This window comes from Thamnophis elegans, chromosome 4 (assembly GCF_009769535.1).
Source record: "Thamnophis elegans isolate rThaEle1 chromosome 4, rThaEle1.pri, whole genome shotgun sequence".
Classification (NCBI taxonomy): domain Eukaryota; kingdom Metazoa; phylum Chordata; class Lepidosauria; order Squamata; family Colubridae; genus Thamnophis; species Thamnophis elegans.
This window is the reverse complement of record NC_045544.1, coordinates 109121758-109265936: the sequence shown is the minus strand read 5'-3', so window position 1 is coordinate 109265936 and position 144179 is coordinate 109121758.

Genomic DNA, 144179 nt, shown 5'->3' with positions numbered 1-144179 from the left:
CTTTATTGCGGGTTTGGAAAAAATATCAACATGAACTAAATGATAAAGTGCCCATGTGGGCAATTCCTAGACATGCAATTGAAAATATGAATGTAGAACAAAAACACGATAGAACCACCTATAGACAACTTCTTATCTCAGAAAGAGGGGTGATGGAACTAAAATCTTTAGAGGTACTTAAAGAAGAGAAGGTAGTTCAAACGTGGTTTCAGTATGGTCAACTACAGGCTAGGTGGAAAACAGATAAAAAAATTGGCTTTGTAAAAGTTGACGATAATTTGTTTAAACAAATAAGAGATCAAAGCTCAATGCATATAAAGAGGATATATAATGTATTAGTACAGATGGATTCTGAAACGGAACTGATTAAGGATTGTATGATAAAATGGGCTCAGAATATCGAGGAACCAATAATGCTTGAAACATGGGAAAGAATCTGGGTAAGAAATGTGAAATTTACACAAGCACAAAACTTGAGAGAAAATTTTTATAAGATGTTTTATAGATGGCACCTAGATCCTAAAAAGCTTGCCTCTATGTATCCAAATGTTCAACCTAAATGTTGGAGATGTGGTTCTTGTGATGCTACATATTTTCATATATGGTGGACATGTCGTAATGTTAAGGCATTTTGGATAAAAATATGGTGGATCCTGCAAAACATCTTTAAAAGAAGGATAAAATTTACCCCCCAGTTGTTTTTACTGGGTATATGTATTGATTTTACAGTAGCAGAGACTAATTTGATTCTGTATTTAATAACGGCAGCAAGACTCTTGGTGGCGCAGTATTGGAAGAAGAAAGATTTACCTACAATTCAAGAATGGACTTTGAAAGTTATGAACTTAGCCGAAATGGCCAAAATCTCAGCATATCTCAAAGAACATTCAAACGAGAGATATAAACGAGACTGGAAAAAGTGGATTGATTACATAAAAAGTAAATATGGGACTAAGAAACTCCAGATAGCTTATGCTTAGTATCAGTAATAATTTAAATTGTTTAAAATTTGGGTAACAGTAAGAAGCTGAGTTCAATGTAGAGATATTTTAGACTGTGATTGTTCAAACATTATACCACGTATGGTCTTTGGGAAGTCGGGGGGAGGGAAGGGAGGTGGGGATTTAGGGGGAGGGGGGAGGGGGGAAATACAATATGTGTTAAATTCCATGATTGTACTTGTATACTGTGGCTTTTCAATGTTAAAATAGAACAAACCGAATATACTGGAAGGTAATAGATACCGAAGGAAAGAGTCGAGTGAAAGAAGAAGTAGGGTGGAGAGGGTGAGAGAGAGGAGGGGGAGAAGGGAGGGAGGGAATGGAGAGGGAGTGATAGGGTTAAGGTTAGAAAGAAGGGGAGGGGAAGTAGGCGTAGAGGGGTGTGTGAGAAGGAAGAATGAAAGTTGGAGGGGGTTGAAAGAGGGTGTATGACAGGCCAAGGTGGTATACTGGGTTTGTATTGTAGAGGGCATTTTCTATATAAGTGAGGGCCGTGTTTATTATTCAATGTTATATGCCCTGATTAAGCACAGTGAATATGTGATTGTATAGAATGAAAACATAATAAAATATATATTAAAAAAAAAAAAAGACACAGCTCTACGTTTAGTTCTGGACCAAGTGTAGAGACAAGACACAGCTCTACAAGACACAGCTCTACGTTACAGCATCACATAACTTCACTGAAATATTGCAACTATTCCTAGGAGTTGCTTTTATTGTACTTATGTAAGGCATTATTCCACCTTCCATCTATTGTAATACTTCTGTCCATTTGCTTTTGTAAAATCACTGGAAGAACAAGAGACTAAGTTAAACAATTAATCCATTGTGTTTTCAAAAGATCACAGCCTCAGTACTTGCCATGTCCAGATGAGGCAGGGAAACATCCTTTCTTAATTGCTGCTGAATCTCTATGACTTCAGAAAGATAATGCCAAAATTCAATTCAGAAACAGTTGCGTTGATGTTATTGCTTCAAATAATATGCCAGAAAAGTATTAACTTTTTGATAGTCACCCAAAGCTTTAAACAGCTGTTTCTCGGCACATATTTAATAAGGATCCATTAGCCAGTCAAACTTGCCCTGGTTTTGACAGTTCAGGTTGAGTTTTTACAACTTTATCTGGTTCATCTTTCATTTGTTCTCCTATGCTTCACTCATGCTGAGAACCTTAGGTTGATTTGTCCACAACTCAAGGCCCATATTAATGTTCCAGGATAATGTTGCAGGGTAAAATCTGATTCTTCCAAGCTTTCAGGCTGATGTTGAGGGAACTTGCCTCTCTCCAAAATATGTGCACTGGGCTGTTCTAGTTATATGGTGCCTGGTTAGGTGTGGATTTTGGTTGTTAATTAGGAATTAAAAATACTTGAACACTTTTGTCTGAAATAGCAATAGCAATAGCAGTTAGACTTATATACTGCTTCATAGGGCTTTCAGCCCTCTCTAAGCGGTTTACAGAATCAGCATATTGCCCCCAACAACAATCCGGGTCCTCATTTTACCCACCTCGGAAGGATGGAAGGCTGAGTCAACCTTGAGCCGGTGAGATTTGAACAGCCGAACTGCAGAACTGCAGTCAGCTGAAGTAGCCTGCAGTGCTGCATTTAACCACTGCACCACCTCGGCTCTTGAAATGATCTTGGGGTCACCTTCTTGAGCAAGGATTGGACTAAAAAACCTCCATGATATCTGAACTCTATTTTTCTGGTATTCTTTTTTGCAGAACAATGTAAACTATAAGCAAAATACACCCAAAGTAGAACATATGTTATTGCCTTAGACTTTGATATTAGGAATATTTCATTATTTTTTTAAAAAGTATTTCCAAAAACCGTTTTTTTAGATATAGCATAAGATCCCTTTTTAAATGTCTCATGTTCCAGCCAACCCCATTTAAGACTAGTGGCTGTCCAGTTTCTTCTTAAAAACCTCCAATGATTAAGCACCCATAATTTCTGAAGGCAAGCTGTTCCACTGGTTAATTGCCCTCCCTGTTAGGAAGTTTCTCTGTAATTCGAGTTTGCTTCTTTCCTTGATTAGTGTCCATCCATTGTTTCTTGTCCTATCCTCTTGTGCTTTAGAAAATAAGTTGACTCCTCTCCTCTTTATGGCAGCCCCTCAAATATTGGAATACTGCTATTCCAAGGTGGCGCAGTGGTTAAATGCAGCACTGCAGGCTACTGCTAGATCAGCAGGTCAGCGGTTCAAATCTCACCGGCTCAGGGTTGACTCAGCCTTCCATCCTTCCGAGGTGGGTAAAATGAGGACCCAGATTGTTGGGGGCAATATGCTGACTCTCTGTAAACCGCTTAGAGAGACCTGAAAGGCCTATGAAGCGGTATATAAGTCTACTGCTATTGCTATTGCTATTAAGATATAACTCTTAGCCCTTCTTCTTTCTAGACTAGCCAAACCCAAATCTTTGCAACCATTCTTCATGTATTTTAGTCTCCAGGTCTTTAATCAACTTAGTTGCTAGTACTTAGTGCTTAGGTACTAATACTTCATGTGACTTTGATTATATGCCTCTGTTTATAGAACCAAGGATTGTATTAGCATTTGTGAGTGCTGCTGCACACGACTATTGTTTTTGAGTCAGGTTTTGCCCAGTCCTTATTAGGACCTTTGGGGTTTTTTTTGGTGCCCCAGTGTAAAACCTTGTTTTTCTCATCTAAGTCATTTATGAAGATATTGAAGAGTGCTGGGCCTATTATAGAACCTTGTGATACCCCATTATTTACTTCCCTCCATATAAAGGACTATTCATTGAGTATGGTTTGTCAGCCAATTAGAAATGTATCTGCTGCTGTTGCTCCTATCTATCTCCCATTTTTCTAGCTTTCCAAAAAGTAGATTGTAGTCTACTTTGACACTGCTAGAAGTTTTCATACATCCATATATTGGATACTTTGGTCATTTATGACATTGAAATACATTAACACAACTGTGACAATAGCAGCCATGTTTAAGTTCAGACTCATCAAAGAGGACTCTATTTTGGGCTCTTTGGGCATATTAATGTTAATCCACTGGTCATTGCACTGGTAAGCCATTTTAAATGTGTGATTCCCAAAAGTTATACAAACTCTGGATTAAAAATATTAGAGCTTAATGTTGTGCAACACTGAAGGAAGCCAATGAAGACATTTGTGAAGAAATTAAGCATGTGACTATGAGGATTTCATGATCAGAAATAACGGTGAGATACCAATAGTATCCAGCAAACCTCAAGTTGTCTGTTGTAATGTGTACAGTATGTGAAAGCGTGGAAATATGGAGAAATCAGAAGGGCTCAACTGACTTGGAATTTAGCAATCACAATTCCAAGTAAAATAAAAACATATATTACAACAAACAGTTATTTTGCAAAAGAAATTAAACCTTGAGGTCAGTTCAAGACCTGGAAAATGTATTGATATCTTCAACATCTTCATAAATGATTTGCAGATCCCAAGCTGGGGAAAATTGCCAACATTTGATAGATAGACTGAAGATGCAGCTCACAAATGTTCTCAGTTGTGAGAAAAATAAGGTCTTGCATAGGTATCAACAACAGTAACTATATGATGGATGTAGGCGTCTTGGTGGATCACCACTGAAATTGCTTGACTCCCTCTTCTTTGGGGCAACCATGAGATATTGGGACATTGCTATCATGTCACCTCTAGTGCTTCATTTCATTGAAATAGAATACCGAATTCCAGCAAGCATTCTTAATATGTTTCAGCCTCCATTCCCCTAATCATCTTGTTGCTCTTCTTTTGAAGGGCTATAACAGAGAAAAGGCCATCAGTTTATTTGCCATAGCACCTGAGGGCAGGACAAGAAGCAATGGAGGGAATCATGTCAGAGGGAGATTTAACCTGGAAATAAGGAGGAATTTCCTGACAGTGAGATTGAAAAGATATTTTCAAGAAAAGATTGAACAACCATTTGTTTATAATGGAATCAGAACTTCTTCCTTGGACAAGGGAGTGTATTAGACAGGGTCCCCAACTCATGTGCTGTGGCCCATTGGGAACCAGATCACATTACCAGTGGGCAAGCACATGAACTCCATTTGTGCAATCCCTGGTTGGGAATCAGAACATGGAAGTGCTGGTTGAGTACCTGAGAATGCCAAATTCCATTTGATCAAATGGATCTTCATACATGCGCCTGCCCACCACTTGCATCAAACCCTTCTTCCCCTGCCATCTTCAATGCCACCACTGGGAGTCTCCAAGGCTGAAAAGATTGGAGCACTGATGAACTAGAAGACCACCACGGTCTCTTTCAGACCTATGATTCTATGAATACCATGATGATAGAAGTTATGAATTCTACCTAACCCAATAACTGCGCACAAGTCATTTTCATTTTTTTTAGCCCTTGAACTCATCTTGAGCTTGGATTTCATTTGCAAACTAGCTACAGGTGAAACTCAAAAAGTTAGAATATCGTGCAAAAGTTCATTTATTTCAGTAATGCAACTCAAAAGGTGAAACTAATATATGAGATAGACTCATTACATGCAAAGCAAGATAGTTCAAGCTGTGATTTGTCATAATTGTGATGATTATGGCTCACAGCTCATGAAAACCCCAATTCCACAATCTTAGAAAATTAGAATATTACATGCAATCAATAAAACAAGGATTGTGCATAGAACAATATTGGATCACTGAAAAGTATAAGCATGCATATGTATTCAGCACTTGGTTTGGGTCGCTTTTGTAGCAATTACTGCCTCAATGTAGCATGGCATGGAAGCTATCAATCTGTGGCACTGCTGAGGTGTTGTGGAAGACCAGGATGCAGCCTTCAGCTCTTCTGCATTGTTCGGTCTCATGTCTCTCATCTTTCTCTTGGCAATGCCTCATAGATTCTCTATGGGGTTCAGGTCAGGCAAGTTTGTATGCCAATCAAGCACAGTAATCCCACGGTCATTGAACCAGGTTTTGGTACTTTTGGCAGTGTGGACAGGTACCAAGTCCTGCTGGAAAATGAAGTCAGCATCCCCATAAAGCTACCTGTGGAAGGAAGCATGAAGTGCTCCAAAATCTGGTAAATGGCTGCATTGACCCTGGACTTAATGAAACACAGTGGACCAACACCAGCAAATCACGTGGCTCCCCAAATCAACACAGACTGTGGAAACTTCACCCTGGACTTCAAGCATCTTGCAGTGTGTGCTTTTCCATTCTTCCTCCATACTCCGGGTCCTTGGTTTCCAAATGAGATGCAAAAGTGGCTCTCATCAGAAAAGAGGACTTTGGACCACTGAGCAACAGACCTGGTCTGTTTTTCTTTAGCCCAGATAAGACGCTTCTGACATTGTTTGTTGTTCAGGAGCGGCTTGACAAGAGGAATACAACATTTGAAGTCCATGTCCAGGATCCGTCTTTGTGTAGTGGCTCTTGATGCACTGACTCCAGCCGCAGTCCATTCCTTGTGAAAGTTCCCTACACCTTTGAATGGCCTTTTCCTGACAATCTTCTCCAGGCTGCGATTATACTTACTGCTTGTGCACCTTTTTATTCCACACTTTTCCCTTCCACATAACTTTATATTAATGTGCTTTGATACAGCACTTTGGGAACATCCAACTTCTTTGCAATTAACTTTTCAGGCTTTCCCTCCTTATGGAGGGTGTCAATGTTGGTTTTCTACACAACTGTCAGGTCAGCAGTCTTTCCCATGATTGTGATTCCTACTGAACCTTTATTGGGAGACCATTTAAAGGCTCGGGAATCCTTTGCAGGTGTTATGCTTAATTAGCTGATTAGATTGGGACACTTTGAACCTAGAATATTGCACCTTTTCACAATATTCTAATTTTCTGAGATTGTGGATTTGGGGTTTTCATGATCTATAAGCCATAATCATCACAATTATGACAAATCACACCTTGAACTATCTTGCTTTGCATATAATGAGTCTATCTCATATATTAGTTTTAAGTTGCATTATTGAAAAAAATGAACTTTTGTATGATATTCTAATTTTTTGAGTTTTACCTGTACATGTTGTAATATGTGTTTATAGCTTACAAATTGGATTGCTAAATTCCAAGTCAGTTGGGGCCTTCTCGTTTCTTCATATTTTCACATTTTCACATATAGATTACAACATATAACTTCATGTTTGCTGCATACTATTGGTATCTCACCGTTATTTCTAAAAGGATGAAATCCTGATGTCTAACTCATCATTGGTTTTCTTCAGTGTTGCACAATATTAAGCTCTAATATTTTTTAATCCAGAGATTGTATAACTTTAGGGACCTGACACATTTAGATGGGCTTACAAGTGCAATGGACATTGAATTCCCATTAATATGCCCAAACAGCCCAAAATATAGCCCTACGTTCTGAACTTAAACTTGGCTGCTATTGTCACATCTCACTCATATTACTGTATTTAAACTTCATAAGTGGACAACGTATCCAATCTATGGATGCATGAAACAACTTACGGTAAAGTCTTTCTCAAGGCAATGTAACTAGAAGATTATTAAGTTTAATTTTATTAATAAATGTGATATGACAGTTCTACCATATAATTAATTTCATTTTTACTTGTTATTTGTAACAACCTTTCAATAAAGAACACAGGCTGTAAATTTTTCACTTACCAGTGTTAAGGAGGCAACAAGTAATAGCATGCCAGTGCTAATAAAAACTACTATATGTTCAGAGTAAAACTAGGGTGGAAATGTGAGAGAGGATAGATTGAGCCCTCCAACCATTCATATAAGCAAATCATTCCTGCTGCTAGATTAGAAATTAATTAGAGTTCTGATCATTTGGATCCTTTTCCAATTGATGAAAGCCTCTCATTTTTAGGAAGATTGTTGTGAATGGGTGGGTCAGTGATTGCAAAAAGTTCTGGAGAAAACCAATTACCTGGATATCTGATTGTAACACCATGTATCGTACTGATGCCCTATTTTGTGGATAACCTGTAGTGAGACTGAGTACAAGAATTATCCCTGCCTGAAAAGATTCTATAACAGGACTTAGAGAACTAATTCTACTGAGCATGCCCAAGATGGTGTCCTGTCACATTTGAGGAGAGCTTCAGGGAGATGATTGTCCTTCTCGGCTTTTACAGGGGGTACCCTATTCCATCGTTGGCTCCAGGTCCAGCTATGAGAACTTCCTGGGACCTCGGTGGTACCCTTGAGTTGCGATTTCCTGCTTCATAGCCGGAACGTCATGAGTGAACAGGGGCAGTTGGTGGTGAATGGAAAATGGAGAGCATCTGCAGTTGCAGGCATGGGTGTGGTTGTCATTGTTGTAGGGACGCCTTGCCTGGGGTTTCTGCCACTGCCACTCCCCACACCATGGTGTTACACCGGTTGCTCCTTCCCACCTTGCTTATGGACATGATAGGTTGGATCAGCGGCGAATGGCTGAGGGAACTGGCATGGATATTGAAGCCAGCGAAAGATTGTTTCGGTAGTTGGTGTGGGCACAGTTGGAGTGGGGGGGGTGTCCTTCATTATGACCCCCTCCGGTATCGCCGCCATTGCCTGGGCCACCATATTGTGCCATTTTGGCCCCTCCTCTTGTGACACTATGGACTGGGTCAATGGAGTGCGGCCCTGGAGATGGATATGAGTGCGGCTGGTGTGGACAGAGCTTAGTAGTTGGAGCTGTTGGAGCAGCCACCGCTGAAGCCGCTGTCCTCACCACCGCCATCACTGGCCACTTCACCACCTCACAATTTATCACCTGCTGCATTTTTGACATCTGTCCGCTACCGCTACATATTGTCCTTTCCCCCCTCCCCAAAGGTTTTATTTCTTTTAAAACACAAATATTTCATCATTCGTCAATCATTAAAACATCGAAGTACAATTTTTTTGTATGCCCCTCCCTCCCTCCACCCCCCCTACCCCCTTCCTCCTTCCCACCCAGAACCCGTACACGGTATGGATTTTTAACAAAAACAGTCTAAAATCTATTGAGAAAAAAGAAATAAAGAAATTAATGACATTCTACATTGACCTTAGCTTCTTCTTGCTGAACTAACTTTGAACAATTTAAATCATTTCTGATCTTAAGCATAGGCTAACTGGAGTTTCTTGGTCCCGTATTTATTTTGTATATAGTCAATCCATTTTTTCCAGTCTCATTTATATCTCTCATTTGAGTGATCTTTAAGATATGCCGATATTTTAGCCATCTCGGCTAAGTTTGTGACTTTCAATGTCCATTCTTGAATTGTAGGCAAGTCTTTCTTCTTCCAGTATTGCGCCACCAACAGTCTTGCTGCAATTATTAGGTGCAGAATCAAGTTAGTCTCTACCACTGTAAAGTCAGTACATATACCTAGTAAAAATAACTGAGGAGTAAACTTTATCCTTCTTTTAAAGATGTTTTGCATAATCCACCATATTTTTATCCAGAATGCCTTAACCTTTTGGCAGGTCCACCATATATGGTAATATGTAGCATCGAGAGAACCACACCTCCAACATTTAGGCTGTACATTCGGATACATAGAAGCCAACTTTTTAGGATCTAAATGCCATCTATAGAACATCTTGTAAAAATTTTCTCTCAGATTTTGAGCTTGTGTAAATTTCACATTTCTTACCCAGATTCTTTCCCATGTATTCAACATTATTGGTTCTTCAATATTTTGAGCCCATTTTATCATACAATCTTTAACTAATTCTGTTTCCGAATCCATCTGTATTAATACATTATATATCCTCTTTATATGCATTAAGCTTTGATCTATTATTTGTTTAAACAAATTATCCTCAACTTGGATAAAACCAATTTTTTGATCTATTTTCCACCTAGCCTGTAATTGCCCATACTGGAACCATGTTTGAACTACCTTCTCCTCTTTTAATACCTCTAAAGATTTTAATTGTAATACCCTCCTTTCCGAGGTAAGAAGCTGTCTGTAAGTAATTCTGTCCTGTTTTTGTGCTATATTCATATTTTCAATTGCATGTCTAGGAATTGCCCACATGAGTATCTTGTCATTTAATTTATATTGGCATTTTTTCCAGACCCGCAGTAAAGCATTTCTTAAAATATGACTTTTAAAATTCTTATCCAATTTTTTGTTGAATAACAGGTAAGCATGCCAACCATATACCAGATCGTGTCCCTCAATATTCAATATTCTATCATAAGTTAAATGAGTCCAATCACTAATTACAGATAATGCCACTGCATCATAATATAGTTTTAAATTAGGTAGTTTCAAACCTCCTCTCTCACGTACATCTTGCATTATTTTCATCTTTACCCTCGGCTTCTTTCCTGCCCATACAAATGTGTTGATACCCTTCTGCCATTCTAAAAGATTCGCATCTTTTTTAAGTATAGGTAACATTTGGAAAAGAAATAAAAATTTTGGTAAGATGTTCATTTTCACTGCCGCTATCCTACCCAACAAAGATAAGTGCAATTTCTCCCATTTTTTCATCTCTGTCTGTATACTATGCCAAAGTGGTTCATAATTATGCTTATATAATTTCCCATTTGAAGTTAAGATGTTAACTCCAAGATATTTGACTTTTTAACTACCTCACATCCTAGCATCACTCCTAATTCTTCCTTTTGTTTAGTATTCATATTTATAGCTAATATTTTTGTTTTTCCTAAATTTATTTTAAAACCAGACACTTGACCATATTGATTAATCATATTCATTAAGACCATACTGGATTCCTGCGGTTGTTCCAATATTATGACCAAATCATCCGCAAAAGCGTGGACTCTATATTCTTGCTGCCTAATCTTGATCCCTTTTAAACCATCCAAGCCCTGTATTTTATTCAACAATACTTCCAAAGTTATAATAAACAATAATGGGGACAAAGGACAGCCCTGTCTTGTACCTTTTCCAATTTGAAAAGAGTCTGTTAAACTTCCATTGACTATGATTTGTGCTGTTTGCTGTTGGTATATTGCTTTATTTGACTGTAAAAAATTATCTCCTATCTGCATTTTTTGCAATATCTTCAACAGAAGAGTGCGGCTGGTGTGGACAGAGCTTAGTAGTTGGAGCTGTTGGAGCAGCCACCGCTGAAGCCGCTGTCCTCACCGCCGCCATCACTGGCCACTTCACCATCTCACAATTTATCACATTTTTGACATCTGTCCGTTACCCCTACATATTGTCCTTCATACCGACCATTGCTATGATGGACAAAAGCTTCCTGCTGCCCTTTTGAACACTGTCAGCTGCCCCCCCTCGTGGACATGTCATCTCCCTGTTCCATCTCCCCGTGATGTCATCCCGTTTGGTTGATACCACACTCTCCTCTATGTTATACTACAACAGAACTTTACACTCTTCAGGAACTCCCCTTTTCCTGGGATGGCCTTCTTGCCTATCAAGACGCTCCCTTAATGACGGATCTTGGGATCCCTAGAGGTAGCATACAAAGAAGAGACTTCTTAGGGGTTTCCTACAGAGGTTTTTAAATCAAATTTTAAGGGGGGGCGGGGGTTGATCTGGATGGCTCGTACAGGCTTGGGGGGAAGTCTGCCAGGGCACAGGCCAGAGCTAATAATGGGCATGGGTCGGGAGTGCTGGGAATGGTTGGGATTCTGGGGGAGACATTAAGCCACTTCATTGGGGGGTTTACCAGCTTTAATGTTTGTGGGAGAGGCAGATATGGTGGGCGGCGAGGGCCATTTTATGTTTGGGGGATGCGGGTTTGCTGTTTAAGAGTGATCTCGCATTCCGACCCCCTTTGGCCTTCTCGCACCCCCAGGTGCTCGGGATTACAGAACCCTGGTCTCTGGCTGGTGTCGCTTAATGCATGGTCCGTGGTACATAAGGCTCCCCTCAATTACAATCTCATACAAGAGGGTAGAGTAGACCTGGTGTGCATTACGGAGACCTGGTTGGGCCATGAGGGGGGTGTTCCCCTTAGTGAATTATACCCATCAGGCTTCAAGGCATTTCACCAGCTGAAAGCCTAGGACAGGGGCAGGGGTGGTGGTGGTGGTTATTAGGGAAAGTCTCGGAGCTTAGGAGGTAACTGTGCCTCAGATACATGGGTCTGAGTCCCTTTTGGTGAAATGGGGCCTTGAAGTTCATGTGGGCCTTTTTGTTACATACCTGTCTCGCTGCTACGTTTCATCGGGCCTGCCGGAGCTGCTAGAATTTTAATCAGATTGGCGGTTGATTTCCCCAGGCTTATGATCCTGGGGGATTTCAATCTGCCTTCCATTGGAGAGACATCCGAGTCAGCTCAGGAGTTAATGGCTTCCATGATGCTATGGACCTAACTCAGTTAATTTCAAGACCCCACCCATAACAGGGGACACATGCTCAACCTGATTTTCATCTCTGGGCAGTGGATGAATGTTCTAGATTTGGGGATATTTCTATCCAACCCTTGTCATGGTCTGATCATTTCTTCATCAGGCTTGATTTCCATACTGCTACCCTTCGCCACAGGGAGGTGGAACCAACTAGATGGTTCCACCCCAGGCGCCTGATGGACCCTGAAATGTTCCTGATGGAGCTTGGGACTTTTCCTGAATCCCTTGCTCACAGTTCGACCAAAGCCCTAGTGGAAGCGGCCACTGGGGGCCTTGGTCCAAGTTGTGCCTTTGCAGCCTCTGACCCAGTTTCGATCCTGGGTAGCTCCCTGGTTTACCGAAGAGCTCTGGGAGATGAAACGCCAGAAAAGATGCCTAGAAAGTGGTTGGAGGGCCAGCCGGTCCTAGTAAGAATTCATATTAAATGCTACTTATTGGTGATAAAAGCGGCAAAATGGCAACATTTGTCCACTCTTATTGCGTCCACAGATAAATGCCCAGTCGCCCTGTTTAGGGTGACCCGCTCCTTACTTAACCAAGGAACTGGGGAAGACCCCTTGCAGGATAGGGCTGAAGATAAAATTGCTCAAATTCAGACAGGCTTGGACTCAGGTTTGGGCAAGTCAATGGGGTTAAATCTTGTGGAGACTAACTGGGATGAATTTGACCCAGTGACCTCCCAAGGGCATAGACAGGATTATGGGGAGACTCAGTTCTGCCACTTGTATGCTGGACCCGTGTCCCTCTTGGCTAGTTTCGGCTTCCCGGGAGGTGAAAAGAGGTTGGCTCCAAATGATTACCAATGCTTCGTTGAGAGAGGGGTTCTTGCCCACTGCCTTGAAGGAGGGGTTGATGAGGCCCCTCCTTAAGAAGCCTTCCCTGGACCCAGCTTCCTTAGCCAACTATTGTCCGGTCTCCAACCTTCGCTTTGTAGGGAAGGTTGTTGAGTGTGTGGTAGAATGTCAGCTTCCCCAGTACCTGAATGAAGCTGCCTACCTGGGTCTGTTTCAGTTGGGTTTCAGGCCTGGGTACAGCACAGAGACGGCTTTGGTCGCATTGGTTGATTATCCCTGGCAGGCCCAGGACAGGGGCTGCTTCTCTATCTTGGTCCTATTAGATCCCTCGGCTGCTTTTGACACCATCGACCATGGTATCCTACTACAATGACTTGGGGGGGGGGTTGGGAGTGGGGGGAACCATTTTGCGGTGGTTCTCCTCCTACCTGTTGGATCAATCACAGTTCATGTTGACGGGAGGACAGGGATCGACCCCGAGGTCCGTGACTTGTGGGTTGCCCCAGGGGTTGGTTCTCTCACCCCTCCTGTTCAACATATATATGAAAACGCTGGGTGAGATCACCTGTGGTTTTGGGGTACAGTATCCTCAATATGCTAATGATACCCAACTTTTCATCTCTACCCCAAACCACCCAAATGATGCCCTCAACGTGATGTCCCTGTGCCTAGAGGCTGTGCGGCTCTGTTTGAGGAGGAACAGGCTCAAGCTCAATCCCTCCAAGACTGAGTGGCTGTGGTTTCTGACATCCCAATTTGTGCATCTTGTTCCATCTTTGATGATGGAGGAGAAATTTTAGCCCCTTCAGAGAGGGCCCGCAATCTGGGAGTCCTCCTGGATCTGCAGCTTAGTTTAGGAGAACACCTGACGGCTGTTACCAGGGGGCCTTTTACCAGGTTTGCCTGATATGTCAGTTGCACCCCTTTCTGGATCGGGATGCTTTGTGCACAGTTATTCTTGCCCTCGTCCTTTCTCACCTGTACTACTTTAATGCTCTACATGGGGCTGCCCTTGAAGAGCACCCGGAGGCTTCAACTGGTCTAGAATGCGGCCGCAAGGGTTATCATGGGGGTACTTAGGTGCTCCCATGTTACACCCCTTTTAGGCAGCCTGCACTGGTTGCCGGTTGTCTTCCGGATACGATTCAAGGTACAAATTATGACCTTTAAAGCACTCCATTGCTTAGGCCCAAGGTACCTGCGAGACCACCTACTGCCACCAGTAGCCTCCCACTGTCTAGTACAACCCCACAGAATTGGCCTCTTCAGGGTGCCGTCAGTCAGACAGTGTCGGCTAGTGACACCCAGGGTGAGAGCCTTATCTGTGGGAACACCTTCCCTCTGGAAGGAGCTGCCCCCGGAGCTTCACATAATTCCTGACCTCCGGTGCTTCTGATGCACCCTGAAAAGTTAGCTTTTCCAGCAAGCAGGCCTGGCCTAATAGAATAAAATATAGGATTAATTTGGTTGTTAATTTTAATTTAATTTTTTAAATTGTTATTGTAAATACCAATTGGGGGTTTTTTTTGGATACTTTATTTAATGTCCCTTTTAATTTTTGTAATATGTGTTTTCTTTTATGTTGTACACTGCCCTGAATCCTTGGGAGAAGGGCTGCATATAAATCCAATAAACCAAGCCAAAAACCAAACCAAATCAACTCAAATGAGTTTTCACAATAACAAAAATAAAATACAACTCAAATATGGTATAATATATTATTAATTTAGTAAAATAATAAATAAAAATAAATCAATAAATCATAAGAAGGTGATCAGTTAAAGTCCCAGTTCATCGTAATTACCAGACAAGGAATCAGACTATTGGAATCAGTCTATTCACAAAGCACTGAAGTAACCTTTTCACCTTAAATATTACCAACAAATAACAAACTTAATCCAAACTCAAGGCCCGGGGGCTGGATCCAGTCCACGGGGTGCTTAAATCTGACCTGCAGGGCCACCCTGGAAACAGTGAAGGACTGGCCTGCAGTGCTTCTGCCAGCAAAAACAGGCTCCCAAGCTCTGTTTTTGGCTTTCACAGCCTCCTGCAACCTTCTGCCAGTGAAAACAGAGCTGGAGAGAGCTGTGTAAGGCCTTCCGTTTTAACTGGCAGATGGATGCAGGAGGTTGTGGCAGCAGAAAACATAGCTCAGCAGCCCAATTTCATTGGCAGAGCATTCCGGCCATCACAGATGCCCCCAATAGAAGTGACATCGAGCTGGCCACACAAACCCTGGCCACACACACCCAATCCCCTGAGGTCAAACCCAACCCTGATGCTGCCCTCAATGAAATGGGGTTAATGCCCTGATTTAGAACAATACACTGAAAAGATGCAATTGTATCCTGAAAGGACTTGTTTGGGAAGGATGATTTTAAGAGTAAAGGAATAATTGATGATAGAAGTTATGAATTCTACCTAACCCAATAACTGCACACAAATCATTATCAAATTTTATAGCCCTTGAACTGATATTGATCTTGAATTTCATATGCAAACTAACTACCTGTTGTAATATGAGTTTATAGCTTAGGAATTGGAATTGCTAAATTCTAAGTCAGTTGAGGCCTTCTAGTTTCTCTACATTTTCACATTTTCAAACAGATTACATCAGACAACTTGAGGTTTGCTGGATACTATTGGTATCTCACCGTTATTTCTAAAAGGATGAAATCTTTGTATTCACGTGCTTTATTTCATCACAAACCCAGCATTGGCTTCCTTCAGTGTTGCACAATATTAAGCTCTAATATTTTTAATTGAGATTTTGTATAAATTTAGGGACCTGACACATTTAGAAGGACTTATCAGTTTAGTGACCATTGAATTCCCATGAATACACCCAAAGGGCCCAAGATACAGCCCTACATTCTGAACTTAAACTTGGCAGCTATTGTCACATCTCAGTCATCTTATTGTATTTAAACTTCATAAAGTTCTTCCTACTGTTCCTTTCAGTAAACAAAGTCAAGGACTTTGAGATATAAAATGTAAATAAAAGGAATTAGTGTTTCCAAGCCTCCAGCCTCTAAGTGGCAGTGCTACTTCTTTTTCTCCTGCTTTTAGCCCTTTCTTTGTTCCGAGCTTGAGAGAACATTTTTTTTAAAGGTAAAATTCACCCGAACATTACAAAAAGAAAGAGATTCTTGCTCTACAGATACAAAAAGTGAAGAAAAATAGAAGAAGAAGGAAGAAAGAGACCAGTCTAATTTAAAAAGTAAGAGTCATTTGTAAGAATTCCAGTCAAAAAAAGAAAACGAAGTTAAGAAAAGAAAGATAACACTCTAATTTTTTATACATGCTTAATCAACCGCGTAGTCTCTTCTGTCTTCAATTTTAATTTTGCTCTAAGTCTTTTGGGGTATTCTCTTCTCCAATAGTAAAATTTAATTCACCAATTTCAACACACTCTCTCTCCTGCTCTGCTTCCATTTCAGGGATTTGTCCCAACCTTGTGCAGATTCAATGGCTGCTTCTCTTGTAATCAGGGGAAAGAGCTTCTCCTGGATAAATCCGGGGCTTTGTGATGCTCCTGAGATCAGCAGGATGTGCCCTTCTTTGGAAGTGGACTCTGCAACTGGACTTTCTTGTTTTTTTTCTCTTTGAAAATGTTTTACTTTCAATGAATCAGAATAGAGCTGAAAGGGAGTTGGAGATCTTCTAGTCCAACTACCTGCTCCAGCTGGAGCCCCTATGCAATTGGAGACACATGGCTGTCCAGTCTCTTCTTAAAAACCTCCAGTGTTGGACTTTGATGAAGCCATCCCCTTCTTTCCTTTCCTGCCATCTTTCAGAGAATTTTATTTGCTTGTTTGCTTGCTTGTGTTTGTTTGTTTGTTTGTCAGTCAGTAGGTTAATCAGTTAATTAGTTATTTGATTTTTATAGCTACCCATCTTAGCAAACAACTCTGGTTGGTTTTCAATTCAGAAATATATATTACAATTAAAATCTTTAAAACATTTTAAAACAATAAAAACAGTAAAAACTATTAAAACACTAAAACATTAAACCATCTAATTCAAGTACAAGATATCTGGCTTGTTAAGAATATAACCAGGAGGTGGTTACCTGGCACAGGTAACACCCAAGTCTCATGAGCATAGCCAAGCTTTACAGATGGCTAACATGATTCTGTCCATGCTAATCTCCAGAGGGAAGTTGTTCAACAGAGTGGGGGCCGCTGCAGAAAAAGCTCATCTTCTAGTCCCTGTCATTCTTTGACTGATGCAGCACTCACATTCTTTTTGATCTAATTGGATAGCTAGAAACTCTTGGGAAAAGGTTATCTCTAAGGTACCCTGGTCCCAAGCCATGTAGGACTTGATAAATAATCACCAGCACCTTGAATTGCACCCAGGAACACACTGGTAACCAGTCCAGTTCATACAGGAGTGGCATAACATGTGCTGTATATCTGGCACCAGTTACTACCCATGAGGCTGCATGTAGAGTATTAAAATTGTCTAATCTGGAGGTTACAAGTGCATGAGTTACTGTGAATAGGGCTTCCCAGTCCAGATATGGGCAAAACTGGTACAGCATACAAAGGCATGGAAAGGCCCTCTTTGAGCAGTGCTGTGAGTCCAGAAGGATGTGGTCTCTTTGGGGCAGTGTCACCTCATTTAGAACCAAAGATGTAAGATTCTTGCCTCAGAGTGGGGGTGGGGAATACACACAGTTACTCAATATGGCAAAGATTGAGTTGGAGTCTGTTTTGCCCCCATATAGTTCCCAACAATCTCCATACCCTGAGAAAGGACATCCACGGTGTCACTTAAGGGGCCTGGGGTAGAGATATAGAGATGACTGTTGTCCACATATGATGATATTACCCCCAAACCAACAGATAACCTTACTCAGCAGCAGCTCAGTCCACTCAGTCATGTCACTCTCTTGGCAATTCTATGGCCCAGGTCTCTCCACATCTTCCAATCGTGCACCACTTCTCTGAGTTTTTCTATGTTCTGACTGATGTCAGTGTTCAAGGTCTACACCCACCATGTTTTTTGGTGGTCTAGTTTCCTTTTACTGTTCACACTTCCAAGTTTAATTGCTTTCTCCAATGAATTTCCCCGTATGATATGGCCAAAGTAAATGAAACACAGTTTCATGATTTTGCCTTCTAGTGATAAGTTTCATGATTTTGCCTTCTAGTGAGAAGGCTGATGTTATGCACACCAATACTTTGCTGTCCAAGGAATATTCAGGAAACTTCTCCAGCATCACAACTCAAAGAAGTTAATTTTCTTTTACAGTGGGCTCACCAAATTATTGAACACCAACTTTCTTTTCAGAACTTGCCCACCACTACCCAGGCACAATATTTTACTAATTGAAGATTTTTTTCACTATATTTTTTTTCTCACTGCAACCATTATTTGTAACTTTCTTGTTCAGCTCAGTTTTGGAGTTAGAGTGAATGTAAGACAAAAATCAATGCATTGGATTTTTTTTAACCAAGTTTCTTTTATCCACTCTTGCATTCATTTGTTACTCATAGGTTCCTTTCTCAAAGCGATTTCTTTGCCCCACCTGGACATGGCAAGTGCTGAGCCTTTGATCCAGCATCTGGAGGACCATTGGAAGAATACAGCAATGAAAACATAATCGAACTGCACTACATCTGAGTGTCACAGCAATCACTGAGGAGCAAAATCAAATGTGTTCCTAAAGACCATGCATCAAACTATGTCTCCAAGCTCAGCAGTAAAAATCCAGGTGTCTACCCTTTGCTTCCAAGCTGCATCATACATCCAGAATCAATCTCAACACGTAAGTCCTTTATTTGCTGTTTGCATTCCTGTTCCTCGCATTCCTGCTTATAAGAAACTAAATTATAGATCATTTAGAAAGAACTGATAGCTTACATCTTCTCAATACATTAAAAAACAGGACATGACTGAACTAATACCATGATTTTCTTTCACGGCACTTCCACAACTCTCACTACTGTTGAATATGGCTAAGTGTTATCTTTCTCAAGTGGTAGAAATTCAGCAGCAATTCAGAAAAGACTTTTCTCTTCCCCACCTGGAGATGTCAAGTGCTGAGGCTCTGATCCAGCATCTGGAGGATCATTGGAAGAATACAGCAATGAAAACAAGTGCATCTTGTAACTGAACTTTTCTTGACTGGTTGCTTTCAACTGTTCATTGGTATCATTTTGCCCCAACCATCAATAAATGTTGACTTTTTTTATACAACCATATAGCCACGTCCAGCAAAGACTGCAATCAATTGGATACCACCTGATGATGGAAGGGTCTCACAAATAAAAAGTATTTCCCTGCCAATTTGCTATTCTTAGGAACGCACAAATTTCTATTTGATCTCCTCATTCTACTTGGTCCTATATGACCATACACAACAGATTTACTTACTTACTTACTTACTTACTTATTTACTTACTTACTTACTTACTTACTTACTTACTTACTTATTCATTTATTTATTTAATTATTTTCATCTTATAGTGGCTCTCTTAATTTCCCAATTAAGAACTTAAGTGTTGGATACATGAAGGACGAGTGACTGGAAGAAGGAACCTCTGATCCAGGAAACAGCATAATTGGCATGCTATCGCCATCTACTATAACAGGAGCTTTGAGTCCAAGAATATTGCCTAATCATAAAACAAAACCTCCACTCTGAATTCGTGAAGAAAGTAAAATGCCATAATTAGCAGTATAAAAAGCCAGTGAGAGGGCCAGACAGATGGGACAGTTATACTTCTTCCCAGTTTTATTACCGGTTACTTTCAAAACCATTTTGTTTGGTGTACATACCATGCATGAGGTTCCAATCTAATGGAAGAGATCCAGGTAATCAGTTTCCTCCAAAATCCTTTGCAATCACTACCCCATCATTAAGAGCCAAGGTGGCGCAGTGGTTAAATGCAGCACTGCAGGCTACTGCTAGATCAGCAGTTCAGAGGTTCAAATCTCACCGGCTCAGGGTTGACTCAGCCTTCCATCCTTCCGAGGTGGGTAAAATGAGGACCCAGATTGTTGGGGGCAATATGCTGACTCTCTGTAAACCGCTTAGAGAGGCCTGAAAGGTCTATGAAGCGGTATATAAGTCTACTGCTATTGCTATTGCTATTGCTATTGCTATCATGTCTCAACGATCTTCCTCAAAAAGGTAGACTGTCATCAACCAGGAAAGCAGGGATACAAACCCCAGACAATCATGTTAGGGTTCTAAATAACATCCTCCATAAAATAAAAGTCCAAGGCTAGTGTTTCCTCAAAGTTCCAATTTATTAGGAGAGCCATGTTGGCACATCTGGGAAAACTCAAATCTAAGAGCTTCCAGGTTTTCCGCACCCAGTTGAAAGTTCAAGCCTTGGTTCTAGTACCCAGATGTCCATCACATGGTCCAATCAATCACTGTCCCACAAGGAGATTCCTCCCAACAATGCCCCTCCAAGTGGCAAGGCAAATGGCCTTGACTTTCTGAGAAAGAATGTTATTTTGACCATACAGCTTTCCTACCCCATACAACCTCCCCTCCCAGTTTCCCAAAGTAGAATATGTGGCAGGCTTGAGGCCCACTGTAAAAGATGGCTTCCAAGCCTGACAGCTACCAAAGAAATAAATTCTGAATCACTGAATTAAAAATTAAAAATGGGAACTTTCTATTCTATCCGATTTAGTCCTTACATTTAACTTCATTGCAAGAGATTCCGTTGAGTCAACATAAATAGCAGAAATGAACCCATAGTTAAGCCATTCCTAATGTTAGGCAAACCCTGGATAAAAGGTGGGAGTGGGAGGTACGGTGGTTCTCCTCCTACCTCTCGGACAAGTCACAGTCGGTGTTGGTTGGAGGGCAGAGATCGACCCCTAGGCCCCTCAATTATGTAGTGCTGCAGGGCTCAGTCCTGTCCCCCCTCCTATTTAACATCTACATGAAGCCGCTGAGTGAGATCATACACCGGCACGGGATTAAATACCACCAATACGCGGATGATACTCAACTGTATCTGTCCGCCCCGTGCCAACTCAGCGAAGCAGTTGAAGTGATGTGCCAGTGCCTGGAGGCTGTCAGGGTCGGGTGGGAGCGAACAAGCTTGCACTCAATCCCGACAAGAGTGAGTGGCTATTGATGCTCCCTCCCAAGGATGGTCCTGTTATTCCATCTCTTAGCCTGGGGGGTGAAATTATACGCCCCTCAGAGAGGGTCCACAATCTGGGAGTCCTCCTGGATCCGCAGCTGACGCTAGAACATCATTTGTCGGCTGTGACCAGGAGGGCCTTTGCCCATGTTTGCCTGGTGCACCAGTTGCGACCCTATCTGGACTGGGAGGCCCTTTGGATGGTCACTCACGCCCTTGTCACTTCAAGACTGTATTACTGTAACGCGCTATACATGCGGCTGCCCCTGAAGAGTGTTTGAAGACTGCAGTTGGCCCAGAATGCAGCCGCGCGAGCGATAATTGGTGTACCGAGATACACCCATGTTACACCTATCCTCCATGAGCTGCACTGGCTCCCCATTGGTCTCCCCACACGCTTCAAATTGCTAGTCATTACTTTTAAAGCCCTATATGGTTTAGGGCCTGGCTACCTGAGAGACCGCCTCCTGCCATTTACCTCCCAAAGACCAATAAGATCACACAGATTGGGCCTCCTCCGGATGCCATCGGTGGGTCAATGTCGGCTGGCGACCCTCCAGGGGAGGGCCTTCTCTGTTGCTGCCCCGGCCCTATGGAATGATCTCCCCATAGGGATCCGGACCCTCACTACTCCTCCGGCCGTCCATAAAGCTACTAAGACTTGGCTTTTCCGGCAGGCCTAGGGCTGTTGATCAGTATCCAGCCCCATTTAAGTGGTATGTATGTTGTGTAATTTTAAATAATTGTACTTCTATTTTTAATTTTTTATATTCCCTTGCTGCCTGTAAGCTGCCCAGAGTCCTCTGGGAGTGGGTGGCATACAAATGCTAATAAACTTCCAAACTTCCAAACTTAACTTGTATCCAGGCTAATAATGAAAATGATTATTCCAGTCCTTACTCTTTAATATTGAAATCATCCTTCCCAAACAAGTCCTTTCCAGATACAATTGCATGTTTTCAGTGTATTGTTCTAAATCGGGGTATCAAACTTGATTTCATCAGAGTTGTGTTTGACGTCGGGGGGGGCAGAGTTGATGTGGCCAGCTCTACATCACTTCTGTTGGGGGCCTCTATGGTGGCCGAAGTGCTCTGCCAGTGAAAATGGGCTCCTGAGCTATGTTTTCTGCTACCACGGCCTCCTGCATCCCTCTACCAGTGAAACAGGAGCTCGGAAGGCCGCACTTTAAAGCTCTGTTTTCACTAGCAGGGGGTTACAGGAGGCTGTAGCAGCTGAAAATGAAGCTTGAAAATGTACAAGTGGCTAGAAAACAGAAGCCAAGACAGAAAATAGAGAAGACAAATATATGGAGATATAAATAATGAACACTATTATAAGTGTTAATATTATGTTTGTTACATTATAGGACAAGGTTAGAGTGAGAAGAAGGCAATACAGAAGTAGAATTATAAAATTTAAGAAGGAAAGCCGATATAGAAAGCAGTAAAATTATTGTATATTGTTATGTATGTTCTGTGTTTTGTTTTGTCTTATTGTGCTTTTTTTCTTTGCTCTGTCTTTCGTCTTCTTTTTAAAGATCAAAACATTTAATAAAAATTATTTAAAAATAAAAATAAAATGGAGCTTGGTAGTCCATTTTGCTGCCAGAAGCAAGCCAGTTCTTCACTGTTTCCAGGGTGGCCCCACAGGCCAGATCTAAGTATCCCTCAGGCCAGATCCGGCCCCTGGGCCTTCAGTTTCGATTAGTTGGTGATATTTAAGGTGGAAAGGTCTCTTCAGTGCTTTGTGAATAGACTGGTTCCAATACACTGATACCTTGTGTCCAGTCTTGTAATTACAAAAACTGGGATTTAAACTGATCACTTTCTTATTTTACTAAATTAATACTATATTATACCATCTTTGAATTCTATTTTATTTTTGTTATTGTGCATCCTCATTTAAGTTCTGTAAGTCCTGTTATGGTGCTTCTCCACAGCAGGGAAGGGGGAATCCAACTGGAAAGCAGGAGTGAAGAAGAAGCTGGGAATTTATGATAAGTGGATAATCCCAGCAGGATCATTCAAGGTCATCCCAGCTGCCAGCTAAGTGGCAGCACTTAGTGGGCAGCAGTCATTTGGAAGATGTTGTAGGCACATGTAAAGCAATGCAATAGTGCTGTTGCATGCAGGATAATTAAAAAAGCCAAAGAATATTTAAAAAATCTCACTCTTTGACTCATTGATTGCAGAAAGTCCTTTGACTGTGTTAGACATCAGGCTTAAAAAAGGCTTTAGAAAAATGGGAATTAAAGTATCTCATTATCCTTAAGAGAAATCAGGAAGGCACAGTACAGATAGAACACAGTGAAATAGATTGGCTCAAAGTTAGCAAAGGAGTGGGACAAAGCTGTATAACATCCCCTTATTTATTTAACCTACATGCTGAATATAAATTAAGAGAAGTTGAAAAGGAAGAAGATTGGAAGTGATTTTAAAATTGGTAAAATATATGCATTGTTGATGTCATTACCTTCGTAGCTGAAAATGTAAAGGATGTGAAAACTCTAGTAATAAAAGTTAAGGAGCAATGGAAATGAACAACATAAGAATTAATTTGTATTTAACAAATTAATGGGTAAGTTCTCCCACTGAAGTGGTACCTATTGATCTGCTTGCATTTTGCATGTTTTTGAAGCACTGATGGGCAGGAGTTACGGAGAATTATAGATGTTTGCCCTGTCATGCAGTGCTCAGGTCTAGAACCTGGCTGGTCACGTTTCTAACTGATAATTTCAGCATCCTTAACCAGGAATCATTGTGTTCCTATTTCTATACCACACTACACTACACAAGAGAGCCGAGGTGGCACAGTGGTTAAATGCAGCACTGCAGGCTACTTCAGCTGACTTCAGTTCTGCAGTTCGGCTGTTCAAATCTCACCGGCTCAGGGTTGACTCAGCCTTCCATCCTTCCGAGGTGGGTAAAATGAGGACCCAGATTGTTGTTGGGGGCAATATGCTGACTCTGTAAATCGCTTACAGAAAGCCTTATGAAGCGGTATATAAGTCTAACAGCTATTGCTATAACACTGCACTACACAACACTATATTATACTACACTACACAACTTACCGGTATTATTATATTATAATAATGTTACATTATATAATTATATTTTAATGTTGTTTATTCATTATATTGTATGCTAATAATATAATAGTAGAGTATAACATTAGATAGTGTAGTATAGATTGATATGATATGGAATTATATTATGATACAATGGTATGCAATATCATATAATATGATGAATAAGTAACATTAAAATAAAGAACTGCTTTAACATGTCAGAGCAACAGTGCTTTTAGCGACAGCATTGAGATTCATTCACTTTCATAGCGGACATATTCTGAAACAGTTTGTAAATGGCAAGTTCTAACAGTTTTCTGAACTAAACAATAGAGTAAACTCATAAGGAATGCTTTCCAAAATTACATTGCCCTGACAAAGACTTTACTGCAAGTTGTTTCATGCATACTTTGCCCATTTATGAAGTTTAAATACAATAAGATGACTGAGATGTGACAATAGCTGCCAGGTTTAAGTTCAGAATGTAGGGCTGTATTTTGGGCCCTTTGGGTGTATTCATGTGAATTCAATGGTCACTGAACTGATAAGCCCTTCTAAATGTGTCAGGTCCCTAAAGTTATACAAAATCTCAATTAAAAATATTAGAGCTTAATATTGTGCAACACTGAAGGAAGCCAATGATGGGTTTGTGAGGAAATAAAGCATGTGAATACAAAGATTTCATCCTTTTAGAAATAACGGTGAGATACCAATAGTATCCAGCAAACCTCAAGGTGACTGATGTAATCTGTTTATGAAAATGTGAAAATATGGAGAAACTAGAAGGCCTCAACTGACTTAGAATTTAGCAATTCCAATTCCTAAGCTATAAGCACATATTACAACAGGTAGTTAGTTTGCATATGAAATTCAAGATCAATATCAGTTCAAGGGCTATAAAATTTGATAATGACTTGTGTGCAGTTATTGGGTTAGGTAGAATTCATAACTTCTATCATCAATTACTCCTTTACTATTGAAATCATCCTTCCCAAAGAAGTCCTTTCCAAATACAATTGCATCTTTTCAGTGTATTGTTCTAAATCAGGGCATTAACCCCATTTCATTGAGGGCAGCATCAGGCTTGGGTTTGACTCAGGGGGTCGGGTGTGTGTGGCCAGGGTGTGTGTGGGCAGCTCGATGTCACTCCTATTGGGGGCATCTGTGATGGCCGGAATGCTCTGCCAATGAAATTGGGCTCCTGAGCTATGTTTTCTGCTGCCACAACCTCCTGCATCCCTCTGCCAGTGAAAACGGAGCTCGGAAGGCCGTTCTCAGCCCACTCGAGCTCCGTTTTCACTGGCAGAGGGATGCAGGAGGCTGTGACAGCCAAAAACAGAGCTTGGAAGCCCATTTTTGCTGGCAGAAGCACCGCGGGCCAGTCCTTCACTGTTCCCAGTATGGCTCTGCAGGTCAAATCTAAGTATCTTGTGGACTGGATCCAACCCCCAGGCCTTGAGTTTGGATTAGGTTTGTTATTTGTTGGTAATATTTAAGGTGAAAAGGTTACTTCAGTGCTTCTTGAATAGACTGATTCCAATAGACTGATTCCTTGTGTCTAGTCTGGTAATTACAATGAACTGGGACTTTAATTGATCATTTTCTTATGATTTATTGATTTCTTTTGATTTATTATTTTACTAAATTAATACTATATTATACCATATTTCAGTTCTATTTTATTTTTGTGATTGTGAATCCCGATTTCAGTTGGTTTGGTCTGGTTTTGGTTTGGTTTTTGGTTTGGTTTATTGGATTTATATGCTGACCTTCTCCCAAGGACTCAGGGTGGCATACAACATAAAATAAAACACATATTACAAAAATTAAAAGGGTTATTAAATGAGGTATCCAAAAAAAAACCACCCAATTGATATTTTCAATAAAAATTTAAAAATTAAATTAAAATTAACAACCAAATTAATCCTATATTTTATTATATTCAGGCCAGGCCGGCTTGCTGGAAAAGCCAACTTTTTAGGGCACGTCAGAAGGACCGGAGGTCGGGGATTATGCAAAGCTCCGGGGGAGCTCAGTCCAGAGGGAAGGCACTTCCACCTCAAGGCTCTCCCCATGGGTGTAGCTAGCCAACACTGTCTGGTCGACGGCCCCCTGAGGAGGCTAACTCTGTGGGATCACACTGGATGGTGGGAGGCTATTGGTGGCAGTAGATGGTCTTGCAGGTACCCTGGGCCTAAACCATGGAGCGCTTTAAAAGTCATCCCGATCCAGACCCTGTCTAATACACTCCTGTGTCCCAGGAAGAAGTCCTGATTCCACTCTAGACAAATTGTTGTTCAATCTTTTCTTGAAGATCTCTTCCAATGGAATACCCCTAACTCTAGGAGGCCAGCTGTTCCAATGATGATTTGTTCTCACTTCAGGAAATTCCTCCTTATTTCCAGGTTAAATCTCCCTCTGACACGATTCCATGCATTCTTGTCCTGCCCTCAGGTGCTATGGCAAATAAACTGATGGCCTTTTCTAAGTTATAGCCCTTCAAGAGAAGGACAAAAAAGATGATTAGGGGAATGGAGGCGGAAACATATTAAGAATGCTTGCTGGAATTGGGTATGTCTATTTCAATGAAATGAAGCACTAGAGGTGACATGATAGCAATGTCCCAATATCTCATAGTTGCCCCAAAGAAGAGGGAGTCAAGCAATTTCAGTGGTGATCCACAAAGACACCTAGATCCATCATATAGTTATTGTTGTTGATACCTATGCAAGACCTTATTTTTCTCACAACTGAGAACATTTGTGAGCTGCATCTTATTGAATCGTGCCCTATTCTCAAGTTTGTCACAATCTTTCTGGATCTTCAGTCTATCTATCAAAGTGTTGGCAATTTTACCCAGCTTGGGATTTGCAAATCATTTATAAGATGTTGAAGATATCAATACATTTTCCAGTTCTTGAACTGACCTCAAGGTTTAATTTCTTTTGCAAAATAACTGTTTGTTGTAATATATGTTTGTTATTTTACTTGGAATTGTGATTGCTAAATTCCAAGTCAGTTGAGCCCTTCTGATTTATCCATATTTCCACACTTTCACATACTGTACACATTACAACAGACAACTTGAGGTTTGCTAGATAGTATTGGTATCTCACCGTTATTTCTGATCATGAAATCCTCATAGTCACATGCTGAATTTCTTCACAAATGTCTTCACTGGCTTCCTTCAGTGTTGCACAACATTGAGCTCTAATATTTTTAATCCAGAGTTTGTGTAATTTGTGGGAATCGCACATTTAGAATGGTTTACCAGTGCAAAGACCAGTGTATTAACATTAATATGCGCAAAGGGCCCAAAGTACAGTCCTCTTTGATGAGTCTGAACTTAAACATGGCTGCTATTGTCACAGTTGTGTTAATGTATTTCAGTGTCATAAATGACCAAAGTATCCAATATATGGATGTGTGAAAAAACTTCAAGCAGTGTCAAAGTTGATTACAATCTACTTCTTGGTAAAGCTAAAAAATGTGAAATAGATAGCAGCAGCAGCAGCAGATACATTTCTAATTGGCTGACAAACCATACTCAATGAATAGCCCTTAACATGGAGGGAATTAAGCAGTGGGGTATCACAAGGTTCCGTCTTAGGCCCAGCACTCTTCAGTATCTTCATAAATGACTTAGCTGAGGGAATAGAAGGGGAACTCATCAACCTTGCAGATGACACTAAGCTGGCAGGAATAACCAACACCCCAGAAGACAAGCCCAGGATCCAAAAGGATCTTGAAAGACTTGAACAATGGATCCTATCAAACAAAATGAAATTTAATTTGGAGAAAAACAAGGTTTTACACTGGGGGACCAAAAAACAAAACAAATCCTTGGTTGTATCAACAGAGGCATAGAATCAAAATCACATGAAGTATTAGTACCTAAGCACTAACTGCTAGAAGCTGAGATGATTAAAGATATGGAGACTAAAATATATGAAGAACAGTTGTAAGGATTTGGGTTTGGCTAGTCTAGAAAGAAGAAGGACTAAGAGTTATATGATAGCAGTATTCCAATATTTGAGGGGTTGCCATAAAGAGGAGAGGGGTCAACTTATTTTCCAAAGCACAAGAGGATAGGACAAGACACAATGGATGGACACTAATCAAGGAAAGAAGCAACCTCGAATTATGGAAAAACTTCCTAACAGGGAGGACAAGTAACCAGTGGAACAGCTTGTCTTCAGAAATTGTGGGTGCTTCATCATTGGAGGTTTTTAAGAAGAAACTGGACAGCCACTAGTCTAAAATGGGTATAGAGTATTTTATTGCTATATCATGCATGGGGCTGGCTGGAACAATAATTCTAAGAAATTTAAAAAGGGATCTTATGGTATATCTAAAGAAACAGTTTTTGGAAATACTTTTTTTAAAAATAATGAAATATTACCAACATCAAAGCCAAAGTAATACCATATTACTACAATACTTGTAGTGTATTTTGCTCAAAGTTTAGATTGTTCTATAATAAAGAATACCAGAAATATAAAGTTCAGAGATCCTGGAGGTCTTTTAGTCCAATCCCTGCTCAAGCAGGTGACCCCAAGATCATTTCAGACAAAAGTGTTCAAGTATTTTTAATTCCTAATTAATAACCAAAAGCCACACCTAACCAGGCACCATATAACTAGAACAGTCCAGTGCACACATTTTGGAGAGAGACAAGTTCCCTGAAGATCAGCCTGAAAGCTTGGAAGAATCAGATTTTATCCTGCAACATTATTCTGAGACATGAATATTGGCCTTGAGTTGTGGATTCTTCCTTATCTGATGGAAGAAATCAACCTAAACTTCTCAGCCTGACTGAAGCATAGGAGAACAAATGAAAGATGAACCAGATAAAGTTGTAAAATATCAACCTGAACAATCAACACCAGGGCAGGTTTGAGTGGCCAAAGGATCCTTATTAAATATGTGCCGAGAAAAAGCTGTTTAAAGCTTTGGGTGACTATCAACATGTTAATATTTTTCTGGCATATTATTTGAAGCAACAACATCAACGGAACTGTTTCTGAATTGAATTTTGGCATTATCTTTCTGAAGTCATATAGATTCAGCAGCAATTAAGAAAGGATGTTTCCCTGCCTCATCTGGACATGCCAAGTACTGAGGCTGTGATCTTTTGAAACCACAGTGGGTTAACCGTTTAGCTTAGTCTCTTGTTCTTCCAAGGATTTTACAAAAGCAAACGGACAGAAGTATTTCAATAGACGGAAGGTGCAATAATGCCTTACATAAGAACAATAAAAGCAACTCCTAAGAATAGTTGCAATATTTCAGTGAAGTTATGTGATGCAATCGTTATATCTCTATAAATGGAGAGCTGTGTCCTGTCTCTGCACTTGGTCCAGAACTAAACCCAGCATGAAGATCTTTTATCTGCTGTTTGCATTCCTTTTCCTTGCATTCCTGCCTGAACCAGGTAAAAAAGTAAATTATTTATAATTTAGAAAGAACTGATAACTCACTCTTTTCTAAACAAGTGTTATAATCTTTTAAAAAGGGGTAATCTAATATATCTTTGTTGGGGTTACTATTGAGTCAAGGGATAGAATTTGCAGGAGCTTTAAGAAGAAAGTTCTGGAATTAAAGCTTCAAATTCTAAGTAAAAATAGCTCAATGCCTTTTTTTTTTTACTTTTTTTATTGACTATTGACAATGTGAGCTTCCAAACGTCCAAAAATATGTCACTGATTTTTGTTCTGAATTAAAACCAGAGTTCCAACATAATTTAGAGCATCAAGGAGGGAATGGAAAATCAATCTATCAATCACTGTTCTATTTATTTGCTATTTGAGGAAAAGGGAAAAATAGCTATACTATGCTATAGTAATCATCTGGTGACTCTATTTGTACTTGGCATTGAAAAAAGAAATGAAATGGGGATTTCCCTAGACGTACAGCAAAATATCTGGAAGTAGAGAAATTACTTTTTGCCCATCTCTATTATTATTACTATAATAAAGAAAGCAAACTGTACATACTTCCTCAAGAAAAGCTTGACTCTTAGGGATTAAGAGAACAGCCCAATTGTCCCATTCAGAACTAGCCATAAGTGATGTGTCTTTCCCATTTTATTCAAAGCTTTTTTGATAGCTGGGATATCCTCACTCAAATCATAACCAGGTCTCATATGTGCCTCTTTCAAGAGTAGAAAAGAGCAGTAGTGGAAATGTTTTCTACATTAAGTAAAAAGGGAAATATCCAGAGGAAAATCAGGTCCTGATGCTAGAACAAAATTACCTATTCTCACTCAAGATTGCTCCATTTAAAACACCTAATAAAGCCAGCCAGTTTAACTCAAAATTATTTCCCAGCAAGCAAGAATCCATTGTAACAGTGGAGAGAAAAATTGCAAAGGAAGGCCTACTTCATGATGAAGCTGTTTTTTTTCCCCTCTCAGCTTCCTCATTACTGTAGCTACAACATGCCAGGCAATTCTACTCTGAGCCAGAATGGAAACTCGGCTTGATTTGTTATTTATTTGGACTGTCGCTGGAGGACCATCAGGAACAAATTCCTCTGGTCAAATAAAACTGCCTGAAACCAGAGCCATTCTGCATTGGTTGTTGTTTCTTGGAATGAGTTATGTAAATATCAAAGTATCTTTACTCATTGGCCTATCTTCTCTTTTCCTTTTTATAGGGAATGCAGGCTCCGAGTGTCGAAGTCATGGAGGCGTATGTGATTCAAACTGTGGTAGTGGCTACTACCCCATTGGAAAATACGATTGCGGTACAGGATGGTGTTGTGCACCGTAAGAAATCCATTCCCTAATAAAAAAGCCACATATGTGAATTTGGATAATCTGCCCGATTTTGCATTCTCAAAGCATTTTAAGGCATTGACATGAATGGGAAGGGGATCTCTAGAGGAAAAACTGTGTAGAAAGGAGGGCAGAAGAGAATAATATTTCTGGTTCCGGGGACAGAAGAAATGTTAACTCCACTTTGCTCAACCTATTTTCTTATCTCATTTCTATAGCCTCCCAGGAAAATAATCTATCTCCATCTACTGCCTTGGATATTTTCAAGATATGGTCCATGACCTGACATCATCATCTGCTGTAGCTTTATACTTCTTACTATAAATCAAAATTATTATGTATCAGCTTCCAAAACCTGTATGCATTCAAGTTATATTTGGCAACCTTTGTTAGCATTAAAGCAAAATTAGCATTGCAATTATTCTGTGATTTCTTTACAAAGGGTTGGAACATTATATTCATGGGACTACATCAAGCTCAGTGTGTGTTTGTGTGGTGGGTGGTGTGTGTGTGTTTGTGTGTGTGTGTGTGTATGTGAGGGTACTTTGCTCTTTGCTTACATTTCAGTGTGGAAGCTCCACAACCACATATTATGCCATAAGATCACATAGTAACATTCTTTCCGCTTTCTTATGTACTGAATATCTCAACTATTAGTCCTTCGGGATTGGGCGGCCTATAAATAAAATTAAACCTTAAACCTTAATCACAAATCTCTGAAAAGAACATTTGAAATACAAATGATGAAGTAAACACCAAACCAAGCCTTTGACCAAATCTTCATATCCATCATTGTAATAGAAAATATTTCAAGTTATATGGAATAAAGTGTTCCTGGAAGAAAGTCAACCTAAAGAGATCAGATGAAAGATGAGCTTTCCCCAAATGTTGTTGTAAGAAACGCAATGTAACAGCATATGAAAGGTGAAATTAGCCATGTCTGACTAGATATAGAGGCTTTTTAAATACATGTGCTGAGGGAAACCTGGTAAAAGCATTGTGAGTCGATGGGAAAAATTTTCCGCTGCATTGTTTGAGGTAAAAACATCAACAGAGCTCAATTTCTGAAATACTTGTAGAGGGCAGCTTGATAGCATTCAAACATAAATCAATTCTAGACTTGTATAAAATATGGATTCTAGACTTTTGGAGGCATATAATGAATCTGCTAAGATGATAGCAAATGACCATCATCATTTTATATGATGCATTTAAGATTGATTTCAAAACCAAATAAGAATTCCAAAGACTGTGCTAATTACAGGCCTATTTAATTAATCCAGATGTATGGTAATATCTTAACAACTACACTGTAAGAGTTTACAGAGCACATTATTCACCCCTCCCAGTTGAAGTTGATTAAAAATAGTCAAAAAGCAGACAATTTATATGTATTAATTTATTAATTGATTTGTGGCCAAGAATTGAATGGATTCTGATTTACTGGTATACTGAGACCAAGAAATAGTCTCTGATTAGGATCAGATTAAAATTTTAAAGCCAGTGACGATTAGATATCACTATCCCTGGGAGTTAGTTTAGGGCAGGGGTCCTCAAACTTTTTAAACAGGGAGCCAATTCACCGTCCCTCAGACTGTTGGGAGGCATGACAGACTGGATGGGCATGGCTAAGTCATGTGTCTAGGTGGGTGTGGCCAAATTAACAGTCCTCTGAACAATGCACACAAATTACTATATCATTTTTTTCAGTTGTTTAGGAGTCTAGTGGTCCACTTCAGGAAACTCAGTTTTGTAGCAATTCTTCTCAGCCCCCAAAATCTCTTTTTCTCTGTATGTCTATGTGTGTGTTTCTCTCTCCCTCCCTCCGTCTCTCTCCCTCTCACCCTTCCTCTGTGTGTATCTCTCTCTCCTTTTCTTTCTTCTGGAGGTGGGGGAGGTAAAAAACAGTTTGGTTTTGCCCATTTTTAGCGTCCTGAGTCATCTGTTTTGCACCCCCAGCCCCAAAACATTCTGCAGGCGAAAAACAGGCAAAAATAGCTGGGTTTTTTCCGCCAAAAATGGGCCATTTTTACCCAATTTCTGCCTTCTGGGGTGTCTGTGCTCCTGTTTTTCACCATCACCCCCCGCATCTCCAGTAGAATTCTGCAGGCCTAAATTGTTGGCCTTACCTTTCAGTTCCAGTCCATGGGGCTCACAAAGGTAAGTCCTGCACTTGGCCCAGGGGTGGGTTGCTGTCGGTTTTACTACTGGCAACACACATGGGCTTTTTAATGTAAATTGTTCTTCACCCATGCACAGAACAATTTACAGTGAACTGCACATGCACAGTCACTAAAAATCAAAATGGTGGTGGCCGAGCGGTGGCAAGAGAATTGGTTCAGGGGTGTGGCAGGCCTGGGTCACTGCCGGTTCTGTGACCCAGGCCTGAATTCCACTACTGGTTCGGCCGACAGTAGGACAGGGACATTAGGCATGCTGGTGCACTTATGCACACCACTACTGAACTCTCAGGAATGGATGAGGCCAAGAGTAGACAGTTTAAGGTTAAAGTGGTGGTGGGGGGCTTGACACCCTGTGTAGCGAGTTGTCTCCAAATTGTGATTAATGACTAAAACAGGTCAGCAATAACTGAGTTACCTCACTATCGCACTAGTCCCTTGAAGCTCCAAGCACGACAGCATAGATAGTTTTGTGGGATTTATGATATTTTAGAGTGAGCAATATGAATATAGCTTTGCTAAAAAGAGTCAGACTGAATTGAGAAACTCCAGGGTGGCTACCTCTTTAATTAGATACAAGAAACAGAATCTCTTATGCAGATTAGAAATAGGTGCATTCACATGTTTCAAAGAGTTAGTTCTTTTTTAAAAATAACATTTTTATTTTTAAACAAATATAAACAAACAAGACATATAACATAAAAACATCTTCAATTATGTACAGTGTGTCAATTGGTTACAAGGTTTTTGTGCGTCCTTTCCATAGTCATCAGCTTAAACTTTATCTAAAGTCACATATTATCAATCAAACATATTTGTATATTATTATTATTATTATTATTATTATTAGACTTCATTTGTTTGATTATCACTATTGTTTCTTCATTTTAAACAAGGCATTCTAAATATAAATTCATTTATATTATAATAATTCATTGGGGAGACAGAAAGTAGTGCATCGGAATGTACAGCTAGACAGAAAGAATGTTGCTAGTAGGAACACATGAATAGAGTTTCAGATACTGCTAGTAAAAACAAGTAGCTTTACTACTGATAATTGCTTCACAAGCAATGATAGTAGAGAGTAGATATTAGTCCAAACACAATTCAAAGAACAAACAATAGCTGAATGTCTCAGTTCACATTCCAGTCAAGTCATAATGGATAGGATAAGCAGAAAGAAAGAGTGAACTCTCTTGTCTCATTCTTATAGTAAAGTTAATTACAACTGTTAAGTACATCCACTCATTTAAAGCAACAACGACCATTTGTTGTTGTATATAAATATATATTGCCTACCCAATGCTATGAGTATACTCCCAACATTTTCATCTTCAATATATCCAATAATAAAGTATTTTTATAACCTATTCTATGTCATTCTATTATTTTAGTATTGGTAACATTATCTAATAATTTCCAATTCCATGTTTCTTTTTCCATTATTAATATCATCACTCTTATATGTGTGTGTGTGTGTGTGTGTGTGTGTGTATTATTAATATTATTATTATTAAACATTCATTGAGTATAGCTATTATATTCTTAATCCACCGCTTAGTCTCTTCTGTCTTCAATTATAATTTTGCTCTAAGTCTTTTTGGGTATTCTCTTCTCCAGTAGTAAAATTTAATTCACCAATTTCAACACACTCTTTCTCCTGTTCTGCTTCCATTTCAGGGATCTGTCCCAACCTTGTGCAGATTTAATGGCTGCTTCTCTTGCAGTCAGAAGAAAGAGCTTCTCCTGGATCAATCAGGGGCTTTGTGATGCTCCTGAGATCAGCAGGATGTGCCCTTCTCTATCACCATCTCTTTGGGACGGTTTAGGTCCACAAAGGACCATCCAGCAGCAGAGATATCGACAGCAATCCTGGAGCACCAAGATTGCATGTCGTGTTGTAGCGACAAAAGCCCCACCTCCTCAAAGAGTTAGTTATATTCCAGTCCTTTTGATTGAATACCTTTGTCCTTCCTATTTAGCAGTGGCCTAATCAGCTTTGTCCTGCTCTTGTCACCTGAGAGCAATAGAAAGCAACAGGAGACTCCTCACAGCAAAATATTCAAAGCAAGATGACAGCATGTGTAGCCTATCACCCTCTCTCTGGATAGGCTAAGAAGCAGAGATAAAGGCCTGGAATAAATTACCCTGAAAACTCTATACCTGCTTCGACTGTCCCAAAAGTGCCCAAAAGGAAACTGGACTTTCTTGTATTTTTTTCTTTGAAAATGTTTTGCTTCTCATCTAAAAAGTTAGGCTGCACTACTGTATCTGAATTGATCCACTTTCATTGAATCAGGATAGAGCTGGAAGGGAGTTGGAGATCTTCTAGTCCAACCCCCTGCTCAAGCTGAAGTCCCTATGCAATTTGAGACAAATGGCTGTCCAGTCTCTTCTTAAAAACCTCCAGTGTTGGACTTTGATGAAGCCATCCTCCTCTTTCCTTTCCAGCCATCTTTCAGAGAATTTTATTTGCTTGTTTGCTTGCTTATGTTTGTTTGTTTGTTTGTTTGTTTGTCAGTCAGTAGGTTAATTAGTTAGTTATTTGATTTTTATAGTTACCCATCTTAGCAAACAACTCTGGGTGGTTTTCAATTCAGAAACATATATTACAATTAAAATCTTAAAAACATTTAAAAAAAATAAAAACAGTAAAATCTATTAAAACACTAAAACATTAAACCATCTAATTCAAGTACATATGAGCAAGATATCTGGCCTGTTAAGAATATAACCAGAAGGTGGGGGCCCTGGCACAGGTAGCACCCAAATCTCATGAGCATAGCCAAGCTAACATGATTCTGTCCATGTTAATCTCCAGAGATTAGATCCAGCCGAAGCGGAGCCTTTATCTCCGGCCAGTTCCTTCTCAGCTGCCTTTTTTTTTTTTTGGCAGCCCCAGACAGGCTAGCCCCCCCCAGGACAAAACAAAGTTTTTTTCAAGCTAGAGTTGATACGGGAGGGTACCACCCCTGTGAGATTTATGCTTTTATTACTATCTTAAATACCAGCACCATTTGCCTTAAAGACTTCTTTGTTTAAATAGACTTTAAAATGGCGATTTCTCTCCGTGGATGATTACTGGATGTACTTAGCCGGGCTTATCTTCCTGCAGACCGCTCCTTAACAAAATAAACTCTTTTTCTTTGGAAATAGAGGGGAGCGAAGCACTGCTTACTTGTTTATCTATTATGGCACCCAGATCAAAGAAACGTCTTGCTACAAATGTGTCTAAAGAATTTAAACAATCTTTTTTGGAAACACAGCCTTTGTCTCCTACGCCCTCTACTGGAGAAGTTTTAACACAGGAATATCTCTTTAAAATATTTAATGCCCTTAAGCAAGAACTTAAGGAATTTGTATTGCAACTTTATGAGGATCTAAAATCTAAAGTTAATCAAATGAAGGCGAATACGTTTGCAGCCGTGTCTGCCCTGTCAGATTACTCTGCTGAAATAGAGAACAGATTGGAAAGTCTGGAGAAGGCTAATTTTGATTTGACTACCAATATTCAAATTTTACAAGAAAAAATTAGAAATAACGAAGAACAGCTTATGACGCTAAATTTTGATAGGAAGGCATTTTCAATAAGAGTCAGAGGATTCCGTGAAAAGGAGCAAGAGAATTTGAAACAGACATTTGCTGAAGCCTTCAGCCATGCGCTGGGAAGCCCGGGACTTAACCTTGATTGGCAGATTCGGAAAATCTATCGCCAGAACTCATTGATAGCGGAACAGCGACAGCTCCCGAGGGACATAATTATACATTTCTCTACAAAAGAATCTAGAAACGCGATTGTGCAAAAGTTTCATAATAACAGTCTCCGAGTTGATGACCAGGACGTGATTGTCTTCAAAGATATACCTTTCCAAATGTTGAGAGCAAGAAGGGACTACGCCTTTTTAACTAAAGAGCTTAGGAGTCAACAGATTCGATACAGATGGGAGGCCCCTGCCGGCATCACGGTTACATTTGAGAATCAAAGATTTCGTCTTAACTCTGTTTCGGAGGCTCAAGATTTCTATTGTAGGATTCTGAAGGCGGGACTTCCTGACGCGCTTGGAAGAGAGGAGAGACAAGCGGAAGGAGAAAGCAAACGGCTGGCCATGCGGCTGCAAGATGGAGGGGGTAGCCCCTCCTCCCTCGGAGAAGCAGAAGAACGCAGATTGAGAATTTAGATACTTCAAAAGACTTCCTAAAGTTGAGGACTGAATGGGGGTTTGAGACCTCTCTCCGGTAGAAAAAGTGGACTAATTTTTATCAGAAGGGAAAGCTGGGTGAAACTACTTTGAGCTAGATTCTAAAGTAACGTTAGCATAAATCTGATAGTGGTTAAAAGAATGCGGAATGATTTATGTTGTTTAAACTTTGTTAGATGGGACTATTTTAAAATAGAAGGTTAACTGACTCTTGCTGAAAGCATTATTTGAATATGATCCATGCTATTTAACTTTTATTTGAAGGGAAAGTTGGTTGTAATAGTTCTGAGTTATTTTTCAAATAAACGCTAGTATAAATTTGATAGTGGTAAATATTAGACAAGCAAGAGATGAGGGTAAAATGCATGTGGAATGAACTACGTTATTTGTGGTAAATATCAGACAAGCAAGGGATGAGGGCAAAATTTACGTTGTTTAAAGCTTATTAGAACAGGAAGCCGCTTGGGATTATCTTAAGATAACTGTAAAAAGAATGTGGAATGATTTATGTTGTTTAAACTTTGTTAGAAGCGACTACCTTAAAATAGAAGGTTAACTGAATCTTGCTGAAAGTATTATTGGAATATGTGGAATGATTCATGCTACAAATCGCTCTGAGTTATATTTTAAACAAATGGTAGTACTACGTTATTTGTGATAAATATTAGACAAGCAAGGGATGAGGGCAAAATTTACGTTGTTTAAAGCTTATTAGAACAGGAAGCCGCTTGGGATTATCTTAAGATAACTGTAAAAAGAATGTGGAATGATTTATGTTGTTTAAATTTTGTTAGAAGCGACTACCTTAAAATAGAAGGTTAACTGAATTTTGCTGAAAGTATTATTGGAATATGTGGAAGGATTCATGCTACAAATCGCTCTGAGTTATATTTTAAACAAATGGTAGTATAAATTTGATAGTGGTAAATATCAGACAAGTGGGGGATGAGGGTAAAATACATGTGGAATGAACTAAGTTATTTAAATTCTATTAGAAGGGGAAGTCGGTTGGAATTACAGAAATTGATTCCTGTGTAAAGTAATATCTGATCTACGCTGCTTAACTTTACTAAGAAGGGGAAATCGGGTTAGATTATTTTGAATTACTGTTTGAAAAAGGGGTAAAGAAAGATCATTTACGTTGTTTAAATTTTACTAGATGGGAAAGTTTGATTACTTGTCTGTAAAGTTATATTTGAATATATGGCATAAACTACGCTGCTTAAATCTTACTGGAAGGGATCATGAGGTTTAGGAAGGGAACGGGAGAGTCTACAGAAGGTTGGGGTAAATAGCAAAGAAGTAAGAGATGAGAATAAAATATAGATAGAATGATTTATACTATTTAAGCATAGATAAAGATGGGGGGCTGAGATCAACACAAAGAGTGGTTTCTTTTTTTCCTTTTTTTTTTTCTTTCTCTGCTTTTCTTTTTTTTTTTTTTGATATATTACTTTTATTTTTTAATCCATATGTATACAAGATATCTTAGATAGAAGGTAGTGCCAGGTGTGGACCCTGGGAAGTCGGGAGGATTAGGGATGGGGATTGTGGGGGGTGGGGTGGGGGGTGTTAATATAGTTTTAATAAGAACAAGAATGTATTTATATACGGTGGTTCTTTTTTTTTTCTTATTATTATTATTATTATTATTATTTTCCTTGGTTTACTTTACTTTTATTAGATCAAACAACACTCGAATAAAGGCATACACCAAGGAGGGAGGTAGAGGGAAGGAAGAGGGAGGAGTAAGGAAGGAGTAAGGGGAATGTAAGGAGTAAGGGGAATGTAAGGAGGGTGTCTGGGGAGTAAGGGGAGAAGGAAGGCTTGAGGGGAAAGGGAAGTAGGAGGGGAGTGTTAGAGGGAGAAAGGAAAGTTGGAGGGGGTAGATGGGGTGTATGGAGGACGCAAGGGTTAGGTGGGGTTGTGAATGATGAGTTGTGTTTCTTTTTTACTTGTTCGTTTTATTCCCTTTTTCTTTTTTTTTTTTTCTTTTCTTATAGTAAATACCCTGTATATAAATGATTGCAAATGGAATGTGAAAATTGAATAAAATATATTTCCTACGTAAGAATATAACCAGAAGGTGGGGGCCCTGGCACAGGTAGCACCCAAATCTCATGAGCATAGCCAAGCTAACATGATTCTGTCCATGTTAATCTCCAGAGGGAAGTTGTTCAACAGAGTGGGGGCCGCGGCAGAAAAAGATCATCTTCTAGTCCCTGTCATTCTTTGACTGATGGGATATGCAGCTGATGGGATCTTTTTGATCTAATTGGATACCTAGAAACTCTTGGAAAAAGGTTATCTCTAAGATACCATGGTCCCAAGCCATGTAGGAGTTGATAAGTAATCACCAGCACCTTGAATTGCACCCAGGAAAACACTGGTAACCAGTCCAGTTCATGCAGGTGTTGGATTACATATGCTGTATATCTGGCATCAGTTACTACCCATGAGGCTGCATGTAGACTGTTAAAGTTGTCTAATCTGGAGGTTACAAGTGCATGAGTTACTGTGAATAGGGCTTCCCAGTCCAAAGATCAAAGAATCAAAGATGGAAGATTCTTGCCCTCAGGGTGGGGGTGGGGAATACAAATAGTCACTCAATATTTGTAATTTGTAATTACTTTATTTGTATGCCGCCCTTTCCCTGAGGGGACTCAGGGCGGCTCACAATTCAGGGGGGAGGGGAAGGACAAACAAGTTACAAACATAAGACAATACATCATTAAAAGCACAACAGTCATACTATTCGAGTGGGGTTAGAATCTTTAGCCCCAGGCCTGTTGGGACGGCCAGGATTTAAGGGCTACGTGGAAGGTCTGGAGGGTGGTGAGGGTACGAATCTCCATGGGGAGGTCGTTCCAGAGGGTCGGAGCAGCCACCGAGAAGGCTCTCCTCCGGGTAGTTGCCAGCTGACATTGGCCGGCTGATGGAATTCGGAGGTGGCCTAATCTATGGGATCTTATTGGCCTAGTGGAGGTAATTGGCAGTAGGCGGTCTCTCAAGTACCCAGATCCAATACCATGAGGGGCTTTGTAGGTGACAACTAGCACCTTGAAGCGCACCCGGAGATCAACAGGCAGCCAGTGCAGCTCACGGAGGATAGGTGTTACGTGGGTGAAACGAGGTGCACCCACGATCGCTCGCGCGGCTGCATTCTGGACCAGCTGAAGTCGCCGAATACTCTTCAAGGGCAGCCCCATGTAGAGCACATTGCAGTATTCCAGCCTAGAGATCACAAGGGCACAAGTGACTGTTGTGAGAGCCTCCCGGTTCAGGTAGGGACGCAACTGGCGCACCAGGAGAACCTGGGCAAATGCCCCCCTGGTCACAGCTGACAAATGATGTTCAAAGGTCAGCTGTGAGTCCAGGAGGACTCCCAAGTTGCAGACCCTATCTGAGGGGCGTAGTATTTGACCCCCCAGCCTGAGAGATGGAACACTTGGCCAATTAGTGGGAGGGAAGCACAGCAGCCACTCGGTCTTATCTGGGTTGAGTACAAGCTTGTTAACCCCCATCCAGTCTCTAACAGCTTCAAGGCCCTGGCTCATCACGTCCATCGCTTCATTGAGTTGCCACGGGGCGGACAGATACAACTGTGTATCATCTGCATACTGGTGGTATTTTATCCTGTGCCGTCGAATGATCTCGCCCAGCGGTTTCATGTAGATATTAAAAAGAAGGGGGGACAGGACCGAACCCTGCGGCACCCCATATGTTAGGGGCCTGGGGGTCGATCTCTGCCCTCCGACTAACACCGACTGCGACCTGTCCGAGAGGTAAGAGGAGAACCACCGTAAGACAGTGCCTCCCACCCCCACCTCCCGCATTCGTCGCAGAAAGATACCATGGTCGATGGTATCGAAAGCCCCAGAGAGGTCAAGGAGTACCAGGATGGAGGCATGGCCTCCATCCCTGGCTCTCCAGAGATCATCGGTCAATGCGACCAAAGCAGTTTCTGTGCTGTAGCCAGGCCTGAAGCCTGACTGGAATGGATCAAGATAACTGGCTTCCTCCAAGGACCGCTGGAGCTGAAAGGCCACCACCTTCTCAACAACCTTCCCCACAAAGGGGAGGTTGGAGACTGGACGATAGTTGTTTAGAACGGCTGGATCCAAAGATGGTTTCTTCAGGAGGGGTCTCACCACCGCCTCCTTTAAAGTGGGGGGAAAGACCCCCTCCCGTAGGGAGGCGGCAACAACTGCCTGGATCCAGCCCCGTGTCACCTCCCTGCTGTTAACAACCAGCCAGGAGGGGCACGGGTCCAGCACGCATGTGGAGGCACCTACAGCTCTCATGGCCTTGTCCACGTCCTCAGGGGTAACAGCCTGAAAATCAACCCAGCGATGACCTACCAGATTATCCCTTAGTGCCTCAGCTGGTTCTGCAGGATTGGAGTCCAGGTCCGCCCGAAACCGAGCAACTTTATCCGCGAGGAATTGGACGTAATCCTCAGCCCTGCCCTGCAAAGGATCACCTGTATCCCTCCTATTTAGGAGGGAACGGGTTATCCTGAACAGGGCGGCTGGGCGCGACTCAGCAGAAGCAATCAGAGAGGCAATGTAAGTTCTTTTTGACGTCCTGATTGCCCGGATGTACTCTCTGATGCAAGATGTTAAAAGTGCTTGGTTCGATTCGGATTTACTGGATCTCCATTGGTGCTCTAGGCGTCTCTTTCGGCGCTTCATCTCCCGGAGTTCCTCAGTAAACCAAGGAGCCCTCCTGGATCCACTGCCTCGGAGCGGCCGTAGAGGCGCAATCCGGTTGAGAGACTCCGTCGCTGCCGAGTTCCAAGCAGCAACCAGAGTTTCCACCGGACTGCGGGCGAGAGTATCAGGAATAACCCCAAGCGCCGTCTGAAAGCCCGGTGGGTCCATAAGGTGCCTGGGGTGGAACCACCTGGTCGGTTCCTCCTCCCTACAGTGGGGGATTGGTCTCCGAAAGTCAAGCCTCAGTAGGAAGTGTTCTGACCATGATAGGGGCAAGATATCGATACCCCTCAAACCAAGATCACAACTCCACTGCTCCGAGAGAAATATGAGGTCGAGCATGTGACCTGCTGAGTGAGTCGGGTCCTGAATTACTTGGGTCAAGCCCACAGCCATCATGGAAGCCATGAACTCCTGCGCTCCATCAGAGTGCTCACTGAGCAAAGGCAAATTGAAGTCCCCCAGCACCAGAAGCCTGGGGAACTCAACTGCCAGCTCGGCTACAGACTCAAGGAGCGAGGGGTGAGCTGTTGTAACGCTGTTGGGAGGCAGGTACGTTAACAACAAGCCCACTTGACCCCCAAGGTCCAACTTCACCAGTAGGGACTCACACTCAACAAGCTCCGGAGCAGGAAGCTAGAGGAACTAGAGACTCTCGGATAACAATGGCCACTCCCCCACCCCTTGACTGGGGTTGCGGCTGATGAAGCACCTGAAAACCCTCTGGGCACATCTCAGTGAGGGGGACTCCTCCCTCCGGGCCCAGCCAGGTTTCAGTAATACATGCCAGGTCTGCCCTCTCGTCTAAAATTAAGTCCCGAACGAGAGGAGGTTTATGAACTACAGACCTGGCATTTAGCGACAGCAGCCTGAGACCAGGGTCCTGATTACTCACACCATCTGGCCTTGGAGTGGGACTCAAAGGGCCGGAAGGAGGGATCTCTGTGACGTAGCGAGCCCTCCTTCCCCAGTAATGGCCTGCCCTAAAGTCCCTGCCATATTTGCCCCTCCCTGTTATGACCGTAATGCTCCGGCCCACTCCCGTGCCCATGGACCCTCCACCCTCCCCAATGGCCATCGCGTTCCCCGGCAGGCCCTTCGAATCAGACATCCTAAGGTTGGGATTAGGCCTAGGCCCCCCTGACACTTCTGCAGAGCACTCAGTGCAGGAGGTACCCGGCTGTAGTCCCAGCCTCCTCAAACATACACAACCATACTATCAGACAGTCCCCGCAAACAAGTTAAAAGAAGATAACAACAATATAATCAATAAAAGTGGGTACATTCAATCAACCATACCCATACCAAAGACTCTCCATACAGATTAACTCCATACGGGTCTAGCACACAAGTGGAGGCACTCACTGCACCCATGGCCTTGTCCACTTCCTCAGGTGTGACAAGTTGAAAATCAATCAATAAATTCCGCTCAAGACCCTCCCCCGGTACCTCGGCTGGCTCTGAGCAATTGGAGTCCAGGTCTGTCCGAAGCCGGGCAACTTTATCCGCGAGAAATTGGACAAATTCCTCAGCTCTACCTTGCAAAGGGTTACCTGCATCCTTCCCTTTCAAGAGGGAGTGGGCTATCCTGAACAAGGCGGCTGGGCACGACTCAGCGGATGCAACCAGAGCGGCAAAATATGCATTTTTTGATGTCCGAATTGCCAGGAGATAGGTTCTGATGCAGGTCTTCAACAGTGCTTGGTCGGACACGGACTTACTGGACCTCCAGAGGCGCTCTAGGGATCTCTTTTGGCGTTTCATCTCCCGGAGTTCCTCAGTGAAACAAGGAGCCCTCCTGGATCCACTACCTTGGAGAGGCCGTAAAGGCGCAATCCAGTTAAGGCCCTCATCCGCCGCTGAGTTCCAAGCAGTGACCAAGTCCTCCACTGGACTGTGGACGAGAGTATCAGGTATAACACCAAGCGCCGTCTGAAAGCCCGGTGGGTCCATAAGGTGCCTCAGGTGGAACCACCTAATCGGGTCCTCCTCCCTACAGTGGGGGATTGGTCTCCAAAAGTCAAGCCTCAGTAGGAAGTGGTCTCACCATGACAGGGGCAAGATCTTGATACCCCTCAAACCAAGATCACAAGTCCTCTGCTCCGAGAGAAATACGAGGTCGAGCATGTGACCCGCTGAGTGAGTCGGGCCCTGGATTACTTGGGTCAAGCCCATGGCCGTCATGGAAGCCATGAACTCCTGTGCTCCATCAGAGTGCTCACCGAGCAAAGGCAAATTGAAGTCCCCCAGCAACAGAAGCCTGGGGAACTCGACTGCCAGCTTGGCTACTGACTCAAGGAGTGAGGTGAGAGCTGTTGTAACACTGTTGGGAGGCAGGTATGTTAACAACAAGCCCACTTGACCCCCAAGGTCCAACTTCACCAGTAGGGACTCACACCCGACAAGCTCCAGAGCAGCAATCCTACGAGGAATGAGAGACTCTCGGATAACAATGGCCACTCCCCCACCCCTTGACTGGGGTCGCGGCTAATAAAGCACCTGAAAACCCTCTGGGCACATCTCAGTGAGGGGGACTCCTCCTTCCGGGCCCAGCCAGGTTTCAGTAATACATGCCAGGTCTGCCCTCTCGTCTAAAATTAGGTCCTGGACGAGGGGAGCTTTGTGAACCATAGACCTGGCATTTAGCAATAGCAGCCTGAGACCAGGACCCTGACTACTCACGCCATCTGGCCTTGGAGTGTAACTAATAGGGCCGGAAGGAGGGATCTCTGTGACGTAGCGAACCCTCCTTCCCCGGTAATGGCTAGCCCTAAAGTCCCCACCATATTTGCCCCTCCCTGTTATGACCGTAATGCTTCGGCCCACTCTCGTGCCCATGGTCCCTCCACCCTCCCCCATGGCCACCGCGTTCCCTGGCAGGCCCTTCGAATCAGACATCCTAAGGATGGGATTAGGCCTAGGCTCCCCTGACACTTCTGCAGAGCACTCAGTGCAGGAGGTACCCAGCTGTAGTCCCAGCCTCCTCAAACATACACAACCATACTATCAGACAGTCCCCACAAACAAGTTAAAAGAAGATAACAACAATATAATCAATAAAAGTGGGTACATTCAATCAACCACATTCATACCACTCTCCATACAGATAAGATTTAAAACTGTGCAGCAGTGCCAAATAAAATTTGCTCACAATTGTCTTGGTATGGGAGATGGAATTAATGTCCCAGTCCTCTTCCCCGAGGGGCACAGGGTCCAGACGGATGGGAGAAACAGTATATTAACAGCAACTGGAGGGGGGAAACAACTCTCCAACCCTGTCCTCTTCGTCCATTACCCTCTCTCTCTGCCAAAATAGAGATGTAAGATGATCAGCAGGGGCATAAGTGGGGGACCCCAAAAGGGGCAGCGACAAAATCATAAGTCTCAGTTCGCTCCCCAATGATGGTCCAAAGGGCAAAGACAAGGGGAGGGATCGCTGGATGATAAGCAGGCAGTAGGAGGCGGGTCTAAAAGCCAGAGTCATAAAGCCGGCCATAGGCGACGACCAAACAGGATCAGCACAGCCTCCCACAGGAACCGGAGGAGCCAAGGAACAACCACGATGGAGGAAAGGGGTGTGTGAAAACCCCACTCTCAACTGAGCCGCAACGTTCTCAAGCGGCTACAGTGGACCGGTAGGCCATCAGACTAGAAACCCCACCCCCCACCTCACCCTAACCCTAGCCCTAGCTCTAAACCCAACCAGCCCTATCCTATTCCCTAAACTTAACCCTAACCCTGGCCCTAACCCTGCCCCTAACCCTAATCAAATCTAAGTCTAGCCCTACACCTAACCCTAACCCTGATCCTAAGCTAACCCTAACCCTAACTAATCCTAACTAATTCTAGCCCTAACCCTGTCCCTAGCCTGACCCTACAGCAGCACACCAGCGGTTGAAGGAGTCAGGCAGTCGGAGGGTCAGGCCCCCCCAAGGCAGGCCTCCAGTAGCTGCCCCTGCAGAGCCCAGTGGCGGTCCCAGTGGATCGAAACCCCTCTGCCAGCTCTTCCAGTAGGCTCCTCCAGATTCCAGTAGTCGGGTGACTCTAGCAGATCCCAGGCCCGTCTCACGTCGCAATGGTCCGGGATAGTCTCAACGAACTCCGCATTCAGATCATAGGTTAGATTAAATTAGGCCCAACGCTCTCAGAGATTGTAATAGGGCCGTGCAGTGCTCTAAGGCCACTCTCAGTTGTTCTTCCTCAGGAGGGGAGGGGGATGCACCCACAAAGAGGGATGCCCCCACAAAGAGGTCAATGCTGTTCACTCACACCATTCAAGGCGCAGAGTTATCAAAGCAGTGGTGGCAGTTCACAGCGGAGTGTCAGTGGAAGCAGCAGTCCAGCACAGCCCTCGCCGTCTTCAACCTGTCTCCCACTGAGCGCTGAGCAGGGTGGTTCAGAATGGAAGCGGCAGCGGCAACGGCAGACCAAGCAGCACCAACCCCAGCACTCTTCAAAGCACACCCCAAGCACTCTCCACACTGGAAGGCTAGTAATAGTCAGAACCTCAGGCCATTTCTCGCCCGGGAGCCATCGTCCGTGCAGGGGGGGGAGCGCCTCCCAAAAAGCCGACAAACAAAGGCCGCTCGTGAGCGGCTAAAAAACCGCTGAAACACCAAAGCTCGTTCCAGGGCAACATTTTCCGAGATAATAACTTCTCCAAACTCCGCTCAAATTCTCCTCCTGTAATCCCTCGCTGTTACGTCAAATGTACAGAGGGGAATCCACCTCAAGGCAATTTTCGCACTCTTCTCAGCCGGAGCGAAAAGCTCAGGCAGTCATCTTCCCAGCGCAGGCGCAAAGGTGCCATTACCAATGTAGCTATAAAAGGTTTTGGGAAGCACAGGGTGGCAGCTCTGACAATTTATTCATTGCCTTAGTGCTTTGTTGGTTAGTTCTTGACAAAGGGAGAATACAAACTGCATTTCAAGCTGTTTCTGTGTTTGGTTGGTTTCATTAGTCCTTCGGAACCTGACAGAATGTGTTCCACACTTAAATGTAAACAAAGAGATGATGATGATGATGATGATGATGATGATGATGATGATGATGATGATGATGGCGGTGGCATTATTAAAATAGCCAGGAGAGCACAATAGTATAGCAGAGTAATAGTTTGGCATGCCAAAGTACCAGCCATGTTATGTGCAGGACACACTTGGGCATTTACCAAGATGCACCACAGGAGGGTGAGCTCTCTTTCACCAGAGAGAAAGGTGAGCTTTCTCCCTTCCCAGAGCTACCTCTTAAATAGGCAATGCAATCAGGAAGATTCAGACCCATCAGGAATCTCCCAGCCTGCAAAGAACACCAGCTTGTCTCTCCACTGAAGTGGTACCTATCTATCTACTTGCATAGAACATGCTTTTGAATTGTTGGGTGAACAGAAGCTGAGGTGAGTGACAGGAGCTCACCTTGTCATTCTAGGGATCACACTGCCAGAGCTAAGACTATCTCCAATGTCATTATGCCACTTCACTATCCCATTGCACAACAAAGAGTTATATGTTCTGATCTAGACTTCCTGATATGTTAAAAAGCACACAATTAGGTCCAAAAACCTCTTTTTATTTTAAAGGCTGTGAATTTTATTCATTCACAGTCAGTAATGAGTCCCAAATACCTGGAAAGAGTTGTACAATAGGCTGCCAAAATCCTTTGGGATAAGGTTGATAAGCACCCACCTTCATCTTCTTTGAAAATGCTGCCAAAGACTTAATTAGCAATTAGCTTGACAGGGCAACACAGAGCTAAGAGTCCAAATGGAATTTTTGAAAAATGGATCAATATCCAGATGAGGAAAACTTATAGTTTTGAAATATCCTGGCTGGAATTCAAAATATTTTCGAAGGATTTGGGAGATTTGAGAAGTTGGATAGACTATTGTTTATCACAGCAAAAGATAATGGGGTTGGAGCCCCAAAAATTAAAGAAGCAAATGAAAATATAGAAGATAAAGACAAGACAATAGTTGAACTTATTAATGGAGCAAACATGGCTGAAAACGGAAATAAGGGAAGATGGAAAAGTGAATTTGACAATTTGGAACTTTATCCCAGATTTCAAGATACAGGAGAAAAAAAAGGGTGATAATGATGGAGCTAAGAAGAGAAACCTATTTAGAAATAAGTTTGACAACCAAAGACAAGCTAATGTTAATAACAATTCAAGAGCAATGAGACTATGTGAGAGATCTTTTAAGCAATAAAGTGCAGAGAGAAGTTTATAAAAACTTTATAAAGGAACTGAAAAGAGAATTGATACAACAATTGACAAGAGAGATAAGACTGTTTTGCTACTGGAAAGATACAGGTTGATAATGAAAGTTGATGATAAAAAGTTAGCTAATTTTTGGTGATTAATAAGTAGGGATTTTAGCATTTTGTAGATTGTTTTAGATTATCATTGAATGTTTATTCATTAAAATATAATTCACTACAACAATAATAATGAAATGATAATCTTAATTAGTATAAGTTACCTGGTTATAAATTATAAATTGAAACTTGGTGAAAAGACCTATAAATTTTATAAATAAAATTTTGTTTAGATCTTGTTATAAAGGTATAATTACTTTAGGTCTGAAGAGAGCCGATGTGATATAAATACTAAATAATATTTTCATTAACTACAATAATAACAAGGAAATGTTAATGGATATTTTTGGTGATTAATAAGTAGATATGTTAGCATTTTGTAGATTGTTTTAGATTTTTATTAAATGTTCATTTGTTAACATATAATTAACTATAGTAATAATGAAATGATAACCCTATTTAGTAAAAATAACTTGGATATAAATTGTAATTTGGGACTTGGGGAAAAGACCTATAAATTTTATTAATAAATTTTTGCTTAGAGCTTGCTATAAAGGTATAATTTCTTTTGGGCCTGATGAGAAAAGAGGTGATAGTAAATAGTAAATAATTTTTAGTTAATTACAATAATAACAAGGAAATGTTAATGGATAATGTTTAATTATGTGTGTGTGTGTGTGTGTGTGTGTGTGTGTGTGTGTCTTGTACTAGTAAAAGCAAATTGTATATAAGCTTTAAACTGTGAGTTGGGGGGAATGTTTAGATACCTTACTAACTGATTTTGTTTCAGAATATGTCATAAAGGTGTAATGTTATTGGAGGTTTATTGAAATTGCGAATGAATGCTAGTAGATGGCTATGTCTTTAAATTCAAATGATTTTAGATAAAATATGTTTAAATAATTGTAATTAAATGATAATTGTGGTACAGTGATAGTAAAATACATAAATTTTCTTTTTTAATTTAAAATGTACAATTCAATTTGAATGAAGTATATGTAAGGATTGTGGGAGAAAGGCACGAAATGTATTTGTAACCAATCAACATGCTTTCCACAAGATGTAACGAAAGATGATTCTTTTTTTGTGTTTTTCTTCAATTAAAACAATAACACTTTTTTTTAAAAAGTGTGTACACACATACACAGCACAGAGTCATGTAGTCCCATGGACATACTGCCCCAAACCCTCTTAAATAAGTCACACAGCATTATGCAATGCTCATTTATTTGTAATTCAAAGAGATTAGCCAAATTTTAATTCAACACGCAAAAGTTTTAGAATCTGATAGTTAGCCATTTTGATTTATATAAAAGAAGATAAAGCAATAGCAGGCGTTGATGTCAGGTCATCGGCCAGACGTTGAAGATATCCAGGGCAGTAGGCAATAATCCAGGCATTATTTTCTGGAATGACCATAGAGGGGAGATAAAAAATAGATTAATCGAAGTGAGTTTAATGATTCTTCTGTCTTTGAATTAGAAAAAAAATTCTCTCCTGCTCTCCATTCTACACAAGATTTCTCTTGAAACGCTCTTCCTATTCATGTCAAGGTAAACAATATCAGGCAGATTATCCCAATCTTCTGCAAGTTCTGCCCCTTGGATTGAATAGACATCCCCAAAACAATGTAGTAGATTATACCACTTTCAAAGGATCATAATTGTTTTAAACAGAATAGATGTCCCCAGAATAATGTAGTAGCTTATACTGCTTTCAAAGGATCGTAAATGTTTAGAACAGATCGAGTTATCAGTCCTTTCTAAATTATCATTAATTCAGTTTCTTACCTGGTTTAGGCAGTAATGCAAGGAAAAGGACTGCAAAGAGCAGATAAAGAATCTTCATGTTTGGATTGGTTCTGGACCAAATTTTATCCCTGGGACAGGACACAGCTCTATTTTTATAGAGTTAAAATGATTGCACCACATTGCATCAGTGAAATATTGCAACTATTCTTAGGAGTTACTTTTATTGTTCTATAAAAGTGTTTGTTGTATCTTCCTTCTATTGAAGTGTTCCTGTGTGTTTATAAATAAAATATTTTTACTTCTAACCTTATTTTGATGGGTGGATTTTAAGAAAACAACTAGCTTTGCTCTTTAGTGGATGCCTATGGCACTTGGAGGAAGTGCAATCCAGTTATGTTCACTTTGTAGTATCTTGCCAATGATTCTCCAGATTCTGTTAACATTTTAAGAACATATAAATAATTTATGTGGACAAATCACACATAAATATGAGCCAGAAGTCTGCTTCAGCTGCCCCCAAAAGGGGGAAAACCCCAATGCAATCTTAGATTGCATTAACACGGGGATATAATCAAGATGTGAAGTATGTACCATTTTATAATGCCTTGATAAGAACCAGCTTGAAAATATTGCATCCAGTTTTGGTTTCCACAATATAAAAAAAATGTTAAGACTCTCTAGAAAGTGCAGAGAAAAGCAACAAGATGATTAGGGGAGATAAAACATATGAAGAACGGTTTCAGGAATTGGGTGTGTCTTCTTTAATGAAAAGAAGTACTAGGGATGACATGAAAGCAGTTTTCTAATACTTAAGAGCCTGCCACGAAGAAGAGGGAGTCAACCTATTCTCCAAAGAATTTGAAGTCAGAACAAGAACCAACCTGGAAATAAGGAGAAATGTCCTGGTAGAACAATTAATCAGAGGAATGGCTTGCCTTCAAAGGTTGCGGGTGCTCCATCACTGGAGGTGTTTAGGAAGAGATTGAATAATCTTTTCTCTGAAATGATCTAGGCTCACCTGCTTGAGTAAAAGACCTCCAAGATCTCTGAACTCTCTACTTCTGTTGTTCTTTATTGTAGAACAATGTAAACTATAAGCAAAATACACTAAAATAACAAATCAAATGAAAACCTCCTTATATTAAAAAAAAGACAAAAACCAGATGAATGAAGGAAAATCTCCCCCCCAAAAAAATCTTCTTATCATATTTTTAAGTAGATGGGTAGTCAATGGTTTGCTGCAAAATGTCATAGAATATAATAGCTAGCCAAATCCAAAATATAATTGTAAAATATCATGAAATCGGCACCAAAGTAGAACATATGGTATTGTCTTAAACTTTGATATCAGTAATCTTTCATTTTAAAAAAAATATTTCCAAAAGTCATTCCTTTAAATATAATATAAGATCGCTTTTTAAATTTCTTAGAATTGCTTTTCCAGCCAGTCCCCATGCATGATATAACAATGATTTCTAACAGAAAGTAAAATTATAAACCTTTGGTTCTGTCTGTAATTCAACGTAGCATACATTTTTTCTCATGAATGGTCTCATATCCATGAAAATATTATTCCCAAAGATTATAAAACCATTTCAATGAATATGATGTTCATTCTTTCCAGTACATTCTTTGTGTGGTTCAATTTACTAAATACAACTTTTGGGTCATTCAACTTAGATGGCGATAGTATTATTTTTGGCCGAGGCTATAGAAATGAGGTAAGAATATAGGTTGATCAAAGTGAAGTTAACGTTTCTTCTGCCCCCTAGACGGGAAAAATATTTTCTTCTGCCCTCCTTTCTACACAGTTTTTCCCTAGAGACCCCCTTCCCATTCATGTCAATGCCTTAAAATGCTTTTGGGATGCAAAATCGGGCAAATTATCCAAATCCACATATGTGACTTTTTTATTAGGGAATGGATTTCTTACAGTGCACAACACCATCCTGTACCGCAATCGTATTTTCCAATGGCGTAGTAGCCATGACGACACTGTGAATCACATATGCCTCCATGACTTCGACACTCAGAGCCTGCATTCCCTATAAAAAGGAAAAGAGAAGATAGGCCAATGAGTAAAGATACTTTGATATTTACATAACTCATTCCAAGAAACAACAACCAATGCAGAATGGCTCTGGTGTCAGGCAGTTTTAGTTGACCAGAGGAATTTGTTCCTGATGGTCCTCCAGTGACAGTCCAAATAAATAACAAATCAAGCCAAGTTTCCATTCTGGCTCAGAGTAGAATTGCCTGGCATGTTGTAGCTACAGTAATGAGGAAGCTGAGAGGGGAAAAAAAAGAGCTTCATCATGAAGTAGGCCTTCCTTTACTATTTTTCTCTCCACTGTTACAATGGATTCTTGCTTGCTGGGAAATAATTTTGAGTTAAACTGGCTGGCTTTATTAGGTGTTTTAAATGGAGCAATCTTGAGTGAGAATAGGTAATTTTGTTCTAACATCAGGACCTGATTTTCCTCTGGATATTTCCCTTTTTACTTAATGTAGAAAATATTTTCACTACTGATCTTTTCTACTCTTGAAAGTGGCACATATGAGACCTAGTTATGATTTGAATGAGGATATCAAAAAAGCTTCAAATAAAATGAGAAAGACATCGCAATGACTACCTCTGAATGGGACAATTGGGCTGTTCTCTTAATCCCTAAGAGACAAGCTTTTCTTGAAGAGGTATGTATAGTTTGCTTTCATAATAATAATAATAATAATAATAATAATAATAATAATAATAATAATAATAATAATAATAATAATTGGCACACTGGGTGCTATTCCAAAAGCACTGGAATTACATTTAAAACAGTTAAAAATTGACAAAATCACCATCAGTCAAATGCAAAAAGCCGCACTGCTTGGATCTGCACGCATATTACGAAAATACGTTACGACGTCCTAGGCCCCTGGGTGGGGCCCGACTAGTAACCAATGCCAAATCCGGAGAAACAACTGGCCGCTGTGATACAATTGTATAATAATAATAATAATAATAAAACTCCGCCGTTGCCGGTCCCAAGCCCGGATGAGAAAGGAGGAAGGTTGGGATCAGGTTGGCATCTGGTCCCGTAAAAAAACCCCCGCCAACCCATACAATATGGTGAAAAAAACGAATAAGAATTCCATACCGCATCGGTCGTCGCGCGGGTTAACAAGGGCCGCGGCAGATGTTGGGGTCCCTGGACATCCGTCGACAAGTGGGCTACAAGTGGACCAGCCAACAAAACGACAAAAATATAGTGCAGATGAAAACCGTGCCATAATGGCCTGTTACTACAACTCAGAGCCAGAAAAAAGAGGATATTTAAAGCGAATGTATGAATTATGGAAACAACAATATCCAGATTCAAATGTTAGTGAACAACGACTAGCAGATCAAAGGCGATTTATTATACGGAATAAAGTGTTTAGTGAAGTTGAACATGAGGAAATTCAGGCAAATTGCAAAACCCAAAAAACAATATCACAAGCGGAAATTCTGATATTCAAGACACAACTAAAGACACTATAGTAGAACTCCCAGAAGAAGCTCTCAGGGAGGAAATAACATCACCACCACTAGAACCAGTTATCACTGAACCAACTGATGAACTAACTCAAAAACAAAAAGAATTGAAGGATAAGATCATGGAGCATTTTCTGCTTAATGAGGAAAGGCAACGTTTACCATCACTAAAAACTGTGCCTAAGAAAATTTTGGCCCCTATCATGAAAATGGTTAATGCAGTGTTTTCAACAATTGAACCGGGATCCATCTTGGAAACAAACCAGTTAATGTACAGCGCAGCTGTAATAGTCACTAACGAACTAGGCATTAAAATTAAAGTACCTAGTCACACAACAGAAAAAGCATCAAAGCCAAAGTGGAAAATCCGTCTAGAACAAAAAATCAAAAAATTAAGGGCAGATGCTAGTAACTTAAAGAACATGCATGAGCAACGGCTTAAAAACAACAAAATCATAGATCGGCTAATCAGAAGATATAGATTGGATACAAGAAACATCAATGAAGCTGTAGAGATTGTAAAACAGCAGATAACAGCAACAGCTAGAAAAATTGAAAGATATGAGGCACGAATCATCCAATATAAACAAAATCAGCAATTTCGATCAGACCAACGGCGTTTTTATCAAAGTCTTAATGTGAATGGTGACACCAAAAGTGAAAAACCAGAAAAGCAGGCCACAGTTGAATTCTGGAAAGAATTGTGGGAAAATGCAAAGGACTACAACAAGGAAGCAAAGTGGATACATGACTTTGAGAAAAGCATTGGCAACAAACAAATGCAAGTATTAGAAATAACAACTGAGATGATCAAAATCGAGTTAAAAAGGTAAAGAATTGGACATCACCTGGAAAGGACCAATTACATGGTTTCTGGCTCAAATATCTGACCAGTTTACATGCAATATTGGCCAGGCAACTGAATGAAATTTTACAAAAGGGCCAAATTGATGAATGGTTGACAACTGGAAAAACATACTTGATTCAGAAAGATGCAACTAAAGGAACAACACCTGAAAACTATAGACCAATAACATGCTTACCAACAACCTTCAAATTACTCACAGGCATTATTGCAGATAACATGATGGATTATTTGGAAACAAACAACATCTTGCCAGTAGAGCAAAAAGGCAACAAAAGAAGGAGCAGGGGCACAAAAGATCAGCTTCTAATTGATAAAATGATATTAGAAAATTGTAAGAACAGAAAAACGAACTTGAATATGGTCTGGATTGATTACAAAAAGGCATTTGACTCACTGCCACATAGTTGGATCATAAAATGCTTAGAAACAACTGGCATTAGCAAAAATATTACATCCTTTACTGAAAAGGCAATGAAACAATGGAGAACTGAGTTGGCAGTAAGGAATGAGAGCTACGGAATGGTTAATATCAAGCGAGGAATTTTCCAGGGTGATTCACTTTCACCTCTTCTCTTCATCATCGCAATGATCCCACTATCAGTAATCTTAAAAAAAATGAAATTAGGCTACCAAACAGCCAAAAAAGCTGAAAAAAATTCGCATTTACTATATATGGATGATTTGAAACTCTATGGAAAGTCAGAAATAGAAATCCAATCATTGACAAATACAGTCCGAGTATTCAGCACCGATATTTCAATGCAGTTTGGCATGGAAAAATGCACCACTGTATCCATAAAAAGGGGCAAAATCATTGCATCTGAGGGAATTGAAATGCCCAATGGCCAACTAATTAAATGCAAAGAAAATGAAGCCTACAAATACTTAGGCATTCTGCAGTTGGATAACATCAAGCATGGAGAAGTAAAAACTATTGTCAGGCGAGAGTACACCAACAGAGTTAGGAAAATTTTGAAATCTAAATTGAATGGTGGAAATACAATCAAGGCCATAAATACCTGGGCAATACCAGTTATAAGATACACAGCTGGCATAGTTAACTGGACACAAGCTGATTTGGACCTTTTGGACCGAAAAAACCAGGAAACTAATGACAATACACTACAGTTTACATCCACGTGGTGATACTGATAGACTATATCTGCCCCGAAAATCAGGTGGCAGAGGATTATTACAAGTGAAGCAAACAGTTGAAGAAGAAAAACATGCACTGGCTGATTATTTAAAAGACACTCAAGAACATCTATTAATCGAAGTAAAGAACAAAAATCTACTGAAGGCCCAACAGACAAAACAAGAATACAGAAAAGATGTGATAAAATCAAGAATGGAGAGTTGGCAGAACAAAGCACTGCATGGTCAATTTCTGGAAAAAATAAAAGATAAAGTGGACAGTGAACAAACTTGGTTATGGTTAACAACAGGTACATTAAAGAAAGAAACAGAGTCACTAATCCTGGCTGCGCAAGAACAAGCTATCCGCACAAATGCCATTAAGGCCAAAATCGAAAAACCCTCTGATGATGCCAAATGCAGACTTTGCAAAGAAGCTGATGAAACTGTTGATCACATACTCAGCTGCTGTAAAAAAATCGCGCAGACTGATTATAAATTGCGGCACAATTCAGTAGCACAAATGATCCATTGGAATTTGTGCAAAAATTATAATATTAAAACAGCAACAAACTGGTGGGAACATCAGCCTGAAAAAGTCACCGAAAATCAGATGGTCAAGATCTTGTGGGATTTCCGTATACAAACCGACAAAATACTGGCGCATAATACACCAGACATCACACTGGTTGAGAAAAATAAGGTCACAATCATAGACATCGCAATACCAGGTGATAGCAGGGTCACCGAGAAGGAACATGAAAAAATCGCAAGATACCAGGACTTAAAAATCGAAATTCAACGACTATGGCACAAACCAGCAGTGGTAATCCCAGTGGTAATTGGCACACTGGGTGCTATTCCAAAAGCACTGGAATTACATTTAAAACAGTTAAAAATTGACAAAATCACCATCAGTCAAATGCAAAAAGCCGCACTGCTTGGATCTGCACGCATATTACAAAAATACGTTACGACGTCCTAGGCCCCTGGGTGGGGCCCAACTAGTAACCAATGCCAAATCCGGCGAAACAACTGGCCGCTGTGATACAATTGTACAACAACAACAACAACAATAATAATAATAATAATAATAATAATAATAATAATAATAATAATAATAATAATAATAACTGGACACAAGCTGATTTGGACCTTTTGGACCGAAAAACCAGGAAACTAATGACAATGCACTACAGTTTACATCCACGTGGTGATACTGATAGACTGTACCTGCCCCGAAAATCAGGTGGCAGAGGATTATTACAAGTGAAGCAAACAGTTGAAGAAGAAAAACATGGATTGGCTGATTATTTAAAAGAAAGTCAAGAACATCTATTAATCGAAGTAAAGAACAAAAATCTACTGAAGGCCCAACAGACGAAACAAGAATACAGAAAAGATGTGATAAAATCAAGAATGGAGAGTTGGCAGAACAAAGCACTGCATGGCCAATTTCTGGAAAAAATAAAAGATAAAGTGGACAGTGAACAAACTTGGTTATGGTTAACAACAGGTACATTAAAGAAAGAAACAGAGTCACTAATCCTGGCTGCGCAAGAACAAGCTATCCGCACAAATGCCATTAAGGCCAAAATCGAAAAATCCTCTGATGATGCCAAATGCAGACTTTGCAAAGAAGCTGATGAAACTGTTGATCACATACTCAGCTGCTGTAAAAAAATCGCGCAGACTGATTATAAATTGCGGCACAATTCAGTAGCACAAATGATCCATTGGAATTTGTGCAAAAATTATAATATTAAAACAGCAACAAACTGGTGGGAACATCAGCCTGAAAAAGTCACCGAAAATCAGATGGTCAAGATCTTGTGGGATTTCCGTATACAAACCGACAAAATACTGGCGCATAATACACCAGACATCACACTGGTTGAGAAAAATAAGGTCACAATCATAGACATCGCAATACCAGGTGATAGCAGGGTCGCCGAGAAGGAACATGAAAAAATCGCAAGATACCAGGACTTAAAAATCGAAATTCAATGACTATGGCACAAACCAGCAGTGATAATTCCAGTGGTAATTGGCACACTGGGTGCTATTCCAAAAGCACTGGAATTACATTTAAAACAGTTAAAAATTGACAAAATCAACATCAGTCAAATGCAAAAAGCCGCACTGCTTGGATCTGCACGCATATTACGAAAATACGTTACGACGTCCTAGGCCCCTGGGTGGGGCCCGACTAGTAACCAATGCCAAATCCGGCGAAACAACTGGCCGCTGTGATACAATTGTATAATAATAATAATAATAGAGATGGGCAAAAAGTAATTTCTCTACTTCCAGATATTTTGCTGTATGTGTAGGGAAATCCCCATTTCATTTCTTTTTTCAATGCCAAGTACAAATAGAGTCACCGGATGATTACTATAACATAATATAGCTATTTTTCCTTTTTCCTCAAATAGCAAATAAATAGAATATTGATTGTAGATTGATTTTCCATTCCCCCCTTGATGCTCTACATTATGTTGGAACTCTAGTTTTAATTCAGAACAAAAATCGGTGACATATTTTTGGACGTTTGGAAGCTCACATTGTCAATAATCAATAAAAAAGTAAAAAAAAGGCATTGAGCTATTTTTACTTAAAATTTGAAGCTTTAATTAGTTTGATAATTTGATAGTTTATTAACATTTATAGGCCGCCCTTTTCCCTGAGGGGACTCAGGGCGGCTCACATAAAATCAGGGAAAGGGGATACAAACAATGACGTAGACACACATAAGTAAAAATAATAAGCAACATTCATTCATCATTCGGGAGGGGCGGCTATCTTTGTCCCCAGGCCTGACGGGCTAGCCAGGTCTTAAGGGCTATGCGGAAGGCCTGGACGGTGGTGAGAGTACGAATCTCCACGGGGAGCTCGTTCCAAAGGGTCGGAGCTACTACTGAAAAGGCCCTCCTCCTTGTAGTTGCCAGCCGGCACTGGCTGGCAGATGGAATTCGGAGGAGGCCCAATCTATGAGATCTAATTGGTTGCAGGGAGGTAATTGGCAGAAGGCGCTCTCTCAAGTACGCAGATCCACTACCATGAAGGGTTTTATGGGTGACTAGTAGCACCTTGAAGCGCACCCGGAGATCGACAGGTAGCCAGCGCAGCTCGCGGAGGATAGGTGTTATGTGGGTGAACCGAGGTGCACCCACGATCACTCGCGCGGCCGCGTTCTGGACTAGCTGAAGTCGCCGGATGCTCTTCAAGGGCAGCCCCATGTAGAGCACATTGCAGTATTCCAGCCTAGAGGTCACAAGGGCCCGAGTGACTGTTGTGAGAGCCTCCCGATTCAGGTAGGGTCGCAACTGGCGCACCAGGCGAACCTGGGCAAATGCCCCCCTGGTCACAGCCGTCAGGTGGTGGTCAAAGGATAGCTGTGGGTCCAGGAGGACTCCCAAGTTGCGAACCCTCTCTGAGGGGTATAAAATTTGACCCCCCAGCCTGAGTGATGGAATATTGGTCGAATCTTTGGGAGGGAAGCACAACAGCCACTCGGTCTTTTCTGGGTTGAGTACAAGCTTGTTAGCCCTCATCCAGTCCATAACGGCCTCAAGGCCTCGGCTCATCACGTCTGCCGCTTCATTGAGTTGGCACGGGGCGGACAGATACAACTGGGTATCATCCGCATATTGATGGTATCTTATCCCGTGCCTGCGGATGATCTCTCCCAGTGGTTTCATGTAGATGTTGAATAGTTGGGGGGATAAGACCGAACCCTGAGGCACCCCATATGTTAGGGGCCTAGGGGTCGATCTCTGCCCCCCCCCCACTAACACCGACTGCGACCTGTCTGAGAGGTAGGAGGAGAACCACTGCAACACGGTGCCTCCCACTACCACCTCCCGCAGTCGTCGCAGAAGGATACCATGGTCGATGGTATCGAAAGCCGCTGAGAGGTCAAGGAGAACCAGGATGGAGGGATGTCCTCCATCTCTGGCTCTCCAAAGATCATCGGTCAATGCGACCAAAGCGGTTTCTGTGCTGTAACCGGGTCTGAAGCCTGACTGGAAGGGGTCAAGATAGTTTGCTTCATCCAAGGACCGCTGGAGCTGGAAGGCCACCACCTTCTCAACAACCTTCCCAAGAAAGGGAAGGTTGGAGACTGGACGATAGTTATTAAGAACAGCTGGATCCAGAGATGGCTTCTTCAGGAGGGGTCTCACCACCGCCGCTTTTAGCGCGGCGGGGAAGTTCCCCTCCCGAAGAGAGGTGGTAACAACCGCCTGGATCCAGCCTCGGGTCACCTCACTGCTGTTAGTAGCCAGCCATGAGGGACACGGGTCCAGTACACAGGTGGAGGCGCTTGTTTAGAAAAGAGTGAGTTATCAGTTCTTTCTAAATTATAAATAATTTACTTTTTTACCTGGTTCAGGCAGGAATGCAAGGAAAAGGAATGCAAACAGCAGATAAAAGATCTTCATGCTGGGTTTAGTTCTGGACCAAGTGTAGAGACAGGACATAGCTCTCCATTTATAGAGATATAACGATTGCATCACATAACTTCACTGAAATATTGCAACTATTCTTAGGAGTTGCTTTTATTGTTCTTATGTAAGGCATTATTGCACCTTCCGTCTATTGAAATACTTCTGTCCGTTTGCTTTTGTAAAATCCTTGGAAGAACAAGAGACTAAGCTAAACGGTTAACCCACTGTGGTTTCAAAAGATCACAGCCTCAGTACTTGGCATGTCCAGATGAGGCAGGGAAACATCCTTTCTTAATTGCTGCTGAATCTCTATGACTTCAGAAAGATAATGCCAAAATTCAATTCAGAAACAGTTCCGTTGATGTTGTTGCTTCAAATAATATGCCAGAAAAATATTAACATTTTGATAGTCACTGAAAGCTTTTAACAGCTTTTTCTCGGCACATATTTAATAAGGATCCTTTGGCCACTCAAACCTGCCCTGGTGTTGATTGTTCAGATTCATTCTATTACAACTTTATTTGGTTCATCTTTCATTTGTTCTCCTATGCTTCAGTCAGGCTGAGAAGTTTAGGTTGATTTCTTCCATCAGATAAGGAAGAATCCACAACTCAAGGCCAATATTCATGTCTCAGAATAATGTTGCAGGATAAAATCTGATTCTTCCAAGCTTTCAGGCTGATCTTCAGGGAACTTGTCTCTCTCCAAAATGTGTGCACTAGTTATATGGTGCCTGGTTAGATGTGGCTTTTGGTTATTAATTAGGAATTAAAAATACTTGAACACTTTTGTCTGAAATGATCTTGGGGTCACCTGCTTGAGCAGGGATTGGACTGAAAGACCTCCAGGATCTCTGAACTTTCTATTTCTGGTATTGTTTATTGTAGAACAATCTAAACTATGAGCAAAATACACTACAAGTATTGTAGTAATATGTTATTATTTTGGCTTTGATGTTGGTAATATTTCATTATATTGGAATACTGCTATCATATAACTCTTAGTCCTTCTTCTTTCTAGACTAGCCAAACCCAAATCCTTACAACTGTTCTTCATATATTTTAGTCTCCATGTCTTTAATAATCTCAGCTGCTAGCAGTTAGTGCTTAGGTACTAATACTTCATGTGATTTTGATTCTATGCCTCTGTTGATACAACCAAGGATTGTATTAGCATTTGTTTTTTTTGGTGCCCCAGTGTAAAACCTTGTTTTTCTCCAAATTAAATTTCATTTTGTTTGATAGGATCCATTGTTCAAGTCTTTCAAGATCCTTTTGGATCCTGGGCTTGTCTTCTGGGGTGTTGGTTATTCCTGCCAGCTTAGTGTCATCTGCAAGGTTGATGAGTTCCCCTTCTATTCCCTCAGCTAAGTCATTTATGAAGATACTGAAGAGTGCTGGGCCTAAGACGGAACCTTGTGATACCCCACTGCTTAATTCCCTCCATGTTAAGGGCTATTCATTGAGTATGGTTTGTCAGCCAATTAGAAATGTATCTTCTTCTTCTGCTGCTATCTATTTCACATTTTTTAGCTTTACCAAGAAGTAGATTGTAATCAACTTTGACACTGCTTGAAGTTTTTTCACACATCCATATATTGGATACTTTGGTCATTTATGACACTGAAATACATTAACACAACTGTGACAATAGCAGCCATGTTTAAGTTCGGACTCATCAAAGAGGACTGTATTTTGGACCCTTTGCGCATATTAATGTTAATCCACTGGTTTTTTGCACTGGTAAACCATTCTAAATGTGTGATTCCCACAAATTATACAAACTCTGGATTAAAAATATTAGAGCTCAATGTTGTGCAACACTGAAGGAAGCCAGTGAAGACATTTGTGAAGAAATTAAGCATGTGACTATGAGGATTTCATGATCAGAAATAACGGTGAGATACCAATACTATCTAGCAAACCTCAAGTTGTCTGTTGTAATGTGTACAGTATGTGGAAGTGTGGAAATATGGAGAAATCAGAAGGGCTCAAACTGACTTGGAATTTAGCAATCACAATTTCAAGTAAAATAATAAACATATATTACAACAAACAGTTATTTTGCAAAAGAAATTCAACCCTGAGGTCAGTTCAAGAACTGGAAAATGTATTGATATCTTCAACATCTTATAAATGATTTGCAAATCCCAAGCTGGGGGAAATTGCCAACACTTTGATAGATAGACTGAAGATCCAGAAAGATTGTGACAAACTTGAGAATAGGGCACGATTCAATAAGATGCAGCTCACAAATGTTCTCAGTTGTGAGAAAAATAAGGTCTTGCATAGGTATCAACAACAGTAACTATATGATGGATGTAGGTGTCTTGGTGGGTCACCACTGAAATTGCTTGACTCCCTCTTCTTTGTGGCAACCATGAGATATTGGGACATTGCTATCATGTCACCTCTAGTGCTTCATTTCATTGAAATGACATACCCAATTCCAGCAAGCATTCTGAATATGTTTCCGCCTCCATTCCCCTAATCATCTTTTTTGTTCTTCTCTTGAAGGGCTATAACAGAGAAAAGGCCATCAGTTTATTTGCCATAGCACTTGAGGGCAGGACAAGAATGCATGGAATCGTGTCAGAGGGAGATTTAACCTGGAAATAAGGAGGAATTTCCTGACAGTGAGAACAATTCATCATTGGAACAGCTGGCCTCCCAGAGTTAGGGGTATTCCATTGGAAGAGATCTTCAAGAAAAGATTGAACAACAATTTTTCTAGAGTGGAATCAGGACTTCTTCCTAGGACACAGGAGTGTATTAGACAGGGTCTGGATCGGGATGACTTTTAAAGCGCTCCATGGCTTAGGCCCAGGGTACCTGCAAGACCATCTACTGCCACCAATAGCCTCCCACCATCCAGTGTGATCCCACAGAGTTAGCCTCCTCAGGGTGTCGTTGACCAGACAGTGTTGGCTAGCAACACCCATGGGGAGAGCCTTGAGGTGGAAGTGCCTTCCCTCTGGACTGAGCTCCCCTGGAGCTTTGCATAATCCCCGACCTCTGGTCCTTCCGACGTGCCCTAAAAAGTTGGCTTTTCCAGCAAGCCAGTCTGGCCTGAATAGAATAAAATATAGGATTAATTTGGTTGTTAATTTTAATTTAATTTTCAAATTTGTATTGAAAATATCAATTGGGGTTTTTTTTGGATACCTCATTTAATAACCCTTTTAATTTTTGTAATATGTGTTTTCTTTTATGTTGTATGCCGCCCTGAGTCTTGGGAGAAGGGCGGCATATAAATCCAATAAACCAAACCAAAAACCAAACCAAAACCAGACCAAACCAACTCAAATGGGGATTCACAATCACAAAAATAAAATAGAACTGAAATATGGTATAATATAGTATTAATTTAGTAAAATAATAAATAATAATAAATCATAAGAAAATGATCAATTAAAGTCCCAGTTCATTGTAATTACCAGACTAGACACAAGGAATCAGTCTATTGGAATCAGTCTATTCAAAAAGCACTGAAGTAACCTTTTCACCTTAAATATTACCAACAAATAACAGTTGGTATCTGCCCCTCCCTGTTAAGACCGTAATGCTCCAGCCCACTCTCGTGTCCGTGACCCCTCCCCCCCATAACTTCCGCATGCTCCGGCAGGCCCTTCGAATCAAACATCCTGAGGCTGGGATTAGCTCAGGCCCCCCTGATGCTTCTGCAGAGCACTCAGCACAGAGGGTACCTGGGTAGGCCCCAGCCTGCTCAGACATACACAATCACAGAACCATTCGCTCCCCACTAACAATTTAAAAACACAGAAAAGTTACAACAATAATAGAGGTTAAAATGTGGGCACATACAACAACAGTCACATCATTCTCGCCTCATTCATAAAATGCAGAGACTAAAAATTGCGCAAATCCTAAATAGAGCAGTGTAAGAAGGAGGGGGGAGAGGTACTCCGCTCCTCTCCCTTCCTATGTCCCGGAGAGACGTCTTGGCCACCAGATCAAAAGTGAGTGGTATATAAGGCGGCCGTATGTAGGCAAGGATAAGATGTAAGAGTCTAGTGTTCATAAGCGGCAACCGTTCAGTCTCACCCTTCCAATGAAGGTCAGCGGGCCGTGTGCCTAAAAGTCTCCTTCCTGAAGCTGAGAAAGGGCCCCAATCTGGGGGGCCAAAGTCTGAAACTGACCTGAGCCACTCTAGTAGAGGAGGAGGAGAGCGCTGATGTTTTCGAAACCCAGTCCTCGCCACTGCGGCCGCCATCCTCTATCGCTCCCACGCCAACCCAACCCCAACCCTACTCCTAATCTAATCACTAATCCTAATGGCTGGAGCGGGAGGCAAGGAGCAATGTCCGGAGAAGGCTACGATGACACGGGCCTCGGAATCTGGGACGCAGGCTTATACTGCTCAGGGCGCCATCCTCTTCCTTGCCCGAGCAAACACACCAGTTAGCCAAAAACAGCCAGGTCTTTTCCAAGGGGCCGCAGGAGCAAGGCAACAGATAGCAAGGCGAGCAGAAATAGAACCGAGGGGGGGGGGGCGTCTGGGGCGGCTATGGTGGCGGCAAACACAGCCAGCCATCTGATCCGCCGCTCCGTGATCTCAGTACAGCTTCCGACGACCCCCTTCTTCAAAGTTGAAATTAAGTCCCTCACGGCTCACCAGTCATTCGACTCAATCAGGCTGGCCAGGGGAGAGGAGGCGCTCAAGATGTAAAAATGGTGCGAATCAGCTGTATGGCGCCGCCATCTTTCCCTCCACAGTCGCCGATTTCAAGCCGCTGCCGTTCCGCTGCTCGGGAGACGACCGCCAGGAGCCAACAGATGAAAGCCAGATCTTGCCCGAATCCTGGGGTAAAGCTCCACCAGGGAGGATTGCAATGAATGTAAAAGGACACCGGAGGCACTCAGGGTGTTCTATCTTCGGCACTGGCTTCTATAGAGCGAGAAGCCAGGCAGCCATCCGAGTCCACACATGCGCATTAGTTTAATATGGCAAGGATTGAGTTGGAGTCTGTTTTGCCCCCATATAGTTCCCAACAATCCCCATACCCTGGGAAAGGACATCCATGGTGTCACTTAACGGGCCTAGGGTAGAGATATAGAGATGACTGTTGTTCATACCTGATGATATTACCCCCAAACCAACAGATAACCTTATTCAGCAGCAGCTCAGTCCACTCAGTCATGTCCCTCTCTTGGCAATCATATGGCCCAGGTCTCTCCACATCTTCCAATCTTGCACCACTTCTCTGAATTTTTCTATGTTCTAACTGATGGCAGCGTTCAAGGTCTACACCCACCATGTTTTATGGTGGTCTAGTTTCTTTTTACTGTTCATACTTCCAAATTTAATTGCTTTCTCCAATGAATTTTCCTGCATGATATGGCAAAGTAAGTGAAACACAGTTTCATGATTTTGCCTTCTAGTGAGAAGGCTGGTGTTATGCACACCAATACTTTGCTGTCCAAGGAATATTCAGGAGACTTCTCCAGCATCACAACTCAAAGAAATTAATTTTCTTTTACAGTGGGCCCACCAAATTATTGAACACCAACTTTCTTTTCAGAACTTGCACACCACTACTCAGGCACAATATTTTACGAATTGAAAAAAATTTTTACTATATTTTTTTCTCACTACAACCATTATTTGTAACTTTCTTGTTCAGCTTAGTTTTGGAGTTAGGGTCAATGTACGACAAAAATCAATGCATTGGATTTTTTTTAACTAAGTTTCTTTTATCCACTCTTGCATTCATTTGTTACTCTTAGGTCCCTTTCTATGAGCGATTTTATTGCAGGAAGGAAGAAGAAAGGAGATAGGCTAGTCAAGTGAAATGTTCTCCACTTTTCTATACCAGTTCTCATTCAGTTGAATAAAAGAGTCCATGGAAATAAGAAAAAGTACACCTACTTTTTGATGATTCAAGTAAACAAGTGTGCTGTTAAATACTTTCAACAGCAGGAAGCCCACAACTACATATGTATTTTTACAGAGAAATTTTGAAAACCATATTTTGTTTGGGTCTAAGACTAGCTTGACTGCATAACAAGTCAGGTTATTGTGTTGTATGAAGTATAGGACAATGTCTTGTGTTTCACAGTGAAAATCAACTCTCCATCTCAATGATATCCATCCAAACTGAAACTTCAGTCACATCCCAGGTGAGGTAATGGGAGGGGCTTCTTCCCAAGCGGCTTTTTCCACACTAGCCAGACAGGGAGCTGCAAAGTGATGAAAAGGTACATAAGAGAAACTGACAAATACCAGAGCGGCACACTCGGCCATTTCCATCAGGAACTGAATTTAAAAGCAGCACCAGAATAATAGGAGATAAATTTTTAAAAAAATCAGTGTTGCAGCCACCAAAAAAGCCAAAGAACTCCTAGGCTGCATTAACACAGAGACAGGATCAAGATCAATTAAGTATTGATACCACTTTGGTTTTTTTTTTCTTTGTGAGGCCTTCTGCAGGTGAAGCTAAGCAAAAATTACAACTCACAACTTCAAACTGATACAAGAAGTAAAGGCTTGGCCACAAAATGAACAAATGTTGAAATGGTGTTGACAAATTTGAGATTAAAGTTGAATGATACAAAATTGTATTTAGTTTATTGGACCCTCAGAATTGTGATTTAAAGGATGAACATAACATTTACTACATTGGTTGTTTTGTAAAAAAAAAAAGGAGGATTCATTGAATCATCAGATATGATCCTATAATCTTTGAGAATAACATTTTCATGGATATGAGGATATTTATGGGACATGATTAATGAGATATTGAATTACATGCAGTATGAAACCTTTATGTTTTTACTCTATACTGAGAAATTTAAAAAAATGATCTTATTCCGCATATTGTTTTTTAATGTTTTTTTATATCAGGTTTCTAACTTTGTTAATTGCCTGGAGTCACTAAGGGTGAATTAGACAGATGTATAAATTTTCTTAAAAATTGAAAAATAAATAAAATTAAGGAATAGATTTTGGAAATACTTTTCAAATCATTGACATATAATCAAGGGTTAAGGAAATACAGTATATTTTACTACGGTGGAGATTTCATAATATTTTAGAATTGTACTACAGATTTGGTTATACTATGCTTATTCTATGGTACTTGTAAACAAACAAATGACTATCCCTATACTCCAAAATATAAGGTAGGGCTTTTTGTTTGGTAGATTTCCCTTCACCTTTCTTGCTTATGTCATTTTTTAAACTTGGCATAGTTGCATTTAATTTGTGTTTCCAAGGTAAACAGTTAAAATCCAGGTTTTGTATCATTTGCTTCGAAACTGTGTCACGGCACTTCCACAACTCTCCCTACTGTTGAATATGGCTAAGTGTTATCTTTCTCAAGTGGTAGAAATTCAGCAGCAATTCAGAAAAGACTTTTCTGAACCCCACCTGGACATGGCAAGTGCTGAGCCTTTGATCCAGCATCTGGAGGACCATTGGAAGAATACAGCAATGAAAACATAATCGAACTGCACTACATCTGAGTGCCACAGCAATCACTGAGGAGCAAAATCAAATGTGTTCCTAAAGTCCATGCATCAAACTATGTCTCCAAGCTCAGCAGTAAAAATCCAGGTGTCTGCCCTTTGCTTCCAAGCTGCATCATACATTCAGAACCAATCTCAACACGTAAGTCCTTTATTTGCTGTTTGCATTCCTGTTCCTCGCATCCCTGCTTATAAGAAACTAAATTATAGATCATTTGGAAAGAACTGATAGCTTACATCTTAAAACAAGTATGCTCATCTTTGAAAGCAGGATATTGTTCGACATCTTTCTCAGATGTATTCTCCAATCCAAGACTAGAATTTGTCAGAAGCTATTCATACTGAGCATGGAAAAAAGAAATGAAATGTAGAATTACTTACAATTATAGAAAAATATTTAGAAACAGATAAATAATCTTTCTTCTCAATACATTAAAAAACAGTACATGACTGAGCTAATTCCATGATTTTCTCCAGTACAAGTAACAAGCAGAACATAGGTTTCTGTTTCCACCTTCATTTTGGGTAGGAGGTTGCCTCACTTTCTGTAGCAACAATGTTATGCCACTCTAGAAGAATTTGTTAAACCTCTCTAGCACCCAAAGTTGCAGTATCCAAGGGCATAGATTGCAATAGTCATTTCTACACTTAATCTTGCATTAAGAACAAACCGTTAATAGTCCTTGAGAAACACCACATTTAATCTTGCATTAAGATGAAACGGTTGAAAATTCTTGAATAATCTTGAGTAACTCTTTGTGGAAAGTTCAGAACTGTAATAAGAATTTGAACCTTTCTCATATTTACAATCTTTTTTTCCTTTCTCATTCCAGAAGGAAAGGGCTATTCATTCTGTCTCTTTTGGAATTTTTGAATCCTGTATTTTTAACTTCAGGTAGTGCTTCCAAACATACTCATTGCTGGACACTTATCATCCTCATTAATTGAGTGACTATGTGCCATCAAGTACGTGTTGACTCTTAGCCTGCACAAAGGTGGATCTTCTACCAGCATGATTTGTGCTGCTGCTTCAATTGTTCTAACATCATTACCCGTTACAACCAAGTTCATCTACTATTAGCTGGTGTCCCCTTCTTCTAACATCCCCAGCATTAGAGACATCTTCAGTGGCCAATTAGGATAATTGGATATTACCTATTTGTTCCTCAATTCATTCTTTTCAGTAGTGAAGGGGCTCATTTAAGTGAATTGTATCTAGGAATATTTTGCATAATTACTCAATAGGGTGCAAGTGTTCAGATAACTGATAATTTGCTTTGTATGTATGAATCCTGACCAGGAGAAACACAGAGGGTGCACTTCTTTCCTGATGCCTGAAATGCTATGGAGGATGCAGAATATATAGAAGCCACATAGCCTTTCTGGCAAAACCACCCTTTAAATCACAATAAACATATGCATTTTCTATTTCTAGCTTAATACTGGAAAGTGACACTGATGCTTTAATGAGTCACCAGGATATCCTGTTCTTCTACAACCCATATTTTGGAAGTTTATTAACCCCTGATATGACCATTTCAATAAGCTTATTGATTTATCTCATTTTTATTCTATCTACTCATGTTCAGTTTCTGCTCCCCCAGATCTATTATTTATTTCCACAAGCTTCCCCCTCTTTTATTAAAAGCCCTGTTTCATCTCCTCTTCCAGTGACTTTAATGCAAGTGCATTTTGTAACTGACCTTTTCTTGACTAGTTGCTTTCAACTGTTCATTGGCATCATTTTGCCCCAACCATCGATAAATGTTGACATTTTTTATACAAACATATAGCCAGCAAAGACTGCAATCAATTGGATAATAGCTGCCAAGTTTAAGTTCAGAATGTAGGGCTCTTTTTTGGGCCCTTTTTGGGGCATATTACAACAGGTAGTTAGTTTGCAAATGAAATCCAAGATCAATATCAGTTGAAGCGCTATAAAATTTGAAAATGACTTGTTTGCAATTATTGGGTTAGGTAGAATTCATAACTTCTATCATCAATTACTCCTTTACTATTGGAATCATCCTTCCCAAACAAGTCCTTTCCAGATACAATTGCATCTTTTCAGTGTATTGTTCTAAATCAGGGCATTAACCCCATTTCATTGAGGGCAGCATCAGGGTTGGGTTTGACTCAGGGGGTCGGGTGTGTGTGGCCAGGGTGTATGTGGCCAGCTTGATGTCACTCATATTGGGGGCACCTGTGATGGCCGGAATGCTCTGCCAACGAAATTGGGCTCCTGAGCTATGTTTACTGCTGTCACAACCTCCTGCATCCCTCTGCCAGGGAAAACGGAGCTCGGAAGGCCGTTCTCAGTCCACTCGAGCTCCGTTTTCACTGGCAGAGGGTTGCAGGAGGGTGTGACAGCCAAAAACAGAGCTTGGAAGCACCGCGGGCCAGTCCTTCACTGTTCCCAGGGTGGCCCTGCAGGTCAAATCTAAGTATCCTGTGGACTGGATCCAACCCCCGGGCCTTGAGTTTGGATTAGGTTTGTTATTTGTTGGTAATATTTAAGGTGAAAAGGTTACTTCAGTGCTTTTTAAATAGACTGATTCCAATAGACTGATTCCTTGTGTCTAGTCTGGTAATTACAATGAACTGGGACTTTAATTGATCATTTTCTTATGATTTATTGATTTATTATTATTTATTATTTTACTAAATTAATACTATATTATACCATATTTCAGTTCTATTTTATTTTTGTGATTGTGAATCCCCATTTGAGTTGGTTTGGTTTTTGGTTTGGTTCATTGGATTTATATGCCGCCCTTCTCCCAAGGACTCAGGGCGGCATACAACATAAAAGAAAACACATATTACAAAAATTAAAAGGGTTATTAAATGAGGTATCCAAAAAAAAACCCAATTGATATTTTCAATAAAAATTTGAAAATTAAATTAAAATTAACAACCAAATGTATCCCATATTTTATTCTATTCAGGCCAGGCCGGCTTGCTGGAAAAGCCAAATTTTTAGGGCACGTCGGAAGGACCGGAGGTCGGGGATTATGCAAAGCTCCGGGGGAGCTCAGTCCAGAGGAAAGGCACTTCCACCTCAAGGCTCTCCCCATGGCTGTTGCTAGCCAACACTGTCTGGTCGACGACACCCTACAGAGGCTAACTCTGTGGGATCACACTGGATGGTGGGAGGCTATTGGTGGCAGTAGATGGTCTTGCAGGTACCCTGGGCCTAAGCCATGGAGCACTTTAAAAGTCATCCCGATCCAGACCCCCTCTAATACACTCCTGTGTCCTAGGAAGAGTCCTGATTCCACTCTAGACAAATTGTTGTTCAATCTTTTCTTGAAGATCTCTTCCAATGGAATACCCCTAACTCTGGGAGGCCAGCTGTTCCAATGATGAATTGTTCTCACTGTCAGGAAATTCCTCCTTATTTCCAGGTTAAATCTCCCTCTGACACGATTCCATGCATTCTTGTCCTGCCCTCAGGTGCTATGGCAAATAAACTGATGGCCTTTTCTCTGTTATAGCCCTTCAAGAGAAGAACAAAAAAGATGATTAGGGGAATGGAGGCGGAAACATATTAAGAATGCTTGCTGGAATTGGGTATGTCTATTTCAATGAAATGAAGCACTAGAGGTGACATGATAGCAATGTCCAAATATTTCATGGTTGCCCCAAAGAAGAGGGAGTCAAGCAATTTCAGTGGTGATCCACCAAGACACCTACATCCATCATATAGTTACTGTTGTTGATACCTATGCAAGACCTTATTTTTCTCACAACTGAGAACATTTGTGAGCTGCATCTTATTGAATCGTGCCCTATTCTCAAATTTGTCACAATCTTTCTGGATCTTCAGTCTATCTATCAAAGTGTTGGCAATTTCCCCCAGCTTGGGATTTGCAAATCATTTATAAGATGTTGAAGATATCAATACATTTTCCAGTTCTTGAACTGACCTCAGGGTTTAATTTCTTTTGCAAAATAACTGTTTGTTGTAATATATGTTTGTTATTTTACTTGGAATTGTGATTGCTAAATTCCAAGTCAGTTGAGCCCTTCTGATTTCTCCATATTTCCACACTTTCACATACTGTACACATTACAACAGACAACTTGAGGTTTGCTAGATAGTATTGGTATCTCACCGTTATTTCTGATCATGAAATCCTCATAGTCACATGCTTAATTTCTTCACAAATGTCTTCACTGGCTTCCTTCAGTGTTGCACAACATTAAGCTCTAATATTTTTAATCCAGAGTTTGTATAATTTGTGGGTATCGCACATTTAGAATGGTTTACCAGTGCAATGACCAGTGGATTAACATTAATATGCGCAAAGGGCCCAAAATACAATCCTCTTTGATGAGTCCGAACTTAAACATGGCTGCTATTGTCACAGTTGTGTTAATGTATTTCAATGTCATAAATGACCAAAGTATATAATATATGGATGTGTGAAAAAACTTCCAGCAGTGTCAAAGTTGATTACAATCTACTTCTTGGTAAAGCTAAAAAATGTGAAATAGATAGCAGCAGCAGCAGAAGAAGATACACTTCTAATTGGCTGACAAACCATACTCAATGAATAGCCCTTAACATGCAGAGAATTAAGCGGTGGAGTATCACAAGGTTCCGTCTTAGGCCCAGCACTCTTCAGTATCTTCATAAATGACAGCTGAGGGAATAGAAGGGGAACTCATCAACCTTGCAGATGACACTAAGCTGGCAGGAATAACCAACACCCCAGAAGCCAAGCTCAGGATCCAAAAGGATCTTGAAAGACTTGAACAATGGATCCTATCAAACAAAATGAAATTTAATTTGGAGAAAAACAAGGTTTTACACTGGGGCACCAAAAAACCCAAATGCTAATACAATCCTTGGTTGTATCAACAGAGGCATAGAATCAAAATCACATGAAGTATTAGTACCTAAGCACTCACTGCTAGCAGCTGAGATGATTAAAGATATGGAGACTAAAATATATGAAGAACAGTTGTAAGGATTTGGGTTTGGCTAGTCTAGAAAGAAGAAGGACTAAAAGTTATATGATAGCAGTATTCCAATATTTGAGGGGCTGCCATAAAGAGGAGTGGGGTCAACTTATTTTCCAAAGCACAAGAGGATAGGACAAGAAACAATGGATGGACACTAATCAAGGGAAGAAGCAACCTCAAATTATGGAGAAACTTCCTAACAGGGAGGACTATTAACCAGTGGAACAGCTTGTCTTCAGAAATTGTGGGTGCTTTATCATTGGAGGTTTTAAGAAGAAACTGGACAGCCACTAGTCTAAAATGGGTATAGAGCATTCTATTTTATTGCTATATTGTGTGTGGGGCTGGCTGGAACAATAATTCTAAGAAATTTAAAAAGGGATCTTATGCTATAGCTAAAGAAACCGTTTTTGGAAATACTTTTTTTTAATATAAAATACTTGTAGTGTATTTTGCTCATAGTTTACATTGTTCTACAATAAAGAATACCAGAAATATAAAGTTCAGAGATCCTGGAGGTCTTTTAGTCCAATCCCTGCTCAAGCAGGTGACCCCAAGTTCATTTCAGACAAAAGTGTTCAATTATTTTTAATTCCTAATTAATAACCAAAAGCCACACCTAACCAGGCACCATATAACTAGAACAGTCCAGTGCACACATTTTGGAGAGACAAGTTCTCTGAAGATCAGCCTGAAAGCTTGGAAGAATCAGATTTTATCCTGCAACATTATCCTGAGACATGAATATTGGCCTTGAGTTGTGGATTCTTCCTTATCTGATGGAAGAAATCAACCTAAACTTCTCAGCCTGACTGAAGCATAGGAGAACAAATGAAAGATGAACCAGATAAAGTTGTAAAATATCAACCTGAACAATCAACACCAGGGCAGGTTTGAGTGGCCAAAGGATCCTTATTAAATATGTGCCGAGAAAAAGCTGTTTAAACCTTTGGGTGACTATCAAAAAGTTAATACTTTTCTGGCATATTATTTGAAGCAACAACATCAACGGAACTGTTTCTGAATTGAATTTTGGCATTATCTTTCTGAAGTCATAGAGATTCAGCAGCAATTAAGAAAGGATGTTTCCCTGCCTCATCTGGACATGCCAAGTACTGAGGCTGTGATCTTTTGAAACCACAATGGGTTAACCATTTAGCTTAGTCTCTTCCAAGGATTTTACAAAAGCAAACGGACAGAAGTATTTCAATAGACGGAAGGTGCAATAATGCCTTACATAAGAACAATAAAAGCAACTCCTAAGAATAGTTGCAATATTTCAGTGAAGTTATGTGATGCAATCGTTATATCTCTATAAATGGAGAGCTGTGTCCTCTCTCTACACTTGGTCCAGAACTAAACCCAGCATGAAGATCTTTTATCTGCTGTTTGCATTCCTTTTCCTTGCATTCCTGCCTGAACCAGGTAAAAAAGTAAATTATTTATAATTTAGAAAGAACTGATAACTCACTCTTTTCTAAACAAGTGTTATAATCTTTTAAAAAGGGGTAATCTAATATATCTTTGTTGGGGTTACTATTGAGTCAAGGGATAGAATTTGCAGGAGCTTTAAGAAGAAAGTTCTGGAATTAAAGCTTCAAATTCTAAGTAAAAATAGCTCAATGCCTTTTTTTTTTTACTTTTTTTATTGACTATTGACAATGTGAGCTTCCAAACGTCCAAAAATATGTCACTGATTTTTGTTCTGAATTAAAACCAGAGTTCCAACATAATTTAGAGCATCAAGGAGGGAATGGAAAATCAATCTATCAATCACTGTTCTATTTATTTGCTATTTGAGGAAAAGGGAAAAATAGCTATACTATGCTATAGTAATCATCTGGTGACTCTATTTGTACTTGGCATTGAAAAAAGAAATGAAATGGGGATTTCCCTACACATACAGCAAAATATCTGGAAGTAGAGAAATTACTTTTTGCCCATCTCTATTATTATTACTATAATAAAGAAAGCAAACTGTACATACTTCCTCAAGAAAAGCTTGACTCTTAGGGATTAAGAGAACAGCCCAATTGTCCCATTCAGAACTAGCCATAAGTGATGTGTCTTTCCCATTTTATTCAAAGCTTTTTTGATAGCTGGGATATCCTCACTCAAATCATAACTAGGTCTCATACCGTATATACTCGAGTATAAGCCGACCCGAATATAAGCCGAGGCACCTAATTTTACCACAAAAAAACTGGAAAAGTTATTGACTCGAGTATAAGCCTAGGGTGGGAAATGCAGCAGCTACCGATAAATTTCAAAAATAAAAATAGATACCAATAATGCCATTGCCCATTGAATAACATATACAGCCTGCCTGTGCCCATTAAATATACAGTAGCCATTGTAAAAATTTGCTCTGCATAACAAATTATTATCACACAATACCGGTGTATTCAATGAAATACTTCACTCACCTCATGATGCTGATGTCCCGCTGTGATGATGATGTCCCGCCTCCTATGACACACGGCACAGTGATTCCTATCATTGGATCACTGTACCAGAGGAGGTGGGACATCGCTATGTGGCTGCTTGCCATAACAAGGAGGAGGTGGGACATCGTTGCAGAGCGGCAGGAGGGGGAGGAAGGGGAATCGTAAGATAGCCGTGCATTACATTAGAACGTGAGGAGGGGGGATGGTGCGGTGCACGCTGCGCGGCAAACTGACACAGAGGGAGGGGAAACTCAGGGGCGCTGGGCCATTCACGAGCGTCACCCAGCGGCATGGCCCTGCCCCTTTTTCTCCTCCATTTCGGGCAAATTTTTCACTGACTCGAGTATAAGCCGAGGCGGCTTTTTTCAGCTCAAAAAGTGGGCTGAAAAACTAGGCTTATACTTGAGTATATACAGTATGTGCCTCTTTCAAGAGTAGAAAAGAGCAATAGTGGAAATGTTTTCTACATTAAGTAAAAAGGGAAATATCCAGAGGAAAATCAGGTCCTGATGTTAGAACAAAATTACCTAGTTTCACTCAAGATTGCTCCATTTAAAACACCTAATAAAGCCAGCCAGTTTAACTCAAAATTATTTCCCAGCCAGCAAGAATCCATTGTAACAGTGGAGAGAAAAATAGCAAAGGAAGGCCTACTTCATGATGAAGCTGTTTTTTTTTCCCCTCTCAGCTTCCTCATTACTGTAGCTACAACAGGCCAGGCAATTCTACTCTGAGCCAGAATGGAAACTCGGCTTGATTTGTTATTTATTTGGACTGTCGCTGGAGGACCATCAGGAACAAATTCCTCTGGTCAAATAAATCTGCCTGAAACCAGAGCCATTCTGCATTGGTTGTTGTTTCTTGGAATGAGTTATGTAAATATCAAAGTATCTTTACTCATTGGCCTATCTTCTCCTTTCCTTTTTATAGGGAATGCAGGCTCCCAGTGTCGAAGTCATGGAGGCGTATGTGATTCACAGTGTGGTCGTGGCTACTACTCCATTGGAAAATACGACTGTGGTACAGGATGGTGTTGTGCACCGTAAGAAATCCATTCCCTAATAAAAAAGCCACATATGTGGATTTGGATAATCTGCCCGATTTTGCATTCTCAAAGCATTTTAAGGCATTGACATGAATGGGAAGGGGATCTCTAGAGGAAAAACTGTGTAGAAAGGAGGGCAGAAGAAAATAATATTTCTGGTTCCGGGGACAGAAGAAATGTTAACTCCACTTTGCTCAACCTATTTTCTTATCTCATTTCTATAGCCTCCCAGGAAAATAATCTATCTCCATCTACTGCCTTGGATATTTTCAAGATATGGTCCATGACCTGACATCATCATCTGCTGTAGCTTTATACTTCTTACTATAAATCAAAATTATTATGTATCAGCTTCCAAAACCTGTATGCATTCAAGTTATATTTGGCAACCTTTGTTAGCATTAAAGCAAAATTAGCATTGCAATTATTCTGTGATTTCTTTACAAAGGGTTGGAACATTATATTCATGGGACTACATCAAGCTCAGTGTGTGTTTGTGTGGTGGGTGGTGTGTGGGTGTGTGGGTGTGTGAGGGTACTTTGCTCTTTGCTTATATTTCAGTGTGGAAGCTCCACAACCACATATTATGCCATAAGATCACATAGTAACATTCTTTCCGCTTTCTTATGTACTGAATATCTCAACTATTAGTCCTTCGGGATTGGGCGGCCTATAAATAAAATTAAACCTTAAACCTTAATCACAAATCTCTGAAAAGAACATTTGCAATACAAATGATGAAGTAAACACCAAACCAAGCCTTTGACCAAATCTTCATAGCCATCATTGTAATAGAAAATATTTCAAGTTATATGGAATAAAGTGTTCCTTTTCTGATGGAAGAAAGTCAACCTAAAGAGATCAGATGAAAGATGAGCTTTCCCCAAATGTTGTTGTAAGAAACCCAATGTAACAGCATATGAAGGGTGAAATTAGCCATGTCTGATTAGATATAGAGGCTTATTAAACACATGTGCTGAGGGAAACCTGGTAAAAGCATTGTGAGTCGATGAGAAAATTTTTCCAGTGCATTGTTTGAGGTAAAAACATCAACAGAGCTCAATTTCTGAAATACTTGTAGAGGGCAGCTTGATAGCATTCAAACATAAATCAATTCTAGACTTGTATAAAATATGGATTCTAGACTTTTGGAGGCATATAATGAATCTGTTAAGATGATAGCAAATGGCCATCATCATTTTATATGATGCATTTAAGATTGATTTCAAAACCAAATAAGAATTCCAAAGACTGTGCTAATTACAGGCCTATTTAATTAATCCAGATGTATGGTAATATCTTAACAACTACACTGTAAGAGAGTTTACAGAGCACATTATTCACCCCTCCCAGTTGAAGTTGATTAAAAATAGTCAAAAAGCAGACAATTTATATGTATTAATTTATTAATTGCTTTGTGGCCAAGAATTGAATGGATTCTGCTTTACTGGTATACTGAGACCAAGAAATAGTCTCTGATTAGGATCAGATTAAAATTTTAAAGCAAGTGACAATTAGATATCACTATCCCTGGGAGTTAGTTTATGGCAGGGGTCCTCAAACTTTTTAAACAGGGAGCCAATTCACCGTCCCTCAGACTGTTGGGAGGCCTGACAGACTGGATGGGCATGTCTAAGTCATGTGTCTAGGTGGGTGTGGCCAAATTAACAGTCCTCTGAACAATGCACACAAATTAATATATCATATTTTTCAGTTGTTTAGGAGTCTAGAGGTCCACTTCAGGAAACTCAGTTTTGTAGCAATTCTTCTCAGTACCAAAATCTGTTTTTCTCTGTATGTGTATGTGTGTGTTTCTCTCCCCCCCCCTCTCTCTCTCCCTCTCTCTCTCTCCCTCCCTCCGTCTCTCTCCCTCTCTCCCTTCCTCTGTGTGTATCTCTCTCTCCTTTTCTTTCTTCTGGAGGTAGGGGAGGTGAAAAACAGGTTGGTTTTGCCCATTTTTAGCCTCCTGAATCATCTGTTTTGCACCCCCAGCCCCAAAACATTCTGCAGGCGAAAAACAGGCAAAAATAGCTGGGGTTTTTTGGCCAAAAATGGGCCATTTTTACCCAATTTCTGGCTTCTGGGGTGTCTGTGCTCCTGTTTTTCACACCCCCCCCCCGCATCTCCAGTAGAATTCTGCAGGCCTAAATTGTTGGCCTTACCTTTCAGTTCCAGACCATGGGGCTCACAAAGGTAAGTCCTGCACTTGGCCCAGGGGTGGGTTGCTGTCGGTTTTACTACTGGCAACACACATGCGCTGTTCAATGTAAAGTGTTCTTCACCCATGCACAGAACAATTTTCAGTGAACTGCACATGCACAGTCACTAAAAATCAAAATGGTGGTGGCCGAGCGGTGGCAAGAGAATTGGTTCAGGGGTGTGGCAGGCCTGGGTCACTGCCGGTTCTGTGACCCAGGCCTGAATTCTACTACTGGTTCGGCCGGCAGTAGGACAGGGACATTAGGCATGCTGGTGCACTTATGCACACCACTACTGAACTCTCAGGAATGGATGAGGCCAAGAGTAGACAGTTTAAGGTTAAAGTTATGGGGGTTTGACACCCTGTGTAGTGAGTTGTGTCCAAATTGTGATTAATGTGATTAATGGCTAAGACAGGTCAGCAATAACTGAGTTACCTCACTATCTCACTAGTCCCTTGAAGCTCCAAGCACGACAGCATAGATAGTTTTGTCGGATTTATGATATTTTAGAGTGAGCAATATGAATATAGCTTTGCTAAAAAGAGTCAGACTGAATTGAGAAACTCCAGGGTGGCCACCTCTTTAATTAGATACAAGAAACTGAATCTCTTATGCAGATTAGAAATAGGTGCATATTTTTATTGGACTTCATTTGTTTGATTATCACTATTGTTTCTTCATTTTAAACAAGGCATTATAAATATAAATTCATTTATATTATAATAATTCATTTGGGAGACAGAAAGTAGTGCATCGGAATGTACAGCTAGACAGAAAGAATGTTGCTAGTAGGAACACAGGAATAGAGTTTCAGATACTGCTAGTAAAAACAAGTAGCTTTACTACTGATAATTCCTTCACAAGCAATGATAATAGAGAGTATATATTAGTCCAAACACAATTCAAAGAACAAACAATAGCTTAATGTCTCAGTTCACATTCCAGTCATCAAGTCATAAAGGATAGGATAAGCAGAAAGTGTGAGTGAACTCTCTTGACTCATTCTTATAGTAAAGTTAATTACAACTGTTAAGTACATCCACTCATTTAAAGCAACAACGACCATTTGTTGTTGTATATAAATATATATTGCCTACCCAACGCTATGAGTATACTCCCAACATTTTCATCTTCAATATATCCAATAATAAAGTATTTTTATAACCTATTCTATGTCATTCTATTATTTTAGTATTGGTAACATTATCTAATAATTTCCAATTCCATGTTTCTTTTTCCATTATTAATATCATCACTCGTGTGTGTGTGTGTCTGTGTGTGTATTATTAATATTATTATTATTAAACATTCATTGAGTATAGCTATTACATTCTTAATCCACCGCTTAGTCTCTTCTGTCTTCAATTTTAATTTTGCTCTAAGTCTTTTTGGGTATTCTCTTCTCCAATAGTAAAATTTAATTCACCAATTTCAACACACTCTTTCTCCTGTTCTTCTTCCGTTTCAGGGATCTGTCCCAACCTTGTGCAGATTCAATGGCTGCTTCTCTTGCAGTCAGAGGAAAGAGCTTCTCCTGGATCAATCAGGGGCTTTGTGATGCTCCTGAGATCAGCAGGATGTGCCCTTCTCTATCACCATCTCTTTGGGACGGTTTAGGTCCAAAAATGACCATCCAGCAGCAGAGATATCGACAGCAATCCTGGAGCACCAAGATTGCATGTCGTGTTGTAGCGACAAAAGCCCCACCTCCTCAAAGAGTTAGTTATATTCCAGTCCTTTTGATTGAATACCTTTGTCCTTCCTATTTAGCAGTGGCCTAATCAGCTTTGTCCTGCTCTTGTCACCAGAGAGCAATAGAAAGCAACAGGAGACTACTCACAGCAATATATTCAAAGCAAGATGACAGCATGTGTAGCCTATCACCCTCTCTCTGGATAGGCTAAGAAGCAGAGATAAGGGCCTGGAATAAATTACCCTGAAAACTCTATACCTTCTTCGACTGTCCCAAAAGTGCGCCAAAGGAAACTGGACTTTCTTGTTTTTTTTCTTTGAAAATGTTTTGCGTCTCATCTAAAAAGTTAGGCTGCACTACTGTATCTGAATTGATCCATTTTCAATGAATCAGGATAGAGCTGGAAGGGAGTTGGAGATCTTCTAGTCCAACCCCCTGCTCAAGCTGAAGTCCCTATGCAATTTGAGACAAATGGCTGTCCAGTCTCTTCTTAAAAACCTCCAGTGTTGGACTTTGATGAAGCCATCCTCTTCTTTCCTTTCCAGCCATCTTTCAGAGAATTTTATTTGCTTGTTTCCTTGCTTATGTTTGTTTGTTTGTTTGTCAGTCAATAGGTTAATTAGTTAGTTATTTGATTTTTATAGTTACCCATCTTAGCAAACAACTCTGGGTGGTTTTCAATTCAGAAACATATATTACAATTAAAATCTTAAAAACATTTAAAAAAAATAAAAACTAAAATCTATTAAAACACTAAAATATTAAACCATCTAATTCAAGTACATATGAGCAAGATATCTGGTCTGTTAAGAACATAACCAGAAAGTGGGGGCCCTGGCACAGGTAGTACCCAAGTCTCATGAGCATAGCCAAGCTAACATGATTCTGTCCATGTTAATCTCCAGAGGGAAGTTGTTCAACAGAGTGGGGGCCACCACTTATCTGAGTTTTTCTATGTTCTAATTGATGTCAGCATTCAAGGTATACACCCACCATGTTTTATGGTGGTCTAGTTTCTTTTTACTGTTCATACTTCCAAATTTAATTGCTTTCTCCAATGAATTTTCCTGCATGATATGGCAAAGTAAGTGAAACACAGTTTCATGATTTTGCCTTCTAGTGAGAAGGCTGGTGTTATGCACACCAATACTTTGTTGTCCAAGGAATATTCAGGAGACTTCTCCAGCATCACAACTCAAAGAAATTAATTTTCTTTTACAGTGGGCCCACCAAATAATTGAACACCAACTTTCTTTTCAAAACTTGCCCACCATTACCCAGGCACAATATTTTACTAATTGAAGAATTTTTTTACTATATTTTTTTCTCACTACAACCATTATTTGTAACTTTCTTGTTCAGCTTAGTTTTGGAGTTAGGGTCAATGTACGACAAAAATCAATTTTTTTAACTAAGTTTCTTTTATCCACTCTTGCATTCATTTGTTACTCTTAGGTCCCTTTCTCAGAGCAATTTTATTGCAGGAAGGAAGAAGAAAGGAGTTATACTAGTCAAGTGAAATGTTCTCCACTTTTCTATATCAGTTCTCATTCAATTGAATAAAAGAGTCCATGGAAATAAGAAAAAGTACACCTACTTTTTGATGATTGAAGTAAACAAGTGTGCTGTTAAATACTTTCAAAAGCAGGAAGCCCACAACTACATATGTATTTTTACAGACAAATTTTGAAAGCCATATTTAGTTTGGGTCTAAGACTAGCTTGACTGCATAACAAGTCAGGTTATTGTTTTGTATGAAGTATAGGACAATGTCTTGTGTTTCACAGTGAAAATCAACTCTCCATCTCAATGGAGTTTCAAACTGAAACTTCAGTCACATCCCAGGTGAGGTAATGGGAGGAGCTTCCTCCCAAGGGGCTTTTTCCACACTAGCCAGACAGGGAGCTGCAAAGTGATGAAAAGGTACATAAGAGAAAGTCACAAATACCAGAGCGGCACACTTGGCCATTTCCATCAGGAACTGAATTTAAAAACAGCACCAGAATAATAGGAGATAAATTAAAAAAAAAAATCAGTGTTGCAGCCACCAAAAAAGCCAATGCACTCCTAGGCTGCATTAACACAGGGACAGAATCAAGATCACATGAAGTATTGATACCACTTTTTTTTTTTCTTTGTGAAGCCCTTGCAGGTGAAGCTATTACAACTCACAACTTCAAAGTGATACAAGCAGTAAAGGCTTGGCCACCTAATGACCAAATGTTGAAATGGTGTTGACAAATTTGAGATTAAAGTTGAATGATACAAAATTGTATTTAGTTTATTGGACCCTCAGAATTGTGACTGAAAGGATGAACATAACATTTACTACATTGGTTGTTTTGTAAAAAAGAAATGGAGTATTCATTGAATCATCAGATATGATCCTATAATCTTTGAGAATAACATTTTCATGGATATGAGGATATTTATGGGACATGAATAATATTTTTTTATATCAGGTTTTTAACTTTGTTAATTGCCTGGAGTCACTAAGGGTGAATTAGACAGATGTATAAATTTTCTTAAAAATTAAAAAATGAATAAAATTAAGGAATAGATTTTGGAAATACTTTTCAAATCATTGACATATAATCAAGGGTTAAGGAAATACAGTATATTTTACTACGGTGGAGATTTCATAATATTTTAGAATTATACTTCAGATTTGGTTATACTATGCTTATTCTATGGTACTTGTAAACAAACAAATGACTATCCATATTCTCAAAAATATAAGGTAGGGCTTTTTGTTTGGTAGATTTCCCTTCACCTTTCTTGCTTATGTCATTTTTTAAACTTGGCATAGTTGCATTTAATTTGTGTTTCCAAGGTCAACAGTTAAAATCCAGGTTTTGTATCATTTGCTTCGAAACTGTGTCACAGCACTTCCACAACTCTCACTACTGTTGAATATGGCTAAGTGTTATCTTTCTCAAGTGGTAGAAATTCAGCAGCAATTCAGAAAAGACTTTTCTCTGCCCCACCTGGACATGGCAATTGCTGAGCCTTTGATCCAGCATCTGGAGGACCATTGGAAGAATACAGCAATGAAAACATAATCGAACTGCACTACATCTGAGTGCCACTGAGGAGCAAAATTAAATGTGTTCCTAAAGTCCATGCATCAAACTATGTCTCCAAGCTCAGCAGTAAAAATCCAGGTGTCTACCCTTTGCTTCCAAGCTGCATCATACATTCAGAACCAATCTCAACAAGTAAGTCCTTTATTTGCTGTTTGCCTTCCTGCTCCTCGCATTATAGATCATTTGGAAAGAACTGATAGCTTACATCTTAAAACAAGTATGCTCATTTTTGAAAGCAGGATATTGTTCAACATCTTTCTCAGATGTATTCTCCAATCCAAGACCAGAATTTGTCAGAAGCTATTCATACTGAGCATGGAAAAAAGAAATGAAAAGTAGAATTACTTACAATTATAGAAAAATATGTCAGCTTCTGCTTTGCTATCGCTTCAGCTGCCATGAAACGGGGAGGGAGGGCATGGTATTTGGGAGGGGTTACTCATTGTGCAGGTGGAAGGTTCTGGAGTTCACCGATTGATCGGACTGCGCATGTGTGGGTGTTTCCCGCCAGGTCTAACGGCACTGACATTCCATCTTCATGATGCCTTTTTAAGTTATCTTGCACCTGACATTTGGAAGACTTATGATTTGGCTGGGACTGTGATGCCAAGGGGTGGGGAATGGGTTATTCTATATATCAACTGCTTTCACGCCTAATTAATCAGACTTCGCTATGCATTGCCTTTAACCATTATTAATTAGTAAAAGTACATTTGATTTCTACACATGGAGTCTCATGGTCTTTCTTTCCTAATTAGCTAATGGAGAGGAGCTGACAGTTAGCGAAGTTTCAACAACACCTTTCCAGGAGACTACAATCTACCATGGAAGGTGCAAAATTACAAGGAGACAGAACAGAGGAGGAAAAAAAAATGTTTTCACCAGCCAGCGATGGAGAAAAGGACAAAGAACCCACTGATATCTTGTTTCCTGAAGAATTGGCTCAGCTGGAGATATCGAGCCCTGCTAGCCCCCCCCCCCCCCCCGTTGGCCTTTTTCGGTGGGACAAAGAGAGGAGGGGGCAAACTGGGATGCAGCCGTTACCAGAAGAAGACATCAGGAAAGGCTGTTTGAGGCGGGAGCCGAACGAAGACTCCAGGAGAGAGATCTACCTGATTAATTGGAACAGAGGTACTCTGGGCAAAGATTTGGGGAGGGTGAAGAGGCCGAGAGGGGATGGGAGCAAGAAAACCCACGAGCAGCTTCACACACCCCCTGCCAGGGGTGCTGCCAGACCAGGGGCCCCACCCCCCAGAAGACACAGAATGGCTAAAGTCCCCCCATTACCTGTAAAATATGATGGAAACCCTAAGAAGCTGGGGTCTTTCATCATGCAAGTTTTTAATTACATGGAAATCTATGGGTCCGATTTTGAATCAGATACCATGAGAATACACATGGTTTTGCTTGCATTAGATGGAGAGGCCTCTGACTGGGGAACAGGCTTACACCAATCCAATTCCCCACTCCTGAGGAATTTCAATGCGTTTATGGGAGCTTTCAAGAGACGGTTTGATGACCCCCTGACTGAGAAACGGGGCAAACTGAAATTTATGACCCTTGCACAGGAGGACAGGCCAGTGTCCCAGTACATTCAGGAATTTCAACACCTATGCATTTACATGAGAGGATGGGGTGAAGAAGCCCTTTTGGACAAATTTGCTTTGGGCTTGGATGAAGATATTTATCAACAATGTGTTAATCGCCACCTTCCCAAGCACTTAACTGTTTGGTTTGAAAACGCAGCAGACATTGAACTGGATTTAATGAGACTCAAATGTGCTAAGGAGGAGAGGCAGAAGAGAAAGGAGAAAGCTGCGAAATCTTCCTCCCCAAGCCGCAAAACCCCTTTCGGAGGCAGAGGCGAAGGGAGGGGAGGCCCCTCTGGAAAATCCAGACCGTTTGCTTGCTTTCGTTGTGGGAAAATTGGCCATTGCACTCCTGAATGCCGCGCCCAGCTACCCACGACCTCCCTAACCCCTTCCAAACGGGAGGGGAAATCCACCAAGCCCTCAGATAAGAAAAAGAAAGAAGCTGCGTTCGCCGTTGATTCCACCACCCCCCCCCCCAATTCGGCCAGGCTTTAGAGGGAGAAGCGGATGTCTCCACCAGCTCCTCTGATGACTCTGATGATGACGCCTCGCCTCGCTGGGTGAGTTCAAACAAAGGCCCAATGCTAATCCCCATAGAATTGAGAATTCTGCCCGATGGGGGGTCTGAATGCCTTCCCGCCCTCCTTGACTCAGGCTGTTCCCGCTTAATGATCAGTCCTGCTATGGTGGAAAAAATGGGCCTCAAGTTGAAAACTTTAAAAACCCCTATTGTCTTTTGCCAGATAGATGGTTCCATCGCAGGGGGGGACCCGCCCATTTCTTTACTGAGCCCTTAGAGATGAAAATGGGATCCCACATGGAACTAATCTCTTTTATTGTGGCTCCTGGGATGGACAGACCATTTTGGGCCTCCCTTGGCTTCGAAAATGGAACCCTCGCATAAATTGGAGGGAGGGTTGGTTACGGATTCGCATGGCTGCACCTCCAGAAGGGGAGGGAGTTTCTTCAGACCCTACTGGCTGCAGTTCTGATTTGGCCGCTAGAGGGCAGGAGCGGATTGAAGGTGAGGAAAAATTTCCGAAAGTGTATTGGGACCTGAGGGGAGTTTTTAGTGAGAAATCTTCCGACAAACTTCCGCCCCACAGGCCTACTGATTGTTCAATCGACATTTTACCATTTTACCCGGAGTGAAGTTGCCAAAACCCCAGATTTATTCCATGTCACCTAGGGAAATGGAAGAGATGAGAAAATTCATTGATAAAAATTTGGAGCGGGGTTTCATTGAACCTGCCCGCCCTAAAGTCGCTGCTCCTGTGCTATTCCATGAGAAAAAAGATGGTTCTCTGAGATTATGTGTGAATTTTAAAAACCTTAACGCCATCTCGGCCCAAAATTTATACCCATTGCCCTTGATGAAGGACATGTTGGCCCAATTGGGGAAGGGCCGCATTTTCACTAAACTGGACCTCAGGGAAGCATACTATAGGGTGCGTATTAAGGAAGGAGACGAATGGAAAACTGCTTTCAACTGTCCTCTTGGTTGCTTCCAGTTCTGGGTTATGCCTTTTGGCCTACAGGGGGCGCCTGCAGTTTTCATGCAATTAATTAATGAGATCTTGCATGACCACCTTTACAAAGGCGTTATCGTATATTTGGACGATATCCTTATCTATTCTCACACTTATGACCAACATGTCGCTCTAGTGCGCACTGTTTTGAAAAAACTCAAGGCTGCTGAACTTTATGCCAAGTTGTCCAAGTGTGAGTTTCACCAGGCTAAAATTGACTATCTCGGTTATCGCATCTCTCCCGCCGGCATTGAGATGGACCCTGGGAAAGTGAAGGCGGTCACTGAGTGGGAGGCGCCCCGAACGCGCAGACAATTGCAAAATTTTTTGGGTTTTGCTAACTTCTATCGTCAATTCATCCCTTCTTTTGCCAAAATTGCGCTTCCTATCACCAATCTGCTGAAGTCAAAGGGTGGGCCTAAACCTAAGCCTAGCAAACCTTTGGATTGGACCATGGAATGCCAAGCGGCTTTCGAAAAACTTAAACGCCTTTTTGCTGCGGAACCGGTCCTGAAGCATCCCGACATAGATAACCCTTTCGTCGTCCAAGCTGATGCCAGTGATGTCGCCGTTGGTGCCATCTTGCTACAAGCCAACGATCAAGGTAACTTGCAACCGTGCGCTTACACCTCACGCAAACTCATGGACACTGAGAGGCGTTGGGCCATTTGGGAGAAGGAGGTGTTTGCGGTGCGGTGGGCCCTGACCACATGGTGCCATTTTCTGGAAGGCGCTAAACACCCTTTTGAGGTGTGGACTGATCATAAGAATCTGGAAGCATTGAGAACCCCGCGCCGTCTGTCCCCTAAACAGATGCGGTGGGCCCAACATTTCAACCGTTTCAATTTCACGCTCAAATACATCCCTGGGGGGAAAGATTTCATGGCAGATGCTTTGTCCAGACTCCCTCAATACAACTGTTCGAAACTGAGCATTGTTCAACCAGTTGTTCCCACCTCCAGCCTGGTGGCTCCGGTGGTCACTCGTTAGCAAGCGCGTTCAAAGATGGACTTGGCTCAAGATTTTCTCTCTGACCTCAAACGCGCCCTTCCCCAAGACGACTGGTTCCAGGGGCATCAGGATGAGTGTACGATGAGGGATGATCTACCATGGATCGGAGCCAAGCTTTATGTCCCCGCCTCTCTTCGCCTCCTCGTCCTCCAACACGCTCACGATTCCAAATTGGCTGGTCACTTTGGTTTCGTGAAAACTTTACATCTCGTAAAGAGGCAATTCTGGTGGCCCTCTTTGAAAAAGGACATTGAACAGTATGTTGCTAGCTGTCCGGTTTGTGCAGCCGCCAAGAGGCCACCTGGAAAACCGCAAGGGCTGCTCCAATCGGTGGCACGGCCTGTTGCCCCATGGAAAGAAATTTCGATGGACTTCATTGTCGAGCTTCCTGAGAGCCAGGGGCACACTGTCATTTGGGTCGTTACGGACTTATTTTCCAAACAGGTTCATTTTATCCCTTGCCACAAAATTCCTTCCACTAAGGCTCTCGCTAAGCTTTTCATTTCCCACGTTTACCGGCTGCATGGAGTGCCTGATCGTATCATTTCTGATAGGGGTGTCCAATTCACCTCGACCTTCTGGAAGGAATTTCTTAAACGCATTGGCTCCACCCAGGGCCTTAGCTCCGCCCACCATCCTCAGACTAACTGGGCCTGTGAGAGGACTAATTCTGTTCTAGAACAGTATTTACGTTGTTTCATTAATTATCAGCAAGATGATTGGGTGGACTTGTTGCCGCACGCTGAAGTCGCCTACAACAATTCTGTTCATTCCAGCACTGGTTTTACCCCTTTCCGGGTTGTTTTTGGTCAGGACTTTGTTCCTATTCCAGAGTTGCCTCATGACCAACCACAAGTTTCTTCCGTCGCTGACTGGAGTGAGCATCTCAGCCGTATTTGGCCTTTGACTCTTGCTACGTTGGATGCCGCTCATCGCGCTCATAAAAAGCAAGCTGATAAGAAGCGTACGCAACCTTATCAGTACAAGGAGGGCGACTTGGTCTACTTGTCCACAAAGTTCCTTCAGACCACACAAAAGTCCAAGAAATTGGGGCCTAAGTATGTCGGTCCTTTCCCCATCCTCAAAATCATCAATCCTGTTTCCATTCGTTTGCAGCTGCCTAAGCATCTCGACCGTGTTCATCCCGTGTTCCACGTTAACCTCATTAAGCCTGTTCGTGTTTCAACTTTACGTCCACCTGCTACTCCTCCACCTGCTCCTTTGTTGATTGATGGCGAACAACACTTTGAAGTCCGTGAAATTCTGGACTCCTGCAAGCGCCGTAACCGCATCCAGTACTTAGTGGCTTAGAAACATTTTCCCCCCTCCCATACTGAATGGGTTGACAAGTCCCATGTTCGTGCTCCACGGCTGCTACGGAAGTTTTATGCTGCTTATCCTGACAAGCCTTAATTTTCTCTCCTCCCTCCCCTTTTCTCTTCTGTGTTTTGTTGTTCATCTGTTTGTTTGTGATTTTTTCCGTTTACAGGCCTGATCGCCTTTTTCCGGGGGAGGGCCGGATGTCAGCTTCTGCTTTGCTATCGCTTCAGCTGCCATGAAACGGGGAGGGATGGCATGGTATTTGGGAGGGGTTACTCATTGTGCTGGTGGAAGGTTCTGGAGTTCACCGATTGTTCGGACTGCGCAAGTGTGGGTGTTTCCCGCCAGGTTTAACGGCACTGACATTCCATCTTCATGATGCCTTTTGAAGTTATCTTGCACCTGACATTTGGAAGACTTATGATTGGGCTGGGACTGTGATGCCAAGGGGTGGGGAATGGGCTATTCTATATATCAACTGCTTTCGCGCCTAATTAATCAGACTTCGCTATGCATTGCCTTTAACCATTATTAATTAGTAAAAGTACATTTGATTTCTACACATGGAGTCTCATGGTCTTTCTTTCCTAATTAACTAATGGAGAGGAGCTGACAAAATATTTAGAAACAGAGAAATAATATTTCTTCACAATACATTAAAAAACAGTACATGACTGAGCTAATACCATGATTTTCTCCAGTACAAGTAACAAGCAAAACATGTGTTTCTGTTTCCACCTTCATTTTGGGAAGGTGGCTGCCTCACTTTCTGTAGCAACAATGTTATGCCACTATAGAAGAATTTGTTAAACCTCTATAGCACCCAAAGTTGCAGTATCCAAGGGCATAGATTGCAATAGTCATTTCTACACTTAATCTTGCATTAAGAACAAACCGTTAATAGTCCTTGAGAAACACCACATTTAATCTTGCATTAAGATGAAACGGTTGAAAATTCTTGAATAATCTTGAGTAACTCTTTGTGGAAAGTACAGAACTGGAATAAGAATTTGAACCCTTCTCATATTTACAATCTTTTTTTCCTTTCTCATTCCAGAAGGAAAAGGCTATTCATTCTGTGTCTTTTGGAATTTTTGAATCCTGTACTTTTAACTTCAGGTAGTGCTTCCAAACATACTCATTGCTGGACACTTATCATCCTCATTAATTGAGTGACTATGTGCCATCAAGTACGTGTTGACTCTTAGCCTGCACAAAGGTGGATCTTCTACCAGCATGATTTGTGCTGCTGCTTCAATTGTTCTAACATCATTACCCGTTACAACCAAGTTCATCTACTATTAGCTGGTGTCCCCTTCTTCTAACATCCCCAGCATTAGAGACATCTTCAGTGGCCAATTAAGATAATTAGATATTACCTATTTGTTCCTCAATTCATTCTTTTCAGTAGTGAAGGGGCTCATTTAAGTGAATTTTATCTAGGAATATTTTGCATAATTACTCAATAGGGTGCAAATGTTCAGATAACTGATAATTTGCTTTGTGTGTATGAATCCTGACCAGGAGAAACACAGAGGGTGCACTTCTTTCCTGATGCCTGAAATGCTAAGGAGGATGCAGAATATATAGAAGCCATATAGCCTTTCTGGCAAAACCAACCTTTAAATCACAATAAACTTGTGCATTTTCTATTTCTATAGGTTAATGCTTTGAATTTAGTTCTTAGTTGAGGTTTTTTTGCATTTAAAAGTTGTGGCAATTTAAAAAAAGAGCTCTCTTTTTTTCTGGGTTGCCATGTGACGTTTGCTAAAAAGGTGGCTTCTGTTACAGCTACTTAATACTGGAAAGTGACACTGATGCTTTAATGAGTCTCCAGGATATCCTGTCCTTCTACAACTCAAATTTTGGAAATTTATTAACCCCTGATGTGGCCATTTTAATAAGCTGATTAATTTATCTCATTTTTATTCTATCTACTCATGTTTATAGTTCAGTTTCTGCTCCCCCAGACCTATTATTTATTTCCACAAGCTTCCCCCTCTTTTATTAAAAGCCCTGTTTCTTCTCCTCTTTCAGTGCCTTTAAGGCAAGTGCATTTTGTAACTGACCTTTTCTTGACTGGTTGCTTTCAACTGTTCATTGGCATCATTTTGCCCCAACCATCGATAAATGTTGACTTTTTTTATACAAACATATAGCCACGTCCAGCAAAGACTGCACTCAATTGGATAATAGCTGCCAAGTTTAAGTTCAGAATGTAGGGCTGTATTTTGGGCCCTTTTGGGGCCATATTACAACAGGTAGTTAGTTTGCATATGAAATCTAAGATCAATATCAGTTCAAGGGCTATAAAATTTGAAAATGACTTGTTTGCAGTTATTGGGTTAGGTAGAATTCATAACTTCTATCATCAATTACTCCTTTACTATTGCAATTATCCTTCCCAAACAAGTCCTTTCAAGATCCAATTGCATCTTTTCAGTGTATTGTTCTAAATCAGGGCATTAACCCCATTTCATTGAGGGCAGCATCAGGGTTGGGTTTGACTCAGGGGGTCGAGTGTGTGTGGCCAGGGTGTGTGTGGCCAGCTCGATGTCACTCATATTGGGGGCACCTGTGATGGCCGGAATGCTCTGCCAACGAAATTGGGCTCCTGAGCTATGTTTTCTGCTGCTACAACCACCTGTATCCCTCTGCCAGTAAAAACGGAGCTCGGAAGGCTGTTCTCAGTCCACTCGAGCTCCGTTTTCACTGGCAGAGGGTTGCAGGAGGCTGTGACAGCCAAAAACAGAGCTTGGAAGCCCATTTTTGCTGGCAGAAGCACCGCGGGCCAGTCCTTCACTGTTCCCAGGGTGGTCATGCAGGTCAAATCTAAGTATCCTGTGGACTGGATCCAACCCCCAGGCCTTGAGTTTGGATTTGGTTTGTTATTTGTTGGTAATATTTAAGGTGAAAATGTTACTTCAGTGCTTTTTGAATAGACTGATTCCTTGTGTCTAGTCTGGTAATTACAATGAACTGGGACTTTAACTGATCACTTTCTTATGATTTATTGATTTATTATTATTTATTATTTTACTAAATTAATACTATATTATACCATATTTCAGTTCTATTTTATTTTTGTGATTGTGAATCCCCATTTGAGTTGGTTTGGTTTTTGGTTTGGTTCATTGGATTTATATGCCGCCCTTCTCCCAAGGACTCAGGGCGGCATACAACATAAAAGAAAACACATATTACAAAAATTAAAAGGGTTATTAAATGAGGTATCCAAAAAAAAACCCAATTGATATTTTCAATAAAAATTTGAAAATTAAATTAAAATTAACAACCAAATGTATCCCATATTTTATTCTATTCAGGCCAGGCTGGCTTGCTGGAAAAGCCAAATTTTTAGGGCACGTCGGAAGGACAGGAGGTCGGGGATTATGCAAAGCTCCGGGGGAGCTCAGTCCAGAGGGAAGGCACTTCCACCTCAAGGCTCTCCCCATGGCTGTTGCTAGCCAACACTGTCTGGTCGACGACACCCTACAGAGGCTAACTCTGTGGGATCACACTGGATGGTGGGAGGCTATTGGTGGCAGTAGATGGTCTTGCAGGTACCCTGGGCCTAAGCCATGGAGCGCTTTAAAAGTCATCCCGATCCAGACCCTCTCTAATACACTCCTGTGTCCTAGGAAGAAGTCCTGATTTCACTCTAGACAAATTGTTGTTCAATCTTTTCTTGAAGATCTCTTCCAATGGAATACCCCTAACTCTGGGAGGCCAGCTGTTCCAATGATGAATTGTTCTCACTGTCAGGAAATTCCTCCTTATTTCCAGGTTAAATCTCCCTCTGACACGATTCCATGCATTCTTGTCCTGCCCTCAGGTGCTATGGCAAATAAACTAATGGCCTTTTCTCTGTTATAGCCCTTCAAGAGAAGAACAAAAAAGATGATTAGGGGAATGGAGGCGGAAACATATTAATAATGCTTGCTGGAATTGGGTATGTCTATTTCAATGAAATGAAGCACTAGAGGTGACATGATAGCAATGTCCAAATATTTCATGGTTGCCCCAAAGAAGAGGGAGTCAAGCAATTTCAGTGGTGACCCACCAAGACACCTAGATCCATCATATAGTTACTGTTGTTGATACCTATGCAAGACCTTATTTTTCTCACAACCGAGAACATTTGTGAGCTGCATCTTATGGAATCATGCCCTATTCTCAAGTTTGTCACAATCTTTCTGGATCTTCAGTCTATCTATCAAAGTGTTGGCAATTTCCCCCAGCTTGGGATTTGCAAATCATTTATAAGATGTTGAAGATATCAATACATTTTCCAGTTCTTGAACTGACCTCAGGGTTGAATTTCTTTTGCAAAATAACTGTTTGTTGTAATATATGTTTGTTATTTTACTTGGAATTGTGATTGCTAAATTCCAAGTCAGTTGAGCCCTTCTGATTTCTCCATATTTCCACACTTTCACATACTGTACACATTACAACAGACAACTTGAGGTTTGCTAGATAGTATTGGTATCTCACCGTTATTTCTGATCATGAAATCCTCATAGTCACATGCTTAATTTCTTCACAAATGTCTTCACTGGCTTCCTTCAGTGTTGCACAACATTAAGCTCTAATATTTTTAATCCAGAGTTTGTATAACTTTTGGGAATCACACATTTAAAATGGCTTACCAGTGCAATGACCAGTGGATTAACATTAATATGCTCAAAGAGCCCAAAATAAAGTCCTCTTTGATGAGTCTGAACTTAAACATGGCTGCTATTGTCACAGTTGTGTTAATGTATTTCAATGTCATAAATGACCAAAGTATCCAATATATGGATGTGTGAAAAAACTTCCAGCAGTGTCAAAGTTGATTACAATCTACTTCTTGGTAAAGCTAAAAAATGTGAAATAGATAGCAGCAGCAGCAGCAGCAGCAGCAGAAGATACATTTCTAATTGGCTGACAAACCATACTCAATGAATAGCCCTTAACATGGAGGGAATTAAGGGAATTAAGCAGTGGAGTTCCGTCTTAGGCCCAGCACTCTTCAGTATCTTCATAAATGACTTAGCTGAGGGAATAGAAGGGGAACTCATCAACCTTGCAGATGACACTAAGCTGGCAGGAATAACCAACACCCCAGAAGCCAAGCTCAGGATCCAAAAGGATCTTGAAAAACTTTAACAATGGGTCCTATCAAACAAAATGAAATTTAATGTGGAGAAAAACAAGGTTTTACACTGGGGCACCAAAAAACCAAAGGTTCAAGTACAGACTGGGCAAAACCTGACTCAAAAACAGGAGTGATGTGCAGCAGCACTCACAAATGCTAATACAATCCTTGGTTGTAGAAACAGAGGCATAGAATCAAAATCACATGAAGTATTAGTACACAGCTGAGATGATTAAAGACCTGGTTATATGATAGCAGTATTCCAATATTTGAAGGGCTGCCATAAAGAGGAGAGGGGTCAACTTATTTTCCAAAGCCCAAGAGGATGGGACAAGAAACAATGGATGGACACTAATCAAGGAAAGAAGCAACCTCAAATTATGGAGAAACTTCCTAACAGGGAGGACAATTAACCAGTGGACCAGCTTGTCTTCAGAAATTATGGGTGCTTCATCATTGGAGATTTTTAAGAAGAAACTGGACAGCCACTAGTCTAAAATGGGTATAGAGCATTCTATTTTATTGCTATATTGTGCGTGGGGCTGGCTGGAACAATAATTCTAAGAAATTTAAAAAGGGATCTTATGCTATAGCTAAAGAAACCGTTTTTGGAAATACTTTTTTTAAATATAAAATACTTGTAGTGTATTTTGCTCATAGTTTAGATTGTTCTACAATAAAGAATACCAGAAATATAAAGTTCAGAGATCCTGGAGGTCTTTTAGTCCAATCCGTGCTCAAGCAGGTGACCCCAAGATCATTTCAGACAAAAGTGTTCAAGTATTTTTAATTCCTAATTAATAACCAAAAGCCACACCTAACCAGGCACCATATAACTAGAACAGTCCAGTGCACACATTTTGGAGAGACAAGTTCCCTGAAGATCAGCCTGAAAGCTTGGAAGAATCAGATTTTACCCTGTGACATTATCCTGAGACATGAATATTGGCCTTGAGTTGTGGATTCTTCCTTATCTGATGGAAGAAATCAACCTAAACTTCTCAGCCTGACTGAAGCATAGGAGAACAAATGAAAGATGAACCAGATAAAGTTGTAAAAAATCAACCTGAACAATCAACACCAGGGCAGGTTTGAGTGGCCAAAGGATTCTTATTAAATATGTGCTGAGAAAAAGCTGTTTAAACCTTTGGGTGACTATCAAAAAGTTAATACTTTTCTGGCATATTATTTGAAGCAACAACATCAACGGAACTGTTTCTGAATTGAATTTTGGCATTATCTTTCTGAAGTCATAGAGATTCAGCAGCAATTAAGAAAGGATGTTTCCCTGCTTATCAGATTAGGAAAAAAAGGAAAACTCGAAATATAATTGGCCAAGTGTTCCATCTCTCAGGCTGGGGGGTCAAATAGTACGCCCCTCAGATAGGGTTCGCAACTTGGGAGTCCTCCTGGATCCCCAGCTGACTCTGGAACACCATTTGTCAGCTGTGACCAGGGGGGCATTTGCCTAGGTTCGCCTGGTGCACCAGTTGCGTCCCTACCTCTCTCACAACAGTCACTCGTGCCCTTGTGACCTCTAAGCTGGAGTACTGCAATGTGCTCTACATGGGGCTGCCCTTGAAGAGTATTCGGCGACTTCAGCTTGTCCAGAATGCAGCCACGCGAGCGATCGTGGGTGCGCCTTGATTCACCCACGTAACACCTATCCTCCGCGAGCTGCACTGGCTGCCTGTTGGTCTCCGGATTCGCTTCAAGGTGCTAGTTGTCACCTACAAAGCCCTTCATGGTATTGGATCTGGGTACTTGAGAGACCGCCTACTGCCAATTACCTCCACTAGACCAACAAGATCCCACAGACTAGGCCTCCTCTGAATTCCATCAGCCGCCCAATGTTGACTGGCGACTACCTGGAGGAGGGCCTTCTCTGTGGCTGCTCCGACCCTGTGGAACGAACTCCCCATGGAGATTCGTACCCTCACCACCCTCCAGGCCTTCCGCATAGCCCTTAAGACCTGGCTGTTCCGACAGGCCTGGGGCTAAGACTTGCAGCCCCACTCCGAATGGTATGATTGTTGTGTTTCTTAACTGTGTATGTCTTTATATTTTGTAATTTTTTGTTTTTCCCCTCCCTTGAATTGTGAGCCGCCCTGAGTCCCTTCAGGGAAAAGGGCGGCATACAAATAAAGTAAAATTCAAATTCAAATTCAAATATATCTAAACTGATTTACAGAGGGAAGGAGGTGTTTCAACAGGAAGAGATTCAAAAGGTATTTCAGGAATTTTTTACAGAATTGTATAAAGGGGATAAAATTAATGGCCTAGATATAGACAAATATTTAGATAAAGAGAAAATAGCTTCAGTTAGAGAAGAGCACAGGCAAAAATTGAATCAACCAATAACCTCAGGGGAAATTTTGCAGTTAATTAAGCAATTAAAGTTAGGGAAAGCACTAGGTACAGACAGTTTGACAGCGGTTTACTATAAAAATTTACAGTTAGAAATGGTAGAACCTCTTAGAGAATTATTTAATAAGATTCAAACGGAAGGTAAAGTGCCTCCATCTTGGAAGACAGCGTTTATATCTTTGATATCCAAAGAAGATCAAGATACTACCCAACCAAAAAATTATAGACCTATCTCATGACTTAATGTAGATTATAAAATCTTTACTAAAATACTAGCAAATAGGTTAATAGGTTAAGGAGCCAAGGTGGCGCAGTGGTTAAATGCAGCACTGCAGGCTACTGCTAGATCAGCAGTTCAGCGGTTCAAATCTCACCGGCTCAGGGTTGACTCAGCCTTCCATCCTTCCGAGGTGGGTAAAATGAGGACCCAGATTGTTGGGGGCAATATGCTGACTCTCTGTAAACCACTTAGAGAGGCCTGAAAGGCCTATGAAGCGGTATATAAGTCTACTGCTATTGCTATTGCTATTGCTATTAATGCTGGTTATTCAACAATTGATACACACTGACCAAACAGGTTTTATACAGGGGAGACAGATGAAAAGTAATGTCAGATTAATTATTAATGCATTAGAATATTTAGGAAAGGACAACCAGATCCCTGCTGCGTTCATATTTCTGGATGCTGAGTGTTACATATTCAGTAGTTAATTAACATGCATGAGTTCTAGCCAGCAACAGCCTCTCGGCGCGTCCCAGCCAATCAGGACGCGAGAGGCTGTTGCCAGCCGCAGTTATTTACCGATTGGCCGAGGGACTGACGTCAGCGGTTGCTGCCCAGTCCCCGGCCTCCGATTGGTTACCTTGTTGGTATATAAATACCCTGGCGCGCGGTTTGTCTTTTGAATCGCTGTCATCTAGTTTAGAGTTGAAATAAAGACGTTGTGTTTGGAACCCTGGCTGTCGCGTCCTCCTTCGTGCAGAATACAAAACTGGCGACGAGGATGGGATTTAGCGATTCCCGCGAAGCCTAGGAAAACAAGAGAGAGGAGATCTTAGCCAGCTGCCGCCGCTTTCCGCACCGGCAACGAACGCTTCCTAAGAGAAAAGAACATTTTTTTTTTCCTGTCTCTGTCTCTCTCTCTGCTGCCTCAAATCAGACGCAAGATGACTTCAGCGTTGCCTCCTTTCGCTCCCTATGGATCAGCCGGAGAATCCTGGGAGGGATTTATGGAACGCTTTGAATGTTATTTAATAGCGTCCAAGAACCAAGCACAGACCGAGGAAGAAAAGTGTAGCTTCTTCCTCTCCTGTTGCGAACCCTCAATGTTCGCCTCTGCTAGAGCCCTGGCCGCCCCGAGGCCAGCCTACAAGTTGGGGTGGGACAACCTGATGGCGAGGCTAAAGAGCCATTACGCCCCCACCCCGTCAAAGATCGCGCGCCGCTTCGCGTTCCGCCACCGGGTCCAGAAGCCACATGAATCAATAAGCCAGTTTCTAGAATCGCTGCGTACGACTGCCGCTCAGTGTGACTTCTCCAATTTGGAGGAAAATCTGGTGGAACAGTTCGTTTGCGGGGTCCGCGATGTCAACCTGCGGAGCCGCATGTTCCGCCATCAGGATATCACATTGCTCCAGGCCGTGGAGACTGCCAGAGCAGCCGAGCTCTCGGAGCAGTCCACGGCCGACATTGAACGGTTAGAGTTGGCATCACCTGCCCAGACCTCGGATGGCCCGCCGGCCCAAACGAACTTGGTTGATGACCTGCCACCTATGGAAGACCCTGAGGAAGTGATCGTGGGCCAACTGAGGGCACAGCCTAAACGCAAGCCTCAACAGCAGCCGGCTGCGCCGCCCGCCGCTAATGTGCCGTGCCGAGGTTGTGGTGGCCGTCATGCCTGCACAGCCTGCCCCTTCCGCAGCGCATTCTGCCGCCGGTGCAATGGGCAAGGACATTTGGCTAGAGTTTGCCAGGCTTTCCTGCCGGCCCCCTCGTTCCTGCAACCTGCTGTCCAGCCCCAAGCGCAGCTGCGCCGCCAGCAGCCGCGGCCCGCTCGGCGGGCTGAAGAGTGCTACACTACCTATCAGCCGAAGGCTTCTGACTGCGTGGTTGGCCAGGCCGCCGCCGGAGGCCGGAAAATCGCTACCTCCGTCCAACTGGAAGGTCAGCCTTGCCAGATGGAGGTGGACTCCGGCTCCTCCCGTTCCCTGATATCCTGGGCTGTTTTCTCCCGCCTCTGCCCAAAAGTTGCCCAAGCTCAGCTATTACCTGCCCAAATGACCCTGCGGGACTACCAGGGAAATCTAATTCCCACCCTGGGGTCCTTCCCGATTTTAGTACAATATGGCACCTTCCGGGGGAAGCTGCCCATTCTGGTGGTAAAAAAAGCCTTGCCGGCCCTCTTAGGGCTAGATTGGTTCCCTGCCCTGGGGTTGTCTATAGGGGGGGTGCACCGGGTTGTTCCCTCTTCCTTGGAAGACGTCTTAAATGAATTTGCTGATGTCTTCGATGGCCAGCTCGGCTGTTATAGGGGCACCCCCATCTCTCTTAGCCTTGATCCCCAGGTTGCTCCCATTAGGCTGAAAGCCCGCAGGGTGCCTTTTGCCTTGAGGGCCAAGGTTGACGCCGAGCTTGATAAGCTCCTGGCGCAGGGAGTCATCGAGCCCGTGGACCATGCCCGCTGGGAGACACCCATCGTTCTCCCAGTCAAGCCGGACGGGTCGGTGAGGATCTGCGCCGACTACAAGTCGACGATCAACCTGGCCCTTCAGGCAAACCCCTATCCAGTCCCTGTAGTGCAACACCTGCTCCATTCCTTGGGGCAGGGTTGCACATTTGCCAAACTGGATATGGCGCAGGCGTACCAACAGCTCCCGGTGGATGACGATGCGGCGGCTGCCCAGACCATCGTCACCCATCGTGGGGCTTTTCGTTGCCGCCGCCTGCAATTCGGCGTCTCCATGGCCCCGGGGATCTTCCAGAGCCTCATGGAGCAGTTGCTCCATGGGCTCCCGGGCGTTGTACCGTACTTCGATGATGTTCTGATCGCTGCTTCCAGCCGCTCAGAGCTCATCGAGGTACTTCGGAAGGTCCTCAGTCGTTTCAGGGGCGCGGGCCTAAAACTTAAGCGCAGCAAATGTTCGTTTGCTGTTCCTAAGGTGGAATTCTTGGGCTTCTTGATTGACGCCCAAGGAATCCACCCCACACCTTCTAAGGTCGCTGCCATTAGGAACACCCCTGCTCCCACCTCCAAGGCGGAGCTACAGGCGTTCCTAGGGCTATTGAATTTCTACGCCCCTTTCATCCCTCATAAGGCGTCACTAGCCGAGCCGCTGCATCGGTTGCTCGACCGATCCGCGGCCTGGTGCTGGGGGAGCCGCGAAGCGCATGCGTTCGCGGCTGTCAAAGAGACACTGACATCATCGGCAGTCCTGATTCAATACAATGACAGGATGCCTCTGATGTTAGCGTGTGACGCCTCCCCTTATGGTCTAGGGGCGGTCCTCAGCCATGTCCTCCCCAATGGCTCGGAGGCCCCGGTGGCCTTTTATTCCCGGACACTCTCCTCGGCGGAGCGGAATTACAGCCAGATCGACAAGGAGGCTCTGGCTGCAGTGTCCGGGATTAAGAGGTTTCACGACTATCTCTATGGTCGGGCCTTTACTCTTGTTACCGACCATAAGCCACTCCTTGGGCTCTTGGCAGGTGACAAGCCGACCCCCCCATCCTCTCCCCGCGCATGACACGATGGACGGAATTCCTTGCAGCGTATTCCTATACGCTGCAGTACCGTCCGGGCAAGCAGCTAGGGCACGCAGATGCCCTGAGCCACTGCCCTTTGCCGGAGACCGACACCGCCCCCGTGCCGGCCCTCTCCGTCCTTTCAATTGCGTCCTCCGGCCTCCCCATAACTGCCGCGGACGTCGCAGCCTACACGAAGGCCGATCCAATCCTCTCCCGGGTTTCTTCCTGGGTCCTGAGGGGATGGCCTACAGACAAAGTGGCAGAGGGCTTTAGGCCCTTCAAAGCACGACAGGCAGAGCTCTCACTCCACGGGGGGTGTCTTGTTTGGGGGGATCGGGTAGTGATCCCCACGGCTCTGCGGCCACTAGTTCTGCCTCTGCTCCACAAGGACCATCCAGGCATAGCACGGATGAAGGCATTAGCCCGTAGCTACGTCTGGTGGCCGTTGTTGGACTCAGAGATTGCGGCCTATGTAGGCCGCTGTACTACATGTCAGATTTCTAGGCCTAACCCTCCTGCCGGGCCTGCTCGCGAGTGGGAGGCTCCGAGAGGCCCCTGGTCACGCCTCCATATAGATTTCGCTGGTCCCTTCCACGGCCAGAGTTTCCTAATAGTGGTGGACGCCTACTCTAGGTGGGTGGAACTGGTCCTAATGACCTCCACCACGGCCGAGAGTACGGTCCGGGCCCTCCGTAGACTTTTTGCAACCCATGGGTTGCCGGACATACTAGTATCTGATAACGGGCCCCAGTTCTCGTCCACCACCTTTCAGGGATTTCTGGCCGAGCAAGGGATCCGGCATGCGCCTACAGCCCCGTACCACCTGGCCAGCAATGGTCGGGCGGAGCGGGCGGTCCGCTCAGCGAAGGAGGCCCTGGGCCGCGTGGACCGGGGCAACTGGCAGGCGAGAGTGGCGGCTTACCTGCTAAGCCAGCATTCCACTCCCTGCCCGACAACCAACAAAAGCCCCGCGGAGCTCTTGATGGGCCGGCGCCTGCGGACTCCCCTGGATAGACTCCATCCGCTCTATTCAGGGGATCAGCCGAGCAACCTGGGGGTTCTCCCTCCTCGTTCTTTTAAGCTAAGGGAATCGGTCTGGGCCCGCTCCTTCTCCGGGGAACCCCGATGGGTCCCAGCTACTGTGACTGCCCTGACAGGCCCCTGTTATTTTAGGGTCCGACTGGCCGATGGATCTCAATGGAGGCGCCACCTGGATCAACTAAGGAGGCGCCTCCCATCCGAGGCAGGCAACCCGGACTGTTCGCAAGACAACACCGCACAACCGGGGTTGCCAGGTGAGGCCTTCACAAATCCAGGCCTCGCCTATCCACAGTTAGACATCGCTCAAGCCGAAGAATCGCAGTTACGGGCCTTCGCCACACCAGGCCCAGCCTACCCGAGCGCCCCCTATCGGAAGGCGGAACTATCTACTCAAACCGCAAGCAATGAGTCGCAAGTCTATGCACCTACCCCCAGTGACACTCCTCCCAGGGCTCCTCCTAAACCAAGGGACGCGCCACCCCGGCCTGGCCTACCTCCGTTGTTGAGCCCGCCTTCTGGGCCGTGCCAAGATGGCGTCCCTCGGAGCTGCACTCCCTTTGGGGAGGAGCTACAACGAGAAGGTCCTCCTCCGCCGACGACTGCCCTTGGACTGAGAAGATCTGGGCGGGTCCGGCACCGCCCAGCATATCTTCAAGACTACGCATGCTCCAACCAAGGACATGCGCAAACTGGGGGGAAGGGGTGTTACATATTCAGTAGTTAATTAACATGCATGAGTTCTAGCCAGCAACAGCCTCTCGGCGCGTCCCAGCCAATCAGGATGCGAGAGGCTGTTGCCAGCCGCAGTTATTTACCAATTGGCCGAGGGACTGACATCAGCGGTTGCTGCCCAGTCCCCGGCCTCCGATTGGTTACCTTGTTGGTATATAAATACCCTGGCGCGCGGTTTGTCTTTTGAATCGCTGTCATCTAGTTTAGAGTTGAAATAAAGACGTTGTGTTTGGAACCCTGGCTGTCGCGTCCTCCTTCGTGCAGAATACAAAACTGAGAAGGCCTTTGATCGAGTTAATTGGCAATTTCTGTTGGAGATACTGCAAAAAATGCAGATAGGAGATAATTTTTTACAGTCAATTTAAGCAATATATCAACAGCAAACAGCACAAATTATAGTCAATGGAAGTTTAACAGACTCTTTTCAAATTGGAAAAGGTACAAGACAGGGCTGTCCTTTGTCCCCGCTATTGTTTATTATAACTTTGGAAGTATTGTTGAATAAAATACGGGGATTGGATGGTTTAAAAGGGATCAAGATTAGGCAGCAAGAATATAGAGTCCGCGCTTTTGCGGATGATTTGGTCATAATATTGGAACAACCGCCGGAATCCAGTAGGATTTTAATGAATATGATTAATCAATATGGTCAAGTATCTGGTTTTAAAATAAATTTAGGAAAAACCAAAATATTAGTTATAAATATGAATACTAAACAAAAGGAAGAACGAGGAGGGACGCTAGGATGTGAGGTGGTCAAAAAAGTCAAATATCTTGGAGTCAATATTTTAACCTCAAATGGGAAATTATATAAGCATAATTATGAACCACTTTGGCATAATATACAGATAGAGATGAAAAAATGGGAGAAATTGCACTTATCTTTGCTGGGTAGGATAGCGGCTGTGAAAATGAACATTTTACCAAAAATTTTATTTCTCTTCCAAATGTTACCTATACTTAAAAAAGATGTGAATCTTTTAGAATGGCAGAAGGGTATCAACAAATTTGTATGGGCAGGAAAGAAGCCGAGGGTAAAGATGAAAATAATGCAAGATGTACGGGAGAGAGGAGGCTTGAAATTACCTAACCTAAAATTATATTACGATGCAGTGGCGCTATCCGTAATTAGTGATTGGCCTCATTTAACTAATGATAGAATACTGAATATCGAGGGATACGATCTGGTATATGGTTGGCATGCTTACTTGTTATTCAACAAAAAACTGGATAAGAAGTTTAAAAGTCATATTTTAAGAAATGCTTTACTGCGGGTCTGGAAAAAATATCAATATAAATTAAATGACAAAATACCCATGTCGGCAATTCCTAGACATACAATTGAAAATATGAATATAGCACAAAAACAGGATAGAACTACCTATAGACAGCTTCTCATTTTGGAAAGGGGGCTACTACAACTAAAGTCTTTGGAGGTATTAAAAGAGGAGAAGGTAGTTCAAACATGGTTCCAGTATGGGCAATTACAGGCCAGGTGGAAAATAGATCAAAAAATTGGTTTTATCCAAGCTGAAGATAATTTGTTTAAACAAATAAGAGATCAAGACTCAATGCATATAAAAAGGATATATAATGTATTAATACAGATGGACTCGGAAACAGAATTAGTTAAAGATTGTGTGATAAAGTGGGCTCAAAAAATTGAAGAACCAATAATGTTGGATACATGGGAAAGAATCTGGGTAAGAAATGTGAAATTTACACAAGCTCAAAATCTGAGAGAAAATTTTTACAAGATGTTCTATAGATGGCATTTAGATCCTAAAAAGTTGGCTTCTATGTATCCGAATGTACAGCCTAAGTGTTGGAGGTGTGGTTCTCTCGATGCTACATATTTTCATATATGGTGGACCTGCCAAAAGGTTAAGGCATTTTGGATAAAAATATGGTGGATTATGCAAAATATCTTTAAAAGAAGGATAAAGTTTACTCCTCAGTTATTCTTACTAGGTATATGTACTGATTTTACAGTGGTAGAGAGTAACTTGATTCTGCACCTAATAACGGCAGCAAGACTGTTGGTGGCGCAATACTGGAAGAAGGAAGACTTGCCTACAACTCAAGAATGGACATTGAAAGTCCGCAGGCGATCCCAATTGAATTCACTCTGTGCGGGCGGCTCGGCTGCCCCCTCCTCCTCCCTCTCATCCTGTGGCCGCGAGGAGTAATCCGTTTGTGCAGGAGTCCTCGTGGCCGCAGGCGATCCCAATTGAATTCACTCTGTGCGGGCGGCTCGGCTGCCCCCTCCTCCTCCCTCTCCTCCTGCGGCCGCGAGGAGTAATCCATTCGTGCAGGAGTCCTCGCGGCCGCAGGCGATCCCAATTGAATTCACTCTGTGCGGGCAGCTCAGCTGCCCCCTCCTCCTCCCTCTCCTCCTGCGGCCGCGAGGAGTAATCCGTTCGTTGAGGAGTCCTCGCGGCCGCAGGCGATCCCAATTGAATTCACTCTGTGCGGGCGGCTCGGCTGCCCCCTCCTCCTCCCTCTCCTCCTGCGGCTGCGAGGAGTAGTCCGTTCGTGCAGAAATTGCCCGCCCCGGCTGAGTGAATTGGGATCGCCTGCGGCCGCGAGGACTCCATTTGTGCAGGGGTCCTCGCGGCCGCAGGCGATCCCAATTGAATTCACTCTGTGCGGGCGGCAGCCGCTGTGCCCACGAGGAGCTGCCTCTTCGTGAATGGGATCGCCGCCTCCGAGAGCATGGGCGCAGCGGCTGCCGCCCGCACAGAATGTCGTGCGGGGTCCCGCCGCCCAGAAAGTTATGGAAAGTTATCTGCGGGTGGCGTCCGTTCGTGATTGGGATCGATCGCCGGGGCAGCCTCTCGCTTCCGGAACTTCCTCTCGCTTCCGGGGGTCCCGCCGCCCGGCAGAAGCCCCTGAACCGCCGCGGAATCCGTTCGTGAATCAAAATGGATCCGCGCGGCAGGAGGAGAGGTTGGGGCGCTGCCAGCCGCTCGCAGACAATTTCCTCTCGCTTCCGGGGGTCCCGCCGCCTGGCAGAAGCCCCTGAATCGCGTGGAAGTTATCTGCTGGCGGCGTCCGTTCGTGATTGGGATCCATCGCCGCCTCCGAGAGGGTATACAGAACACTATTTACCTAAATGTGCATATATACAGTTTAGTATTTTAGTATTTTAGCATTTATTTTTGAAAAAAATCAAACTCCTAAATCATGGTGTATAGCTTATTGCTCCTATCTTGGACATATTTTTTCTGATCAAACATTTGGGTTTACTGGGGTGGTGCATAAAGCTGAAAAGAGTTATTGTTTGTAATTTTTCTACATTATTTTGCTGTTAAAGAAGAGTTTTCTTCTTGGGGATAGATATTGATGGAGATTTCTTGTGCCATTAGGAATTGTTGCAAAGAAAAGATAAAGAATCTTATGGTGTGATATTGGTGATTTTTTTTAAAAAATAGTCTGTGTTGTCTTTCTGTCCCAAATAGTTAAATATAATTTCATTATGAACATCTGCAGGGTTTATGGGATTCCCATAATATGGGAGAGTCATGCCTTTCTAGATCATATTTGCCCATTTGTGGTTTTCTGTCTCATCTGTGAAATTCACAACCTTTTATTTGTTATGTTCTGAATTTTTCTCTTTTTAGAAAGTGATAAGAAATCTACCTGCAATTTAATCTTGACCAGGCATCCTGACTTTTAAGAAGTCACTGACATGCCAGTTTTAAAATTGTTTTTTTTTCTTGATAGTTAAGGTCAAAAATTTAAACTTGCTGTCACAACTTTGAGCAGGGTGTGAGATTGTTGATGTCCATTTTACTGTCTTTCAATAACTGTATAATGTTCCAATCAAGCCTCAAATTAAGATGTTACCAACTAGTATGTGAACTACTGGAAAGATTGTGTGCCTATAGAGTTAAGAGTAAGAGTTTCATTTCATGCATCAGAAGGCTGTATAGTGTAGAGAGAAAAATATGTTCAAAACATTACAGTTGTATGTGTTAGCCGCCTGAATCTATATTACTGTCTTTGTTTTAAAAATTTTCTCTCAGGATCCCAAAATAGTATTTGTTTGTATGGGTTATATTTATCAATATGTATTGCATTAAATATTGAAATCTAAGTATTCACTGCTACTGTGGATTCTCACAATTGTTTGATGGGATTTCAACATAGGCTGGCAAATTTGAATTTTGAGTACCCTTGATTGGGTCTGACCCTCTGGACTCCAAGGAGAGATTTTAAGAAACACTGATTTCTTTTGCCAGGTAATATGTAGTAGGTTGCCACTGCAAGTGTATTTGAAAAAGATAGCTTACTCTATGTTGTTGTTTTTTTATTTTTATACTGGAATTCTTCATGAAAAAATCCAAAAGGATTTACAAAAGAATAATAAAATATCTCTTCAAGAAAACAATAAAACTAACAGTGTCAGTGAAGATAATATAGAAAAAGCAAGGCATAATTCATTTTTAAAAAGCAGTCTAAGAGGGAGGTTGTCCTGAAGCACATGTTACTCTAGAATTGCCTTGGGTGAACAGGCTTGATTTCAGCTGTTCAAACAAACCAATGTGTAGAAAACAGCTACACATTTCCTAATTTATTATTAAATAATTTGTATTCTATCAGGGGCTTTCAGCAGTTTACAGCAACAAAAATGCCAAATAAAATTATATTATTATAAAATCATTGTAACAATTCCACAAAAACAATAAAAAGAAAATCCAGTGATAAAACCATATTAAATCCCAATGGCTCTAGATTCTAGAAGACAGAATAATTTGTACAGCCTTCCTGAATGGACAGCAGGTTAGGGCTCCCTGCTCTGGAGGAGGTTTCCAAACGATGGGCACCAGCTGAGACCTTCCTCCTGAGAAAGCCCTACCTTTGTCATGAATGGGATTACTAGCAGGGCCTCCCCAGAAGATATTTAAAGCTCTGGTAAGATAGCTTTGAGGGGGGTGGTCTTTAAATATTTGGACTTTAAGCTGATTTTGGAAAATCTGTAAATTTTAAAGCACAAAACTGCTATTGGCTTGTTTCCAGATGAGTCATTTACTGTAAGGAGTATAGGCTCAATGTATTTTAAAATAATATTTTATTTATTGTGCATATGATTTTTTAAAATAGTGGTATTCTGTGTTGATTCTTTTTTTAAATTGTCTTAGACTATTTAAAAAAAGATTCTATCCAAAATAAATTGAAACAAGCCATTTTAAAAATTTCTATGCACAATACTTTGAAATGGACTCAGGAGTCATGATTGACACTGAGTGAATTTGCACTTTTAATAATCAGGAAGATACAATGGCATTGAAAAAAGTGACTGATGACCATTTTTCACACTTAGCGACCATTTTCACACTTAGCGACCGTTGTGGCATCCTCATGGTTACGCGATCAAAATGTTGATGTTTGGCAACAGATTCGTATTTCTGATGGTCGCTAAGTGAGGAGTCTCGAGGAGGGGGAAAACATTTAGTGACCAAAGTTACAATGGCATTGAAAAAAGTGACTGATGACCATTTTTCACACTTAGCGACCGTTGCGACCATTTTTCACACTTAGCGACCGTTGCAGCATCCTCATGGTCACGTGATCAAAATTTTGTTTGGCAACAGATTCGTATTTATGCTGGTTTCAGTGTCCTGGGGTGACCTTTTGACAAAAAAAATTTTTTTTAATCAAGCCCCCCCCCCCCCCCCCCCGGTCAAGGGCGTCCCTCTTTTCCAATCTGAAAATCTGGTCACCTTAGTCTCTAGGGAAAAACTATGTAGAAAGGAGGGCAGAAGCAAATATTTTTCCCGTCCAGGGGGCAGAAGAAATGTTAACTCCACTTTGATCAACCTATATTCTTACCTCATTTGTATAGCCTCGGCCAAAAATAATACTATCGCCATCTAAGTTGAATGACCCAAAAGTTGTATTTAATAAATTGAACCACACAAAGAGTGTACTGGAAAGAATGAACATCATATTCATTTTAAATGGTTTTATAATCTTTGGGAATAATATTTTCATGGATATGAGACCATTCATGAGAAAAAATGTATGCAACGTTGAATTACAGACAGAACCAAAGGTTTATAATTTTACTTTCTGTTAGAAATCATTGTTATATCATGCATGGGGACTGGCTGGAAAAACAATTCTAAGAAATTTAAAAAGCGATCTTATATTATATTTAAAGGAATGACTTTTGGAAATATTTTTTTTTAAAAAAATGAAAGATTACTGATATCAAAGTTTAAGACAATACCATATGTTCTACTTTGGTGCCAATTTCATGATATTTTACAATTATATTTTGGATTTGGTTAGCTATTATATTCTATGATATTTTGCAGCAAACCATTGACTACCCATCTACTTAAAAATATGATAAGAAGATTTTTTTGGTGGGGGGGAGAGATTTTCCTTCATACATCTGGTTTTTGTCTTTTTTTAATATAAGGAGGTTTTCATTTGATTTGTTATTTTAGTGTATTTGGCTTATAGTTTACATTGTTCTACAATAAAGAACAACAGAAGTAGAGAGTTCAGAGATCTTGGAGGTCTTTTACTCAAGCAGGTGAGCCTAGATCATTTCAGAGGAAAGATTATTCAATCTCTTCCTAAACACCTCCAGTGATGGAGTGCCCGCAACTTTTGAAGGCAAGCCATTCCTCTGATTAATTGTTCTACCAGGACATTTCTCCTTATTTCCAGGTTGGTTCTTGTGTGTCAAAGAAGACACACCCAATTCCTGAAACCGTTCTTCATATGTTTTATCTCCCCTAATCATCTTGTTGCTTTTCTCTGCACTTTCTTAACATTTTTTTTTTATATTGTGGAAACCAAAACTGGATGTAATATTTTCAAGCTGGTTCTTATCAAGGCATTGTAAAATGGTACATACTTCACATCTTGATTATATCCCTGTGTTAATGCAACCTAAGATTGCATTGGGGTTTTCCCCCTTTTTGGGGCAGCTGAAGCAGACTTCTGGCTCATATTTATGTGTGATTTGTCCACATAAATTATTTATATGTTCTTAAAATGTTAACAGAATCTGGAGAATCATTGGCAAGATACTACAAAGTGAACATAACTGGATTGCACTTCCTCCAAGTGCCACAGACATCCACTAAAGAGCAAAGCTAGTTGTTTTCTTAAAATCCACCCATCAAAATATGTCTCCAAGGTTAGCAGTAAAAATATTTTATTTATAAACACACAGGAACACTTCAATAGAAGGAAGATACAACAAACACTTTTATAGAACAATAAAAGTAACTCCTAAGAATAGTTGCAATATTTCACTGATGCAATGTGGTGCAATCATTTTAACTCTATAAAAATAGAGCTGTGTCCTGTCCCAGGGATAAAATTTGGTCCAGAACCAATCCAAACATGAAGGTTCTTTATCTGCTCTTTGCAGTCCTTTTCCTTGCATTACTGCCTAAACCAGGTAAGAAACTGAATTAATGATAATTTAGAAAGGACTGATAACTCGATCTGTTCTAAACATTTACGATCCTTTGAAAGCAGTATAAGCTACTACATTATTCTGGGGACATCTATTCTGTTTAAAACAATTATGATCCTTTGAAAGTGGTATAATCTACTACATTGTTTTGGGGATGTCTATTCAATCCAAGGGGCAGAACGTGCAGAAGATTGGGATAATCTGCCTGATATTGTTTACCTTGACATGAATAGGAAGAGCGTTTCAAGAGAAATCTTGTGTAGAATGGAGAGCAGGAGAGAATTTTTTTTCTAATTCAAAGACAGAAGAATCATTAAACTCACTTCGATTAATCTATTTTTTATCTCCCCTCTATGGTCATTCCAGAAAATAATGCCTGGATTATTGCCTACTGCCCTGGATATCTTCAACGTCTGGCCGATGACCTGACATCAACGCCTGCTATTGCTTTATCTTCTTTTATATAAATCAAAATGGCTAACTATCAGATTCTAAAACTTTTGCGTGTTGAATTAAAATTTGGCTAATCTCTTTGAATTACAAATAAATGAGCATTGCATAATGCTGTGTGACTTATTTAAGAGGGTTTGGGGCAGTATGTCCATGGGACTACATGACTCTGTGCTGTGTATGTGTGTGCACACTTTTTTAAAAAAAGTTTTATTGTTTAAATTAAAGAAAAACACAAAAAAAGAATCATCTTTCGTTACATCTTGTGGAAAGCAGGTCGATTCGTTATAAATACATTTCGTGCCTTTCTCCCACAATCCTTAGATATACTTCATTCAAATTGAATTGTACATTTTAAATCAAAAAAGAAAATTTATGTATTTTACTATCACTGTATCACAATTATCATTTAATTACAACTATTTAAACATATTTTATCTAAAATCATTTGAATTTAAAGACATAGCCATCTACTAGCATTCATTCGCAATTTCAATAAACCTCCAATAACATTACACCTTTATGACATATTCTGAAACAAAATCAGTTAGTAAGATATCTAAACATTCCCCCCAACTCACAGTTTAAAGCTTATATACAATTTGCTTTTACTAGTACAAGACACACATACATATCATTAAACATTATCCATTCACATTTCCTTGTTATTTATTTATTTATTTATTTATTTATTTATTTATTTATTTATTTATTTATAAAATTTATAGGTCTTTTTCCTAAGTCCCAAATTACAATTTATATCCAAGTTATTTTTACTAATTAGGGTTATCATTTCATTATTATTATAGTTAATTATATGTTAACAAATGAACATTTAATAAAAATCTAAAACAATCTACAAAATGCTAACATTCCTACTTATTAATCACCAAAAATATCCATTAACATTTCCTTGTTATTATTGTAGTTAACGAAAATATTATTTAGTATTTATATCACATCTCCTCTCTTCAGACCTAAAGTAATTATACCTTTAAAACAAGATCTAAACAAAATTTTATTAATAAAATTTATAGGTCTTTTCACCAAGTTTCAATTTATAATTTATAACCAAGTAACTTATACTAATTAAGATTATCATTTCATTATTATTGTTGTAGTTAATTATATGTTAATGAATAAACATTCAATGATAATCTAAAACAATCTACAAAATGCTAAAATCCCTACTTATTAATCACCAAAAATTAGCTAACTTTTTATCATCAACTTTCATTATCAACCTGTATCTTTCCAGTAGCAAAACAGTCTTATCTCTCTTGTCAATTGTTGTGTCAATTCTCTTTTCAGCTCCTTTATAAAGTTTTTATAAACTTCTCTCTGCACTTTATTGCTTAAAAGATTTCTCAAATAGTCTCATTGCTCTTGAATTGTTATTAACATTAGCTTGTCTTTGGTTGTCAAACTTATTTCTAAATAGGTTTCTCTTCTTAGCTCCATCATTATCACCCTTTTTTTTCTCCTGTATCTTGAAATGTGGGATAAAGCTCCAAATTGTCAAATTCACTTTTCCATCTTCCCTTATTTCCGTTTTCACCCATATTTGCTCCATTAATAAATTCAACTATTGTCTTGTCATTATCTTCTATATTTTCATTTGCTTCTTTAATTTTGGGGGCTCCAACCCCATTATCTTTTGCTGTGATAAACAATAGTCTATCCAACTTCTCAAATCTCCCAAATCCTTCTAAAATATTTTGAATTCCAGCCTGGATATTTCAAAACTATAAGTTTTCCTCATCTGGATATTGATCCATTTTTCAAAAATTCCAATTTGGACTCTTAGCTCTGTGTTGCCCTGTCAAGCTAATTGCTAATTAAGTCTTTGGCAGCATTTTCAAAGAAGATGAAGGTGGGTGCTTATCAACCTTATCCCAAAGGATTTTGGCAGCCTATTGTACAACTCTTTCCAAGTATTTGGGACTCATTACTGACTGTGAATGAATAAAATTCACAGCCTTTAAAATAAAAAGAGGTTTTTTGGACCTAATCGTGTGCTTTTTAATATATCAGGAAGTCTAGATCAGAACATATACCTCTTTGTTGTGCAATGGGATAGTGAAGTGGCTTAATGACATTGGAGATAGTCTTAGCTCTAGTGGTGTGATCCCTAGAATGACAGGGTGAGCTACTGTCACTCACCTCAGCTTCTGTTCACCCAACGATTCAAAAGCATGTTCTATGCAAGTAAATAGATAGGTACCACTTCAGTGGAGAGATAAGCTGGTGTTCTTTGCAGGCTGGGAGATTCCTGATGGGTCTGAATCTTCCTGATTGCATTGCCTATTTAAGAGGTAGTTCCGGGAAGGGAGAAAGCTCACCTTTCTCTCTGGTGAAAGAGAGCTCACCCTCCTGTGGTGCATCTTGGTAAATGCCCAAGTGTGTCCTGCACATAACATGGCTGGTACTTTGGCATGCCAAACTACTACTCTGCTATACTATTGTGCTCTCCTGGCTATTTTAATAATGCCACAATCATCATCATCATCATCATCATCATCATCATCCTCATCATCATCTCTTTGTTTACATTTAAGTGTGGAACACATTCTGTCAGGTTCCGAAGGATTAATGAAACCAACCAAACACAGAAACAGCTTGAAATGCAGTTTGTATTCTCCCTTTGTCAAGAACTAACCAACAAAGCACTAAGGCAATGAATAAATTGTCAGAGCTGCCACCCTGTGCTTCCCAAAACCTTTTATAGCTACATTGGTAATGGCACCTTTGCGCCTGCGCTGGGAAGATGGCTGCCTGAGCTTATCGCTCCGGCTGAGAAGAGTGCGAAAATTGCCTTGAGGTGGATTCCCCTCTGTACATTCGACCTAACAGCGAGGGATTACAGGAGGAGAATTTGAGCGGAGTTTGAAGAAGTTATTATCTTGGAAAACGTTGCCCTGGAGGCGTAGGAATGAGGTTTGGCGTTTCAGCAGTTTTTTTGCCGCTCACAAGCGGCTTTTGGCTTGTCAGCTTGTTGGGAGGCGCCCCCCCCCCCGCCTCGCACGGACGACAGCTCCCGGGCGAGAAACGGCCTGAGGTTTGGACTATTACTTGCCTTCCAGCGTGGAGAGTGCTTGGGGTGTGCTTTGAAGAGTGCTGGGGTTGGTGCTGCTTGGTCTGCCGTTGCCGCTGCCACTTCCATTCTGAACCACTATGCTCAGCGCTCAGTGGGAGATGGGTTGAAGACGGCTAGGGCTGTCTGGACTGCACTGGACTGCCGCTTCCACCGACGCTCCACTGTGAACTGCCACCACTGCTTTGATAACTCTGCACCTTGAACGGTGTGAGTGAACGGCGCTGAGCTCTTTGTGGGGGCATCCCTCTTTGTGGGGGCAAGCCCCTCCTCTCCTCAGGAAGAACAACTGAGAGTGGCCTTAGAGCACTGCACGGCCCTATTACAATCTCTGAGAGTGTTGGGGCTAATTTAATCTAACCTATGATCTGAATGCGGAGTTCGTTGAGACTATCCCAGACAATTGCGACGTGAGACTGGCCTGGGATCTGCTAGAGTCACCCGACTACTGGAACCTGGAGGAGCTTACTGGTGCCTGGAAGAGCTGGCGGAGGGGTTTCGATCCACTGGGACTGCTACTGGGCTCTGCAGGGGCAGCTACTGGAGGCCTGTCTTGGGGGGGGGGGCGACCCTCCGACTTCCTGACTCCTTCAACCGCTGGTGTGCTGCTGTAGGGTCAGGCTAGGGACAGGGTTAGAGCTAGAATTAGTTAGGATTAGTTAGGGTTAGGGTTATGGTTAGGTGTAGGGCTAGACTTAGATTTGATTAGGGTTAGGGGCAGGGCTAGGGCCAGGGTTAGGATTAAGTTTAGGGAATAGGATAGGACTGGTTGGGTTTAGAGCTAGGGCTAGGGTTAGGGTGAGGTGGGGGGTTGGGGTTGCTAGCCTGATGGCCTACCAGTCTGCTGTAGCCACTTGAGAATGTTGCGGCTCAGTTGAGAGTGGGGTTTTCACCCCCCCTTTCCTCCATCATGGTTGTTCCTTGGCTCCTCCGGTTCCTGTGGGAGGCTGTGCTGATCCTGTTTGGTCGTCGCCTATGGCCGGCTTTATGACTCTGGCTTTCAGACCCGCCTCCTACTGCCTGCTTATCATCCAGCGATCCCTCCCCTTGTCTTTGCCCTTTGGACCATCATTGGGGAGCGAACTGAGACTTATGATTTTGTCGCTGGCCCTTTTGGGGTCCCCCACTTATGCCCCTGCTGATCATCTTACATCTCTATTTTGGCAGAGAGAGAGGGTAATGGACGAAGAGGACAGGGTTGGAGAGTTGTTTCCCCCCTCCAGTTGCTGTTAATATACTGTTTCTCCCATCCGTCTGGACCCTGTGCCCCTCGGGGAAGAGGACTGGGACATTAATTCCATCTCCCATACCAAGACAATTGTGAGCAAATTTTATTTGGCACTGCTGCACAGTTTTAAATCTTATCTGTATGGAGAGTGGTATGAGTGTGGTTGATTGAATGTACCCACTTTTATTGATTATATTGTTGTTATCTTCTTTTAACTTGTTTGTGGGGACTGTCTGATAGTATGGTTGTGTATGTTTGAGGAGGCTGGGACTACAGCTGGGTACCTCCTGCACTGAGTGCTCTGCAGAAGTGTCAGGGGAGCCTAGGCCTAATCCCATCCTTAGGATGTCTGATTCGAAGGGCCTGCCAGGGAACGCGGTGGCCATGGGGGAGGGTGGAGGGACCATGGGCACGAGAGTGGGCCGAAGCATTACGGTCATAACAGGGAGGGGCAAATATGGTGGGGACTTTAGGGCTAACCATTACCGGGGAAGGAGGGTTCGCTACGTCACAGAGATCCCTCCTTCCAGCCCTATTAGTTACACTCCAAGGCCAGATGGCGTGAGTAGTCAGGGTCCTGGTCTCAGGCTGCTATTGCTAAATGCCAGGTCTATGGTTCACAAAGCTCCCCTCGTCCAGGACCTAATTTTAGACGAGAGGGCAGACCTGGCATGTATTACTGAAACCTGGCTGGGCCCGGAAGGAGGAGTCCCCCTCACTGAGATGTGCCCAGAGGGTTTTCAGGTGCTTTATTAGCCGCGACCCCAGTCAAGGGGTGGGGGAGTGGCCATTGTTATCCGAGAGTCTCTCATTCCTCGTAGGATTGCTGCTCCGGAGCTTGTCGGGTGTGAGTCCCTACTGGTGAAGTTGGACCTTGGGGGTTTTTGTGGGCTTGTTGTTAACGTACCTGCCTCCCAACAGTGTTACAACAGCTCTCACCTCGCTCCTTGAGTCAGTAGCCAAGCTGGCAGTCGAGTTCCCCAGGCTTCTGTTGCTGGGGGACTTCAATTTGCCTTTGCTCGGTGAGCACTCTGATGGAGCACAGGAGTTCATGGCTTCCATGACGGCCATGGGCTTGACCCAAGTAATCCAGGGCCCGACTCACTCAGCGGGTCACATGCTCGACCTCGTATTTCTCTCGGAGCAGAGGACTTGTGATCTTGGTTTGAGGGGTATCAAGATCTTGCCCCTGTCATGGTGAGACCACTTCCTACTGAGGCTTGACTTTTGGAGACCAATCCCCCACTGTAGGGAGGAGGACCCGATTAGGTGGTTCCACCTGAGGCACCTTATGGACCCACCGGGCTTTCAGACGGCGCTTGGTGTTATACCTGATACTCTCGTCCACAGTCCAGTGGAGGACTTGGTCACTGCTTGGAACTCAGCGGCGGCTGAGGGCCTTAACTGGATTGCGCTTTTACGGCCTCTCCAAGGTAGTGGATCCAGGAGGGCTCCTTGTTTCACTGAGGAACTCCGGGAGATGAAACGCCAAAAGAGATCCCTAGAGCGCCTCTGGAGGTCCAGTAAGTCCGTGTCCGACCAAGCACTGTTGAAGACCTGCATCAGAACCTATCTCCTGGCAATTCGGACATCAAAAAATGCATATTTTGCCGCTCTGGTTGCATCCGCTGAGTCGTGCCCAGCCGCCTTGTTCAGGATAGCCCGCTCCCTCTTGAAAGGGAAGGATGCAGGTAACCCTTTGCAAGGTAGAGCTGAGGAATTTGTCCAATTTCTCGCGGATAAAGTTGCCCGGCTTCGGACAGACCTGGACTCCAATTGCTCAGAGCCAGCCGAGGTACCGGGGGAGGGTCTTGAGCGGAATTTATTGATTGATTTTCAACTTGTCACACCTGAGGAAGTGGACAAGGCCATGGATGCAGTGAGTGCCTCCACTTGTGTGCTAGACCCGTGCCCCTCCTGGCTGGTCGCGAACAGCAGGGAGATGACATGGGGCTGGATCCAGACGATAGTTGCTTCCTCTCTTCGGGAAGGGTCCTTCCTGCCCCTCTTAAAGGTGGCAGTGGTGAAACCCCTCCTGAAGAAGTAATCTTTGGATCCAGCCATTCTAAGTCACTACTGTCCAGTCTCCAACCTCCCCTTCGTTGGGAAGGTTGTTGAGAAAGTGGTGGCCTCTCAGCTCCGGCGGTCCTTGGATGAAACCGATTATCTAGACTCCTTTCAGTCCGGTTTCAGCCCTGACTAAAGCACGGAAACTGCTTTGGTCGCACTGATCGATGATCTCTGTAGAGGCAGGGATGGGGGCCACTCCTCCGTCCTAATGCTCCTTGACCTCTCAGTGGCCTTCGATACCATCGACCATGGTATCCTTCTGTGACGGTTCCAAGAGGTGGGAATGGGAGGAACCGTTCTTCGGTGGTTCTCCTCCTACCTCTCGAACAGGTCGCAGTCGGTGTTGATTGGAGGGCAGAGGTCGACCCACAGGCCCCTTAAGTATGGGGTGCCACAGGGTTCGGTCCTGTCCCCCCTCATCTTTAACATCTACATGAAGCCACTGGGTGAGATTATTCGGCGGCACGGGATAAAATACCATCAATACCCAGACGATACACAGTTGTATCTGTCCGCCTCGTGCCAACTCAGTGAAGCGGTTGACGTGATGTGTCAGTGCCTGGAAGCTGTTAGGGTCTGGATGGGTGTAAACAAGCTTGCACTCAATCCCGACAAGACCGAGTGGCTTGTGTTTTTCCCTCCCAAAAATTGGCCGTGTATTCCATCTCTCAGGCTTTGGGGTGAAATTATACGCCTCTCAGACAGGGTTCGCAACTTGGGAGTCCTCCTGGACCCTCAGCTGACCTTAGAACACCATTTGTCAGCTGTGACTAGGGGGACATTTGCCCAGGTTCGCCAGGTACACCAATTGCATCCCTACCTGAACCGGGAAGCACTCAGAACAGTCACGCACGCCCTTGTGACCTCAAGACTGGACTACTGCAACGCACTCTACATGGGGCAGCCCTTGAAGAGCATTCGGAGACTTCAGCTTGTCCAGAATGCAGCCGCGCGAGCGATAGTGGGTGCACCTCGGTACACCCCCGTGAGCTGCACTGGCTGCCTATTGGACTCCGGATGCATTTCAAGGTGCTAGTCGTTACTTTTAAAGCCCTGCATGGTATCGGATCTGGGTACTTGAGAGACCGCCTCCTGCCAATTACCTCCCTACGACCAATTAGATCCCACAGATTAGGTCTCCTCCAGGTTCCATCAGCTAGCAAGTGTCGACTGTCGACCACCCGGGGGAGGGCCTTCTCTGTGGCTGCTCCAACCCTCTGGAACGATCTCCACGTGGAGATTCGGACCCTCACCACCCTTCAGGCTTTCTGTAAAGTCATTAAGACCTGGCTATTCCGGCAGGCCTGGGGCTGATGAGTTCCCAGCCCCACTCGACTTGTTGCAACTGCTGAGGAGTTTTAATCTGTTTTCTGTAACTGTTTTGTCTTGTTGTTTTCTGTATTACCCTTTTCCCTATGAGTGAGTTAGCCTCCCTGAGTCCCCTTGGGGAATAGGGTGACATACAAGTTTAATAAACCATAAACCATAAACCATAAGATAAGCTGCCCCCTGCACCTGCGCACACCCATCATCTTGTGACCCAGAACGAAACCACCCAGCAATTAATCACAGATTGTTAGCATGAATTTCTTCTGTTTGTGTAGGTGGGACGGTGAGTCTTAGCAGCTGGCCAAGTCTTTTCCCCTGTATGGCAGTTCTAGGCCTCTGAGGTGGCCGGAGATCACACATTCTTCACTCTTCAACCATACATTATGCAAGCCTTAGACTATTATTTTATATCTACCCACTGCTGTTATTCAAAACGGCTTAGAATCTTCCTTATTTGGTGGAAGAAAGTCCACCTAAAATTTGGTGGAAGAAAGTCCACCTAAAATTTCTTAGGCTGACCTGAAGCACATGGGAAAAGACAAAAGATGACCCTTTTTCAACTAGGGAAGAGATCCCTGGAAGGAAAACATATGAAGTTTCAAAGGTTCAGCAACAATTCAGAAACAATTCAGAAAGAACGTTTCCCTGCCTCACCTGGACATAGCAAGAACTGAGGCAAGAACCACAACAGGTTAACCATTTAGCTTAATCTCTTGTTCTTCCAAGGATTTTACAAAAGCAACCCTACAGAAGTATTTCAATAGACGGAAGGTGCAATAATGCCTTATATAAGAACAATAAAAGTAACTGCTAAGTTACTTTTATATTAATAATATTTAGTAATATTTCAGTGAGGCAATGTGATGCAATCGTTATATCTCTATTAATACAGAGTTGTGTCCTGTCTCAGGAGTAAAATTTATCCAGAACCAATCCCAGCATGAAGATCCTTCATCTGCTCTTTGCATTCCTTTTCCTTGCAATCCTGCCTGTACCAGGTAAGAAATTATATTACTAATATTTAGAAGAGGCTTTCTAAACAAGTGTGATCATCTTTTTTTTAAAGGAATGTAATGCATCTTTGTCAGGGCTACCATTCAGTCCAGGAACAAAATTTGCACAAACTTAAAAAAGCAACTTCTAGAATTAAAGCTTCATATTTTAGAGGAAAAAATAGCTCAATGCCTTTTCATTTTACTCCCCCCCCCTTTGAGGTATTGAATACTGACAATGTGAGTGCCCAAATATCTGAAAAATATGTCATTCTGAATTAAAACTAGATATCCAATGTTATATAGAAAATATCAACGAAAAACCAATCTATTAATCACTATTCTGTTTATTTGCTATTTGTTATTTGATATTTTATTTATTTGCTATTTGAGGAAAAGGAAAAAATAGCTATACTATACTATACTATAGTAATCATCAGTGATTCTATTTGTACTTAGCATTGAAAAAAGAAATGAAAGCAGGATTTTCCTAGACTTTCTGTTTTTCTTTGAAGACATTTCACTTCTCATCCAAGAAGCTTCTTCAGCTATGACTGGATGGTAGCGAATGGAAGGATTTATACGGTCTTCTTTGTGATGTAGCAGATTGTTTCCTCTCAGCTGCCTCAATAGTTACCCAAATGCCAGCCAATTCTGCTCTGGACCAGAGTTGAGTCTTGGCTTCATTTGTGATTTATTTCAACTATTGCAGTGGGACCTGCATTAACTGGTTCCTCTGGTTAGATAAAACTGCCTGAAACCAGAACTATTTTGCATTGATGTTTGTTTCTTGGAATGAGTTATGTAAATATCAAAGTATGTTTACTCATTGGCCTATCTTCTCTTTTTATTTTCATAGGGAATGCAGACTCCTTGTGTGAAAGACGTGGAGGAAAATGTTATTTACGGTGTCCTCCTGGCTACTACCCCATTTGAAAGTATGATTGTGGTGCAGGATGGTGCTGTAAATGGTAAGAAAACCATTCCCTAATAAAGAAACCACAGGTGTCTATTAGGCTAATCTGCTTGATATTGTTTGCATTCTCAAAGCATTTTAAGGCATTGACATGAATGGGGAGGGGATCTCTAGAGAAAAAACTGTGTAGAAAGGACAGCAGAAGAAAATAATATTTCTAGTTCAGGGACAGAAGAAATGTTAACTCCACTTTGCTCAACCTATTTTCTTATCTCATTTCTATAGCCTCCCAGGAAAATAATCTATCTCCATCTACTGCCTTGGATATTTTCAAGATATGGTCCATGACCTGACATCATCATCTGCTATAGCTTTATACTTCTTACTATAAATCAAAATTATTATGTATCAGCTTCCAAAACCTGTATGCATTCAAGTAATATTTGGCAACCTTTGTTAGCATTAAAGCAAAATTAGCATTGCAATTATTCTGTGATTTCTTTACAAAGGGTTGGAACATTATATTCATGGGACTACATCAAGCTCAGTGTGTGTTTGTGTGATATGTGTATGTGTGTGTGTGTGTGTGTGTGTGTGTGTGTGTGTGTGTGTGAGGGTACTTTGGTCTTTGCTTACATTTCAGTGTGGAAGCTCCACAACCACATATTATGCCATAAGATCACATAGTAACATTCTTTCCGCTTTCTTATGTACTGAATATCTCAACTATTATTCCTTCGGGATTGGGCGGCCTATAAATAAAATTAAACCTTAAATCTTAATCACAAATCTCTGAAAAGAACATTTGCAATACAAATGATGAAGTAAATACCAAACCAAGCCTTTGACCAAATCTTCATATCCATCCATCATTGTAATAGAAAATATTTGAAGTTATATGAAATAAAGTGTTCCTTTTCTGATGGAACAAAGTCAACCTAAAGAGATCAGATGAAAGATGAGCTTTCCCCAAATGTTGTTGTAAGAAACCCAATGTAACAGCATATGAAGGGTGAAATTAGCCATGTCTGACTAGATATACAGGCTTATTAAATACATGTGCTGAGGGAAACCTGGTAAAAGCATTGTGAGTCGATGGGAAAAATTTTCCGGTGCATTGTTTGAGGTAAAAACATCAACAGAGCTCAATTTCTGAAATACTTGTAGAGGACAGCTTGATAGCATTCAAACATAAATCAATTCTAGACTTCTATAAAATATGGATTCTAGACTTTTGGAGGCATATAATGAATCTGCTAAGATGATAGCAAATGACCATCATCATTTTATATGATGCATTTAAGATTGATTTCAAAACCAAATAAGAATCCCAAAGACTGTGCTAATTACAGGCCTATTTAATTAATCCAGATGTATGGTAATATCTTAACAACTACACTGTAAGAGAGTTTACAGAGCACATTATTCACCCCTCCCAGTTGAAGTTGATTAAAAATAGTCAAAAAGCAGACAATTTATATGTATTAATTTATTAATTGATTTGTGGCCAAGAATTGAATGGATTCTGCTTTACTGGTATACTGAGACCAAGAAATAGTCTCTGATTAGGATCAGATTAAAATTTTAAAGCAAGTGACGATTAGATATCACTATCCCTGGGAGTTAGTTTAGGGCAGGGGTCCTCAAACGTTTTAAACAGGGAGCCAATTTACAGTCCCTCAGACTGTTGGGAGGCGAGACAGACTGGAAGGGCATGGCTAGGTCATGTGTCTAGATGGGTGTGGCCAAATTAACAGTCCTCTGAACAATGCACCCAAATTACTATATCATTTTTTTCAGTTTTTTAGGAGTCTAGTGGTCCACTTCAGGAAACTCAGTTTTGTAGCAATTCTTCTCAGCCCCAAAATCTCTTTTTCTCTGTATGTGTATGTGTGTGTTTCTCTCTCTCTCTCTCTCTCTCTCTCTCTCTCTCTCTCTCCCTCCCTCCCTCCCTCCGTCTCTCTCCCTCTCTCCCTTCCTCTGTGTGTATCTCTCTCTCCTTTTCTTTCTTCTGAAGGTGGGGGAGGTGAAAAACAGGTTGGTTTTGCCCATTTTTAGCCTCCCGAGTCATCTGTTTTGCACCTCCAGCCCCAAAACATTCTGCAGGCCAAAACCAGGCAAAAATATCTGGGTTTTTTTGGCCAAAAATTGGCCATTTTTACCCAATCTCTGCCTTCTGGGGTGTCTGTGCTCCTGTTTTTCACCACCCCCCCCCATCTCCAGTAGAATTCTGCAGGCCTAAATTGTTGGCCTTACCTTTCAGTTCCAGTCCATGGGGCTCACAAAGCTAAGTTCTGCACTTGGCCCAGGGGTGGGTTGCTGTCGGTTTTACTACTGGCAACACGCATGCGCTGTTCAATGTAAATTGTTCTTCACCCATGCACAGAACAATTTACAGTGAACTGCACATGCACAGTCACTAAAAATCAAAATGGTGGTGGCCGAGCGGTGGCAAGAGAATTGGTTCAGTTGTGTGGCAGGCCTGGGTCACTGCTGGTTCTGTGACCCAGGCCTGAATTCCACTACTGGTTCGGCCGACATTAGGACAGGGACATTAGGCATGCTGGTGCACTTATGCACACCACTACTGACCTCTCAGGAATGGGTGAGGCCAAGAGTAGACAGTTTAAGGTTAAAATTATGGGGGTTTGACACCCTGTGTAGTGAGTTGTCTCCAAATTGTGATTAATGACTAAGACATATCAGCAATAACTGAATTACCTGACTATCTCACTAGCCCCTTGAAGCTCCAAGCAGGACAGCAAAGATAGTTTTGTGGGATTTATGATATTTTAGAGTGAGCAATATGAATATAGCTTTGCTAAAAAGAGTCAGACTGAATTGAGAAACTCTAGGGTGGCTACCTCTTTAATTAGAAACAAGAAACAGAATCTCTTATGCAGATTAGAAATAGGTGCATTCACATGTTTCAAAGAGTTAGTTCTTTTTTTAAAATAACATTTTTATTTTTAAACAAACATAAACAAACAAGACATATAACATAAAAACATCTTCAATTATGTACAGTGTGTCAATTGGTTACAAGGTTTTTGTGCGTCCTTTCCATAGTCATAAGCTTAAACGTTATCTAAAGTCACATATTATCAATCAAATATATTTGTATACATTATTATACAATTGTATCACAGCGGCCAGTTGTTTCGCCGGATTTGGCATTGGTTACTAGTCGGCCCCCACCCAGGTGCCTAGGACGTCGTAACGTATTTTCGTAATATGCGTGCAGATCCAAGCAGTGCGGCTTTTTGCATTTGACTGATGGTGATTTTGTCAATTTTTAACTGTTTTAAATGTAATTCCAGTGCTTTTGGAATAGCACCCAGTGTGCCAATTACCACTGGAATTATCACTGCTGGTTTGTGCCATAGTCGTTGAATTTCGATTTTTAAGTCCTGGTATCTTGCGGTTTTTTCATGTTCCTTCTCGGCGACCCTGCTATCACCTGGTATTGCGATGTCTATGATTGTGACCTTATTTTTTTCAACCAGTGTGATGTCTGGTGTATTATGCACCAGTATTTTGTCCGTTTGTATACGGAAATCCCACAAGATCTTGACCATCTGATTTTCGGTGACTTTTTCAGGCTGATGTTCCCACCAGTTTGTTGCTGTTTTAATATTATAATTTTTGCACAAATTCCAATTTTATCATTTGTGCTATTGAATTGTGCCGCAATTTATAATCAGTCTGCGCGATTTTTTACAGCAGCTGAGTATGTGATCAACAGTTTCATCAGCTTCTTTGCAAAATCTGCATTTGGCATCATCAGAGGATTTTTCGATTTTGGCCTTAATGGCATTTGTGCGGATAGCTTGTTCTTGCGCAGCCAGGATTAGTGACTGTTTCTTTCTTTAATGTACCTGTTGTTAACCAAAACCAAGTTTGTTCACTGTCCACTTTATCTTTTATTTTTTCAGAAATTGGCCATGCAGTGCTTTGTTCTGCCAACTCTCCATTCTTGATTTTATCACATCTTTTCTGTATTCTTGTTTTGTCTGTTGGGCCTTCAGTAGATTTTTGTTCTTTACTTCGATTGATAGATGTTCTTGACTTTCTTTTAAATAATCAGCCAGTGCATGTTTTTCTTCTTCAACTGTTTGCTTCACTTGTAATAATCCTCTGCCACCTGATTTTTGGGGCAGATATAGTCTATCAGTATCACCACGTGGATGTAAACTGTAGTGCATTGTCATTAGTTTCCTGGTTTTTCGGTCCAAAAGGTCCAAATCAGCTTGTATCCAGTTAACTATACCAGCTGTGTATCTTATAACTGGTGTTGCCCAGGTATTTATGGCCTTGATTGTATTTCCACCATTCAATTTAGATTTCAAAATTTTCCTAACTCTGTTGGTGTACTCTCGCCTGACAATGGTTTTTACTTCTCCATGCTTGATGTTATTCAACTGCAGAATGCCTAAGTATTTGTAGGCTTCATTTTCTTTGCATTTAATTAATTGGCCATTGGGCATTTCAATTCCCTCACATGCAGTGATTTTGCCCCTTTTTATGGATACGGTGGCGCATTTTTCCATGCCAAACTGCATTGAAATATCAGTGCTGAATACTCGGACTGTGTTTGTCAATGATTGGATTTCTATTTCTGACTTTCCATAGAGTTTCAAATCATCCATATATAGTAAATGCGAAATTTTTTCAGCTTCTTTGGCTGTTTGGTAGCCTAATTTCATTTTTTTTTAAGATTACTGATAGTGGGATCATTGCGATGATGAAGAGAAGAGGTGAAAGTGAATCCCCCTGGAAAATTCCTCGCTTGATATTAACCATTCCGTAGATCTCATTCCCTACTGCCAACTCAGTTCTCCATTGTTTCATCGCCTTTTCAGTAAAGGATGTAATATTTTTGCTAATGCCAATTGTTTCTAAGCATTTTATGATCCAACTATGTGGCAGTGATGCCTTTTTGTAATCAATCCAGACCATATTCAAGTTCGTTTTTCTGTTCTTACAATTTTCTAATATCATTTTATCAATTAGAAGCTGATCTTTTGTGCCCCTGCTCCTTCTTTTGTTGCCTTTTTGCTCTACTGGCAAGATGTTGTTTGTTTCCAAATAATCCATCATGTTATCTGCAATAATGCCTGTGAGTAATTTGAAGGTTGTTGGCAAGCATGTTATTGGTCTGTAGTTTTCAGGTGTTGTTCCTTTAGTTGGATCTTTCTGAATCAAGTATGTTTTTCCAGTTGTCAACCATTCATCAATTTGGCCCTTTTGTAAAATTTCATTCAGTTGCCTGGCCAATATTGCATGTAAACTGGTCAGATATTTGAGCCAGAAACCATGTAATTGGTCCTTTCCAGGTGATGTCCAATTCTTTACCTTTTTAACTCGATTTTTGACCATCTCAGTTGTTATTTCTAATACTTGCATTTGTTTGTTGCCAATGCTTTTCTCAAAGTCATGTATCCACTTTGCTTCCTTGTTGTAGTCCTTTGCATTTTCCCACAATTCTTTCCAGAATTCAACTGTGGCCTGTTTTTCTGGTTTTTCACTTTTGGTGTCACCATTCACATTAAGACTTTGATAAAAACGCCGTTGGTCTGATCGAAATTGCTGATTTTGTTTATATTGGATGATTCGTGCCTCATATCTTTCATTTTCTCTAGCTGTTGCTGTTATCTGCTGTTTTACAATCTCTACAGCTTTATTGATGTTTCTTGTATCCAATCTATATCTTCTGATTAGCCGATCTATGATTTTGTTGTTTTTAAGCCGTTGCTCATGCATGTTCTTTAAGTTACTAGCATCTGCCCTTAATTTTTTGATTTTTTGTTCTAAACGGATTTTCCATTTTGGCTTTGATGCTTTTTCTGTTGTGTGACTAGGTACTTTAATTTTAATGCCTAGTTCATTAGTGACTATTACAGCTGCGCTGTACATTAACTGGTTTGTTTCCAAGATGGATCCCGGTTCAATTGTTGAAAACACTGCATTAACCATTTTCATGATAGGGGCCAAAATTTTCTTAGGCACAGTTTTTAGTGATGGTTGCCTTTCCTCATTAAGCAGAAAATGCTCCATGATCTTATCCTTCAATTATTTTTGTTTTTGAGTTAGTTCATCAGTTGGTTCAGTGATGACTGGCTCTAGTGGTGGTGATGTTATTTCCTCCCCGAGAGCTTCTTCTGGGAGTTCTACTATAATGTCTTTAGTTGTGTCTTGAATATCAGTTATTTCCGCTTGTGATATTGTTTTTTGGGTTTTGCAATTTGCCTGAATTTCCTCATGTTCAACTTCACTAAACACTTTATTCCGTATAATAAATTGCCTTTGATCTGCTAGTCGTTGTTCACTAACATTTGAATCTGGATATTGTTCTTTCCATAATTCATACATTCACTTTAAGTAACCTCTTTTTTCTGGCTCTGAGTTGTAGTAACAGGCCATTATGGCACGGTTTTCATCTGCACTATATTTTTGTCGTTTTGTTGGCTGGTCCACTTGTAGCCCACTTGTCGACGGATGTCCAGGGACCCCAACATCCGCCGCGGCCCTTGTTAACCCGTGCGACGACCGATGCGGTATGGAATTCTTATTTGTTTTTTTCACCATATTGTGTGGGTTGGCGGGTTTGTTTTTACAGGACCAGATGCCAACCTGACCCCACCCCTCCTCCTTTCTCATCCGGGCTTGGGACCGGCAACGGCGGAGTTGTTGTTGTTGTTGTTGTTGTTGTTGTTGTTGTTATTATTATTATTATTATTAGACTTCATTTGTTTGATTATCACTATTGTTTCTTCATTTTAAACAAGGCATTCTAAATATAAATTCATTTATATTATAATAATTCATTTGGAAGACAGAAAGTAGTGGATCGAAATGTACAGCTAGACAGGAAGAATGTTGCTAGTAGGAACACATGAATAGAATTTCAGATACTGCTTTTAAAAACAAGTAGCTTTACTACTGATAATTGCTTCACAAGCAATGATAGTAGAGAGTTGATATTAGTCCAAACACAATTCAAAGAACAAACAATAGCTTAATGTCTCAGTTCACATTCCAGTCATCAAGTCATAAAGGATAGGATAAGCAGAAAGAGAGAGTGAACTCTCTTGACTCATTCTTATAGTAAAGTTAATTACAACTGTTAAGTACATCCACTCATTTAAAGCAACAACGGCCATTTGTTGTTGTATATAAATATATATTGCCAACCAAACACTATGAGTATACTCTCAACATTTTCATCTGCAATATATCCAATAATAAAGTATTTTTATAACCTATTCTATGTCATTCTATTATTTTAGTATTGGTAACATTATCTAATAATTTCCAATTCCATGTTTCTTTTTCCATTATTAATATCATCACTCTTATGTGTGTGTGTGTGTGTATTATTAATATTATTATTATTAAAAATTCATTGAGTATAGCTATTACATTCTTAATCCACTGCTTAGTCTCTTCTGTCTTCAATTTTAATTTTGCTCTAAGTCTTTTTGGGTATTCTCTTCTCCAATAGTAAAATTTAATTCACCAATTTCAACACACTCTTTCTCTGTTCTCCTTCCGTTTCAGGGATCTGTCCCATCCTTGTGCAGATTCAATGTCTGCTTCTCTTGCAGTCAGAGGAAAGAGCTTCTCCTGGATCAATCAGGGTGTTTGTGATGCTCCTGAGATCAGCAGGATGTGCCCTTCTCTATCACCATCTCTTTAGGATGGTTTAGGTCCAAAAAGGACCATCCAGCAGCAGAGATATCGACAGCAATCCTGGAGCACCAAGATTGCATGTCGTGTTGTAGCGACAACAGCCCCACCTCCTCAAAGAGTTAGTTATATTCCAGTCCTTTTGATTGAATACCTTTGTCCTTCCTATTTAGCAGTGGTCTAATCAGTTTTGTCCTGGTCTTGTCACCAGAAAGCAATAGAAAGCAACAGGAGACTACTCACAGCAATATATTCAAAGCAAGATGACAGCATGTGTAGCCTATCACCCTCTCTCTGGATAGGCTAAGAAGCAGAGATAAAGGCCTGGAATAAATTACCCTGAAAACTCTATACCTGCTTCGACTGTCCCAAAAGTGCCCAAAAGGAAACTGGACTTGTTTTTTTTTCTTTGAAAATGTTTTGCTTCTCATCTAAAAAGTTAGGCTGCACTACTATATCTGAATTGATCCACTTTCAATGAATCAGGATAGAGCTGGAAGGGAGTTGGAGATCTTCTAATCCAACCCCCTGCTCAAGCTGAAGTCCCTATGCAATTTGAAACAAATGGCTGTCCAGTCTCTTCTTAAAAACCTCCAGTGTTGGACTTTGATGAAGCCATCCTCTTCTTTCCTTTCCAGCCATCTTTCAGAGAATTTTATTTGCTTGTTTGCTTGCTTATGTTTGTTTGTTTGTTTGTTTGTTTGTAAGTCAGTAGGTTAATTAGTTAGTTATTATACCCATCTTAGCAAACAACTCTGGGTGGTTTTCAATTCAGAAACATATATTACAATTAAAATCTTAAAAACATTTTAAAAAAATAAAAAGAGTAAAATCTATTAAAACACTAAAATATTAAACCATCTAATTCAAGTACATATGAGCAAGATATCTGGCCTGTTAAGAACATAACCAGAAAGTGGGGGCCCTGGCACAGGTAGCACCCAAGTCTCATGAGCATAGCCAAGCTAACATGATTCTGTCCATGTTAATCTCCAGAGGGAAGTTGTTCAACAGAGTGGGGGCCGCTGTAGAAAAAGATCATCTTTTTTTAAATTTAATTTAATTTTATTAATATTTATAGGCCGCCCTTTTCCCCGAGGGGACTCAGGGTGGCTTACATAAAATAGGGAGGGGGGGTATAAACAATAAACATAAAACAATACATAAGAGTAAAATAGTACACAACATTCATTCTTCATTCGAGTGGGGACAGATTGTGATCTTATCCCCAGGCCTGACGGGATAGCCAGGTCTTCTAGTCCCTGTCATTCTTTGACTGATGGGATATGCAGCTGATGGGATCTTTTTGATCTAATTGGATACCTAGAAACTCTTGGAAAAAGGTTATCTCTAAGATACCCTGGTCCCAAACCATGTAGGAGTTGGTAAGTAATCACCATCACCTTGAATTGCACCCAGGAAAACACTTGTAACCAGTCCAGTTCATGCAGGAGTTGGATTACATATGCTGTATATCTGGCACCACTTACTACCCATGAGGCTGCATGTAGAGTGTCAAAATTGTCTAATCTGGAGGTTACAAGTGCATGAGTTACTGTAAATAGGTACAACATACAAAGATATGGAGAGGCCCTCTTGGACATGCTGACATCCGCTCTTTGAGCAGTGCTCTAAGTCCAGAAGGATTCCCAGCTTGCACACTTGGTCTCTTTGGGGCAGTGTCACCTCATCTAGAATAAAAAATGGAAGAGTCTTGCCTCGGGGTGGGGATGGGGAATACAAACAGTCACTCAATATGGCAAGGATTGAGTTGGAGTCTGTTTTGCCCATATATAGTTCCCAACAATCCCCATATCCTGGGAAAGGACATCCATGGTGTCACTTAAGGGACCTGGGATAGAGATATAGAGATGACTATTGTCCATATATGATGATATTACCCCCAAACCAACAGATAACCTTATTCAGCAGCAGCTCAGTCCACTCAGTCATGTCCCTCTCTTGGCAATCCTATGGCCCAGGTCTCTCCACATCTTCCAATCTTGCACCACTTCTCTGAGTTTTTCTATATTCTAACTGATGTCAGCATTCAAGGTATACACCCACCATGTTTTATGGTGGTCTAGTTTCTTTTTACTGTTCATACTTCCAAATTTAATTGCTTTCTCCAATGAATTTTCCTGCATGATATGGCAAAGTAAGTGAAACACAGTTTCATGATTTTGCCTTCTAGTGAGAAGGCTGATGTTATGCACACCAATACTTTGCTGTCCAAGGAATATTCAGGAGACTTCTCCAGCATCACAACTCAAAGAAGTTAATTTTCTTTTACAGTGGGCCCACCAAATTATTGAACACCAACTTTCTTTTCAGAACTTGGCCACCATTACCCAGGCACAATATTTTACTAATTGAAGATTTTTTTTACTATATTTTTTTCTCACTACAACCATTATTTGTAACTTTCTTGTTCAGCTTAGTTTTGGAGTTAGGGTCAATGTACGACAAAAATCAATGCATTGGATTTTTTTTTAACTAAGTTTCTTTTATCCACTCTTGCATTCATTTGTTACTCGTAGGTCCCTTTCTCAGAGCAATTTTATTGCAGGAAGGAAGAAGAAAGGAGATAGGCTAGTCAAGTGAAATGTTCTCCACTTTTCTATACCAGTTCTCATTCAGTTGAATAAAAGAGTCCATGGAAATAAGAAAAAGTACACCTACTTTTTGATGATTCAAGTAAACAAGTGTGCTGTTAAATACTTTCAACAGCAGGAAGCCCACAACTACATATGTATTTTTACAGACAAAGTTTGAAAGCCACATTTAGTTTGGGTCTAAGACTAGCTTGACTGCATAACAAATCAGGTTATTGTGTTGTATGAAGTATAGGACAATGTCTTGTGTTTCACAGTGAAAATCAACTCTCCATCTCAATGATATCCACCCAAACTGAAACTTCAGTCACATCCCAGGTGAGGTAATGGGAGGGGCTTCCTCCCAAGGGGCTTTTTCCACACTAGGCAGACAGGGAGCCGCAAAGTGATGAAAAGGTACATAAGAGAAAGTCACAAATACCAGAGCGGCACACTCGGCCATTTCCATCAGGAAGTGAATTTAAAAACAGCACCAGAATAATAGGAGATAAATTTTAAAAAAAATCAGTGTTGCAGCGACCAAAAAAGCCAATGAACTCCTAGGCTGCATTAACACAGGGACAGAATCAAGATCACATGAAGTATTGATACCACTTTGTTGTTTTTTTTCTTTGTGAAGCCCTTGCAGGTGAAGCTAAGTAAAATATTACAACTCACAACTTCAAAGTGATACAAGCAGTAAAGGCTTGGCCACCTAATGACCAAATGTTGAAATGGTGTTGACAAATTTGAGATTAAAGTTGAATGATACAAAATTGTATTTAGTTTATTGGACCCCCAGAATTGTGATTGAAAGGATGAACATAACATTTACTACATTGGTTGTTTTGTAAAAAAACAATGGAGGATTCATTGAATCATCAGATATGATCCTATAATCTTTGAGAATAACATTTTCATGGATATGAGGATATTTATGGGACATGAATAATATTTTTTTATATCAGGTTTTTAACTTTGTTAATTGCCTGGAGTCACTAAGGGTGAATTAGACAAATGTATAAATTTTCTTAAAAATTAAAAAATGAATAAAATTAAGGAATAGATTTTGGAAATACTTTTCAAATCATTGACATATAATCAAGGGTTAAGGAAATACAGTATATTTTACTACGGTGGAGATTTCATAATATTTTAGAATTATACTTCAGATTTGGTTATACTATGCTTATTCTATGGTACTTGTAAACAAACAAATGACTATCCATATACTCAAAAATATAAGGTAGGGCTTTTTGTTTGGTAGATTTCCCTTCACCTTTTTTGCTTATATTATTTTTTAAACTTGGCATAATTGCATTTAATTTGTGTTTCCAAGGTCAACAGTTAAAATCCAGGTTTTGTATCATTTGCTTCGAAACTGTGTCACGGCACTTCCACAACTCTCCCTACTGTTGAATATGGCTAAGTGTTATCTTTCTCAAGTGGTAGAAATTCAGCAGCAATTCAGAAAAGACTTTTCTGAACCCCACCTGGACATGGCAAGTGCTGAGCCTTTGATCCAGCATCTGGAGGACCATTGGAAGAATACAGCAATGAAAACATAATCGAACTGCACTACATCTGAGTGCCACAGCAATCACTGAGGAGCAAAATCAAATGTGTTCCTAAAGTCCATGCATCAAACTATGTCTCCAAGCTCAGCAGTAAAAATCCAGGTGTCTGCCCTTTGCTTCCAAGCTGCATCATACATTCAGAACCAATCTCAACACGTAAGTCCTTTATTTGCTGTTTGCATTCCTGTTCCTCGCATCCCTGCTTATAAGAAACTAAATTATAGATCATTTGGAAAGAACTGATAGCTTACATCTTAAAACAAGTATGCTCATCTTTGAAAGCAGGATATTGTTCGACATCTTTCTCAGATGTATTCTCCAATCCAAGACTAGAATTTGTCAGAAGCTATTCATACTGAGCATGGAAAAAAGAAATGAAATGTAGAATTACTTACAATTATAGAAAAATATTTAGAAACAGATAAATAATCTTTCTTCTCAATACATTAAAAAACAGTACATGACTGACCTAATACCATGATTTTCTCCAGTACAAGTTACAAGCAGAACATGTGTTTCTGTTTCCACCTTCATTTTGGGTAGGTGGTTGCCTCACTTTCTGTAGCAACAATGTTATGCCACTATAGAAGAATTTGTTAAACCTCTATAGCACCCAAAGTTGCAGTATCCAAGGGCATAGATTGCAATAGTCATTTCTACACTTCATCTTGCTTTAAGAACAAACCGTTAATAGTCCTTGAGAAACACCACATTTAATCTTGCATTAAGATGAAACGGTTGAAAATTCTTGAATAATCTTGAGTGACTCTTTGTGGAAAGTTCAGAACTGGAATAAGAATTTGAACCCTTCTCATATTTGCAATCTTTTTTTCCTTTCTCATTCCAAAAGGAAAGGGCTATTCATTCTGTCTCTTTTGGTATTTTTGCATCCCATATTTTTAACTTCAGGTAGTGAAGTTACTCATTGCTGGACACTTATCATCCTCATTAATTGAGTGACTATGTGCCATCAAGTACGTGTTGACTCTTAGTCTGCACAAAGGTGGATCTTCTACCAGCATGATTTGTGCTGCTGCTTCAATTGTTCTAACATCATTACCCGTTACAACCAAGTTCATCTACTATTAGCTGGTTTCCCCTTCTTCTAACATCCCCAGCATTAGAGATGTCTTCAGTATCCAATTAGGATAATTGGATATTACCTATTTGTTCCTCAATTCATTCTTTTCAGTAGTGAAGGGGCTCATTTAAGTGAATTGTATCTAGGAATATTTTGCATAATTACTCAATAGGGTGCAAATGTTCAGATAACTGATAATTTGCTTTGTGTGTATGAATCCTGACCAGGAGAAACAGAGAGGGTGCACTTCTTTCCTGATGCCTGAAATGCTCAGGAGGATGCAGAATATATAGAAGCCACATAGCCTTTCTGGCAAAACCACCCTTCAAATCACAATAAACTTATGCATTTTCTATTTCTATATGTTACTGCTTTGAATTTAGTTCTTAGTTGAGGTTTTTTGCATTTAAAAGTTGTGGCAATTTTAAAAAAGAGCTCTCTTTTTTTCTGGGTTGCCATGTGGCGTTTGCTAAAAAGGTGGCTTCTGTTACAGCTACTTAATACTGGAAAGTGACACTGATGCTTTAATGAGTCTCCAGGATATCCTGTCCTTCTACAACCCAAATTTTGGAAATTTATTAACCCCTGATGTGGCCATTTTAATAAGCTTATTAATTTATCTCATGTTTATTCTATCTACTCATGTTTATAGTTCAGTTTCTGCTCCCCCAGACCTATTATTTATTTCCACAAGCTTCCCCCTCTTTTATTAAAGGCCCTGTTTCTTCTCCTCTTCCAGTGCCTTTAAGGCAAGTGCATTTTGTAACTGACCTTTTCTTGACTGGTTGCTTCCAACTGTTCATTGGCCTCATTTTGCCCCAACCATCAATAAATGTTGACTTTTTTTATACAACCATATAGCCACGTCCAGCAAAGACTGCAATCAATTGGATACCACTTGATGATGGGAGGGTCTCACAAATTAAAAGTATTTCCCTGCCAATTTGTTCTTAAGAATTTGCTATTCTTAGGAACAAATAATTTCTGTTTGATCACCTCATTCTACTTGGTCCTGTATGACCATACATAACAGATTTATTTATTTATTTACTTTCTTACTTATTCATTTATTTATTTAATCATTTTCATCTTATAGTGACTCTCTTAATTTCTCAATTAAGAACTTAAGTGTTGGATACATGAAGGACGAGTGACTGGAAGAAGGAACCTCTATCCAAGAAAGAGCATAATTGGCATGCTATCTGCCATCTACTATAACTGGAACTTTGAGTCCAAGAATATTGCCTAATCATAAGACAAAACCTCCACTCTGAATTCGTGAAGAAAGTAAAATGCCATGATTAACAGTATCAAAAGCCAGTGAGAAGTCCAGACAGATGGTACGGTTATACTTCTTCCCAGTTTTATTACCGGTTACTCTCAAAACCATTTTGTTTGGTGTACGTACCATGTATGAGGTTCCAATCTAATGGAAGAGATCCAGGTAATCAGTTTCCTCCAGAATCCTTTGCAATCACTACCCCACCATGTCTCAACAATCTTCCTCAAAAATGTAGACTGTCATCAACCAGGAAAGCAGGGATACAAACCCCAGATAATCATGTTAGGGTTCTAAATAGCATCCTCCATAAAATAAAAGTCCGAGGCTAGTGTTTCCTCAAAGTTTCAATTTATTAGGAGAGCCATGTTGTCACATCTGGGAAAACCCAAATCTAAGAGCTTCCAGGTTTTCCCCACCCAGTTGAAAGTTCAAGCCTTGGCCCCAGTACCCAGATGTCCATCACATGGACCAATCAGTCACTGTCCCACAAGGAGATTTCTCCCAGCAATGTCCCTCAAAGTGCCAAGGCAAATGACCTTGACTTTCTGAGAAAGAATCTTATTTTGACCACACAGCTTTCCTACCCCATACAACCTCCCCTCCCAGTTTCCCAAAGTAGAATATGTGGCAGGCTTGAGGCCCACTGTAAAAGATGGCTTCCAAGCGTGACAGCTACGAAATTAAATAAATTCTGAATTGCTGAATTAAAAATTAAAAATGGGACCTTTTATTCCATCCGTTTCAGTCCTTAAGTTTAACTAAGAGAGTTAGTAAGAGATTCCATTGAGTCAACCTAATAGCAGAAATGAATCCATAGTATGAAAGTATCAGGAGGTCTCAACCTATTATGCCAGAAACCTCTCTAGGTTTTTTCACCATACTTTTACTGTGTGCATGGAATAATTTTCACTATCAGTAGCACACCATTGCCTGTTGTCCTCTTCAACTGTGAAATATAGTAAGATGCTACAGAGCATGTTTTTATTGGAGAATTTTTCAAAAAACTTGATAAAAATGAAATCAATTCTATGGCTTACTAGTCATATAACTTATTAGGAAAACTTAATAACCTTTTAATTCTATTGTCTAGAGAAATATTCTATTGGATGTTGTTTCATTCATCCATAAATTGGCGGACACTTTGTTCAATTAGGAAATTAAAAGACATTAACATAACTGGAAGGTGACAGAAGCAGCCACGTTTAAGTTCAGAAGGTCGTTAAAGATTGTTGTATTTAAAGGCCTTTTGGGCATATTAATGTGAATTCAATGGTCATTGTACTGTTAAACCATTCCAAATGTGTGAGGTTCCTAATGTTAGGCAACCCTTGGATTAAAGAAAATGTTGGAATGCAGTATTCCAGGTTGACTCTGCCCATTGCCAGAGTTCAATCCTGACCGGCCCAAAGTTGAGTCAGTCTTCCATTATTCCGAGGTTGGTAAAATGAAGACTCAGATTGCTGGGCAAAATATGCTGACTGTATAAACTGCTTAGAGAGTGCTATAAAGCTCTATGAAGTGGTATACAAGTCAAGTGCAATGGCTATTGCTATTATAGATTAACAGTGTGCAAGGCTGACAAAAGCCAAATAAAGAGTTTCAGAGGAAATTAAACATGTGAATACACAGAATTCATGTTGAGAAATAACGGTGAGAGAACAGAATCCATCAAACTCAAGCTCCCTGATGTAATACTTATGTGAAAGTGTAGAAATATGGAGGAACCAAAAACTTCAACTGACTTGGAATTTAGCAATCAAACAATTCCTAAGATAAAAAAACAAACATGGAGTTAGTTTTGAAATGAAATCCAAGCACAAGATAAGTTCAAGGTCTAGAAAATTTGAAAATGAGTGGTATGAGGTTATTAGGCTAGATAGAATTCATAGTTTCCCTCATAAAGTTTCATGCTGTCATTCAAATGTGATTTGAATTCAATTGTTGGTCAGAACCCAGCGAAAGAAAAAAACACAACAATTAATTAACATGTAATTAACATGTAATTAACATTAATGAGTGAATTCTCCTCACTTAACTTGTATCCAGACTAATAATGAAAATGATTAATCCAGCCCTTACTCTTTAGTATTGAAATCATACTTCCCAAACAAGTCCTTTCCAGATACAATTGCATCTTTTCAGTGTATTGTTCTAAATCGGGGTATCAAACTCGATTTCATCAGCGTTGTGTTTGATGTCAAGGGGGGGGGCAGAGTTGATGTGGCCAGCTCTACATCACTTCTATTGGGGGCCTCTATGGTGGCTGAAGTGCTCTGCCAGTGAAAATGGGCTCCTGAGCTATGTTTTCTGCTACCACGGCCTCCTGCATCCCTCTACCAGTGAAACAAGAGCTCAGAAGGCCACACATATTCCTTTAAAGTTCTGTTTTCATTGGCAGAGGGTTGCAGGAAGCTGTAGCAGCTGAAAATGGAACTTGAAAATGTACAAGTGGCTAGAAAACAGAAGCCAAGACAGAAAATAGAGAAGACAAATATATGGAGATATAAATATAACTATTATAAGTGTTAATATTATGTTTGTTACATTATAGGACAAGGTTAGAGTGAGAGGAAGGCAATGCAGAAGGGAGAATTATAAAAGTTAAGAAGGAAAGCCAATATAGAAAGCTGTAAAATTACTGTATATTGTTATGTATGTTCTGTGTTTTGTTTTGTCTTATTGTGCTTTTTTTCTTTGCTGTGCCTTTTGTATTGTTTTTAAAGATCAAAACATTTAATAAAATATATTTTAAAAAATAAAAATAAAATGGAGCTTGGTAACCCATTTTTGCTGCCAGAAGCAAGCCAGTTCTTCACTGTTTCCAGGGTGGCCCCACAGGCCAGATCTAAGTATCTGCAGGCCAGATCTGGTCCCTGGGCCTTGAGTTTGGATTAGATTATTATTTGTTGATGATATTTAAGGTGGAAAGGTCTCTTCAGTGCTTTGTGAATAGACTGATTCCAATACACTGATTCTTTGTGTCCAGTCTGGTAATTACAAAGAACTGGGATTTAAACTGATCACTTTCTTATTTTACTAAATTAAGACTATATTATACCATCTTTGACTTCTATTTTATTTTTGTTATTGTGCATCCTCATTTGAGTTCTGTAAGTCCTGTTATGGTGCCTCTCCACAGCAGGGAAGGGGGAATCCAACTGGGAAGCAGGAGTAAGGAAGAAGCTGGGAGTTTATGATAAGTGGATAATCCCAGCAGGATCATTTAAGGTCATCCCAGCTGCCAGCTAAGTGGCAGCACTTAGTGGGCAGCAGTCATTTGGAAGATGTTGTAGGCACATGTAAAGGAATGCAATAGTGCTGTTGCATGCAGGATAATTAAAAAAGCCAAAGAATATTTTAAAAAATCTCACTCTTTGACTCATTGATTGCATAAAGTCCTTCGAATGTGTTGGACATCAGGCTTAGAAAAGGGCTTAGAAAAATGGGAAATACAGTATCTCATTATCCTTAAGAGAAATCAGGAAGGCACAGTACAGATAGAATATGTTGAAATAGATTGGCTCAAAGTTAGCAAAGGAGTGTGACAAAGCTGTATAACATCCGCTTATTTATTTAACCTATATGCTGAATAGAAACCTATATGCTTTTTCGTATTGGAAAAAGATTGGAAGTGATTTTAAAATTGGTAAAAGATATGCATTGTTGATGTCATTACCTTCGTAGCTGAAAATGCAAAGGATCTGAAAACTCTAGTAAAAAAGTTAAGGAGCAATGGAAATGAACAACACAAGAATTAATTTGTATTTAACAAATTAATGGATAAGTTCTCCCACTGAAGTGGTACTTATTGATCTGCTTGCATTTTGCATGTTTTCGAACCACTGACGGGCAGGAGTTAGGGAGAATTCTATATGTTTGCCCTGTCATGCAGGGCTCAGATCAAGAACCCGGATGGTCAATTTTCTAACTGATAATTTCAGCGTCCTTAACCAGGAATCATTGTGTTCCTATTGCTATATCACACTACACTACACTACACTACACAACACTATACTACACTACACTACTTTATACTGGTATTATTATTTTATAATAATGTTACATTATATAATTATATTTTAATGTTGTTTATTCATTATATTGAATACTAATAATGTAATAGTAGAGTATAACATTATATAGTGTAGTATAGATTGATATGATATGGAATTATATTATGATACAATAGTATGCAATATCATATGATATGATGAATAAGTAACATTAAAATAAAGAACTGCGGTAACACGTCAGAGCAACAGTGCTTATGGCGACAGCATTGAGATCCATTCACTTTCATAGTGGACATATTCTGAAACAGTTTGTAAATGGCAAGTTCTAACAGTTTTCTGAACTAAACAATAGAGTAAACTCATAAGGAATGCTTTCCAAAATTACATTGCCCTGACAAAGACTTTACTGCAAGTTGTTTCATGCATACTTTGCCCATTTATGAAGTTTAAATACAATAAGATGACTGAGATGTGACAATAGCTGCCAGGTTTAAGTTCAAAATGTAGGGCTGTATCTTGGGCCCTTTCGTTATATACATGTGAATTCAATGGTAACTGCACTGATAAGCCCTTCTAAATGTGTCAGGTCCCTAAAGTTATACAAAATCTCAATTAAAAATATTAGAGCTTAATATTGTGCAAGTCTGAAGGAAGCCAATGATGTGTTTGTGAGGAAATAAAGCATGTGAATACAAAGATTTCATCCTTTTAGAAATAACGGTGAGATACCAATAGTATCCAGCAAACCTCAAAGTGTCCGATGTAATCTGTTTATGAAAATGTGAAAATATGGAGAAACTAGAAGACGTTAACTGACTTAGAATTTAGCAATTCCAATTCCTAAGCTATAAGCACATATTACAACAGGTAGTTAGTTTGCAAATGAAATCCAAGATCAATATCAGTTCAAGGGCTATAAAATTTGAAAATGATTTGTGTGCAGTTATTGGTTTAGGTAGAATTCATAACTTCTAGCATCAATTACTCCTTTACTATTGAAATCATCCTTCCCAAACAAGTCCTTTCCAGATACAATTGCATCTTTTCAGTGTATTGCTCTAAATCAGGGCATTAACCGCATTTCATTGAGGGCAGCATCAGCGTTGGGTTTGACTTAGGGGGTCGGGTATGTGTGGCCAGGGTGTGTGTGGGCAGCTCGATGTCACTCCTATTGGGGGCATCTGTGATGGCCGGAATGCTCTGCCAATGAAATTGGGCTCCTGAGCTATGTTTTCTGCTGCCACAACCTCCTGCATCCCTCTGCCAGTGAAAGAGCTTGCGAGCCTGTTTTTGCTGGCAGAAGCACCGCGGGCCAGTCCTTCACTGTTTCCAGGGTGGCCCTGCAGGTCAGATCTAAGTATCCTGTGGACTGGATCCAGCCCCCGGGCCTTGAGTTTGGATTAGGTTTGTTATTTGTTGGTAATATTTAAGGTGAAAAGGTTACTTCAGTGCTTTGTGAATAGACTGGTTCCAATAGACTGATTCCTTGTGTCTAGTCTGGTAATTATAATGAACTGGGACTTTAGCTGATCACTTTCTTATGATTTATTGATTTATTATTATTTATTATTTTGCTAAATTAATATTATATCATACCATATTTCAGTTTATTTTATTTTTGTGATTGTGAATCCTCATTTGAGTTGGTTTGGTTTATTGGATTTATATGCCGGCCTTCTCCCAAGGACTCAGGGTGGTGTACAACGTAAAAGAAAACACATATTACAAAAATTAAAAGGGACATTAAATGAGGTATCCAAAAAAAAACCAATTGATATTTTCAATAAAAATTTAAAAATTAAATTAAAATTAACAACCAAATTAATCCTATATTTTATTCTATTCAGGCCAGGCCGGCTTGCTGGAAAAGCCAACTTTTTAGGGCACGTCGGAAGGACTGGAGGTTGGGGATTATACAAAGCTCTGGGGGAGCTCAGTCCAGAGGGAAGGCACTCCCACAGAGAAGGCTCTCCCCATGGGTGTCGCTAGCCAACACTGTCTGGTCGACGGCACCCTGGGGAGGCTAACTCTGTGGGATCACACTGGATGGTTGGAAGCTACTGGTGGCAGTAGGTGGTCTTGCAGGTACCCTGGGCCTAAGCCATGGAGCGCTTTAAAGGTCATCCCGATCCAGAGAGGGGCGCAAATGACATATCAGGTGAAGCTGGTAAAAGGTCCCCTGGTCACGGCCATCATGTGTTCTTCTAAACTAAGCTGTGTATCCAGGAGGACTCCCAGATTGGGGGCAATCTCTGAGGAGGCTAAGATGTCTCCCCCATCATCAAAGCTGGAACAAGATGCACAAATCGGGATGACAGAAGCCACTCAGTCTTAGCTTGAGCCTGTTCCTCCACATCCAGATCCACACAGCCTCCACGCATCGGGACATCACATCAAGGCCATCATTTGGGTGGTTTGGGGTAGAGATGAAAAGTTGGGTATCATTAGCATATTGAGGATACAGTACCCCAAAACCATGGGTGATCTCGCCCAGCGGTTTCATATACATGTTGAACAGGAGGAGTGAGAGAACCGACCCCTGGGGCACCCCACAAGTCACGCACCTCGGGGTCGATCCCTGTCCTCCTATCAACACGAACTGCAACCGATATGACAGGTAGGTGGAGAACCACCGCAAAATGGTGCCCCCCCACTCCCAACCCCCTGAGTCATTGCAGTAGTATACCATGGTCGATGGTAACGAAAGCCGCTAAGGGATCTAATAGTACCAGGACAGAGGAGCAGCCCCTGTCCTGGGCCCGCCAGGGATCATCAAACAACGCAACCAATGCTGTCTCCATGCTGTACCCAGGCCTGAAACCCGACTGAAATGGACCCAGCTAGGCAGCTTCATTCAGGTACTGGGGAAGCTGACATGCTACCACACTCTCGACAACCTTCGCTACAAAGTGAAGGTTGGAGACCAGACGATAGTTGATAAGAAGGCTGGGTCCAGGGAAGGCTTCTTAAGGAGGCGCCTCACCAATCCCTCCTTCAAGGCAGTGGGAAATATGTAGGGGTAATGGCCAGATGTCACAAATGCAGCAGGTGATAAATTGCGAGGTGAAGTGGCCAGTGATGGCAGCGGTGAGGACAGTGGCGACAGCGGCGGCTGCTCCAACAGCTCCATCAACTAAGCTCCGTCCATGCCAGCCGCACTGATATCCGTTGCCAGGGCCGCACTCCATTGACCCAGTCCATAGTGTCACAAGAGGAGGGGCCAAATGGCCAAATGGCACAATATGGTGGCCCAGGCAATGGTGGTGATACTGGAGAGGGCCACAATGAAGGACACCCCCCAACTCCAACTGCGCCCACACTAACTACTGAAGCCATCTTCTGCTGGCATCAATATCCATGCCAGCTGCCTCAGCCACTCCCCGCTGATCCAGCCTATCAGGTCAATAAGCAAGGTGGGGAGGAGCAACCAGGATAACACCATGGAATGGGGAGCAGCAGTGGCAGAAACCCCAGGCAGGGCGTCCTGCCACCGCCACCGCAGACCATACCCACGCTGGCAGCTGCAGATGCTCTCCATTCTCCATTCACCTACAACTGCCCCGGTTCACCGTTCTGGCTATGAGGCAGAAAATCGCAGCTCAAGGGTACCCCCGAGGTCCCAGGAAGTTCACATAGCTAGACCTGGAGCCAACAATGGAATAGAGAACCCCCTGCAAGCCCGAAGAAGGACAATCATCTCCCCAAAGCTCTCCTCAAACGCAACGGAACACCATTTTGGGCATGCTCAGTAGAATTAGTTCTCTAAGTCCTGTTATGGAATCTTTTCAGGCAGTTTATCATTCTCAGTCTCCCTACAGGTTATCCACAAAATAGGGCATCAGTATCATACATAGTGTTACAATCAGAGATCCAGGCAATTGGTTTTCTCCAGATATTTTTGCAATCACTGACCCCCCAATTCACAAGGAGAGGCTTTCATCAATTGGAAAAGGATCCAAACCACAGATGATCAGAACTCTGATTAATTTCTAATCTTTGGATTAGAAATTAAAAATGGGAACCATTTATTCTACAAGATTGAGTCAACAACATTCATTTTATTGCAAAGGATTCTTTTGATTAAACATAGTAGCAGGAATGATCTGCTGGTGTGAATGGTTGAAGGGCTCAATCTATCCTCTCTCACTTTTCCACCCTAGTTTTACTCTGAACATGTAGTAGTTTTTATTAGCACTGGCATGCTATTACCTGTTGCCTCCTTAACACTGGTGCGTGAAAATCCTGCAATATATGTTCTTTATTGAAAGGTTATTACAAACAACCAGTAAAAATGAAATTAATTATATGGCAGAACTAGCACATCACAATTATTAATAAAACTAAACTTAATAATCTTCTAGTTACATTGCCTTGAGAAAGACTTTACCGGAAGTTGTTTCATGCATCCGTAGATTGGATATTTTGTCCATTTATGAAGTTTAAATACAGTAATATGACTGAGATTTTACAATAGCAGCCAAGTTTAAGTTCAGAATGTAGGGCTATATTTTGGGCCCTTTGGGCATACTAATGTGAATTCAATGGTCATTGCACTTGTAAGCCCATCTAAATGTGTTAGGTCCCTAAAGTTATACAATCTCTGGATTAAAAATATTAGAGCTTAATATTGTGCAACACTGAAGAAATGATGAGTTTCTGAGGAAATTAACCACGTGAATACAAAGATTTCATCCTTTTATAAATAACGGTGAGATACCAATAGTATCATAACTTCTATCATCATGGTGTTCAATGAATCCTAGGTCTGAAAGAGACCGTAGTGGTCTTCTAGTTCATCAGTGCTCCAATCTTTTCAGCCTTGCAGATTCCCAGTGGTGGCAGCGATGATGGCAAGGGAAGAAGGGTTTGATGCAAGTGGGGGATAGGCTCATGTATGAATATCCATTTGGTCAAATGGAATTTTGCATTCTCAGGTACTCAACCAGCACTTCCATGTTCTGATTTCCAACCAGGGATTGCACAAATGGAGTTCATGTGCTCACCCACTGCTAATGTTATCTGGTTCCCAATGGCCACAGCACAGGAGTTGGGGACCCTGTCTAATACACTCGTCTGTCCAAGGAAGAAGTCCTGATTCCACTCTAGACAAATGGTTGTTCAATCTTTTCTTGAAAATCTCTTCCAATGGAATAACCCTAACTCTGGGAGGCAAGCTGTTCCAATGATGAATTGTTCTCACTGTCAGGAAATTCCTCCTTATTTCCAGGTTAAATCTCCCTCTGATACGATTCGATGCATTCAGGGCTGGATTTAGATGAAAAGAGGCCCTAGGCTATTCCATTTATGAGGCCCTTTCACCTCTCATTTTTAAGTTTGTAAATTACATGAGAGACAATAAAATACATCATTACTGTGATTTATATCAATATATATCAATATATATAGCTGGCCTCCCGACAGAGGGCGGTTCTGCTCTGCGGCAAAGGCAGCGAGGCCAGCCGCCTCCCCTGCTGTGCTCAGCTGCCCATCTTGGCCCCCTCGCCCTCACCTGCCTGGCCACTGGTGGGCTCTGCGTCGACGGGGCGGCTACTGGGAGCGGCCGCACCTCTCGCCCGACCGCTGGTGCCAGGAATGTGGGCGGGCTCCCCAACTGCCGCGGCGCTGGAACGATCTTAACCAATACATTTTTATGTTTGTTTATTAGTCATATGCGTAGAATTTCTCCTTATTTTTGGTTCAGTGTTTTAGTGTTCACTGTTTTTAGAATAGTGTAATTTTAATTTTGCTAACAATTTGAATGTAGGCCCCACTGATCTTGAGGAGTTAGGGTGAAGCCTAATTAGCCTATAGGAAAATCCGGCCCTGCATGCATTGCTTCTTGTCCTGCCCTCAGGTGCTATGGCAAATAAACTGATGGCCTTTTCTCTGTTATAGCCCTTCAAGAGAAGAACAAAAAGATGGTTAGGGGAATGGAGGCGGAAACATATTCAGAATGCTTGCTGGAATTGGGTATGTCTATTTCAATGAAATGAAGCATTAGAGGCATGATAGCAATGTCCCAATATCTCATGGTTGCCACAAAGAAGAGGGAGTCAAGCAATTTCAGTGGTGACCCACCAAGACACCTAGATCCATCATATAGTTACTGTTGTTGATACCTATGCAAGACCTTATTTTTCTCACAACTGAGAACATTTGTGAGCTGCATCTTATTGAATCGTGCCCTATTCTCAAATTTGTCACAATCTTTCTGGATCTTCAGTCTATTTATCAAAGTGTTGGCAATTTCCCTCAGCTTGGGATCTGCAAAACATTTATAAGATGTTGAAGATATCAATACATTTTCCAGGTCTTGAACTGACCTCAAGGTTGAATTTCTTTTGCAAAATAACTGTTTGTTGTAATATATGTTTGTTATTTTACTTGGAATTGTGATTGCTAAATTCCAAGTCAGTTGAGCACTTCTGGTTTCTCCATATTTCCACACTTTCACATACTGTACACATTATAACAGACAACTTGAGGTTTGCTAGATAGTATTGGTATCTCACCGTTATTTCTGATCATGAAATCCTCATAGTCACATGCTTAATTTCTTCACAAATGTCTTCACTGGCTTCCTTCAGTGTTGCACAACATTAAGCTCTAATATTTTTAATCCAGAGTTTGTATAACTTTTGGGAATCACACATTTAAAATGGCTTACCAGTGCAATGACCAGTGGATTAACATTAATATGCTCAAAGAGCCCAAAATACAGTCCTCTTTGATGAGTCTGAACTTAAACATGGCTGCTATTGTCACATCTCAGTTGTGTTAATGTATTTCAACGTCATAAATGACCAAAGTATCCAATATAT